We start from the raw sequence: 109267 nt of genomic DNA, 5'->3' as shown, positions 1-109267 counted from the left end.
TGAAGGTACCTTACACATCAGGCATGTTTTTCCATGACATGGAAAACAGTTGTTTGAACTGGGTTTGTAAAACCATTAACCACTCTTTAACAACTGGGGTAGGGGAGGTTGTCAATCCCTGAGTCCAGATTTCCCTCTTGCTCTTATGGACATGGCCACTTTACTCAGCATTCCTTTTCCTATCAGTCTCATTGATTGCATCTACACAAAGCCTTTATAACTATGCTGGCCTGAAACAGCTGGGTTAACATCCACCAAAGCCAAAGTAACAACAAGATGGTCAGTGAAGAATTCGGAAAATTTGGCTTTCTACCTAACTTCTCTATCTGGGGATGAATCTATGCCTTCTAAATTTCTGTCAATACCAATCTGTGCTAGCATATTCATATTAGAATGGATGGGCCAAGAGTGATAGTGCATGCCTGCAATGCCACTACCCAAGGAGTCTGAACTTGAGAATTCCGTTACAGTAGGTCAAGTCACTCGAGCATCCACACTCAATTCTATATCATTGTGGTGAGCTCATGGGAAGGGGAAAGAGTGCACCAGACTGCCTAAGGAGGAATGAATTGATCCATATCCAAGATGGAGCAAGTCAAAGCCACCGTGCCAATCAGTAGTGGAATCAAGCGCATGAGTGGGCTCAGCTCTTTCAGCTTGGGTAACACAGAAAGACTCAGCCTTTAAAAACTAACAAACAAATAATAGGAAAGATGTTCTGAGATCTAGGGCTATTTTAAAAAATCAGTCCCCGATTTTTTTTTTCTTTCCAAGTGCCAAATACAACACTGAGTACAAGATGCGTGTCCTTGAACCATTGAACTGATCCATCTTATTTGAATATTTCAGGGGCTTGTGATTTCATCCACATGGATACATTTGCTTTCTTGTGTACCTGTTGGCTCCGACCTGTAGAAGATAAGTTCTTTGAAGACAGTTTCATGTCCGTCTCTGTATCCCTAGCACCCAGCCCAGCATTTGGTGCCTAAAATGTTTTGAATTGAATTAAATTAACTGTGAGTTGCATTCCTTCTATGACTCAGTAAATAGCATTTGGAAGTTTTTATGATTAAACATATGTCTCCCACTGGATAACATGGCCAGGAGCTTCTGAACTTCTCAGACCAAGTCTTCAGATGGTAGACACACAGTGCATTTTTTAGTACAGGAGTGAAGCCTTTCCAGTGGGGTCAGACCTTTGGGAGGCTGTGCTCAGTGAGGAGGCAGCAGAACCAAGCATTCCTTCTTTTGCTTCAATTCACTGTGAGATGGCATTCCAGTGAGATTAGCACAAGCTTCATGGAGGCTTGCTGATGATTGTGCTCACAGATACCATGTTGAACTCAGGAGCTTCCCCTAGAGAATCCCAAACAAAATGTAGGCAGATTTCAAGGTATACACATTAAACGAGCTCATTGCAGGCTTAAGAATGTTCTCCAGGCTACAGATGGACTCTCAGGTTTTGGAGACAATGCCCACTTCCCCCAGATTGCTAATTGGCCAAAAGATGTATAATTAGTGAGAGGAATTGAGAATTGGGTGATGGAGGCACTTCCTCCACAGTGGTGGTAAGACCAACTAACACTAGTTGTGTGACCCTGGGCTAAGTCGCTTTCCCACAATGAACCTGAGTCTCCTCCTCTCTAAAACGGAGAAAACAACACCTACAATGCATACTGCACAGGGCTGTTAGGAGGCTTGAATAAGATCATTTTTGTAAGGTGCTTGCAAACCTTGAAGGCACGTAGATCTATACACAGATATACACACATGCACATACACGTATGAGTCAGGGAGCTGTCCAAGCTGCTTGTGGTCACCGGGAAAGAGTAAAGAGAAGATTCATGTTAATCATAGATAGTATAACATCCTTATGTTGTTCCAATCTCAAGCTCTATTAAACCCTTAATATCTCAAGCAGCCCTAGAGCTGGGCCATCTGATCTCCAGGATGAATAAAATGGGGATGTTCCAGGAGATGTTCTTGGGGCTGATCTACTAGGATACTCCCATTAAAACCATTTCACTCACTGGTTGAGAGGCAGGCAAGGTGTAGCAGTCTGGATTGGGAGCCAGGCTTTGAATGCTAGCCTTGACATTGCCACCTTGGGCCAGATGCCAGACCTCCCCAGACCTCTGCTTTCTGACATGTAAACTGAGTAGATAGGATTAGGTGGTGCTGATTGTATGTGGTATGGACTTTCTTTGGCTGGAGGCCAGATGACTACCATGGCCTTGATTGGGGCTTAACACTCCCCCAACTGTGTGCCAGGAGGGAATGGGGACCAGGGTTGGCCTCAAATGGGAAACCACCACATGGAAGAGTATGCTTCCTCTTTGTTCACTTCGTCCCTGTGGCTGTCTTAGGTGGATGTGTTATCATGGGATCTAGAGCTTGAAGGAATCAGAGCATCCACTGAGGCCAATGTCTTCATTTTACAGAAGGAGAAATTGAGGTCCAGGGAGCTGAAGGGTTTTGTCCAGGGTCAAGCAGCTAGGCAGTATCAGAGATAGGATTTGAACCCAGGTGGTGTGACTCCATAGTAGGTGTTTCCTCCATCATCACATCTTGATGGGGATACTTGGTTCATAGCCTAAGACAAGTCCCCCTTCACATAGGCTCAACCAACTCCAAGGGACTTATTTCCTGAATTAGAAATGGGCTGCTGCATTGGTGGGGAGTGTTCTCATACCAGGAATTACCCATACTGATTAAAATCACAAAATAGGCAATTATATAAAATATGAGTTAGGAACTATCTTCTAGCTGATTAATATTAACTTAGAGTACAAGAAAAATTGTCAGAGGGAGGATGTTTCTTCATTGCACCTGGATAGCTATCAGATAATGAGGCAGAAGGAGACATATTCATATACATCTACACAGATACATACACGCAAGCTCACAGACTTCATCTAGGAGACAAAAGGGTATGAAAACATTTCACTTTTAGGAAAGTGAACATGATTTGTTCTTGGTGTTACCTCCAGTGGCCTGAGCATCCCAGCCAGCCAGCTGGCCTCTCCACCCTCACCAGGTATATACCCATCTTTAATTGCATAGACATGATCGGGGGGAGCTGCCAGGGAGCCTAGTAGATCATGGGCATGCAGGGGCCCCACTGTACCTACCACGTTCTGCCTTCCTTCGATGCTTCCTGGTAAAGGGACAGGCATGGGAAATTAACTCAGATATGTGAATTTACTGCTCCAGAGGCATTCTGCCACAGGTCTCTGTTTCCATACAGAGAAGAGGCACCTCAGCTCTAGAGGCAGGAAGATCAAGTATGGATGAAAGCCTGGGCTCCTTTCCTACAACATTCAGAGGATGTAGTGGAGAGGAGGGATTTTTGCCCCTAGGGAGCACAGAACTCCTTCAGCCACTCTGATACAAAAGGTGATCAAGGTTTTCATACCAAACTTTGAGCCTATTTTCTCTGGGCTTTCCATTTTGGTCTGCCAGGAGACATCGTTCTTCAGAACAAGATTTGAACAAAGGAGGGAGACAAAGGAATTAAAAGAGAACCAGACAAAACAACACCGACCTCCCCAAAAAACTCCAAGAAAACCTCCAGGTGGTGATTACCACCTGTCCCTGGTCCAGTTTTCATGCCACGATGAACAAGGTGAATTCACTGGAACATCTAAATGCACGGATCTGTGTGATCACTCCATTCTCTCACATCCTGGTGTATATAGCAGGGAATGCCTCAGTTTCTTCATCTATAAAATGAGGACATTGGACTCACTGATCTCCAAGGTCCTTTCTGTCTTTAAATCCATGATTCTATTATCATGGTCCCACTCTGGCCACTCTTCACATGGAAACATGGTATCCTGGGAAAGCCCAGCATTTTCCAAAGCTCCTCTGTCTTCCAAATGAAAAGAAGAGGCAGCATTTTGAAAGGAGGATCTTCTGGGGTTTTTTATCCTTCCAGAGGAAGTTCCTGACATGAAGCAGCATCCAAATGGTGACTGAGATAACTGGGATTTAACCACAGCCTAAAGCTCCCATTCCCACACTGACCCATTCTCCCTTCATGGTGTTGTTTTCTGATTTCTACTAGTTAGGGCTTGTGTCTTCCTTTTTCTCCTTATGGATCGCAGCCTGCCTGATATTGCAGACCCCAAAGGGGGCTTTCTTCTCATTCGAGCCAGGTGGCTTCTTCATCAGACACTAGCAGCAGCCCATCATGCCCAGCACACAACAGGATGCCCTTCTCAGGCACATACTGAATTGACAACTTTCTAAGCAACTTCCTCCCAAACAGGTGAAACAATTCTGACCATGAAGCTGAGAAGAAACAGAGCTCCTGCTTTACATGTGGGGAAGGAAGGTGGACTTTCTGTGCCTCCTAACTCATCAGAGCACATGGCTGGGGCTGCCAGGGCAGCCTTCTCCCAGCTGCATGTCTCAGTGGCCATGGAAGATACTCTGAGAATCCGTGGGGTGGGCAGGCAGGGTTTCTTCTGAAGTGAAAAGGTGCAAACTCATCTATTTCTGGCCTTGACATCTAGAGCTTAACCCAGAACCTGGGATGCTAGCAGAACAGGGTAGAAACATTAGATTTTTTTTTAAAGAAAAAGTATACAATCCGTTTTGTGCCTTTCTGATCATTTGAAGGAATTCTTGAATCCACCCAATGTTCTTCAGACATTTAGTCGTGAGGTTTGGGGAAGTAGAAGTCCCTACAATTTTATTAGAAGAGAGGAGGAATGTTTCTCAGGGAAACAAAAAGAAAGGGAAACTTCAACATGAGAATAAAGAAGAAAAGGATGGGTAGGGTCAGAGGGGTTCTCTGGACTGTGTCAGGAGATGGAAAGAGAGGGGAAGCTACATAAAAGAGGAAGGGGAAGAGGAACACTGAATACCTGGAGGTATGAGGCAAATAGACGTCTCTTTTTTTAGGAGTAAGCTAGATGTTCTGAGAAGGCAGCTGCTTATTGTCTAAAGAATGATAAAGTGGATGGACTGGTATTCTCAAATAAGAGATCAGCCAACGAGGACCAAAGAAAGAAAAGAAGCCTGGTGGTGTTGGTAACTCTCTGGTGAAGAGAATTGAGGCAGTGATTTGTCAACCTGATAACAGTCATACTGAAGTCTCCTGCCTTCATGAAGGTGAGAAAGAGATTCTCCCAGGACTTGTCCAAATGGATTAGTAGCTGATTGCTTCTTTGGCCGTAGTGACCCATAGGATCAAAAGGTCATAGATCTCAAGCTGGAAGGGTCCTCCTAGGACATCCAGTACAACCTTCTCATTTCACATATGAGGAAATTGAAGCCCATAGAAATAAAGGGATTTGCCCAAAGCCATATGACTGGCAAGCATCAGAGGCAAGATTTGAACCCAAATCATTTGACTTCGAAGTCAGTATTCTTTCTACCGTCCCACACTTATCTACTTCTGATGATTCACATGGGCACAGATGACTCTGTCAGAAGAAATTCTAAAAAGCTTTGCTAAAGATTACAAAGTTTTTGTTAAGAAACTATGTATTCTTTGAGCATACAAGGGATTTTTAATCATTACTACCCATACAAAGCAAGCAATGCAGAAAAAAAGTGGAGTTGGTAAAGAAAAATGAATTAAAATGGTATATGAGAATGGGTTTGGATCCCTGGACCATTGCTTAAAGGATTGTGATGATGAGCTCCTGGCAGGTGTTGTTAGGAATGAAGGTATCTATTGTCTTGCAAACCTACACAAAAGGACTTCCGGCTAAAAATGAAGGGAAAGGGAAGAAACTGCTTGCAAATATCCACCATGTTAAGGATAGAGTGTAACTATAGTGAAGGAAGAAGGGCAGTTGAGATACCGAAAATTCACGGAAAACAAAATCCAAGAAGAGTCATCAGTGAAATATGTGTTTGCTGATGTTTATACACAAATGTCTAAACCATGGCTAACAATTAGAATAAATTATATATCCTAATACAAAGAGACAATTTTGACTTAATAGGTAATTACTGAGGTGCTTGGAAAATACAACTCTCTAAGGGAATATTCGTTAAATAAGAAAAAGAGGTAAAATGGGGCTTGGGGAGGAGGATATCTTAAGAATACATGCAGAAACAATGCTGTCACTGAAGTAGACCACAGACCACCTGGACAGAAAGAAGACATAGATGAGGAGTTTGGGAAACTGATCAAAAGTTGGCATAAGGCCACACAAGATGTAGAGTGATGGGGACCTTGATGATTCAAACCTCTGCAGGAGCTATTTCTGCTGAAAGCAGAGCACCTAATAAATTCTTGACTTGCCACGATGACTATTTCATCATGCAAAAAGTGGAGAAATAAACAAGGCAGGGTTTGGGGGAAAGGTCCCTGTTCTGGATCTGATTCTCACCAAGAGTTCTCCACATGGGATCTAACCAGGTTCTCAGTGTATCAGAACTTGGCTGTGCTTTGTGAGACATAACCATAATTGTTCAGTCAAGCCTGTCAAGAATTTCAGCTATAGATGTGTCCTTTTGAATTATCTTCATGAAAACACCTTTTAACCTGTGCAGTCATGCCTCCATTGTCCAGCTATGCAAAGGTCCCAACAGCATTTTTCTCTTCTTCTTTTTCTTTGGCTAGCTATTTCACCATTCTTTAATAGTACTACCAGAGTAAAGACATTAGAGTCTTACTGTGGGTTTCAGCAAATCTCCTCTGTTTAACAAGAGCATGTTGGGGCTTGACTAATTTTGAGGGGATTCTCAATTCAGGGATATCATCTTCTAGATGATGCCCTGGGTTCCAAGAGATGAGTGATTTTTAAAATCTACTTTTCTTCCCAGAAATAGATGTAAGAGGGTCAGTGAACAGGACAATTAAATCCCTATTCACAGTTAGTTGTAACAACTTTTAGCAAATTCTTAGGAATCTTAATCTTTCCAATTCAATTTTCCTCAATTTCACAAATATTCAATGCCTTTTATGTGCAAGACAGTGTGCTAAGTGCTGGGGATGTACAGACCAAAAACAAATGAAACAGACCCTACCTCCCCTCAAGGAATCTAGGTTCTATGAGGCTTCCTTCAGTTCTTTAAGCCCCAGCCAGAATCCCACCTTGGACAGGAAACCTTTACTGATCTCTCTTAATTCTGGTGCTTTCCCTTTGCTGATTATTTCCAGCTGTCCAAGGTTGGTCGCATACTGGCTGCCCTTAAGAGCAGAGACCGTGTTTTTGCCTTTCTGTGTATCCCCAACATTTAGCACAAGATCGACACATAGTAGGCACTTCATAAATTGTGATTGATCAATTGACTGACTGACTACTAGCAGTTTTAAGAAAAAATATCTTGGGCTTCCAGGTATAAAACAAACAAAATCCAAACCTAATAAAACAAAACAAAAATCCCCTGAAAATATCTTGGAATCAATTTGAAATAATCTGAGAAAAGTCTCTAAACTATATGAATGCTTTGGCCCAGAATCCCACTACTGGGAGCACAAAAGAACCCAAGAATAGAAGGAAGGTTCTACAGATGACAGGATAGTCATCACAATATTCATGGTATCAAACAATTGGAAAGACAGGGAGCACCCACTGATCTGGAAATGGGCAAACCAATGAAGCTCTTCACAATCTGACCTTTCTGACACTTCTAGTCTTCTTAACATGAACTTGACTTCTCTCCATAAACCGTATGATTCAGCTGCACTTGCTGTTCTGCAGCCATGCTACTCCATCTTCAGCCTCTACAGACTGTCTCTCATGCCTGGAATGCTCTCCCTCCCGACCTCCCCACCTCCGAGTTCTTCTGGATCCCTCCAAGACGATGTGAATCTCCTCTTCTGCAAGAGGCACCTTTACCAGCCTGCCCAGCTTCTAGTGCCTTCCTCTGAGACAATATTTCATTTACATTGCATAGACCTAGTTATTTACATGTCTCCTCCTCAGAATGTAAGCTCGTTGAGGGAGGGATCAGGTCTTTCTTTTATTTGCCGTTACAGTGCTTCCCAGAGTGCCTGACTCATAGAAATGTTTGTTGATTGATTAATGAGTGTAATAACATACTTTAGGTTGTAAGAAATGAGGAATATGAGGAAATTAGAGAATCCTGGGAAGACCTATAAGTTCCTTGAGGGCAATGACTATTTTGGTTTTATCTTTGTATCTGCAATACCTGACTGGCTGATAGTAGGAGCTTAATAAATGCTTACTGATTGAATGATCACTGGTGCAGAGTGAAGAAAGTGAAACAACATCCATGATTATAATAATGTAAAGGAAAAGAACTCCAAGAAGAATTGGCCTGATGAACTGCAATGATCAGTCTCCTTCCTGGAGGATTGACAAGAAAACCTTACCTTCCCAGTAGAAAGGTGGAGGACTATGAATTCAGAATGTAGTCTACACTGTCAGGTCTAGTTGCAGTATGAGCTGACTTTCCTTAATTTTATTTTTTCAGAAGAAAGCAGAAGTCAGAAGCAGAGGACTGGTTAAAGGGGGAAAGACTGTGGCACCAGAAACAAAGGGAGCAATAAAACTTTTGCTGTCATTGTTAAGTTCTGACAAACCCTGTGGAGAATCCAACATACCTGGCCAGAGGAAAGCGTGGCTTGCAGGGGAGGCAGCTCTTCACACTGTTCTGAAACCGCCACCTGCCCAAGCAGAGACTCCTTTCAGACAGGGTTTGTTTAAGGTCCCTGGGGAAAGAGGGAGTTCTCTAAATCAAGCAATTGGCCTCCCTCGTGTTGTCCCCATTGCTTTATAGCTGTTCCTAAATTCCTTTAGTGACTCCTAGTGACTTTAATAATATTTCTCACCTCTGCGAGTTTAAATTCACAGTTCTGAAAGGAGAACATCTTCTGGTCTGATGAAAATGAAATGAGCATGCTTCTTGCGATGAAAAGCCTCTTTTCATGTTGCCTTCTTTGTGAATGTGTGAGTCTGTCATCAAGGGTAAAGTTTCCACTCCCACTATCCTTGTCTAGATGTCTCCAAGGATCAATGCTGTTGAAGTGAATGGGAACCGAGGCTTCCAGGTGTGGTGGTGGGGGATTGTCAAGAGTTTCCAATGGTTTGTTTAAAAGAGCTCATTTCCATTTCAAGGCTATTAGACTTTATTCTGAAAGAAGGTGCCTTGGATGCACAGTCACTTTGTAAAAATGTTATGGGTAACATAGAAAGATGTCTTCTCCATGACTTGGATGGCCAAATCTTGTTCAATTCTCCTCACACCAGAGGGATCCATCTTCATTTGGCTGATTTACACAATGTTTTCCTGCTGTCTTTATTTTTGATATGTGATAAAATGAGGAAGCCAAAGGGATTTCCATTTTGGATCACTTTATGAAAAAACTATAATCCTAGGACTTTCCTGTAGTTGTCATCTCTAGAAAATGAAAGAAAAAGAAAAAAGGGAGAATGAGCTAAATAGAGATATCATTTCTGGACTTCATACTCTCTCACATATGGTCCTCCAGAAATGCTACACCAGGTTTGAGGCAGGCAATCACTTAAAACAGAACATTCAAGCCCACATAGCTATGTTCATTTTTCTAGTCAAAAGACACATCAGTTCAAAGCAAAAGACATTTAATTGAATAGCATAGTAAATAAAGGAAAAAGAAAAGATCCCTCATTCATGTACGCAGAGGGTGTGTTCTCACAGAGATTTCCACATTACAAGTGGGTGAGGGACATATGTGACTAGAGAATATTTATGAAAGGGCACATGTCAGGAAGAGCTGTAAAAGATTTTTCAAAATCAAATAAGGATTTTTTCTTAGATCATTAATGGCTTGCTAGATTTCTTTTTATAAGATAGGGTTATATAAGTATTCTGCTTCCTCTCCTGTTAATCTGGGCAGTTCATATTTTTGTAAATATTCATTCTTGTTACTTAGATTGTCAGTTTTATTAGCATGTAATTGGGCAAAACCACTCCTAATAATTGCTTCGATTTTATCTTCATTGGTGGTGCATTCACTCTTTTCATTTTTGATATTGCTAATTTGGGTTTCTTCTTCCTTTTCAATCAAATTAACCAATGGTTTACCTGATTTTTTTTAAAAAAAATAAAACCAGCTCCTAGCTTTATTTGTTAGTTCCAGTTTTTGTTTTTAACTTTCAATTTCCTTAATCTCACCTTTGATTTTCAGGATACCACTCTAGAATTTGATTTGAGGCATTATTTTAAAATTGTTTGGAGGGGAACGTGGGCAGAGTTCAGCTGAGCATTTTCTCTACTCTGCCATCTTGGCTCCCTCCCCCTCCTTCACTCTTTAGACTTAGTTTTTGGTTGAATTATTCATTCTCACTACTTTGACCAACACTTCTGGGCAAGTGACTCCTAAATCCATATCTCTAGTCATGACCTCATTCTTAAACACATCCCCATCTGGTCTTGACTGTTCCTATAGAACTCAGACTCAGAAGATCAGCAGCCCCACTCCTCATGCCCCCTCCCCTCTCCCAAACCTTGATGTTATCTTTGGCTTTTCCTTTTACTTCATTTCTTAGAGACAATCATGTATAATTCTCCTCCTGGCTCTGATTCTAATTTTCTAGATTTCAAAAACCATGCCCCAGCTACTGTATTGTTTTGGAAATTCTTCCAACTCCTGGAAGCCTTCTCAACATAGAACATCTAACTCTCCTCACAGCCTTCTTAACTGGAAGATCCTTCTACCTTAATGGCTCCTTTCTCCCTCTAAATTCCTTGTGGGGATTCAGTTTAGTGGAGGGGTCCAAGCCCCTTGTGGCTCTGCTCCTGATTTTCTGGGCTTCAAAACCATGCCCCTGCTCTGAGTACCTTTATTCCTCTTTTTAGTTCCCTTTCTGTATTTTCTTTCTTGCATTGGACCTTAAGCTTCCTGAGGGCGGAAACTGTCTTTCTTTTTGCTGGTATTTGTATTCCCAGCACTTAGCATGGTCCCTGACACATAGTAAGAAAGTGACAAATGTTCCTAGCTTGTTGCCTGTTGATGAAGAGGGCATTGTAAGTTGGCACTCCCTAGAGGATCAATCTGCCCTGAGGGGGGGTCTGTCCAAAGAAGATCAAAAGTAGTCCCTTCCCCAAGTCATACTCCAGAGGTGGAGGGCCCCTAGAGAACAGAGGCTATCTGTAGTAGCTCAAGTTACTGATAAGCAGCCTGCACTGTCTGGCACCAACTCAGAATGGCCGCTTTGCCCCAATGGGCCTCAGTTTCCTCCCATGTTAAATGAGTCAGTAAGAGTAGGTAGCCACTCAGTCTCTTCCAGCTAGAAATCTGTATCTCAGGACTCCAAGCCCATCACTCTATTGCCTCTTCCATGCTGGCAAGAGTCTACTCTAGATAGGGTTCCAAAGATCACAGGGATCTGGGCTGGATGATTCCTTTGAATGTGGCTGAGGTACTTGGTTTCCATGGAAATCCCTTCCTCTCCTCTTCCTGCCTCCAATCAATTTCTGCATAAGATATAATGAGAAGTCATGTTTGGCGAATTTGGAAAATGGATCTTCCGAGTCCTGTAGACATAGCTTCAGGGCAGGGGTGGGGTGGGGTGGGGAGGTGACAGCTCCTCAGCCTGTCTCATGGCACCATCTTGGTTATCTCCTCATCAAGGCAGGGTGTTGGGAGTTATCAGCAAAGATTAGAAAAATAATTTGGGTAAATGGTACCTCATTACTTGTGTGTGGCTGTTTGTTTACCTGCAGAGTGAGGTACTATTTCCCTAAATTGTTTTTTTTCCCCAATCTTTGCTGATAACTTCTACTTCTAAAGCACCTGTATCTTTACAAAACATTTTCTTACCACAATGTTGTGAAGTAGAGAGGACAAGCACTGTCCCCATTCTAAAGATGAATAAATTGAAGCTCAGAGAGGGTCAAGTACATTGCTGTTCATTTGAAACGTTGTTATATTAACTTCTGAACATATTCCAGAGTCCTTTTTAAGCAGTATTGGCCAACTTTCACACACAGCCTAGCCCCACTAAGCCCACTCATAATTTGGCATACCGTCTCAGGTTACATAGCTAATAGTCAGCATTAACATGGGAGCTGTCTATGGTCCTTGCTGGGCCTCCTTCTGCCCCGAAGGCCTGAGACACAGGAAAATGCAGGACTTCCACTATGTAAATAGGTGAGGGAGAGGGATCTATGAACCCTCCAGATTTACATGCTTGATGCCTGTGGTCTCAGCAAAGTCCCACAAAATTTGCATAAAGCAAAGCACAATGTGAGGAAGAGGCATTATCAACCATTATTCACAATGATCTAGTATTAATAATGACTTAGGATCAGGGGACTGATCATTATTTTTTGGTTTGTCTTTAAAATGCAGAAAAATATGATGTGAACTCATAGGCAGACTGAATTTACAAACAAAACTCATTATATAATCATCTTTTCCTGGAAAACAATTTAATTCAGTTTAAGGAATAGCTAGATATAGTCAGGAGACCTGGGGTAGAATTCTTCCTCTGACACTCAATAGCTGTGGCCCTGGAGAAGCTGCAGGGGTGGGGAGCCTGTGCCCTTGAGGTCCTCAAGTGCAGCCCTTTGACTGAATCCAAACGGATTTATTCTGTGAAGTTTGGATTCAGCCAAAGGGCCAGACTTGAGGACCTCGAGGGCCACATGTGGCCTCAAGGCTGCTGGTTGCTCACCCCCTCTCTGAATCTGTTTCCTTTTCTTTAAAATGGACACTACTTACCTCCCACAACTGTGGTGAGTGTTTTGTAGTGCTTAAACAGGAGAGAAGAATGATTTGGTGGCTGGGGGGAGGGGGGGGAGGGAGGGCAGGAGGGTACTGGAAGTGTGGATTCATTGATATGGGAAATAAGAATAATCCCTTCTGTTGTTTAGATCAGGCCCTGTTCAGCAGCCCAGAGTACTGGAGAATTGCTTCTCTAATTATTAATGCTGTTATTAATATTGAATTAGTTCATTGAGCTCTTTCTAGATTTCCTTATCCACCCCATGCCTCTTGGTTTTAATTACATTACAGCGTTCCAATCCATCAGTATCTCACAATTAACCAGGGGCTCCCCAACCCAAATTCTCACGTTTTTGGACATTTAGGTTCTGAATACTGAAGCATTGTTTTCTTGGGAATGGGGCAGGGGAGTTGAGTCACCAAGAGATGGCTGAGCTTATGAAAACGTCTGTACAGATCCCTCTTCTTTATTCCTAACAACGATTTCAGTATATATTCCAAACAATGAAAGGACTAGTCAGAAGCCATGGTTATTTTGGTAGATTTTGCTGCGCACAGCCATATTGCTCTCCCAAAAGATTCTAGAAGTCTGTGATTCGGCCACCAATGAAGGAGTGGACCTGTGGCGTCACAGCCTCACTGGCATTCAGCTCGATGGCTTTTCATCTTTTTGGTCCATTTGGTGGGTGCAAAATCATATTAAAGTTGTTTTCATTTATATCTCATTTATTACCTGGGAGGTGGAGGGCTTTCCTTCCCAGTTCTCATGAATAATCGCTGTTTTCACTTTTTAAACCTCCCTGTTTTTCTTGATCGCTTTACTGAGGCTTCATCACAGGGCATCTCTGCCTTCACCATTGTTGCTGTGCTAATTTTTAGAGCATTCTTTGATTTCAATGGGGGCTGAGGTTGATGCATGTCTAATACTGTTTTCCATGATTTAATCAAATTATGACCATTCAAATTCTGCATGTAAACTTAGGAAAGATGATATGCCTCAGCAATGGGCATCTCGGAAAATGGTTGTCAAAATTTGGTCTCCAAACGGTGGGAGGGGTTGCGGGATGCTGGCCAACGACGTGGGTATTCCTAGGCTTTCTCACAGAGCTCTCTGTGAGCACACCTGGGTACAAATGATGGTCATTGCTAACATGTGTGTAACACTTCTAAGGTTTGACGAGGGTCATGTGTATTTATATATTATGTATTTATTATGTATAATGGTATTATATGTGTATATGTTATATATTTACGTATTATGTGATTTAATCCTCATGACAACCCTGTGAGGCAGAGACCATCATTATTCCCATTTTACAGATCAGGAAACTGAGGCTGAGAAGTTAAGCGTGTCGCTCAAAGTTACACAGATGGTAAGTGTCTGAGGTGGGATTTGAACTCAGGTCTTCCACACTCTAGGTCCTGAGTACTATCCACCCTACCACCTAGTTTCTTTCCTTCAATGGGCTCAGTGCAAAGTGGGCAGGCTCGCCAATGACAGCCTGAGCCACATTCACTGTAGTAGACTAGGAACTGCCATCAGTTTACTCAGTTAGAGGTTAACAAGCTTGTCTCTGCCCTCCTTAGAGAGATGCAATAGACTTGCCAAGAGAAGCCCCCCACCTCAAGTGGACTGGGCTCTCGTGGTCTGCCCGGGGCCCTTCAGATCTTCCAGCTTCATGAGCTGGGTCGCCATTTCCATAGCCCTTCCAGGGCTGTGAAGCACTTTCCTCTATTTTTTTTTGGTTCGTTTTTGGCAGGGCAGTTGGGGTTAAGTGACTTGCCCAAAGTCACACAGCTAGTACATGTGTCAAGTGTCTGAGGCTGGATTTGAACTCAGGTCCTCCTGACTCCAGGGCCTGTGCTCTACTCCCTGCACCGCCTAGCTGCCCCCACTTTCTTCTATTTAAAAAGACAACCCTAGGGAGTTGGGGGCGCTATTATCTCCACTTCACAGATCAGGTAAGTGAGGCTGAAAGCCACCAAGTGACCGGCTAAGGGTCACGCAACAAGGACGTGTTGGAGCTGGGAACCAGAGCCCACAGTTAACAGATCTAAAGCCCAAAGGACCTGGAATGTCATCTGAGAAAATCTCCACATTTTATAGGGAGGTAGTAAATGGCAGGGTTGGACACCACATCCCCTTAACTCAGAGACAGTCCACTCTATTCTACAGCTGCCCTTTCCCTCAATCCCACCCTGGGCAGTATCATTAGTGTGTGACACACAGGGAAGGGGCGGGGCAGGGGAGCAGGATAGGCATGAGGGAAGGAGTCCTTGATGGGTGGTCGATCACGCCTTGGGCATTTGGATATGACTGTGAGCCTGGGAGAAAGTCTGCTGGGCTTGAGCCGTTCATCTGAGGCCTCAGCCAAGGGTCAAAACTGAAGAACTAACTTATACTCAGGGGAAGGAGGCTATAACTGGGATGATACTGATACTTTTCTCCTAAAGACCTAAGGAGGGACAGATGCTATTCGGGTTGTCAAGTTTCCACAGTTATGATAGAATTCTATGACCATTATCCTTTGTTATCTCGAATTCTGTCCTTTTGGCCCCTACCCTCATGCCCAGCACCATGCTGGGTGGTTCTTCACAGTATTTATCGACAGATGGAGAGTAGCAGCACTGGTATGAATGTTGGACCAGAGCCTGCAGCCCTGGACCCCTTCCCAGAGCTTCCTTCCCCAGGTGGGCAACCCCAGTTAGTCTGGCTTCTACAACTGTGAAATGGGGATGAGAGTGCTTCCATCACGGTTGCTGGGGAGTGAAAGGCAGTGCTTTCGAAGACTATAGCTGGGCTGGGGCCGGCAGGGATGGGGAGGTCAGTACAGGAAGAAGGCACCCTCATTCTCCCAATTAGAGAATCAGGGCAGAGACTTGCTCAAGACTGGAGAAGCTGGGACTTATTCATCCAAAGGTCAGTCAACCGTGGGAGCTTCCGAGTCATCTTCTCTATTGGCTGTTCTTTGATGACCAAACACTCACGTATTACTATGTATAGAAAAGTTCATGTTTAAAGTGCAGGAATAGACTTCTCCTTGCGGGAGAAGTCTGCCAAATCCCAGTGTCTGCCTTGCCTATGACTTTAGGGATTTGCCGCCATCTATAGACAAGAAGTAGAATCTCACAACCTCAGAACTCAAAGGGACCTCAAGGTCATTCATTCCAAAGTGGAGTTGAACAAGAGAGCCCCCTCCCACTTCCACCCAGCCTCCATGTAATCCCCTCCCCCACCTACGGACAGGGAGCTCATCACGTGCCAAGCTAGCACACTCCATTCTGCAATAGTTTTACCCTGAAGACCAAGCCTGCCCCTCAGGAGCTTCCATCCATCACCCCTAGCTTAAAGAAGATAACAAATACGTGAATATCAGGGACTTTTAGGAGAGAGGGAACCCTGGCAGCAAGAGAGTTCAGGAAGGTTTGAAGGAAGCAAAGAGTCCCAAGAAGCAGAGGTGAGTAGGGAAGGCACTCCCATGGGGGAGGGAACTGTACAAAGGTGTGGAGAGAGGACACTGTGGAAATAATGGAAATTAGGAGATAGGAACTGTGTGGCTGGTGCTGCTTCGATATTTATCATCAATCCACCCCCACCCTGTTGGCTTAGCCATCTGAATTCTGAGTTCAGAATGGGGCAAAACAAAGAATATTAGAAAGACATTTCCTTGCACATCCTCTCCTCAGAAGTGCCCCATCCTTCCCTTCTGGGTAACACGCCCTAGGTAGTGAGAATTGAGAATGGAGTAGACCTGCTTCTGATCCCCTTCCCCAACCCTCACCCCCCCCACTCTCTCCTTAATTCCAGACGTTGGCTTTGCCCATCCCCCCTTTAGACAAATCCTCTTATTACAGCCCTTCCTTTGCTGCTGCTGCAAGAAGAAAGTGGGGGTGGGGTGCTGCTTGGGGAACCAGGGAGGGCCAGACAGGAAGGCGAGGCCCTGCAGCTAAGCCTGGCATTTTCTGGGTTGGGGTATAGAGAAGGAAGAGAGGGGGTCATTTAAAGACTCCTGGGGACCCCAAGCCTCTCATTACCAGTGAAGGTGGAAATTGGCCTCCTCTGGTCTACAAGAAGCCACACGATTCCCGACACAGACAATTATTCGTGGTGCCACACTCAGGATAGGTTGGGGCTGGAGGATCTTGGCAGAAGGCCATTTCCTCCTGGTGGACTCCATGGAGAGTGGGCTGATGACATGCCCAACAGCCTTTCTGGCATTGCTTTATGGGCACAGAGGCATGGAGTGGAAGGAAAGATCCAAGCTCACTCCTCCCTAACTTTGGTTCCTTTTCTTGACACTGGCTTCCTAAGGTGTCCAAGGGGATCAGGGCACCCTCTACAACCGTAAGCCATGGCCTTGCATTGTCAGACCTGATCTTCCATAATTATATACAGGAAATGAACATGAGACCTGAGAGGCAGTGTGGTGCAGTGGATAGATAACTGGACTCAAAGCTGGGAAGACCTGGGTTCAAGTCCTGCCTCTGATACCCCCTTGTGACCCAAGGCAGGCCACTTAACACCTCAGGATTGTGGGCAATCTTCCTGAGGCTGGGAGGCGTAGAGAAGATGCCAGCTTGCATTGGCAGAGGCACACACCTATCCCCTCTGTCCTGAGACTGATCCTCAATGAACATGGCAGGTCATTTTTTCAGGTAATTTATTTCTTATTCCCTTCCAGTATTTCCCTTAATTAACACTCTATCATTTCTTTAAAATACGACCTGTCCACTTGGGTGAGTAACCCTCATGTAATGCTAACTGACATTTCAAGAGCACATACACTGTCCACTATCTTTCTCTCGCTCTCTCCTGCATCCCTGGGAGAGAGAGACAGATGCTGGGACTATCCCATTGTGCAAAGAAAGAAATGGAGGCTCCCAGAAATTCAGCCCACAATCACGCCATCCCAGGCAGAGATTGAACCCAAGTCTTCTTTATCCCAGGGCCATGCCTCACTGCCTCAGAAAAGAAGCTGGCTGTTTCATCAGCCAAAGCAAAGATCTCTTCCTTTAGAGTCCTGAAGGCATGAAGCTCACTTTCATCGTAGCCAAATAAGGGAATAAAGCATCACCTGCCCCCTGTGGTGGCTTCTAAGGCTGGATTGGACCATCGACGAGGGATAGAGGAATGTAAATAATTTAAATGTTTTTTTTTAAAAGCCGTGAGATAGATTATCAAAGGGAAATATGACCCTAAAGAGAGAGGGGCCAGTCACGTCCAGCTCTGCCACGGCGAGAGTCAACAAAAGGCCAAAGATATTCCCAAGGTCCTGAGTAAGTGCAGTCTATTACAGACCCCGGGGATCCTTATCTCAGCTCATTTGGATGAGTCAGATCCCCCAGAGTGAGACTCCATCTCTCCCTCAGGGTTCTACGTGCACCCCTGAGGAGTTAGGGGTTCTTCTCCGATGTATTGCTTCAAGTCAATATCAAGATCAAAACCAAGTGAGATAACATCTGTAAACCACTTAGCATGGTGCCTGTCCTTCCCTTCCCTATTCCTTCAAGCCTGTAGGCTCTCATTTATGGGAATAAATAGCTAAGCCTCAAGTGCTGGGCTGGAACTTGGTTCCTGCCTTGTAGAATGGGATGTGTGTTGTCACCCTGAGATCTAGCTCTCACGCTCATTTCCATTTGTTATGGTATCAGTTGTACCACACATATGAATGTGCACGACCCTTGCAAGACTGTGCCCTCTAACATAGCCAAGTGATCTTCTTGCCACAGGCTTCCCCAGGGAAGGAACATTCCAGTGTAAGAGCTCACAAAACCTTTTGGAATGGTTTACAATGAAAGAAAAGTCCAACCTCTCACCAACCCCCAGGCCCCCAAAGGTTTTAGCTTCCTCCCCAAGTCCCAGGTTCACAGATAGCTAACTTGTCCTGGAAATAAAGCATGTGCCTAGTGAGGAGCATGTGAGGTGGGACATCTGATTCTTCATTCCATCCTGGGGAAACCTTGATCATTGTCAAGATCTCTAGCTTTTTCAGTCTAAATCAACATAGACCTTGCACCCAATTTCTTTACTATAAGAATCTCACCAGCTTCATTGATAGCTAATAAGCTACTAATTTTTGAGGTTTCACCTAATCAGTGCCTTGATCATGTCATGAGGGGCAGTGGCCGGCTGCCCATAGGCAGAGAGGTGCTATTTACTGTCTTAAGAAGTACTGTCTGATTATTGCTAATGCAGCCTCTCAGGAAAGCCCATTTTCGAGGGGAAGGGAGAAGGTTTCTTTTTCTAGCATAATAATATGGCTTTATCCCTGGCCATATTCCCTTCAGCATCTTCATCAGTGACTTGGTTGAAGGCCTAAGATTCTCCTCACATTTTCAGAAAATGGGAAACAGGGAGAAATAGCCAATGCTCTGCAAGGCAGAAACATAATATAGCGAGATCTCAAAGGTGAGATGAATGGGCCAAGGCTCACAGGGCCATTTTGTTGTCATTCTTCAGTTGTGTGTGACTCTTTGTGACCCTGTGGACCATAGAACACCAGGCCCTTCTATCCTTTACTATCTCCCAAAGTCTGTCCAAGCTCATGTTCACTATTTCCATAATACTATCTGTCCATCTCTGCCACCCCTTCTCCTTTTGCCTTCAATCTTTCCCAATATCACGGTCTTTTTCAGTGAATGCTGTCTTCTCATTTTGTGGCCAAACTAAGTCTGAATTAATTTCTTTAAGAATTGACTGGTTGGATTTCCTTGTTGTCCGAGGGACTCTCTAAAATTTTCTCTAGCAGCACAAATCAAAAGTATTGATTCAGTGTCATTCAGCTTTCCTTATAGTCCAAATCTTACAGCCAAACATTGCTACTGGAAAAACCATAGCTTTGACTTTATGGATCTTTGTTGGCAAGGTGATATCTCTACTTTTTAGTCTGCTGTCTAGATTTGCTATAGCTTTTCTTCCAAGGAGCAAGCATCTTTTAATTTCATAGCTATAGTCACCATCCTTTGAGCCCAAGAATATGAAATCATCACATTTCTTCTCCCTCTATTTGCCAGCAGGTGATGGGACCAGTTGCCAAGATCTTAGATTTGTTTTTTGTTTGTTTTTGTTTCGTTTTTCTGTTTGACTTCAAGCCAGCTTTTACAGTCTGCTCTTTCATCCTCATCAAGAGGCTTATTAATTCTTCTTCACTTTCCGCTATCAGAGTGCTATCATCTGCATATCTGAGATTGGTGATATTTCTTCAGTTTTTGATTCATCCAACCTGCCACTTCATGTGGTGTACTCTGCATATGAGTTAAATAAATAAGGTGACACTATATAGCTTTGTGCTTGTTTTCCAGTCTTAAACCAGACAGTTGCTCCATGTTCAGTTCTAACTTTGCTTCTTGATCTGCCTACAGGTTCCTTGGGAGACAAGTAAGATGATCTGGCACTCCCATCTCTCTGAGGCCTTGCCACATTTTATTGTGATCCACACTCAAAGATTTTAGTGTAGTCAATGAAACAGAAGTAGATGTTTTTTTTTTCTTGGAATTCCCTTGCTTTCTCCATTATATCCAGAGAATGTTGGCAATTTGGTCTCTAGTTTCTCTGTCTCTTTGAAAACCAGCCTGCTCTTCTGGCCATTCTCAGTTCCCATATTGCTGGAGCCTAGCTTGCAGAAGTGACACATAACCTTGCTGGTGTTTGAAATGAGCACAATTCCATCACCTCCACTGGCCTTATCATTAGCAATGCTTCCTAAGGCCCACTTGTCTTCATTCTCCAGGATGTCTGGCTCTAGATCAGTAACCACATCATTGTGATTATTGCAGATGTTAAGACCTTTCTTGTGTAGCCTGTAGACTCAGCATGAGACCAAGGTGTGAGACAACAGACACATAAAAATCTGCTGCTGCTCCAGTAAAAAGAGAGGTATTGTGCCAGGGACAAGGAGGTGATGGTTCTACAGTCCTCTGCCCTAAACAGACCACTTGGGGAAGGCTGCAGTCACTTCTGGGAGTCATATTTTAGAGTACATGGAGACAGGATTACACTGTGGTGAAATGGGAAGGGCATTGAATTTGGAGCCCAAGGACTCAGGATTGTATCTTGGCCATGCTATTTACTCCCTGGGTGACTCTGGAAAAGTTCCTTAGCTTCCCTAGTCCTGCTTCCTCATCTGGCTTCCCAGGTCCCTGCCAGCTTGAACTCTGTTTTCCTATGACTAGATGACCTCATATGAAAATAGAGAAGTTTTGGATGCTGTGGATAAGTTCACTTACCTTGGCAGTAAACTTTCCAGAGCTGTCCACGTAGATAAGGTTGACACACACATTGTCAGAGCTAGCTCAGTGGGTGGGAGGCTCTGAAGAAAAGTGTGGGAGAGAAGAAGTATTAGCCTGACTACCAAACTGAAGGTCTACAGAGCCGTTGTGCTGACCTCGTTGTATGCCTGTGAAACCTGGACCATATTCCAGAGTCATGCCAGGAAACAGAATTGCTTCCATTTGAATTGTTTTAGGAAGATTCTGAAGATCACCTGGCAGGATAAGATACAAGAAGTGGAAGTCCTTTCTTGAACTAAACTGCCAAGCATTCAAACTCTAGTGCAGAGAGTGCAACTCCAAAGGGCTGGCCACATTGTTCAAAGGCCAAACATACATTTACTTAAAAGACTATTTTATAGAGAACTCACACAAGGCTAACACTCACATGGAGGTCAGCAGTGATACAAGGACACTCTCAAAGTCTCTCTGAAGAACTTTGAAATTGATTGGGAGGTGTGGGAGACATGGTACAGGATTGATCAGCATGGGGTGCCCACATCAAAGAAAGTGCTGTCCTCTGAGTGAAGCACAATTGCAGTAGCTCAAAAGAAACATGAAATGAGCAAATTTAGAGAATCCACCCCAAATGTCCATGTGGTCTATTTGTGCCCAACCTGTGGTAGAGCCTCCCGAGCTCATATTGGTCTGATCAGCCATAGTAGGACACACTGAACCCCGACCCCAACATAGTGATGTTATCTTGGTCTTCTTCAAGAACGGACAACAACCCAAGATGACTTCTAATTTCTTTTCTATTTCTTAATCTGAGATCCTACGATTTCTAGTACAAAGGTTTATGTTGGTGGAAAGAGTTGAAACTGCTAGAAAGAAATTAAGGATGATTAGCTTAGAAAGGAGAAATCTTAGGGAGCCCATGCTAGGTACCTTCAAATAATTATAGCAGAGAAGAGGCCAGACTGCTTAATTAATTCTGGTTGGACCCCGACAACAGAACCAGGTCCAATATGGAGGCAGAATTAGGACTTGTGTCGACCAGTTTGGAGCTGTCTCAAAATGGAGTTAACTTCTTGGGTAGAGTGGTGAGGTTCTCATCCCCAGAGGTTTTCCAGAGGGCTTGGTGATCATAGCTGGGGTCTTCACAATTGGGATTTGGGATTTGTTTATTCGGTAGCCTAGATATTGCTAGTGCTGCAATCTGGGATTCTCGAGGTGAAATGGGCTCACCCTGGGCAGCCTGATCTCACAAACAAAAAGGAAATTTCCTTTTAAACTTTCATGGGCTGTTTCGAATTACTCAGCCAAGAAAAAGCATCAACATTCATCGCCATTACTCAGATCGTCTTCTAACTGCGAGCTCTGGGCTGCTGCTCAGCTATGCCCTTACACAGCTCCTAAATTTAGGGAACTGACCTAATCCTGACACCCAGAGGGCTTGGGACTTGGACAGGATCATAAAAGACAGAAACAGGGACAAGAGGAGACTTCTAGCTTCTTCCCTCCTGCCCACACCTCTGTTTAAGCTGTCACACAAGCCTAGATCAAATGCTCCAACACAGTCAAGAATTGTGAGGGGAAAAAACAAAACAGGAATTTGCAGGATTAAAGACCTTGAAATAGGTCATGAGGGAAATGATAGAAATCCTGTCTCAGGCAGACACTTCAATTAACAAGGCATTTTGTAAAGTATACTTCGGGTATAAACAATGTTTAAGGATGAAAACTGCTTTGAAACCCTTTGAACACATGTGTTTAATTTAGTCCAGGAAGAGACATTTCAGCTTTTAAAAAGGCCTGACTTCCAGTTTATGTTGGCAAGAAATGTGGTCAGTTGAAATGTAGTGGAAGCCCCCTACAAAGTCAGTGGTTTGGTTGTGAGAGATGTTATGCTGAGAAATTCCTGCAGCAGCTGCTTCCTGGGAGCCCCCCCCCCCCAGGCAGTATCTACACTGGCAACAAGAGGGCATGGAGGACCAGATTCAGTTTATGGAAAAGTCCAAACCAAACCAACCTAGAAACCCATCTCTTGAACCCAAAGCACCAAATTCCATGGAAAGAGAACTTGCAGTCAGACAATGGCTCCAATTCTCTTTCTACTTTTTGGTATTACTCAGCACCCCAAAGAACCACAGACTCTCCAAGGTAGAAGGGAACCCCAAACCAGGATCCTCTCTGCAACACACAAGACAAGTGTTATCCATGCATCCCAGGATCGATGGTGCAGCAGATAGAGGGCTGGCCTCAGAGTCAGGAAGACCTGAGTTCAGATCATATTTCAGTGACTTCCTATGGGTGTAACTCTGAGCACAGCATATAACTTCTCTGTGTCTTGGTTTTCCCATTTGTAAATAAGGATAGTACTAGCACCTTCCTCATAGGATGGTTCTGGGCTCTGTGAACACTGGCCATGACTGGGATGGTCACCATAAACCCTTCACCTCTAGCATGAATGTCACAGACTCACACAAGGGAGGATGATGATGAGCAGATGGCCACTGCTTGGCTTGCTTTGGTTCCAAGGCTTTGTTCATCCCAGCCTCCCCCTCTGATTTCCTCCCAACATTATCTGCAGTGAAATGGAATGACAGAGAGCCTAAGGCAGATGTGGCTGCCTTCATCGCATGCTGTTGACCCCAGGGCATTCCAGTCTGCTCCTGCTGCTTTCCTGCTAAACCGCCAAGCCCGTGTTCCTGCCTTTGGCATTCAAGGACCCCCCCACCTGAGACAAATCTACCTTTCCATCTCATCCATGCCCCCACCCCAGGTGCTCTGTGTGGTCCTCACTGTGCGTTTCCCCACCTCTGCTCCTGGATCCCTGGAGCTCACCTTAGTCTTTTACCAGGAAAGTCTTTCTTCACCTACCCTAACAGGGCTCCTTCATCCAGAAAACTGCCCTGAGCCCCTCCCCCATAAAGTCTCTCTGTTCCCTTCTTTGTGGATATCTTTCTTAATGTCCTTGGGCCCTATTTTGTATTCCAGTTGTTTGTGAAGATCTTTCATCTGCCACACTAGTTGGCGAGCTCCTTGAGGGCAGGACCTGCCCTATTTGACATTCGATGCCTTCTAGCATCTGGCACGGAGCCTGGCAAAAGGAGATGCTTAATGGATGTGTATTGAGTGAATGACTCTCTTTATCACCAGTGTCCCCTGCCCCCTGCCATCGTGTCAGAAGAGGGACAGCTGGTGGCAGAGACGCACGTCCAGTACTATATGTGACTCTGCAGATTGGCTTACATCTTCCATGCTGATGGATGCAGGGTCTCTGCTTTGTTTTCTCCTGCTTCTGATGTTTTCTTTCACAATTCTTATTGTTATCCTAGCGATGATGGTCTTTTGTATAAAAGGATTTTGGTGGAGGGCGGCTAGCAGGAGAGGGTAACCTAAGCCCTGGGCTCCCCTTTGGGAGCACACCAGGGGCTTTCCTCCTGGATACAGATGCATACCACCCCAGAGATGTTGAAGGGGTGCAGACTCTAAGTGATGGTAAGAGCTAGCATTCATAGCTATTAAAAGCACTTTAAGGTTGGCAGAGCATGTTGTAATAATGTCATAGGTGTCATTAGACTCACTTTAAGATTTGCAAAGGGCTTTACAAATATTAGCTTATTTTATCCTCACAACAACCCTGAGAGGTGGGTGCTATTTTTAACCCCACTTTGGAGCTGAGGAAGCTGAGGCAGACAGATGAATGACTTGCCCAGCAGCCCGCAGCTGGTCTGGATTTGAATTTGAGTTTTCCTGCCTCCAGGCCCAGTCCTCTATGGACTGTGCCACCCTGCTGCCTCATTCTAGCCAGGTCCCTTCTCTGAGTAGGAGACATCCCCCAGGCCTCTCCTTCTCCTCCTTTCTGTCTCCTATCTCACACACTCTTCTAGACTGAATACATACAGGTGGTTGCCACCTTTCAAGAAGGAGTCTGGCAAGCTAAGGCTGGTCCAGAAGAGACAACCAGAACAGAGAGGCCCCAGAAGACCAAAGGTGGGGCAGAAGAGGTGGGGCATGATGGCAACATTCAAGTCTTTACAAGCCTATCCCCTGGAAGAAGGGCTGGGCTTGTTCTCTTGGACTTAGAGGCCAGAACCAGGAGCAAGGGGGGAAGAAATAAAGAGGCTGATTATGGCTCACACCAAGATGAAAACTTCCAGCCATCACAGATGCCCCAAAGGGCCCGGGGCTGCCACAGAGGGAGGCTCTGGGGGTGCATCGAACTACCTGGTCATTGAGGGCCCTTCCAACATGAAAATGGTGGTTTCTGTGATTCTGGACGTTTTCCCCAGAAGGCACCAAGAAGCCTTCCCCTATAACCCCCCTTTCAATACCCCCACCCCCTTCTGATGCTACTGTCCTTGTGACCTTGGACACAGCTCTCAGCCTCCTCATAGGAATGTGAGGGGGCTGGACTGGGACAGCCAGAATAACCAAAGTGCACAGATCCACCTTCTGGGGCTGACTCCAGCAAGCTGATTAACCTCTCGGGCCTCAGTTTCTTCAGACATAAAACAAAGGGGTTGGAATAGGAGATCCTGGAAGGGGCTGGGAGGGGAATGGAAAGGAATGGGGTTGTTGAGAGGAGAGGATCCAGGGGATGTGGGAGAGCTGCCCATGGAAGTGGGATCATGAGGGTTCTGGTGGGAGGGCAGCACTAGGGGCTTGATGGGAGCTGCAGGAGGCAGATTCCAGCTCCATGGCAGGAAAAGGAACTCTGATTAATCACCTGCCTCTCGAGGGTGCTGTGGGGGATGGGGCCCCACCATGCAAGGTTCTCAGGGCACTGATTCACTCAGGTCTCCTCCATGCAGTGACTGGGCCGGGGTTTGGCTCCCCCTGAAGATGATGGGGCTTTCAGTGTGAAGTCAGGACAGGATCAGGGCTTCGGGTTCATTGCTCACACACTGTCTCCCCAATGTGATGTTTTGCCTTTATCTAAACCAGACTCATTTCCTATTTCTTCCCTGATCCTCCCCCTTGTCCATGCTCCTGGGTCTCCTCAGAGTCATCCCGTGGCATAAGGCCAGCCTTCCCCTGTGGCTGAGCTCCGTTCTTTAGGCCTGATCTCCAGTAGGAAAGCTGAATAAAACTGGCCCCAGAACCCACCCTCGAGCTTAGATGGGCCACTTCCTCTGTGTCCTCATCATCCCTCCTGGGGCACCTTCCAGCCATTCTCAGACCGGATTTCCAGCTGTGCAGTGATCTGGGATCTCTCTCCTTACACGGGCTTCATGCTTCTCCACAAGGCCACAATGACTTCCTTTCGAGGCAGCCATCAGAAGGGTGGCTGATCCTGACTCTGCTTAGATTGAAAATGTGGATTCCAGGAGTGAAGCCCATCATGGGCCGAGCTGGAGTCAAGGATGGGGCCTGGTCGTGATGGCTGATGGGCCAGCTGGGTCAACAGCCCCTTTGTGGCCGAAGCAAAAGGGGGGAGGTTTACACCCTGAGATGGCTTCCTGAGGCATTTTCTCCACTTCAGCAAGCATTTATCGAGTGCCTACTGCGTGCTAACCCTGGGACAGACGGTGAAAAAAACATGACATAGTCTATGCCTTAAAGGAGTACAAAAAACCCCACAGGGAAATACAATAATAATAACGGACGGTCAGGTTTCTGTAGGACTTGGAGGTCCGTAAAGTGTTTCATACACAGGCATGAATTTTTGACTAGCGAGAGAGGGCCAAGATCTGGGAGGGTCAGGAGAGAGACCCTAGGAGGTGGTGCCTGAGTGGAGGCATGAAGGGGTCAAGAATTCCAGGGACAGAGCCAGTGAGGGAGGGCAGGCTTGGCATCAGGGACGTGGTAGATGAAACGATCCGGCTGGAATGTCCCACACAGGGCAGCTGCAGAGCTCCCCCACGCATCCCAGTCGGCTTGCCCCGACCTGAAGCCTCCTGGTGGAATGCGGGTGATCTTGAGCCACGAAGAGCTGTCAGGGTGAGAGAGGCTGTGGACACACTGAGGGCTTCCATCTGCACCAGGCCGGGGAGTGGCCCAACCATCACTCCAAGCGTGAGAAGCAACGACATGATGGATATTTAGACCATGCCTTTATGCATGTAGAGCACCTGATGGACTGTATCTCACCGGACCCCAGCTGCCCTGTGACATAGGGATGACAAATGTTCTCCTCACTTTACAGACGAGAAAAGGGAGGCTCGGGGATGTGTCTAAGGTCACCCAGCTTAGAATCGACTGAGCCTGGGTTCCCTGGCTCCTCTAGTGAGCTGATTCTGGCAGGGTCTGTGACTTTATGCTGAGTGATTTTTCCATCTTCAGCTGAGGAAATCCCATTTATCCTCCTGTTCCCTTGGGCCCCAATGCAAGGCTCCGCTTACAGACCCCACTAACACTCCCTGAAGTTTTCTCTTTCGTCTCCATTTCTGTGTTTCATGCATAGTCTCTTTCGAGTAGATGGCTGTTATTAAGAATAGGTTGTCAATTTGGCTAGATTTCCCATCAGTCAGCCAACATGGGGACAATCTGCCTGTGTCTCATCACTCTGTAACGGACTGAGCTTGGGTCTGCGGATGCGAGTCTATTCAGGAAGACGAGAGAAACGACCCGGAAAGGACGACGATTCACGATAATTCACAAGTCCTTCTTGTTCTCCCTGCCCCTTTATTTTTACAGATGTGAACTCGAGGAAGTGCCCAAAGCAAGCTTTGAGCCCAGGCCTGTCCTCAGTGGACGTGTATCCAGTATCATTTCCACTCCAGTACAAATAACTGGTAGCAAAAGTGAGAGCTCCAGGAGTTAAGAAGAGGTCTCAAATAACGGTGGGGTTGGATAGGAGCCTTAAAAGAGAGCCCGGGAGGTGGCGAGAAGGGGAACGCACCTTCCAGGGGAGACCCCGCTGGTAAAGTGAAGCGCCTGCGTGCAGTAGGTATCATATAAATGCTAACCCTTACGATCGCCTTTTTGAGCCTCAATGATTTCTTCAGCAACATGGAGCTGACGCTCTTAGCTCTCCACTACTGAGCATACCGGGGTGCTCTAAGAGAAGGGCTGTCTGCGGCAGGAGGCCTTCCCCAATGGGAGCAAGCTGTCCCCTCCCCACCCCTCAGCACTGTTCTCACCTCCTCGTCCCAGGACCCTGACAGAGGTGGGGGGGGGCAGCACATCTCCCTTTTAGAGCAGACGTGTCCTGTGTATAGAGGCAGGTCGGGCCTGGACTCGCCCCCCAGCCCTGGTGTTTCCTGCACTCGGAGCCCAGGGGACAACAACGTGCTGGGGAGGGGGCAGAAAAAGGGGAGGAGGGAAAACAAGAGGGGAGGGGGTACGTGTGCAGACATCCCGGTCCAAGTTGCTGCTCCCCAGGAGCAGGGGAGGAGGAGGAAGTGGTGGGAGGAGAAAGGAGAGGGGCCAGGGCTGGGACCAGAGCATCTTGACGCCCCTAGTCCCGCCTTGAGGCCGCTGCAAAGCCAGAGCTGCTCCTAAGCTGCGCAGGACGGCGGGTCTGGTGGGAGGTCAGGAGAGTAGCTCCGCACGGGACAGGGAGGTGCGGGTGTGCCGGGGGGCTCTGGAGCCAGGAGGCCGGCTGGACACCCTCCTTCCTCCCCGAGTCCAGCTCCCCAAGAACTTGGGACTTCCGAGTATCCGCGATGGGCCTGGGGACCCCAGCTGGAGGCTCCCCGGTGCTCTGGGTGACTGTCCTCTGCTTGTGGATGGTGGAGCCAGGGGTAGCTGCGGGAGCAGAGGCGGGCGCTCAAGGTAAGAGCCAGCCCTGGGTCTGGGCGTACTGGAGCTGGGGAGGGACAGGAGGGGAGTTTAGAGGGGCTCCAGGCAGGGCGTCTGCTACGCATGCCCTGAGATCCCGCCGGTTGCGGGATGGGGTTGGGGGCGAGGGTCGTGGCTCTGCGCGGGTTCCTCGTGTGGGCGCCTGGAGCACGCGTGCTTTCAATGCCCGGCCAGGCCAGTACCACTTCGTTCTTACTCCCGCTCCCGAAGGTGCCCTCCTCATCAGCCCCAAAGTGGCCAGTGGGAGGTTCCCAGGCTTTCCTGTTGGCCTCACGCTAGATGGGTCGGAGGGGGCTCTTGTTAAAATTTCATCGGGAGGTCTTACACCCCAGAAATCAGCAGTCGCTACCAATCAGGCCTTGGGTTATTCTGTTGTCTATCTAGACTGGAGAAAGTGTTACCAATGCAGACAGAACAAGTGTGTGCCATGCTTTTGGAAGCTTTTCCTCCAGAGAGCCTAGTTGTTAATCATTACCTGTGCACCCTCTATTGCTCTATAAACTTTCCTGTGTCTAGCAGGAGGGCTGCAGAAGGATCTGGGAGCCAGGACGCCAGCAGACTAGAGGCATGGTGACTGTAGGATAATAACTAGCACTTATGTAGTGCTTTAAAGTTTGCAAAGTGCTTTGCATCAGTATGTCTTCTGACCCTCCAGACACACATTGTCCCATCCCTGCCAAAGGAGTCCTTGCCTGTAAAACGGTGTGCAACTCTGAGCTAGCCTCAGTATCCCAGGCAGTAGAAGGACGTCTATTGCTTGGCCACCTGCCTCCCCGTCCCTGTCTCTGCAAGAATCAGATCCAGGGCAAGAGGGAGGAAAGGGGGCCCCGAAACCCTCACGGTGTCCAGAGGACTCTGGTCAACGCAGGGCAGCCCTGCCTTTTGGGCTTTCTTCCTGCATGGGACAGTAATTCAACACCCTGAGAGTGTTTTGGGTCTGAAGTTTGGGGGACCCCCCCAACCCCAGTTGCTTTGACCTAGAATAGAAGACAGATAAAAAGGAGAAAGAACCTCACTGCAGATCTGTGAAGTCCATCTTACAGCTGAGAAACTGAGGGTACTGCACCCACTAGAACAGGCTGCCCATCAGTCCTTCTGGGAAAGCAGGTTTAAGGGTCTGGTGACCAGCAAACAAAGCAGGATCTGCTTCTGTTTCCCACCCCCTACCTATCTTGAGGAGGAGGGCACTTTGCCTCTTACCTGGTATTCATTTGGGCCAGCGGGATCACAGGGAAGGTGAACCCACTTGTAAAGTGCTTCTGGGGTAAGATATCCCCATTTTACAGATAAGAGTAGAACTTCCATCCAATCCATCCTCACCCTGCCCCAGCCCCCTGACTCTTTTCTCAACTTTTATTGGTTAATCAGGACAGCTGAAGGCACTTCTGTTCATCCCAGGAGTCACTAGTACAGTGGGGTCCTTTCAGCCTTTCTTAAAATTCCAGACTTGGAATTCTTCTGGAAACAGATCCAGAATTCATGGTCCAAAGCTCTTTGTAAAAAGTGTCATGAGAAACCCTACTCTAGAGGAGAAAGGAGGTTGCCCCAGTAAAACTCAGTGAGAAGCTCTGAGTTAGCCTCAGAATCCCAAAAGGGATATTGGGGGAAGGGGCTCGCTGGAGGGAGGGCGTTGCTGGAGAAAGGAGGAGCTGTCTAGTTAATTTTCTTCTTGCTCTTGCTTGTTTCTTGAATCTGTTTAGGGGATGGGTGCAGGAAAGCCTCCCAGAAGGAGGCAGCCAGCTGCTTGGGCCAAGCTGATTTCTTCAGTTAACGATGTGGCCATTTTTCTTTTCTTAGTCATGATTTTGCAGTTAGCGGCTTTGGTACCCACCCTCTTATTACTTTCCGAATTACTCTTTTATAGTACCTATGAATTGAGTTTATGCCTCAGGAAGACTGGTGATTAAAGTAGCAATCACAGGCTGCTTTTAATTTCCCCCTTGTGATATCCTCCTTAGCATTTCAGTAAACACCTAACTCTTCGGCATCCATTCCTATCTTGTCCTTGGAAGAATCCAATCTCCAGGAAGGCAAGGACCATGGCTTCCTTGTAATGGTTTTTGTATTTGCACAGTGATATCTGCATGGGGGCCTGAGGGGGGAGGAAAGGCAGTTTTGATTCAAATTTAGTTAATATTTGCAAGTATGACATTCACCATTTGACAAGAGACCCGTGACTCTGTTTCTGTCTTGATGTCAGATAAAGTCACAGCCAATACATCCCTTCTTCACATGGTCGAATGTTATTCAATCACCCCAGGAAAGTAAAGGCCAGGCCTTTCTTATCTACACTTTCTCATTCCCTAGAAGAAAATGGCTGGACGATTGAGATATTGTCTCATCCTCAATTATTTTTATAAATTAAGGATTATGGATTTCTCTTTCTCCTACTAGATTAAATATATTCAAGAAATGAAATCCTAATGGATATAAGTGAATTATTTTGTTCATTTCTCTGGGCACATCTGAAGGGAAGTTCCCAGCTCATTATTTGACACATGACCAGTGACCATAACTTGGGTATTTTTTTCTACCCAGGGTTCTTAACCTTTTGCATGTTTCCAAGCCTATGAATCCCTCCTAAGAATGCTTTTCATTTAAAAAAATAAAACATATAGAATTACAAAGACAGCCAATTGTATTGAAATACAGTTATAAAGATATTAAAAAAGCACATTTATGGACCCCAGATTAAGAATCCCTATTCTACGGAGTACCTAAGGCACATTTATGCCCCATGCATATTGACAGTGTAAATTGCTTGATTAAGATTGACTTACATAAACATTTTTAAAATGTCTCCTCTGTAAAGTCAGACACAGCTGTGTAATAAATCCTATGGCCAATGAAGTCGGAGCAGAACAAGGGGGCCCGAGGGAAACCGCTGTTATCCACAGGAAGATTCTGGATTTAAATATATGAAGTAACTTGACAGAAGCAGGGGCCAGTTGCTTTCTCAAACACAAAAGTTGACCTTTCCAGAATCCATCACATTTAGAATTGGATGAAACCAATGAGTTTAGAAAGGAAAGATGACTTTCCATTAGTCTCCTGTTTGAGTTTCTTTTAAGGGAAACCATGAGTGGCACTTTGGATAGAGTGTTTGAGATGGAGTCAGGAAGATCTGAGTTCAAATTCTGCCTCAGACATTTACTTGCTGCGCGACCCTGGACAAGTCACCGAACTCCATTTGCCTCAGTTTTCTCATTTGTTAAATGAGGATGAGGATAGCACCTACTCCCCAGGGATCAAATCAGTTAACAAACACAAAGCGCTTTGCAAATCTCAGCACATTCTAGAAGCGCTGGTTATTATTTACTACTTGGATGGGTCTGTGACCCCGACGAGTCTGGTCCTCTCTCTAATCCTTGCTAGCTTCATCTCCTCGTGGTGAACCTTGTCCGTGTCCTCATTCTCTAGGGCAGTCCTGGGCTCCTTCCCCTGAACTCCTGGTGTTGTGTGGCCGCCAGAGGAGGACACAGGACAGAGGACCCCACTCCTGCAAGGCGACAGGCTCACCTCCTTTCTCCATTATTCTTCTCTCTGACCGCCTCCTTTCCGCTGGTTCTCCTGCCCAGTTCTTCCTTGGAGAGATGCTGTAGGTGACTCATGGCCACCATGCACCTCCCCACTGCCCTTTGGGTGACCCTCAGTTCTCACGCACTCTAGTACCAAGCCATGCAGCATCACCGGCATATGGCCTTTGTTTCAGGGAGAAGTCTGAAGTCCAGACTGTGAACTGTAGTGAACAGACAGCCCAGGAATCTGGTCCCTCAGTCCCTACATGCTGCTGGGTAGATGCTGAGAATGGGCCAAGAGCTGGAGGAGGGGAGTGGGCTGGATGGAAGATCTTTGGAACTGGCCTACTGTTTGTAATGACCCTAAGCTTACCCTGAAATCAGGGCTTCTTTTAAATGTATACCCAGAGGTTCAAAACAGACTGCATTTTAAAGCTTCATCCCTGTCTGTAGTTCAGGAATGCTCTCCTGGAGGTCACCAGATCCTTCAGGACATTCGGAGGAGTGTGGATTTTGGAGCATCAGAAGGGCAGCAGTTGGTGGAGCTGATTTGTGATCGTTCCCTCCGCCCAGGATGGTACCGCTTCCAGATCTCAGACAGACCTGCAGAGATGCCAACCACCTGTGTAGAGGTATCCTCTCGCTTTATTTCAGCTGCATAAAAGGGCTCTTGAAGTCTCTCGTGTTTTTCCTTCATGGTCCAGTGAGTCATTATGGCCTTTGGGTTTCTTGGGCACCAAGATGGGGCAGGAGGGAAGGGATGAGATGCTAGCTGTTGAGCAGAATGTCCAGGGAAACACAGTGAACACTGACAGTGTGAGGGGACCATGAACTTCAGCCAAGGGTCTCAGCGCTCCTTGGGGGTGCATTCCAGCAGGCAGATGCACACCAGGGAAATGCCCGAGGCAGGTGTAGAGATGGTGGGGAGGAGGGCAGGGCTCAGAGACGAAGACAGCAGCCTCACTGAAGGGGAGGATGCACGTGCCACTTACATTTAATTCCACCTGCGGTGATATTTAAGCCTTCAAAGGTTAGAATCCATCAAGTAATGGAACATTCGGGGCTTAGTGAGCTTCAGGAGGCCAGGGACATTGTAGCCTCTGGTTTTCTTAGGATGGGTTAGGATATGATTGGGTATGAGTGGGTTTTTCTTGGAAACTCAGGAATGCTCTCTTGGAGGTCACCAGGAGAATGTCATCCCTTAATTTATGCAGTAGGTGTGTTTTTGATAAAATATATGTAAATTGAGTTTTATAAATTATACAGTGTTTAGGTGGATTAGGGGAACTTGCTGTTATAAACATGAACACACAAAGCCTGGGAGACAGGCAGGTACATAGAACAAATAGTATCACTATCTCCACTTTACAGATGAGGAAACCGAGGCCTGGGAGAGTTCAGTGACTTGTCCAAGGTCATTGCAAGGGTAAGAGGCAGGATTTAAACCCGAGTCCATTGATTCTGGAGTTCTTTTTACTCAGCCCCTTATTTTATTGAGCAGAAATTTACCTAACTCATAAAATAGTTTTAACTGGACAAACTATGATTGTTTTTTGGAAATGGAAGTCGGTTGAAGAAAAAAAAAAGGTTTTCCCCAATTCTTCTGCTCTAGGTCTGCAGAATGAAGGCCCTGTCAGACAGGGAAGAGAAAGCAGAATGGAACCTCCCTGGGGGCAGGGCTGCCTGCCTTGGGTTTTGGAATTCCCAGTGCCTGGCATGTGCCTGGCACAGAGCGAGTCATTAATCAGTGCTGGCTCATAGGAACCTCTGTGTGGTCCCAGGAATGGGTCTTCATTGTGTTGTTCAGTCATGTTTGACTCTTCACGAGCCCATGGACTGTAGCATGCCAGACCCTTCTATCCTCCACTATCCCCTGACATCTGTCCAAGCTCAGGGTCATTGTTCCCATGACGCTATTCCTTCCCCCTCATCCTCTGCCATCCCCTTTTCCTTTTGCCTTCAATCTTTCCCAACATCAGGGTCTTTTCCAGTGAGTCCCTTCTTCTCATCATGAGGCCAAAGTATTTAAACTTCAGTTTCAGTATTTGATCTTTCAGTGAAGAGCCTGAATTAATTTCTTTAAGCATTGACTGATTTGATCTCCTTGCTGTCCAAGGGACTCTCAAAAGTCTTTTCCAGCACCACAAATGGAAAACACTGATTCTGTGGTGTTCAGCTTTCCTTACATTCCAACTTTCATAGCCACAGAATGCTACCGGAAAAAGCAGAGCTTTGACTATACAGACCTTTGTGGGCAAGGTGAGGTCTCTGCTTTTTAGTCTGCTGCCCAGATTTGCCATCGCTTTCCTTTCAGGGAGCAAGCATCTTTTAATTTCATGGCTGCAGTTGCTTGTCTACAGTGATCTTTGAGGCCAAGAATATAAATTCTAACACTGCTTCCATTTTCCCCCTCTGTTCGCCAGGAAATGATGCAACCAGTTGCCAAGATCTTAGGTTTTGCGATGTTAAGCTTCAAGCCAGCTTTCACATTCTCCTCTTTCACCCTCGAGAGGCTTCTTAATTCCTCTTCACTTTCCTCCATCAGATTGTCTGCATAGCTGGGATTGGTGATGTTCCTCCAGCTTTTGATTCATCCAGCCTGGCACATCACATGATGTTCTCCGTATATAAGATAAAGAAATAAGATGACAATATAGTCTTGTCATACTCCTTTTCCAATATTAAACCAATCAGTTGTGCCATAATAGGTTCTAACTGTTGCTTCTTGACTCACATGCAGGTTCCTCAGGAAACAAGTGAGATGATCTGATGCTGCCAGATCTTTGAGGCCTTGCCATATTTTGTTGTGATCCACACACGCAAAGGCTTTAGTGTAGTTAGTCAATGAAGCAGAAGGAGAGATTTTTCTGGAATTCCCTCTTTCTCCATACTCCAGCAAATGTTGGCAGTTTGGCCCTAGTTCCTCTGCCTCTTCAAAAACCAGCCTATCATTCTGGTAAATCTCAATTCACCTACTTCTAAAGCCTTGTTTTTGTTCAGCTGTGTCTGACTTTTTGTGACCCCTTTTGGGGTTTCATGGCAAAGATACTGGAACAGTGTTAAGTGACTTGCCTAGGGTCACACAGCTAGTAAGTGCCTGAGGCCAGACTTGAACTCTGGAAGAAGAGTCTTGCTGACTCCAGGCCCAGCACTCTATCTATAGTGCCACCTAGCTGCCTGTTGCTGAAGCCTAGCTTGCAGAATCTTAAGCATAACCTTGTTGGCATGAGAAATGGAGGTCCTTAAAGCCAATCTCCACATTTCACAGATGGGCAAACTGAGGCACAGATGCTAAGCCATTTGCCCAAAATTACATTTTGGTAAAGTCCGTGGTCGGATTTAGACCCAGGTTTTTGTTGAATCAGATTACATTTAATATCATTCCTTTTTATCTCACCTTGGATCTTCTCTATATGGCCTCCATTCAGAGAACCAGGGCATGTTCCCCTGGAAACCTGTAGAGAACATGGAAGCTTCTTTTGTGCATCCAGCTGGTTTAGAAGGAAATCCCCCAGGTGTGTCTGGCTTGGGATGACTGAGGGCCTGGAAGGATGTGCTGCTTGGTCTTTTAAACCTACCATTAAATACAAGCACAGGATATGCTATGGTATTTCTGGTATTTGCGGGCCAAGACTCCTGGACTCCTGAAGCTGGGGGTGGGGGGACCACAACCAAGCAGAGGGTGCGCTGGTCTTCCCCACCACCCTGCCCACACACACCAGAAACTGGAATCTGCTCTGGCTCAGCACCAGTGTGTGGTGCCTGTGCCAGCTTTGCTCTTGTATTAGTCATTATGCCCACAGGTACTGAGGATGGGCAGATGCCCACTCCACTGCTCATGTGCCCCTTGGGAAAATGACCCAGAGACCTTCCTTCTCCTCTACATACCTGCTGTGCCTTCTGCTCTTTTTCCTTCCTGGAATAGGTGAACCGCTGTGGTACCCAAGTCCCACTCTGGTTATCTCTGAGAGAAGGGGAGGCCCTGCCCCTGCCAGGGGAGGCCATGCAGCTGACAGCCTGTGCCTCCTGGGAGTTCTTTGGGGCTGCCAAGGACTGCTGCTTGTTCCGCATTCCTGTGACCGTGAGGAACTGCAGACCTTTCCTGGTCTACTTCCTGCAGCCCACCCAGGGCTGTATGGGGTACTGTGCAGAAGGTGAGAGAACTCTTTCAGAGCCAGTGGCTCAGCCTCCTAGGCCACCATCCACACGGCTTTTATTCAGAAATGGGAGAAAATGTCTCTAATGGCATGTGGGGAATGAATACAGTCCTTGTTGGTCACTAGGATCCCAGGGGTTATGAAGGCCATACCAGGAGCATGGTCAGGATTTGAACCCAGCACTCTGACTCCAAATCCAGAGCCTCATCCTGGCCCTTTGAACAAAGAGGGATGAAGTGCTCAGCTTGGTGCTAAGTGCACAGGCACAGACACACGAGACTGGCATCTTTGTTTGCTCCAAACAACCAAGCGCAGGCAGATCAGGGAGATGGTGCAGGGAACGTATTAGAGACCTGACGATAAACCTGGGATCCTGTGCTCGGACAGAGTCCCAGGCTGCAGTGCGTGCTGTAGTTGTACATGGTACCTCGCAACCTCTTGGATCTCCTTGCTCTTTTTGGTCAATTTTCCACTGGAAGGATGGATGGATGGAGAGAGGGTCTGGAGGGGCCAGAGGAGAGAAGGGGGGCATTTATGAAACACTGTGTGCGGGCCCTGTTCCGAGCCCTGGGAACACACACTACAAGCCAATGGGACGGCCCCTACCTTCTGAGTGGTATTTCAGGAATTTTCCTGTAGCGCTTCATTGGCTTTTATAATGGAAAAGCACCTAGCTGCTGGAACATGCTTACAGGGCTCCATTCCATTTAGAAGCCAGTGACTGTGTAGAATGGAGAGCTCTGAACTGAAAAAAGAAATATGCTCCAACTCCAAGGTTTATTTGATAAATTGGTCATATATCCTGAATTAAAATGTGCTTAAGGAATTTGATTATTTTAGGAAGGGAGAATATTAAAGTTTTGTATTGTTTGCCTTTTTTCTGGAATTTCAATGTGTACATTTCTGTATCACCTGTATTTTTTCTTAATACAGCCAGGCTCAAGGTGTGACACCCGAGAGATACTAGTATACCCTTACAATACTATGGATTAGCTCAGCCTAGTTTTCTTCTTTTGTTTTCTTTTAAAATTAGTTTTTACTTTTTATTTTGAATTTCAATATCAGATAGAATGGGCATTTGCATAGACATAGAAGAACAGAAAAGAGGACTGTATACATGAAAATACAAGTGTTTAGTACATAAAGCTCACCTGTCCTTTTTAAATAGATAAGTTCAACCTGTTAACTTTCAAATCTGTTATTCTTGCTTCCTCACCTTCTTTCTGTTCATTTCTCTCCATTTTCAAGATGTCTCAGTGACTGATCTTCCTTCCTTTCTTCCCCTCGCTCCCTTCTCTCTCTCTCTCTCTCTCTCTCTCTCTCTCTCTCTCTCTCTCTCTCTGTGTGTGTCTCTCTCTCTCTCTCTCTCTCTCTCTCCCCCTCCCTCCCTTTCCCCTCCCCTCCTCTCCTCTCCTCTCTCCTCTCCTCTCCCCCCTCCCCCCATCCCAATTCTCCTTTGTCCTCCAACCTCACCCCACTGGGGAAAAAAGAAAACCAAGGCCCTGTACAAATATGCTTAGTCAAGCAGAGCAAATTCCCACACAGCTTAGTCTGGTTTCCCATTTCTGAGTTTAATAGAAGGATTGGTTTCTTCCCATTAAACAGTTAACTTGTATTTTTATCACTGGAGCCCAGCATAATGCCTGGCCTATGGTAGTCACTTAATAAATGGTGATCAATTGCTTGCCTCGTATCAAACGTGAAGAGGGTGACTGATTGACATCACCATAGTCTGGAATTTGGACGAGCAGCCCAGGAGGGCCTAAGGGCCAGGGCTTTGTTCCAGATGAAAATGACAAACATTCCCATTTACAGACTTTTTACAGATGACGAAGCCGTTTCCCAGTGAGGGACAGGACTGCTAGCAGGATGGAGCCTCCCAGAGCCTGGACTGCCACCCCAGCCCCGCCCCCTGCTATGGCCTTGGCCAGGGCATTTCACTCAGGGCCAGTTTCCTCAGTAAAATGAGAGAGTTGAACTGGATAATCTGCAAGCTCCTTCTCATTACTAAGTCCCATGATACTAAATTTGATTATCCCCATTAAAAAATTATGAAACCAAAGCTCAGAGGGGTTGAACCACTCCCAGCCCTAACTTCCTGTGATCCTATAAACCCCCTTTGGTCCGATGGCCAGTGGAAGCCCGCCCTTAAGCCCATTTCTTTGTAGTCCAAGTCTGGGGCCTTCCCATCATACGTGTGTGTGTGCACGCATATTGTACACATGCAAACATACACATGTGAATATTGTGTGTATATATGCATGTATTATATATACACTACATAAATATACATCTATGTACATATGTGCATAAAACTTAGGGCCATGGCATCATCGATCTAGAGGAGGAAGGAATATTTAGAGGACGTCTAGTATGAGATCATTTTATCCTTGTGGAAACTGAGGCTGTACCTGAATTAGCTAAAATGTTAGTGTATCATCTCTTTATTTTTTTGAGATGTGATATTATCTGAACCAGGATAGAAAGTAGCCTGCAGGGAACAGTCTGGACACAGCTCTGAGGTTCTTTACTCTGGGTTAATATTTATGACAGACTCTGGAACTTGCTAGATATCTAATAAATACTTATTGACTGACTGGTTAATTAACTGATTGAGTCTTAAGGGGCTACTTAACTCATATTCTTAAAGCTCCTTTATAAAATAGACTAAATTAAGATACGTTCTTACAGCTATTTCTGTCCCAACATCACCAATGTGTGGCCCTGATGAAGCAGACGTTAGCAGTGCCTGTCAAGGTATGGATCAGACTTGGCTTTTCATGATGGGCTCAATTACCTTGACCCTTCCCAGTAGACTTTCAGGATAGTCTAGGGTTTAAGTTAGTTATCCTGTACTGCGTCCACAATGGCAAAGGTGTGTGCTTGGCCCAGAATGCCTATCCTTGGGTATGGGTCAGCACAGATCTTCCAACTCAAGTCCCAAATTTAGAAGCACAATGTTTTCTTTTGGAACACATGGGCATGAATTAGTTTTTCCTAATGTTTTACAAATCCTTATGTTCAAAATTACCACTTAATAAGGCACCTGCTCCTTGTCTTTAAAACAAAATAAAACAAAACAGTGAGGCTCTTAGAAACATTCCAGCTCTTGAAATCACTTTCAAATTTAAAATTGTAAAATCCTCCTTCAATTTCCTGAAGGTAATGAGAGTGCAAGCTCCTGCAACCTTGCAACAAAAGACCAGGGCGGGCTGTTTCTTAGCATTTCAGGCATTTCATTAAAAAACTGGCATCACTCTCCGAAAGAGCAATTCTTGTAACAGAGCATCCTGGTGAAATAGGGCGTCGTTGCGTTTTTAATTAGGAGACTGTTTCCTTGGTAAGCCGTGGAATTGTAATGTTATCCAACTGGGGAGGTTTTATGTCTCTGGGCGACCCTTTGAAACAATATCGATGCTTCAGGGGCCAGAAGTTGGTTTAATGCTCAGCCACTGAACTTATCTCACGAATAGAAACAATAAATGTGCATTGTTGGTAGTTAACCACGCTGCCATGGTGAATTGCTATTCCATTGGGGTTTGAGAGGAAATCCATCAAAAAAGACCATTTTCCACCTTGTTGAAGAGTAGAAAATTACTGTAATTCCTTGAATTTCTGAAGGTCATTTGTTATGTGAGCCTGTCTTTCATATGAACAAATTGGGCCAGGCTCTTTTTCAGTAGCTTCCTAGGACCCACCATGTTTGAAATTTTTGTATTTTTTTATTCTCATGTTCTAATTGCATGGAGGTAATTTCACTAAGGAAAAGTCATTTAAATGAATTAAATCTTGAAGCAGAATCATTGTCTTACCCCTGCTTCTATTTTCCTGAAGAACCTAAGCAACATTGATACGTTCTTCCTACTAGGTCCTCCTGATGCCCCAACACCGCCCTCCCCTCCAAGAGCCCCAGAGGTGGTGGTCAAGTTGATTGCATCCAAGATCTTTCTCCAGTGCACCTTTGAGGGGTCTCCCACAAACAGCTCTCTGGGATTTGTCATTGCTTGGTCCAGACTTTCATCAGAAGGACTCCAAGAGGAACTGAAGAAGGAGACTACGGTGGAGGAATCATCCCTTTTAGAACTTGATGGCATGAACCTCAGGCTTGGAGACAGGGTAGGTTTGAAGAAGGGTTGTTTCTAAATGTGATTTCCTAGGTTACCTAAAAAATGGGTCCTTGTCCCCTGCAGAGAGAGTGTCTGGAGCTGTTGCCGACATTCCCTTGGCATTCACGATATTTCCAGTTATCAATGGATGAAGGTAGAACTATCTGTGAATATGTGAATGGTTATTATCTACAACATCCACCTGAAGGTTTTTGTCAGTGTCTCTTCAGGTGAATGCCTTTATCTTTTGTGTTTCAAATAGACACACCCACACACCTTGGATCATTTTCTAATTTTCACACCTTTTCTTCAGACCCATAGTTTTTAATAGAGTTACTGACCACCTCCTCTGGTGCCACTTCATGGTGTAGGGGGGACCCTGCGATGTCAAACCTGTGCTCCTAGAGAAGAAGTTCTGATGGGCCCTCCCAGCACTGAGAAGGCTTCATCTATGGGCCCAGCTATTGACAGGTGGTTTTGTCCATCAGCTGGGAAAGGCTCATCCCCTGCTTGTTCAAGGGAGGCTTCATTTGGGGGCTACAACAACTCTCAAATACTGTCTTCTAAGTAATCAGTGGGTCCAAGTATGGTCTTACATTGTAAGAAAACAAACCTCAATGTTATTTCATGATAATGAAAATCAAGATTTTAGGGGAAAAAAATCCAATAGTGTGCCTGACCCCTTCCCTCCCCCAATAGAGAACATTCTGAACCCTAGAACTACAGATCACCTCATTCCTGAAGGGCATTTATATCCATGAGATCTTAAGGGGAAAGCTTATACATTACCTAAAACACACTTTCTTTCTGAAATTTCACTGAATCTCAAAGTCTGCCCAGTAAAGGCAGCTTTCAAGAAAGACCACATTATGAAACCCTGAACCATGGATTATTTTCTTATTTTAATCCTTTTGGCTAAATGCTGGATCAAACACAGATAAAAGATGGGAGCTTTCTTTCCCCGAAAGCTTCCCCAGAACTCCATGAACATAGGACTCCCGTCCCTCCTGTCCCTGTGGAGGGCAATGGGACTGTCAGCTCTGATCTCCAACTCTTCCCACGGAGCACCCCCAAAGACAGAAATGGTCCTGGGACGATCCTGCCCTTAGTTTGTAAAGCCTGGTGTTCTGGTAGATGAAATAGTCACTCTCCTTATTGGTATAGAAGTATTGGGAGAGAAACTCATCTTATATAGGATCTCCAGAGGAATCATGGCTCTGAGAGCGGAGCAGGAGGTAAGGAGCCTCCTCTTGCCCTCAGAGGGCTTCAGTTTCTTCCACTGGATCTCTGTGTTCAGTATTGGGGAAGGTGACCCCTCTCTAAAATATTGTTTTTAAATTTTTATTTAATGGTGTCTTGTCTTGGCAGTCTGGGACAACATTTTGGTCTGTGATAATGGCCCAGGACTAGTACAGTTTGTTCATGGAATTCAAGGTCTAGATTTGTAGAATTGGGGATTGGGTGTCTGTTAGTTTAGGAAAGAGAGGAAGCTTATCCTGATCATTATCCCCACTGTAGCCAAGGTCAGCCCTTTGGTAACTCTGCCTCCTCTACAATCCCTCTGGTGATCAGGCTCTGGGCCCGACTTCTCTGCACCCAGAATTCCAACGTGACAGTTTCTTCCCTCAAGAAGAAGCTTCGTCAATGGAAAGGTCTTCTGATCCCTTTAGCCTTGCACCTTCCTACCTGGTTCCTGGCTTCTCAACCATGAGCAGACCTTTGATTTCAGGGTGTGTGGGTGGCTGTCAACCAAGCGATTGACCCCCCAGCTCGCCGGATCTCTTGTCTTAATGGTCCCCAACTTGTGACTTCTTGAACTAGAAATGGGCTGCTTTGGGAGAAGGGTTCCCCCCCTCTCTGGAGGCCTTCCAACAAAGGCTAGATAGCCATTTTGGGGGGGGGGTGCTATAGAAGGGAGTCTCATTCAGAGACAGCTTGAATATGATGCCTTCTCAGGATTCTGGGACTTTCACAGGGAGGCTGCTCTAGGGCTGACCAAGGAGTCTGGATCAGACCTAGGGTGAAGGAAAAGATTGAGTTGGGTCTGTGATACTTTCTACTTTCTGTAGAGTGAAATAGAGTTAATTTACTTTCAAAATAAATGTTTTAGGCAAATGTCCTCAAAGGTTATTGCTAAGACAACAACTCTGTCTGCAGATTTTTTGTGGTGTGTCTGCCTTTTTCCGAGAGAACCCAGGCATACAAAGTGTGGTCATCAAGAGTAAAGAATTCTTTGCCGGCATTAAGGTACGTGGAGGGTAGAAATCTGGGAGCTGTCAGGGGTGTGTGAGGATGGTAGAATGGGGAAGGAAAGGGACAGTGGAAAGTTGTCATCTTCTATGAGCTTTTCATAAGGATGCTGCCCTTGATGTCAGGAGACTGAGTTCAAATCCTGGCATTGACACTGCCATTTATCAGTTGGGTCACCACGAGCCGTCAGCTCTCCACTTGATCCTGTTCCCTCATCTGTTAATGGAGAAAACAGCACAAGGATTGTTGGTTTCATGGGGCTGCTGCAGGGAACGCGCTTTGTTAACCTCAAAGCACAACATCAACGTGAATATAATGGACCCGTCGATGCATTTCTTGGATAGCTTTTTAATCACTCTGGTTCAAACTGGAAATTAAGAACAGGGAACATTTTGCACCTGTGTTATTTGAACAGAAGAAGACGACATCCACCTTCCATAGCTTCTTGCTTGTGTGCCCCCTGCTTGCTCCCCCACCTGTGTTATAAGGACACAGGGAAACCTCTGAGGTCCCCAGCAAGAGCAGCTCACTTGTACAGAATACTTTCAGGTTGGCGATTTTGTTTTTGCTCAGTCGTTTCAGTCATGTCCGACTCTTCATGACCCCATTTGGGTTTTTTGGCAGAGATAGGGTAGAGGTTTGCCATTTCCTTCTCCAGATAATTTTGCAGATGAGGAAACTGAGGCAAACAAGGGTTAAGCGACTTGTCCAGGGTCACACAACCAGGAAGTGTCTGAGACTGGATTTAAACTCAGGTCTTCCTGACTCTAGGCCCAGGACTGTGTCCACTCTGCCACCTAGTTGCCCCTGGATCTGAAATAAATGCCAACAAACAGAGAATGACAATGCAATTCGAAGTAATAAGCATTTATTAAGCTTTCCCACTATGTGACAGACTGTTATAGGCCCTGTAGATACAGAGGGGCTACATTTTTCAGTGGTTTAGGTAAAGGGGCCCCCAGAGGCCAAGAGCCATCTGAGGCCAGAGTCTTGGTCATCATTGGGCAAGCCTGCTTGGGAGGTTGCTTGGGGCCTCTCAGTTCTTTCCTTTTCCATTTTGAAATGAACCCCAGTACACTGTAATACTGGATTATCCCTGACTTAGGTTGCCTTTGGATTGACTGAACACTCATCTCTTGATATTCTAGGTGGATTTTTTGACATGGTTTCACTTTGTGGTGAAGCAATATGGTATAGTGGCTGGAACCCTGGACTCGGCCTCATGAAGGCCTGGGTTTGAATCCAGCCCCTGACACTTATTAGTAATATCAAGTCCGTTAATCTCTGAGTTTCCCTTTCTTCATCTTATAATGAGGAAACCATTACAGTAATATCCATTTAGAATCGTTGAAGGACTGAATGATGTGTGAATTGTTTTGTACTTTATGGTGTTCTGAGGAACATCAAGAGATGTTGGTCATTTCTATTACACAAAATCTCTACTTGTTAAGTCAGCATGCATTCATATTAAGTACCTACTGTGTGCCCTGCACTGTGCACTGCGGGCAACAAAGAAAGGCAAAACCAGCCCCTGTTATGAAGGAGCTCATGATCGAATGCGTCCAGTCAGCCCAGTGCTTCATATCCTTCCCTATCTGTCCGTGTTATTGGGGGTAAAACGAGGTACCAGAAAAATTCCCCGTTAAAATCATTATCCTCTAAGGACAGTAAGCATGACCAGGCATTAATTAAGCAAGGACTCTGCAGCGGGCACCACTTATATTTTCAGTATTCCCATTTCCTTTCCATGCCAGCTCCAGCCAGAGGTAAGCACGATCTCGGAAGATGGACGACAGCACCAGCTGAAGATAGAGAGCACAGTTCCCATTCTTTGTCCTGAGGCTGACCAAGGATGCAAGGTCTCCTTGACATTGAAAACCATTGACTGGGGTAAGACAGCGTGTCATTGGAGGCTGTGTCACAACAGCCTGCTTGGAATATGTGTCTCCAGTAGCCAGGAGTGGACGGGTGGCTGTTGGGGGCAAAACTAAGTGGACCCAAAGGAATCCTCGCTCCAAGCTATTGGGTTCCATTATGTGACCCCTGAGGCATTTTGGAACAATGTTTAAATGGTTCTACAACCCTTTAGTGCCGACTCTGCTTCTGTATTCACAGAAAGATTTACTTTTCTGCACCAAGTGAATTTGAAACTCTTGGTAAAAAGGGCACCAGGGGGTCTAGTGAGAGACCTTTTCAATCCAGGGACTGCACCCCTGCTACTGGAAGCCATCTTCTCAGAAGACCCATTTAAGCAATGATTCTTGTAGATTGACAGCCCATGTACACAGGCAAGGAGTCTGTGGCCCCATCCATAGGACTAGAACACTCCCCTTTCCACCCCCCATCCGAGGTGAACAGGCTGAGAGCATAGCTCACTGTGGCCCCTAGCATTGCCACCATCTGTCATGGTGGAAGTTCGAGGTGCCCTCCCAACATTGCTCAAAGTTATCTCTGACCTCAGAAACAGATTTTTCTGCTTTGAGTCTAAAACTTCAAAGTGTATTTTTAATGGAAAAAAGTCTTTTCCAATGAACAAGGTTTTACTCCTAAGAAAGAATGGCTGAGGTTTCAGACATTTACCTGTGGACTTGGCCCAAGATGGTTGTCAATGAGTAATGCCCGGCATCTCAACCCTGGGGAAGTGCTGCTGCTGAGTCATCTCTGCGGGCCTGAGGAAGGGCCCCCCAGTGGAAGCTGCATGTAGGCAGACTTCATCATTTCACTGAACTCACATAATTTGGAAAAAAAGGAAAGGTCATAGCCCCGTTTTGATCTAATTGACTCCCAAGGAAGAGAGCAGATTATATATTTTTTTTTGCTTTTTTTTGGCAAGGCAATTGGGGTTAAGTGACTTGCCCAAGGTCACACAGCTAGTACATGTGTCAAGTGTCTGAGGCCGGATTTGAACTCAGGTCCTCCTGACTCCAGGGCCGGTGCTCTACTCACTGCGCCACCTAGCTGCCCCCAGATTATATTTTTTAAAAGCAAAAATGCCGCCCCAGCAAATGAGTACAAAGTCCTAGTCACTGGGCAGTCTTGGCCTGACGAGACACCCACAGTACCTTACTCTTGTGGCCAGTTAGGTGGTACAGTGGATAAATGTTAGACTTGGTGTCAGCAAGCCCAAGTTCAGCATCTGTCTCAGATGTTTTCCTAGCCGTATGACCCTGGGAAAAATCACTTAATCTTTGCCAGCCTCAGTTTCCCCATTTGTAAAATGGGGAGAATAATAGCATGCACCTCACAGGGTTATAAGGATCAAAGACAACATGTGTTCAGTGCTCCACATACCTCAAAGTGCTCTAAAAACGTTAGTTATAGGCATAGGCAATGCTGGAGGCGGCGAGAAGAGGATGCCTCGCCCCCTCTTCCCTTCACTTGCACCCTACTTCCAGCCGTGTGCTTAGTTAGTGAATTTTGTTAAAGAAAAGCCACCACCAACACATACTTAAAAGCAGATTATAGCCCGATGAATGGACAGCAGATAAGCTCCCCGACTCATCTTGATATGACCTCAGAGCAGAGCTGTGATTCACAGCCCAGCCAAGGCTTGGTGCTTTTCCGAAGGCTGTTTTGTTTCCAGAATCACCAGATAGATTGAGTACAAAAAAGGCCTCGATGCATAATTTTCATTCCCCACTGTGGAATTTTATCCAGGTGTAGGAGGAGTTGAATACTTTAGACAATGGTTGACAAAAGAAACTAAGAGGAACCACGATGCAAAAAACAATGGAGCTAAAGCTAAACTCTGAAAAATTTTGCAGGAATCAATTTGTCCAAACATTTCTTTCCTGATGTTCTTGGTGGGAAGGCTGAGGAAGGTGTCCTGACAAGACCCATGAGCAGCCAGGCAAAGGAGGCCCTGTCTTTAGATGGATTGATTCCAAGGGGACTCCTTGAATGAGCCCTGAGAGGCTGAGCAAGATGGCAGAGTGGAATCTCTCCCTGGTCTCAGAAAGGGATGCCCAGGCCTTTCCCACATCACCAAGTTCCCTCAGCTTTATAAAGAGCCATTGTCCAGCAGCTTTGTAGAGTAAGGGTGACCGTCTGGCAAGGACAGAGCAGCTTTTCTGCCCAGGTCTGTCCACTGGTGGGTGGGTGCTAACAAAGTCATTGATCCTAGAATTCTTTGCCACGTGCACGTTCCTCTTAGAGACAAGCTCTGATGGGTTTTTTTTTTTTCCTCACTAAAACAGGTAATGGACAGCAAGGTCTCAATTTGGCTCTTTCTCATTGTCAAGTGCACCTTCCTGAGACGTCATCCTGTGAGAATGGAACTTGTAGCCAGGCCCTTATTTATTTCACAGCCGTAATAGACTTTTCACGGGATGGAGACAGAGTTACCGAGATTGTTGTGGAGCCCATTGTCAGTGAGAACTTCCTGTGGAGAGGCTACATTCCTGAAACCACACAGGTGGACACGCAGCCAAGGCATCTCTCTAAAGAGAGAGCGAACATGTCGCTCTTCTCATAAAACACACACATGCACACATGGGGGGAAGGGGCAAGAAGACCACCCACGAGGAAGAACTGGCACCTGTCACTTACCCAGGACATAGGACACCTGCTCTCTGAGCCTGCCCATTGCCACACAGGCAGCTCTGAGTCCCGGAGAAGGATCATCACCGACACATGGTGATGCTCAGGTTCTCTCCAGGTTCAGAGGAAACACACTTCCCCAGTCACCTCTGGCTCCTGAGCCTCCACCCATGAATTTACATGTATTTACATTAAATATATTTACAGCGACTCACAACGACATGTTTAAGATCTTAAATATAGCCATTGATTAGCAATACGGGAAAAGAAATGATTAATAATAATATCACACATACTTATATATTAAAGTAAATTACCCTTGTTTTAATATATCCATAAACTTCATCTTAGAATTCACTTAAATTAAATTAAATTACCTTGACTTAAATTTAAATTAACTTAAATTAGATGCCAAATTCTTAACTTGAATTTGACCCCAAACCGCGCAACCTTTCAAGTGTCCATATCTGCGCCATCTGGTAATAGCGATAATATAAATTAATTCTCTCTATATAATCACATATTATTAATATACTAAATAGTATATGTTACATTTAATATGTTAATTATTGTATTAATAATAATAGCTAATGTGTATTTGGGGCGCTAAGATTTTTGAAGTACTTTGTATATGGTATGTGTTATATGACATGTACATACATAGATCTAATATATATCGCATAGCACGGCATAGCATGTCACAGTCCAAGGGGACAGAACTTACTTATCCTAGAATCCTTAATCAGACTTGACCCTTAACAATTGTTTTTCTTTTTTTAAAATTTATTTATTTAATATATTTAGTTTTCAGCACTGATTTTCACAAGAGTTTGAATTACGAACTTTCTCCCCATTCCTACCCTCCCGCACACTCCAAGATGGTGTATATTCTGGTTGCCCCATTCCCCATTGAGCCCTCCTTTCTGTCATCCCACTCCCCTCCCATCCCCTTTTCCCTTCCTTTCTCGTAGGGCAAGATAAATTTCTACGCCCCATTGCCTGTGTATCTTATTTCCTAGTTGCATGCAAAAACTTTTTTTTGTTTTTGAACATCTACTTTTAAAACTTTGAGTTCCAAATTCTCTCCCCTCTTCCCATCCCACCCTCCCTAAGAAGGCAAGCAATTCAACACAGGCCACATGCGTATCATTATGTATAAACCCTTCCACAATACTCAGTGTTGTGAAAGACTAACTATATTTTGCTCCTTCCTAACCTATCCGCTTTTATTGAATTTTCTCCCTTGACCCTGTCCCTTTTCCACAGTGTTTGTTTTTGATTACCTCCACCCCCTATCTGTCCTCCCTTCTATCATCCCCCCCTTTTTATCTTCTTCCTCCTTCTTTCCTGTGGGGTAAGATACCCAAGTGAGTGTGTATGGTATTCCCTCCTCAAGTCAAATTCGATGAGAGCAAGATTCACTCATTCCCCCTCACCTGCCTTCTCTTCCCTTCCTACAGAACTGCTTTTTCTTGCCACTTTTATTTGAGATAATTTACCCCATTCTATCTCTCCCTTTCTCCCTCTCTCAATATATTCCTCTCTCACCCCTTAATTTGAGTTGATTTTTTTAGATATCATCCCTTCCTATTCAACTCACCCTGTGCCCTCTGTCTATATAACAGTTTCTTTTAAACCTCTGAGCAGGCTTGATTCAGCTACAGAACAGGAAGTGACAATACCATATAGACATATAAATGTGTGTGTATTTAATATTTAATATAGTTTGTGATTTCTAGTTGAAAATAAATCTGCTTTGTTTTCATTTGCTGCACTATTTTAGAAGAGAAGTGAACAATAAGAATGACAATTCAAATAGAAGAACAATTTTGTTGAGATTATTGGATGATTTAGTCTCTCATAAGACAATGAGCAATGATTTAATGTGCTGAAAATGTCTTTGCTTTCCAGATCGAAGTAAAGGACCTTCCCACAGCCAATTGCTATTCATTTACTGATCCTCATATAATTACACTGGATGGGAGGTAACCATCTAATTTTTTTTGGCGGGGGGGCTAGAGATTTGTTACATTTAGGGGCCAGCAGAATCACTTGGTTATTTCATGTGTGGAACCTCTCTCTACCTCCATATACCATAAAAAAGCCTCAAGGGGTCAGTGGGGACATATTTAAGGCCACACTGAGTTCTTACAGTATTTATATCCTTTTCGTCATGGACATGCTTGGATATTTTCCCTTAAAATTCAATTTGCATCATCATGAAGCAATGTTTCCTCAAAATGAGGATTCCCACCTGAAATTTCCCTTGCTAGAAAACAATCCTCACTGTCTTTTTGGCATCTTACTACTGGGGCCACAAGGAACACGATGAGTCTAATCTCCTATTCTTTATACCAGAGGAACTCTGTCTACTAAACCTTTGGGTTATTGGAATCTTATTCACGGGTGGGGTGGTGGGGCTGGTTAGTGTTCACCGAGAACAAAAGAGGAACTCCAACTCCTAGGATGTTTGAGCATTACTTGAAAGGAAAGCCCATTGTGCTGGTCTTCAAAGAAGGGAGTGGTTATCTATCTACCTTTAGGAAGTGAGAGTTAAGCTCCATAGGCCAATAAAGAGTGCTAGATTTGAAGTCATAAGGTCTGGGCATCACCCCAGATCTATGTCATCTTGGGCAAGTCCCTCTTATCCCACTTGGGAATGAGGAGGTTGGTCCAGATGATCTCCAAATGCCTTTCCACTTCTACAATCCCACTATGAACTGGACAACCACCACATTCCATCTTTGCTTGAAGCGTCTCAATCCTCACTCGTTCTGGAGGTGGCTGGTATCTCCAGCCCAGGACTGAGATAATGCAGCAGCCTCACAAAATGCAGGCAGTGTGTGAGTGCTGGGGATACCACCTCTTAATCCACTCCACAGATGATAATTTTAACATAATCAAGTTACATTGAATGTTAATGATGCTGAACCAAAATGACCCCATCTGGGTACCTAGAAGATAACTAGGGGGCAGCTCCAGAAGGACGGATACTCTAAGCATTCAGAAATGCAAAATGTATCTGGAAATGGCTCTGTACACAAGACATTGTTTAACTCCCAAAGCTCATTTCTTCCTCATCATGGTAGTTTGTGCCTGGATGCTATGTGTGTGTGTGCGTGTGTGTGTGTGTGTGTGTGTGCGTGTGTGTGTGTGCGTGTGTGTGTGTGTGTGTGTGTGTGTGTGTGTAGGGGGAATTCCAACAGTGAAATTACTTTTTCAGATACATTTACATAGAGTAGAGTGGAGAAGAATATTTGATATTTATAGTTTGTCAGTCAACAAGCCTTTATTAAGCACCTATGATATGCCAGGTGCTGGGGATGCAAAGAAAGGCAAAAGGCAGTCCATGCCTTCAAGAGGCTTACCTTTTAATGGATATACAACTGAAAGAATCTTAGCAAGAGGTAGAGGCCATGCCAGCTTCCTAATTTTATAGATAGAGAAACCAAGAAACCAAGGAGGTTAGATAATGACTAAGATTTTCCTAAATCTGAATGACACATAAAGCACTAATTCTTTGAGATGTAATCATCTTCAGCCTAAACCTTTTCCTCTTCTCTCATGAAAGGCATTATGAGCACTTCAAGACTGGAACTTTTGTGCTCTACAAGAGCGTGTCTCGAGATTTTGAGGTCCACGTTCGCCAGTGGGACTGTGGAAGTCTTCACTACCCAGTGTCTTGTAACTGTGGGTTTGTGGCCAAAGAAGGAGGTGATGTGGTTGCGTTGGACATGTGCAGTGGTCAGCTCCATGAATCACAGCCCTATTTATTTGTGAAGAGCAGAGACCCCACCAGCAATATCAAGATTAGGGAGTCTTATTTAGGAAGGAAAGTCACGGTATGTAATAGATGGAATTTACTGTGACAATCTTCTCTTCCAACATCTTCACTTTCCTGTACAATTGGTAGTTTCATATCCAAAGCATTTCTGACTTTATGATAACACACATCAGAAAATTGTTCAATTGGTCTTCTGTCCAGCACCAAAGGCAAAAATAACTCTGATCTTCAGAAGCATTACTTCTGTTTCCTACAGGTATTACTATGCTGGTAAACCTTGAATCAGAAAAATCAACAACTGCCTTATTTGATGTAAAAGAAATTTCTTGTTGCTAGTGAAGATAGAAACATGTCAAAATTATAATTTCATGACTACTATGTAACAAATAGAGATCAGGAGGATATCACCAGGTTAATTTGGTAAATATTACTCAATTAGCATTCATAAACATTTTAGTTATGGCTTGAAATTGGCAAGATATCAGATGCTTTGATGTGACCGTACCTCCTACAAAGAAATTCCACCCAATATATACCTATTAGTCCCTACAATGTGTGAGGCACCAGAAATTATACAAGGGAAAAGATGAAATAGTTCTTGCCTACAAAGAGCTTCCAATCTACAGGGATTATCATCCATTCTCTTCTCATCCTCTCATTCTATATGATTCTTTTCTATGTTCTTCCACAAATCCTGCAAAGACAATTTATGCAAAACACTAGAAGCCTTTCTCTGCAGTTTAAAAACAATTTCATAGAAGCCATTCCTCCATGTATATGAGGTCCTTTCTGATCCTTCTGCTGTATCTCCCTGCCCCCAAATTTATTTTGTATGTACATCTATATCTGCATGTTATTTCCTCCTATAAAATGAAAATTCCTTGAGGACAGAGACTGACTTATTTTTTTGCTTTTCATCTCCTTGGTCAGCCCAGTGGTTGACATACAGTAGGTGCTTAATAAATGTTTGTTGATTGGTACTATTGCAACAGTTTGGCTGCCCATGTCTTACCTTTTATTCTTTCAACAGGAGCAGCCCATCTCCTTTTCCAGTGGTGCATGTGCATGCAGGAGTCTTTTCTACCCCTTCTTGAGCACAAGTCATTGATTATATGCAGTGACCAACTTACACCCTTACCATGCATCCTCTCTCTCTTGCCCATTGGTCACCTACAATTTTGAGTCATTGTGTCCCTTGATTCATAGCCATCGAATATCACCAGGAGATTGTCGGTGTTAAAAATGTGCTTTCACTGCCAGATATGGGATTGTCTTGAAGAAATGTGTTGCCTTCAAAAGGTACCATTTTAATAAAATATCAGTACTTGAGGAGGCAACTTTGGGTTGGTGGAAAGAGGCTCTAGTCTGAGGTCAGAGGTTAGGTCTGAATCTTGACTCTGCCACTTAAAAACTATGTTCCTTCTTGGCCTCAGCTTGGACTATATGACCTCTTGGACCTCTTCCAATCTGTGATCTATGAGCTTTCCATTTAGATGACCCAAATTATGAAAACGCTTTGTCACTCAATACAGATGCAAAAGTCAGTCTATAATTTTAGGAGTCACTCTTTATTCACCCACCTGAACCTTTCATGCAGTGAGTGCACTCTATTAGATGATCTTAGACATCAGATTGCCATCTGCCCACCTCTCACTGTGTTTGTGTTCAGATCTTCTTTTCTTCTGGAGCTTTTGTTCGTGCTGATCTTAGTGAATGGGGCATGAGTTTGACGATCCAGTCTCCTAGCTCAGACCACAAAAACACCCAGGGACTTTGTGGCACCTTTGATGAAGACCCAGAGAATGACTTCCATGACAAACATGGCACCGTGATCAAAGACCATTCCAATCCCTACCTTGTTTTTATTAATGAGTGGAGGTAAGAAGGTCAACTTTTTTTATTGGGATACGTGTTGGTAAGAATTTGAATAGCACAAAGCTTTGCACCCAATAAGTGCTTAATTAATGCTTCATTCATATCTTTTTAAAGATCTAACATACTTTGTATTGCTCACCTCCACACCCTGTGTACTTTTGCAGTGGGAGTGCATCAGTGGACAAACTGTTTTCATTTAATTCTGTTGTCTTGTCTTTCTATGCCCTGGAAGGATATCACCAGGAAAGAGTATGTTTGATAAACTTCCAGTTTCTTTGAAATCTCCTGGAAAAATCTCCTACTGCAGCTGTGCAGGAGACAAGGCTAGACTCCAATCTGTCAATCATCCGGAGAGTCACCCTCAATCAGAAGTTACTTCAGGCTGCCATGACAGTGAACATGTGAGACGTCCTTCTTTGATACCAGAACTGGACGTCACTATGGAGTATATCAGTGCTTATGAACTGAGTGCAAGTTTAAAGAAGCGTTCATTGAGAGAAGAAAAAAATCCAGATTCCCTTTTTTCAAGCCAAGAAAAAAATATTAATCTAACAAAGGTAGATTCTGAGGGTCCGAGTCATCACAAGAAGGACAAAGGGAAAACAGCCCCTTCAGAAGTCAGGAAGCATATACAAAATCGGGACCGCCATCTCCAAGAAAGACGACCTGTCCAAAGCAGGCAGAAAAGACAACATCTGCATGAATATCCTCCCACATTTTCTTTCTCCAATCTCAGCCCCACTGACCTGGAAGGATTAAGCTATTTTTTTCCTGAGGACCATGCTGCTGACACACACCAAGAGTTTGTACCCTCGTGGCCCACACCTTCTGGGCTGATGGAAGCCCATGTGTTGGAAGCCTGCCATCGGATCTTGACCAACTCCAGCATTGGAAGGTACTGTGCAGAGTTTCTTGGTGAGAGAACAGATAGTGTTGTCAAGATGTGTGTGAAGGACGTGCTGTTGAAAGATGACCTTAGCTGGGCAGAAGCAGGTTTGGCGCTCTTAGAAAATGAATGTGAAAAGAGAATTTTGGAAGAAGCAAAGTACAACACAGAAGATTATGGCCAATCCATTGAAGAAATTCTTCTTGTGTTAAAATGTCCCAATTTGTGTACTGGACAAGGACAGTGTATGGAATGGGGCTGTGCATGTTTCCAAGGCTTTAGTTCCTTTGACTGCAGTGTCTCATCTGGTAAGTAAAAGAGCTGGAAAACCTCAGTGTGCATTGTATAGAGAGGAGCTGTGTCCCAAGACCATTCATTTGCCCCTTGAGCCAAGCCAGCCACCAGTCTATCCTACCCATTGGTAACAAAGCAATTTTCCTTAGGGATGACTCTGAAAAAGTGATTCCTTACTCAATTAACCAGAGGTGGGCTGATAAACCTTTAACATCTAGTTCTCTAAAAAAAAGAAAAAATTACACCCGAGACACTTTTAAGTTTAGTTCGTATTATTAATATCTTGTCATCACTTTCTTAAATCTAGAAAATCAACAAAATAATAAATCAAGCCCTTATTTATGGCATTTGCAGAAGTGTAACATTCATGCTGAAAACTGAACAGTTGGCACAATGTGACCCTGCAAGCCTAGCCTTCTCTCAGTTCCTCACCCACGACTCTCCCTGTCTCACTTCCAGGCCTTTCCACTGGCCTTCCTGCAGGCCTTGGATGTGTGCCCCTCTCCCCTTGACCTCAACGAATCTCCCACTTCCTTTGAGATGAAGCTGAGGGACCATCTTCTGCATGAACCATTTCCTGATCCCCCAGCTGCTAGGCCCTGCTCCAAACAACCGTGATAATATCTACTAACACTTGTATAGTGCTATAACGCTTGCAAAGCGCTTTACAATATTATCTTGTGAGATCTCAAAACAACCCTGAGGGGCTGGTACTACTGTCACCTCCATTTTACAGAAGAGGGACCTGGGGCAAACAAAGGTTAAGTGACCTGCCCACCATCCCATAGCTGCTAAGTGTCTGAGGCAGGATTTAATCTCGGGTCTTCCTCACAGCAAGCCTAGTACTCTTACCCGCTGTGCCACCTGTATGTAATTAGCGTATCCATGCTTATTTATTCCTTTTATACTGATGCTGCACATTGTCCCCACCGCTAGAACGTAAGCCCCCATGAGCAGGGACTGTTTCCTTCTTGGTGTGTGTGTCTCCACCATCTGGCACAGTGCCTGGCACTTTGTCAATACTTGATTGATTGACCCATGTGCACCCTTGGTGACACCCTGTGGAAAAGCTCACTGTGAGCCCCTCCCTACCTCCCCACCTCCAGCCTCCTTCAGCCTCTTGGTCCCCAGTGCACTCTCTGCCTGGAAAGGACAGGAAGGATATTAATGGAGGAAGCTTCTTAGCAGCTGCCAGAGAATGAAGGTGGCTACAAGAAAAATGTCTTTGGCATCGAGGGGTGAGCTGAGGCCCCGGAAGTGCTGAGTGACTACACTGAAAATTCCCTAACCCTAGCCCTAACCTCCTCACCCCCTGTTGCAACAATTCAGCTAGCAGCTGCTGTGGGGGTAAAAGACCAATACAAGCCCAAGAACAAGAACGCTTCCAGTACAGATTCTTTTCATCTGCTTTAAGGAAAGTAACAATAGGGGGTTAACAATCTTATTTCAATCCAACATACAAATATTCACTTAGTTCAGGGGAAAAAGCCAGCACCCTGGACTTCAGCACAAATACAAATTACAAGCATACATTATAAACAGACCAAATACAATTCATAGTTACCAAAAAGGCATCAACATCTGGGTTCACAAGCTGGAGGGCTCTTAACTACAGCTGCCCAGAGTCTCCACATCAACACTCTTCCAAGAGTGAGAGCCTCTGCAAATAGCTCTGTTCTCTCTTTTTATATAGTCTTTGGACGTCATCAAATGTCATCTCAGCGTCATCTGAACTTAGGCTCCTGCTATTGGCTCTGGTCTTAGCAACTCCCCTTAGGACCCTGAGGGCTTCATGCCCACTTAGGGTTAGCACCAGTAGATAGGGGTTTGGGCCTGGGGCTTTGCACCTAGTATGGCTCAATCAAAGAGACTTAATTAATTTATCATTCTAAAACAGTAAGAAGGTCTCACCCTAGTTACCAATGCACCCCTCCCTCCCCCGCCGTGCCAAGCAGCTGCACTTCATCCCCGTAGAAGTGCCCTTGTTAGACACTGCTCAGTTCTTACTGTTTAATGGATTCGAAGAATTTAAAATGACGTGTGCTTAGCGCATATCTTCTAATGGAGGCTACATAGGATTTCAGTCTGGTCATTCAAAAAAAATTTGTGGTTGCTCTTCTTTTCCTACAAAGCACGTATTTTTAACTTTCTGTGCATGCTTGATGTAATTTTCCACCAAGACCAGGCTCCAGAAATTACAGAGCTTGAGAATGCTGGCTTGTGTGACATCCAGTTGGACAGCTGCATGACAGTGAGAGTTTTTGGTCACGGATTCAGAGAGTCACCAACAATCAAATGTGAAATGATCCAGCAGCAGGTAGGTCAGTTCCTTTCAGTATAGGGAACGTTAGCGAGGGGCTTTTTCTCTCATCCTTCCTTCCTCAGCTGCCAGTGTCCTCCCTCCCCTTATATGTCATACATATTCTTCCCCAGTAGAATATCAGCTCCCTGAAGACAGGGATTATTTGGTTTTTGTCTCTATGTCCTTGGCACTGAGCACAGTGGCTCAGTAAATGTGATTGGTTGGAAGAGGGGGTTCTGGGCTCTCAGTGTGAACACAAGATGTGTCCAATAACCTCTGGTGTTTCACGATCTTCCACATTGCCCACCCTGTTCTTTACTCACATCACATTCCATTTATAAGAAAAAACAAACCAGCTTTAAATCTGGGAGGTCATTGTTTTTAAGGGTGATTTGATCGTTATCATATTAATTCATGGTTTAACATTGCTCTTTCTCATCCATTGAATACATATTCGTTGAAGTATAGCCTAGTTAGATTTGATCTACATAGCCCCAGAAAACTAAACCAGCAGTAATTGGGAGACAAAAAGACAAAGTGGTAAAATGTAGCTTAGGGTCAGGGGAAAAAAAGCATCCTAAAAAACCATGGGAGCTGTCCAAAAATGGGAAGGGCCTCCTGAGGAGGTAGGGAGCTGCCAACCTCTCAGAAGTCTCCAAGCAAGGACTGGCTGGCCATTTGTTGGGTGTGGTCTAGTGGGTCCTTTTAAACTGATTCTAGGTTGGACTAGATGATCTCTGAGCTCCCTTCTAGCTGACATTCTGTGACCCTGAAATCATTCTAGATTAATGGAGCCAACCCATAGATAAGAATAGCATACAGCAAGGAAGGTTGCTTGTCTTTGTACCCAAGGGCAGTGACTCCCAAGAACTACAAATATTTAGAGAATTTGCCCTAACAGCCTGTGTAAATAAGCCATGAATTTATGAACTTTTGACACACTTAAAAGAAGATAGTATGTGAAACAATAAAACTCAGTAATGGAAAAAGACAGTCATGCTCACAATGGTAATTTGAGTCAGTATTCCTCCAGAGAGTGCACACTGTCTTGGTCTTGGCGAGATCTTCAGGGTGACATCAGACATCAGACATCATTTTTAGTGGTTTGCCAAGCCCAAACCCAATAGATGTATAGCTGTCTGGGAAGGTACACCAAGTACTGATTTTCTGGACTGAGGTTACTATCATTGCCTTTCTTCTGTCTCCCTGGATTTCGTCTCCTAAACACAAGGGAAGTAAAATGAAGAGTAGCTGTTAATGTCAGACTGAAGGATTGTCCTCAACACAATTGTATCTGCACTGAAAAGGCAAGAGGCCTCACACCAACATGGTGAAAGGCCCACCAAACCTCAAGGAATTCACTGCCTCCTGAATTCATTACCCTGTTCCAGTTTCAAATATCTTTAATAATGTGGCAGTTCCAATGCAGCTTCAGACAACTCTGTTAGCTGGGGTTTACAAGTCCAGTAGATGCTCTAGTGGGGGGCTCATGTGACCAGCTGTTATTCAGCTGCTCATGATGGGTTCATCCCTGCATGTCAACAAGGCTGTTGCTCCAACTCAGTCAGTCCTTCCAAGACCACTCTATCTGCCCCATGCCTTCATAACTAGACAGCAAGAGCCAACATTTTGTGTTTGCTACTGAGAGCTTCATTAGACAGTGCCAACAAATTATATCACATCTTGTCAAACAAAGGTGATCTTTTCTGCCAGTTAGGGGGGGAAACTGCCACCTCCACAGTGTTATATAGTATCAGATTCCCTAGTGTTTCAAAATGATTTATTTTTATCCCTTTATATAGATTGAGAATAAGGTTTTAAATGAAAAAATTAATATGTTTCTGAGCATAATGTGCCATAACCCATCTAAAATCTTTTCAGCTCAAGAATTTCATGAAGTGAACATTGATTCTTGTTGAAATTTCCTGTGATTAAAAAGGAGAAATACCATTTTTTAAAATTTTTTAGTATAACAGTAGCCAAGGGATCTTGGGAGCACCTATATACACAGATGTCATCTTCCAAAACAGCACATTTGTCACTTGCCAGCTGCCTGCCCATGTCCAGAAGTCACCCACAACAGATCCAAGGGGGGATGGGCCAACTGCAAAGTGGCAAGTGAAGGTAAAAAGGCAACCCCGTCCAAAAACAGATTTCTTTAAGAAAATATCAGAGACTTGGTTGTGAGATGGAGAATCCGGGGAGAACAAGCCATCTGACACATCATTTCATCATTTAAAAAAATGATATTATATTTTCGCCCAATTGTATGTAAAGACAATTTTTTTTTATTTTTTTAATTTAAATTTATTTATTTAACATATTTGGTTTTCAGCATTGATTTTCACAACAGTTTGAATTACAAATTTTCTCCCCATTTCTACCATCCCTCCACTCCAAGATGGCATATATTCTGGTTGCCCTGTTCCCCAGTCAGCCCTCCCCTCTATCACCCCCCTCCCCTCTCATCCCCTTTTCCCTTCCTTTCTTGTAGGGCAAGATAAATTTCTATGCCCCATTGCCTGTGTATCTTATTTTTTAGTTGCATGCCAAAAACTTTTTTTTTTGAACATCTGATTTTAAAACTTTGAGTTCCAAATTCTCTCCCCTCTTCCCTTCCCACCCACCCTCCCTAGGAAGTCGAGCAATTCAACCTAGGCCACACATGTATCATTGTGTATAAGCCTTCCACAATACTCATGTTGTGAAAGGCTAACTACATTTTGCTCCTTCCCAACCCATCCCGCTTTATTGAATTTTCTCCCTTGACCCTGTCCCCTTTCCAAAGTGTTTGTTTTGATTACCTCCACCCCCATCTGCCCTCCACTCCATCATCCCCCCTGCCCCTTTTATTTTTTTTTATCTTCCTCCCTCTTCTTTCCTGTGGGGTAAGATACCCAACTGAGTATGTATGGTATTCCCCCTTAGGCCAAATCTGATGAGAGCAAGGTTCACTCATTCCCCCCTCACCTGCCCTCTCCCCTCCTCCCACAGAACTGCTTCCTCTTGCCACCTTTATGCGAGATAATCCACCCCATTCTATCTCTCTCTATCTCCCTCTCTCAGTATGTTGCTCTCTCATCCCTTAATTTCATTTTATTTCTTTTAGATATCTTCCCTTCATCTTCAACTCGCCCTGTGTCTACTCTCTCTCTTTTACATATATATATATATATACACATACACATATATATACATATATACACATATAAACACATATATATACACATACATACACATACATACACATACACATAGATATATACATACATACACATTCACTTATATATATACATAAACATATATATATATATATATATGCATGTTCCCTTCAACTACCCTAATACTGAGGTCTCATGAATCATACATGTCATCTTTCCATGTAGGAATGTAAACAAAACAGTTCAACTTTAGTAAGTCCCTTGCAATTTCCGTTTCTTGATTACCTTTTCATGCTTTTCTTGATTCTTGTGTTTGAAAGTCGAATTTTCTATTCAGATCTGGTCTTTTCACTGAGAAAGCTTGAAAGTCCTCTATTTTGTTGAAAATCCATATTTTGCCTTGGAACATGATACTCAGTTTTGCTGGGTAGGTGATTCTAGGTTTTAATCCTAGCTCCATTGACCTCTGGAATATCGCATTCCAAGCCCTTCGATCTCTTAATGTAGAAGCTGCCAGATCTTGGGTTATTCTGATTGGGTTTCCACAATACTCAAATTGTTTCTTTCTGGCTGCTTGCAGTATTTTCTCCTTGATCTGGGAGCTCTGGAATTTGGCAACAATATTCCTGGGAGATTTCTTTTTGGGATCTATTTGAGGAGGCGATCGATGGATTCTTTCAATTTCTATTTTGCCCTGTGGCTCTAGAATATCAGGGCAGTTCTCCTTGATAATTTCTTGAAAGATGGTATCTAGGCTCTTTTTTTGATCATAGCTTTCAGGTAGTCCAATAATTATCTCTCCTGGATCTATTTTCCAGGTCAGTGGTTTTTCCAAGGAGATATTTCACATTATCTTCCATTTTTTCATTCCTTTGGTTCTGTTTTATAATATCCTGATTTCTCATAAAGTCACTAGCTTCCACTTGCTCCAATCTAATTTTTAAAGTAGTATTTTCTTCAGTGGTCTTTTGGACCTCCTTTTCCATTTGGCTAATTCTGCCTTTCAATGCATTCTTCTCCTCATTGGCTTTTTGGAGCTCTTTTGCCATTTGAGTTAGTCTGTTTTTTAAGGTGTTGTTTTCTTCAGTGTATTTTTCAGTATTTTTTTGGGTCTCCTTTAGCATGTCATTGACTTGTTTTTCATGGTTTTCTCGCATCCTTCTCATTTCTCTTCCCAATTTTTCCTCTACTTCTCTAACTTGCTTTTCCAAATCCTTTTTGAGTTCTTCTATGGCCTGGGGCCAGTTCATGTTTTTCTTGGAGGCTTTTGTTGTAGGCTCTATGACTTTGTTGTCTTCTTTAGGCTGTATGTTTTGGTCTTCTTTGTCACCAAAGAAAGAATCCAAAGTCTGAGACTGAATCTGGGTGTGCTTTCGCTGCCTGGCCATATTCCCAACCAACTAACTTGACCCTTGAGTTTTTCAGTGGGGTATGACTGCTTGTAGACTAACGAGTTCTATGTTCCACGTTTGGGGGGGAGGTGCCAGCTCTGTCAGACCTGCACTACTCCTTCCCCAAGAACCCCCAGCCCGGGCTGGGCTTAGATCTTCAGCAGGCTGTTGCACTCCTGCTCTGATCTGCCACTTAATTCCCCCCACCAGGTGGGCCTGGGGCCAGAAGCAGCAGCAACTGTAGCTGCCCCACCTCCACTGCCCCCGGGGATGGAAGCTGAACTGGGAACTCCTTCCACTCCCGCAGCTTTTCCCACTAACCTTCTCTGCAGTCTTTGGTGTTTGTGGGTTGAGGGGGTCTGGTAACTGCTGCAGCTCACATATTCAGGGCGCTAGGGGCCCTATCCGCCTGACTCCAAGTTTGGTTGTTCCACGCCACTCAGGTTGGGCTCTGCTCCACTCCGTTCCCAGCTCCCAGCTCCGTGTGGGATAGACCTCACCCAGAGACCATCCAGGCTGTCCTGGGCTGGAGCCCTGCTTCCCTCTGCTGTTCTGTGGGTTCTGCTGTTCTAGAATTGGTTCAGAGCCATTTTTATAGGGTTTTGGAGGGACTCGGTACAGAGCTCATTCTAGTCCCTGCTTACCAGCCGCCATCTTGGCTCCTAAAGACAATTTTTAATGTTCATTTTTTTAAAAAAAATTGAGTTCCAAATTTTCCTCTTCTGTCATTTCCCCCTCCCTGAGACAGTAAGAAATCTGATATGGTTTATACATGTGCAGACAGTATTTCGATATTAGTCAGGTTGTGAAAGAAGACACAGACTCAAAGGGAAAAAAACTACCAAAAAATACAGAAAGAGAAAATAGTCTGCTTTCATCTGCCTTCAGACTCCATCCATTCATTTTCTGGAGGCAGATAGCATGCTTCATCATTAGTCCTTTGGAATTGTCTTGGATCACTGTATTAATGAGAATAGCCAAGTCTTCATCAAATAGTACTGCTGTTAGCCTCCCAACTCTAACCCTAACCCTAACCCTAACCCTAATCCTCCGGACTCTAACCCTAACCCTCCCGACTTTGTACAATGTTCTCCTGGTTCTGTTCTTTCACTTTGTATCAGTTCATGTAAGTCTTCCCAGGTTTTTCTGAGAGCATACTGCTCATCGTTTCTTATAGCACAGTAGTATTCCATTACAATCATGTATTATAAATTGTTCAGCCATTCCTGAATTGATGGCATCCCCCCCAATTTCCAATTCTTTTCCACACAAAAAGAGCTGCTATAAATACCATTGTACAAATAGATGTTTTTTTTTTCCCTTTTTAAATTTTTTTTCATTGGGATACAGACCTAGTAGTGGTATTGCTGGATCAATGAATGCACAGTTTGATTGCCCTTTGGGCATAGTTCCAAATTGCTTTCCAGAATGGTTGGGTCACTTCACAGTGCCACCAACAGTGCATGAGTGAGCCAGGTTTCCCGCATCCCATCCAGCATTTATCATTTTCCTTTTCTGTCATATTAGTTAATCTGAGGGGTGTGAGCTTGTACTTCAGGGTTGTTTTAATTTGCATTTCTCTCATCAGCAGTGATTTGGAGCATTTTTTCATATATCATCATTCTCTCTTACAGGTTTCTAATGATGGCCATCACTTTAGTAACCCTCAGATGCTGACTATCTATGATGGTGCTTGTCAGACATGTGACCTCCATGCTGAAGGACGGTGTACATTAAAGGTGTCCCTTTATGGTTTGGGTTTATGTTCATGTTTCTATCTGAGCCGGCAACGTTCTAGCCTCCTATGCTGGTGGTCTCCCCTTCTGATCTCAGGGACGGGCTACAGTGAGTCCAAAGAAGAAAGCCTCTTGAGGCTGACAGTGGGGAGCTTTCCCCCACCCCACCACCACTCCCACATGCTCCATGATGGGGGACCTGGAAATGGTTCTCCTCTTCACCATTTAGGAGGGTGGGTTGTGTTTCCTTCAGAGACAGAGCATAGAGAAGCAGCCCAGACAGGTGAGAGTAAATGATTGTGGCCCCAGATCATCTTGGCGCTAAGGGTTTCTGTGTAGACCAGGCCATCTTCTGTGGCCAGTTTCACACACTCCTCACTGTGGGGGTACAGTTCTAGGCTTCTGCCAGACCCCTGCTTTGTACACCTGCTTGCCAGTGTGGATGCTAGCCCAGCCCAGCCCAGCATCCATCTGTTTCAGCAGGCTCTAGGGGCAAGGAGGGGCCTCAGAAGCCAACTCATTTAATCCCTTAATCATGTAAACCTGAGCAGGAATCCTCACCCAGCAATCATCCAGCCTGCATTTAGAGGCCTCTATTAAAGGGAACCCCCTGCTTAGAAAAGAGATGGCCTGTTTTAACTATGAGGCAGCCCATGTTCATTGGTTACCAGGCACCATGGGGCAACTATGGCCAAATGACCACGCACCGGCCTCAGGTCTGCCCTCTGACACATTCTGTGTGACCCTAGCCATGTCCCCTGCCCTCTCGGCACTGTAGGCAGTCCTGGTACAGAGGGTTCCCTCACTTGGGAGGTTCCTGTATCAAAGAAATCACTGTGAGGGAGCTTTTCCCCTGCGTGGCTTCTGCTCAGATGGTTTAGCTCTGCCCTGGGCACCAGGCAGGACAAAGGTCATCCCTCTTCCAAGGCACAGTCCTTCAGATAAGTGAACACTGTGACTTTTCCTGGCTCTAGCCCTCCTTCTGCCCTTCTCAATGAGAGCTACATACCCCAGCCTGGCTGTTCTCTCTCACCCTCAGGCTCCTGGCTTTCAAGATGGTGGACTGGGCAAGAGAGAATTGATGGCGTTGCCCAGAGGCGTCATCCTTGCTACACACAAACCGCTGAGATATTGACTGGGCAAATGTAACCATAGCTTCACTAGCGAGATGCCCGGGCCCAGCAGCCTTGGTCACAGACCCTTCTTGGACATTGGTCCAGTGGAGGATGGACCCTGTCACCCTCAGGATTTCAGGGATGGCCACTGAAGTCATCCCTGGGGTTAGAGGTTTAGTGCTGGACCTGGGACGTCTGATGATAATAGCTAGCACTTATAGAGTGCCTACTGTGTGCCAGGTGCTGCGCCGAGCTCTTTACAAATAGGATCTTATCTGATCTTCACCACAACCCTGGGACAGAGGCCGTTATTATCCTCATTTCACAGTTGACAAAACTGAGGGGACAAGAGCTAAGTGACCTGAACAGGGTCACACATCTAGTAAATGTTTGAAGCTAGATTCGAACTTGGGTCTGAGGACTTAGTATGGTGCCTGGCACATAGTAGGCACTTCATAAATGCTTATTGACTGACAGACAAGTCTTTTTGATCCCAGGCCTGGCCCTCTGCCCGCTGACCACCTAGCTGCGACTGTCTTCCTTCTATAGCTGAGGAAAATGAGGACCCAAAGATACCAAGATTGTAAGGGGCAGAGAGGGGATTCGAACTCAGGTCCTTGGAGCCCAGGGCTGTCACCTCATTGGCTGTTATACTATTATGTATTGTCTATCACATTTGTATGATTCAGCATCAGCCTTAGGAAAGTGCCTGGAGAAGTGACCAGTAGATTCCAGAGAACACTGGCACGTGTCTGGCTGCACAAAGATGGTGGCCCTTCCTTTCCCCCAGATGCTTCGCTTTCTGATGCCTTCCAAGGCTCTGGGGCAGCTCCTGGCTGTGAGGGGCTGGGCCTCCTGTGGGTAGGCATGCTCTCCCTTTGACAAGGAAGGAGTCAAAGGTAGGACAACACCTATCTCTGAAGCCCTGCTCCCACAAGCACATTTTCCAGATGGATCGTTTCATCCTGCCATGCGTGGCAGGGATCCCCCTGCACCCACGGGGGTCAGGAGCAGGCTGGATCATCGCCACTCCAGCCCTCCCTGGCAGGGGCCAGTCTCCTGGCTTCCTCAGGGTCCTCCCTTTGCTTCCATCTCAGGAGGCTGAGAGAAGGGCTGGGTCCTCATACTTGATAGGTGCTGGGGTCTGCACTGGCAACTAAGGTGGGGCTCCAGATGGGGCCAATGAAGGGAGGTCTGATTATATCTTCGCTCCCAAATAGGCCCAAAACCCCTAGCTACTAGGTGCTAAGTTGATGTGGGTGTGAAGCCCCCAGGGTCCTAAGGGAAGTTTCTAAGACCAGAGCCAATGGTAAGAGCCTAAGTTCTGGTGGCTCAGATGATGTCTGATGACAGCCAAAGAGGGCATAAAAAGAGAAGACAGAGCTGTTTGCTTAGGGCTCTCACTCCTGGCAGTGTGCTGATGTGGAGACTCTGGGCAGCTGCAGTTAAGAGACCTCCACCTTGTAAACCCGGATGTTCAGACTTTGTTAAACTCTGGTAACTATAAATTGAGATTTGAGTGAGACAAGGTCTGTCTGTCGATGTTTGTAATTTGTTTGTATTTGCTCTGAAGCTCAGGGTGCTGGCTTTTCCCCCTGAGCTAAGTGAATGATATTTGCATGTTGGATTAAAGTAAAATTGTTAATCCCTTAATGTTTCTTTCTTTAGTAAAGCAGATCAAAAGAATCTGGGCTTGCAGCATTCTTGTTGTTGGGCTTGTGTTGGTTTTCACCCCCACACCAGCTGTGAGCCGAATTGTTGCAACAGTTCCCAGGCTCCCCACACTGAGCTAAGATCTCTCTCTGCTGCTTCTCCTCACTGTTCTTGGTTCTCCTTTCTGGGGTCAAGCAGAATGAATCAAGCTCCTCTTCGCCAGGTTTGCAAGTGGCCATCATGTTCCCTGGTATCTTCTCTGGGCCAAGCATCTCCAGGTCCTTCACCCTGGGCCTCACTTTCTTCTGCCGGGGGCATTTGGAGGAGACCTGGCTGAGCCCTGGGGTTCCATCCCAAGGCCAGCTCCGGCCAAACCCGCTTCCCTCCACACACCCCACACTCCCACTTCACCAGCCACTACCTACCGTGGACTTCCTACAAACAACAGCCCAGTGTCTCTGGACTCCTGTGGATACATGGAAGAGAGAGGGAGGCAGCATGCAGGATTGTAAATGGGAAGGATAAGCCCCTTGTTATGTTTTCTGATATTTATACATTTACCTCTATTTCTTTAAATATTTTCACCTGTTTGAGAAAGGGCTTATTTTTGTCTAGCTCTGCAGAAATTCATATTGATTGGAAAAATTGGTTTTCTAGGACAAAGTGATCATTAGGACAGATCATTAGCAGAAGATACTTCCAAACCCAGATAATAATTGGAAGTTTTCCCCTCAGAAATGGCAATAGAAGGTTGACAGGCACATCACCTGCCTAAGGCATGCAGAGCTTCCTTGCCCTAATAGCCCATGGCCATCATTGATGGACGACTGCATCTGTGCTGATGATTTTTAATTTATATTTAGGAAAAGTATTGCTACCTCAATGGGCTCTGCTACGGAGAGGGGGAGCCCAGCCCGACGAGCCCTTGTCTGCTCTGCAGAAGTGGCCTCTCCAAGTGGACTTGGTCCATCTCTGAAGGTATGATAGCATTTGGCGACTGCTTAAGCCAGAATCGCCCTCCAAGAGGCCAGGGAACTGGGGCCGGGTGCAAATGTCACATTTCAAATGCATCGAGCCACCTCTGGTGACAATAGCAGATTTCTGTCTTCATTCTGTCCTGCCTCATCCGTTTACATGAGGAAGATAGGATAAAGGCAACCTCTTCCTGCTTGTGGCTGTGGCCACAGTGATGGGAATTTTCCAAGCTGATTTTCACACTTGCTAAGTCAACGCAATGCTGATTATCTGAGGCTCAGAACCTGCGGCTTTCCGAGCTCCCCAGCCTCCATGCTGGGCCAGTTGATTGCCAGTAAACCTCCCCTTCCCTCCCCCAGCTTAGGAGCCCAGAGAGCCGGGGAAAGCAGGAATGGCTTAGCTGCCAGCTTGGGCTGAGGGGTCCCCAGGTTTCCCCCTTCCCTGCTCTGGACTTCTGCAGTTGTGAATGGTCCCCAGGCAATCCTGAGGGGGTATGACAAGCTGCATATTTCACTCCTTCCTGCTTGCTGAGGGGGTCTGGGGACCCGGGAAGATATCTGGTGGGGTGGGGAGCAGGGGAGGGTGTCAGTTCAAATGACACCCAAAGAAATCCGATGGGTGCCATAGGACAGAGTAGGGAGATTTTCTTTTTTGTAAACTCCTCCATGCTTCTGTTGTTTTACAAAAGTGTCTGCTCTGTCACAGACAACCAACCCCCCGTGTTCCAGGAACCACAAGAAAGACTACAGACATTTTATGGGCAAAACTTTGTGTACCCATTGGTGGCCTTAGACCCAGAAGGCTCTGCCATCTTCTTTGCCTTGATCTCGGGCCCAGAGGGAGCCAGTGTCTCTCCTGGGGGCATCCTGAAATGGAAAGTCCTGTCCCAGAGTACGCAGACATTTACCATCAGCGCCGTGGATGACTGCAAGGCTGAGGCCACAGTGACCATTGAGGTAGTGACCTGGGGAGGGCAAGCTGGCTCTTGTCTCTCATTAGTGATGGTGTTGGGGGATTTTCTAGAGCACTCTAAGTTTGTGAGACCCTTCCCAAAGGTGATCTCATTCTATCCCCACATGACCCTGTTAGTGAGATCCTCCAGGGGTCACTGAACCCCCTTTTCAGGTGAGGAAGCTGAAGCTCAGGGGGACTTCACAAGCAGCTCGTCTGCTGACTCTGGTCAGGGCCATCCCCTCGGACTCCACTCACTCCACTTAACACACTCTTTCCTTAGGGACATTTAAAAAGAACAGACCCCTCGAGTGGCTTGTGGGTCAGGGCTGCCCCTTCCACTACCGACCAATACATGTCCCTGAGATGTTTTCTGGGCTTAAGAATGAGATGAGACACTTTCCTTTATCTTCCTCCGCAGGTGTCTGTGAAGCCCTGTGACTGCCTGAATGGAGGGTCCTGTATGCCCCAGGGGGACGTCCCCCAAGGAGAGGGGATATATTGGTGTTCTTGCCCGCTCGGGTTTGAAGGCACCCAGTGTGACGTGGACATCAATGAGTGTGAACCTCACCCCTGTGGTCCTGGCCAATGCAGGGATGCCATTGGGAATTACTCCTGTGAATGCCCAGCGGGGTTGACAGGTCAGCATGCTTGATCATCCTGTCTTCTTGTAGGGGCAGGGTGGTTTAGTGGGTAGAGGCTGGGCTAGGAAAAAGGAAGACCTGGGTCTGACTCCCACCTCATACACTTAGGAGTTAGGGATAGCCTTGTAAAATGGAGAAACACTGAGAAGGAAATGGCCAACTACTCCAGTATCTTTGCCAAGAAAGGTAACGTCAGATGTGACTGAACATGGGAGAGAGTTCTCATAAGGACCGGGGCCAGGAGGCTGGAGGGCCCTGAGCTCACGTTGTAGGAGAATCATTGGAAGGAACTCGGGATGCATAGAAGAATGAATGTATGCATGAACAAACAAGCATTTATTAAGCACTTACTGTGTGTAGAAGGCTGAGGATTCAGAGAGGAGAGTGGGATGGTCCTGCTCTCTGGAGCACTCTCCCTCAGTCCTTCCAGCTGTGAGATGGGGAGATAGTCCCATGTGCCATAGACGGTTGTGGTGGGGAGGAGATGAGGTAATGCTTTTGCAAACCTCACAATGTTGTAGAGATGCTGGCTTTTGCTGTTATTCTAACAGGGAGGGAACATGTTGGAGGCTTCCACTACGAGTGAGACAGAAGGGCCCAGGGGCAGTAACAGGAAGGCAGAAAGTGATGCATCTTCTTTAGAGCATGGCCATTAATTAAACTACATCAATGCTGATGTTGAAGACTGAGGGGGGGCGGCAAAGAGAGCTCTCTTGGCATATTTAAAGGGTGACCTCTTGGAAGAGGCATGCCAAAGTCAGAACCAGGAACAGGAAGATTCAGGCTCCATGCCAGGAAGGACCTCTGGATGACTAGTGAGAGCTGTCCCAGGATGGAGCGGGCACCCTCCATTCCAGGCTTCCAAGCAGAGGTCGCATGAATACGTCTTGGTGACTGTCCAGATGAACCCAGAGCTGTGTTTATTGAGAGAAGTAGCAGGTCCCGCTTGTTTACCACCCAGAAAAGGGGATTAATAATGAAAATACGATTCATTAGCCAAGTATTAAGTAAGCAGGTGCACTTCCCACGTGCCAGGTGCTGGGCTAAGGCTAGAGACCAAAGGATGGAATGAGACAGTCCATGCTGTCACGGGATTTCCATCCTAATGGAAGGCTGTAACGCATCTGCCCAAAAATGCATTGTAAGGTGGAGGGTGATCTGTCCCTGGAGAATGCTGGAGAAATCAGGGCGGGGGAGAACAATCACGTCCTGCTTCTTGGAGCTTGGTCCCTTATCCTTCAACGTTTCCACCCAGGCACAAATTGCCAGGATGACGTGGACGAATGCAGATCCGACCCCTGCTCTCCCAGACAACTGTGCGTCAACGTTCTTGGCTCCTATCACTGCGTGCTGTGTCCCAAAGACCTTCAAGGCGCTGGGGAAGCCTGCCACGGTAAAACTCTCCATTTGAATGCTGCTTCCCACAGATGGGCTGGGTGACCTGGAGCTTATCTGTCAAAACACGTTTCTCTGGCAAGTACCAGTTCCCCTAGCCAAAGAGTCTATAAAGCAGGTCTCACCTCATTTAGAGGCGGAGGGTCATAGTGGACAGTGTGTTGGTCTGGGAGTCAGGAAGACCAGGCTTCAAATAGCGCCTGGGACAGAATTCTCTGTGTGACCATGGGCTTTCTCAGACTCACTTTCTTCATCTGTAAAATCTGAACGGTGATACCAGGAGCCTTTTCCTGCAGGGTTTCAGGAGGGCTCAGCCGAGACAATGGATGGAAACGTGTTTTGCAGAATTTAGAGCACTATTGCTGATGTTACGGAAGCTGCTTTATTTTAAAATTTGTCTCCATGAGCTCTTTGCCATTGAGTAAAGGAGCTGATTTTTGTTATCTTTTAATCAATATTTAATTACACACAGTAACGATGATCAGGACTGCTTGGAAGCATAATGTGGCCTTGTCAGTCCTGACGGTGCTCATGTCAGGTCCGGGATGTGTCCCAGGGTAGAAGGCTTGGAGGCCAGCGACATCTAGGAACACACCTGGTGTCTTCCTCCCCCAGCAGGCAGATCTTTAGGAAGGGACAAAAAGCTTCACTAGAACTTGTCTAGAAACGCCCCATCTCAAAATGAGCCACATATAGACTTCAAGTTAAAGCCAATGCTCCTTAGTATGGCATTCAAGGCCTCCTGTAATTCCGCCCCATTCACTGTCCAGTCTTCTAGTGGGCCTGAGCCGGTGGCTCGAGCATCCTAGGCCTCTGCTCTCCAAATCCACCTGATGCTTCCCTCCTTCTACCCGCCCTGCTCCTCCACCCACGTGCTGTCATTTAATCAATACTTGGCCCTCCTGAATCTGCCTCCCACCCTTAGCGGCCTTTCCCCTCCATGCTGGGAGATCTCTGGGCAGGCATCCACCAGCCAGCCCTCCAGCAGGTGTAGGCAGGGGCAGATGTGGCAGGAGCCCATCGATCTCCACCGTGCATCCCTCTCCTTTCTAGACCCTCTGTGCCCAGGGATAAAGTAAATGATTGTTAAAAGCCCAACCTGTCCCTGCCTCTTGGGAAGGGCTGTTATCATCCCCTTCTCTGGGTGAGGAACCTGGGGCTCAGGAAGGGTTGAGTAAACCTTCAGGTCTCCCAGTTTGTAGGTGTCAAAGTCAGGATTTGAACTCATGTCTTCCTGGCTACAAATCCGCCATCTGTCCACTAATTCAGTGTGGCCCTCATTGGATGTTGATGCTGCAGATGCTGCAGACCTGTGGGGACAGTGGGGAATGCCTTCAGATAAAATATGACTTGATTTCTTGAGATCTCAAGTTTGAAGGGCCCCCAGATTCCGCTAGCCGCCCCCTTCCATTTGTGCCAGGGACCCCCGGGAAGCCTCAGAATCATCTGTTTGTGTGGCCAGAGCCTGTTGTTCTATTGAAGGTTAGACCTGTCTACGTATGTGGGCATGTCCCCCCACCACCTTCCCACCCCCTGCATCCCCCATGGACTGCTGGGTCCTGAGCAGAGGGTCTGGGTGGTCTCACGCAGGGCCTTGCACATGATTGGGACTGAATTGAACTGAATCTGTGCTGCTCAGGCCTGTGTGTTCTCCCTGGTCTGTGAGTCATGGCTTGGGAGTGCTTTGGGGAGGCTGGCCCAGGCATTTCGAGCCATGACCGATGCGTCCACCACAGGTGAAGCCGAGTTTACGAGTGAGCTGACATCTCATCTCGGGGTTCCCAAGGACTCCGAAGAGAAGGAAGCCAGAGGAGGGCAGAGTGAGGTGCCCCAGGAGAAAGAAGAGAAAGCACAGCCCGGGGAGGAAGGTGTGCCAGGTGAGGTTTGTTCTCAGCTCATTAAGCCGACATAGAGGACAGCCCTCTATGCTGGTGAGCAAGGCTGCCAGGGCCGGAGTCTGGGCTGCGGCCATCCAGAGAGCGGCTCTGCCTGCATGGAAAGAACATAACCCGGGGCTGGATGCTTTCTCTGCACTCTTTGGGGACACTCTTGGGTTCTCTCTTCTGGGGGAAAGGAAGCCAGCATTTATTAAGCACCTAAGCACTTACAAGTGTGATCCGAGCAGGTCCCGACAACAACCCCGGGAGGCAGGGGCTGTGGTTATCCCCATTTCACAGATGTGGAAACTGAGGCACACAAGGTGAAGTGACTTGCCCAGAGTCACACAGCTAGTGTATGTCTGAGGCTGGATTTGAACCCGGGTCTTCCTGTCTCCAGGCCCAGCTGCCTCACTGCTCACTGAGATATTGTGGGCTGAGCAAAGACTGGGAAGAGCTGTGCTTAGAACCTGTGGTTTAAAGACTAAGCAGCAATAGAGTCTGGACGTTACAGGACAGAGCTGGAAGGGACCTTGGCTGTCACCCAGCCCGATGGCCCCATTCTACAGAGGGGAGAACTGAGGCCCAGAGAGGGAAGCGAGGTGTCCGTTGTCACACAAACAAGCATTTATTAGATGCCTTCGGTGTACCAGGACCTCAGACGCCAGCTCTAGCGTCCTTTCTGCTTCCTTTTGCCTGAGAAGATGTTAAAGAATGGAATATCTATCTTCCACAATCGGCTCCTTGGACCCTGGCTCAGGCGATGCAGGAGGCCCATGCCAGCACCCAGTGTGGGTCACTCCAGAGGGAGGAAGGTGGGGCGGCAAGCCAAGGGCGGGTCATCCTCTGTTCCAGGATGACACCAGGGTCGTCTGTTTGCCCGCAGGTGTCACTGGCAGGGCCCCTCCCGCTCCACCCTCCTGGACCTCCGGCCAGTTGTCTACAGCCTTGTTTGCAGAGCCCTGGGGTGACAGTGCAGGGGGCAGGGCAGTTGGGGTGAAGTGACTTGCCCAAGGTCACACAGCTAGTAAGTGCGCCAAGTGTCTGAGGGCAGATTTGACCTCAGGTCCTCCTGAATCCAGGGCTGGTGCTCTGCTCACTGTGCCACCTCCCTGCCCCGGCCCTCCCCTCTGGAATGGGGTAGGGGGAAGGCCACAGGTTATTTGAAATATGTCAAGAACTTTGGGTTTAGCTAGGGCGTCCATGGACTAAGTCCTGAGGTGTGACCAAGGAAACTGCCACATGTTGGCTGGGCTGCTTACTAAGTGCTAATGGGTGAGGAGAGTCTGCCAGTGAGCTGAGTCCGGTCAGGCCTTAGAAGAACGGTCCGGTGGCCAGGTGGGGAGGTGCGATGGAGCAGTGAAGGTTGAGGGAGCCCTGTTACCAATCGAGAACCACTGAGTAAAACACACACACACACACACACACACACACACACACACACCCCACCACCACCAAATGAGGGGGCAAGGCCAATTGTGCAGGCCAAGAGGCTGGACCACCAGTGCTCCAGGACAGAAGGTTCAAGGACCTTCCTGCCAAGACAAACCACTTGAAGCCCTAGGCGATGATGCTTGGGGGCTGCACAAGGCAGAAAATCTTTCTTGACCCAGGAACCTGGAGCAAAACTGGTGAGGACAAAGTTAGACTCACCTAGGTCAGGGGAGAGTGGAAGGAAGGGGTGTAGAGAGTGGGAAGAAACTGCCCTGGCCCGAACTAAGTGGGGGAAGTGGGTTCAGAGGGGATGTGGGGCAGTAGTGTAGGACCCTAGGCGTCTGTATGGAGAGCAGTAGACTCACCAGTGCTCCACGCCTTCTGCAACCTCTTCCCGAAGGATGGGGACTGAGCCGAATCCTTCCTGGGCCATGCCCAGGTGATGGTGTAGTGGGCCACATTTTGTTTGGTGATGCCCTTTCCTCCCTACCCGCCTTCTCTTAGAGATTTAATCAGTCACACCCTGTTCAAACAATTAGTTTACAGTTAGCCTGGGTCAGTGTGGTTCTGTTCCCTGTTGTTTAATGAAGTTTATATCAGATGAAAAGTTATTAGTGCCAGCACAGTAACTCAGAGCCCCCAGTTAGGAAAATTCCTAACAGACAGGCTTGGCTCTGTCCTAAATTACATTTCTGGGCATCTCCAGAATGCAGGCAGTGTTGAGACAACACACTGAGTGTATGACATGAAGCTTTTGTGGGGGTGGGAGGGGATCTCTCTCTCTCTGGCCTCAGCCTGTGTTGGGGAGGCCTTGGAGGGGGGTGCTGACTGGGGCTCTTTCAGTGACTCCTTTCAGTCTATCCCTTGGGGGATTGTCCTGGTGCCAAGACATCTTCCGGCTCAGTTCGCCTAATCTCACATCCCATCATGGCTCACCTTTGTTGTCCATCATATCCCGTCCTGTGTTTCCCTGCAGGGCTTTGGATTAAAATTTCAAATACTTGAGAGAGAACATTGGGCTGTTTGTGGAGAGCAGGGGATGGGAGAAGCCTACATCCTTTCCAGGCAGCTGAGGTTCAGGGAATCTGGTGAAATCAGGGACGTGGTGGCAGCTGGGAAGCTGAGAGGGGAACCAGGAGCCCCTGTGGGGCTTGCCAGAGATGTCTTGGGTCAGGCTGGTGACTAGTGAGACCCACCCACAGGCTGGCACACACACACACACAGATACACACATACGCACACACACACAGACATGCACATTCACATATACATGTGCACGTGTGCATATAATACACATGTGCACACACAAACACACTCGCGTGTGCACACACATGCACGTACACGCATACACACCTGCACATGTGCACACATGCACATGCACACACACGCATACACACTTGCACATGTGCACACACGCACACACACACGCACACACACACACATGCATACACACACACGCCCACCTAATGAACCGGACAGAACCATTTGGGCCCTACCTAACCGCGGCCCCAGGGTGTGAGTTTAAAGCAGGACCTGTCTAGGAAAGAAAGCTTAAATGTCAAGCTCTGCATCTTTAAACTTTTAAAGCCAGGCTTACCATCTTAAGGTTGGGGAAAATAAAAAGAAAACGTGTTCCCCAAAGGGCCACAAGAGGGCGGTGGTCCACCAAGAAATCTTGGTTGGTGTTTCAATAGAAAACCTAAAAGGAGCGTCTTCACCCATTTCTAGGGAGCCTGAAGATTGGCAAAGTACTTCCCTCACTCCACCCTGGGAGGCAGGGAGGCAAATGGCATTACTTACATCTGAGGAAACCGAGGCTTGGAGGATTCAGTCATTTGTCCAAAGCCCGATTGTGACAAGTGACAAGGTGGGATTTGACCCCAGGCAGGGGAAGGAAGGCTGGGCTTGGGGTCTGGGGGCCGCTTTGGATTTCTGGCTCTTCCTCTTACCCCAGTGGCCCTGGGCAATGACTCGACCTCTTTCTGAACCTCTGTTCTTCATCTGCAAAGGGAGGGGTTTGGACTAGGATCTTGAGCTTCCGGGGACCCTCATTGGCCATCCACCCTCTCAGGCTTCCAGACGAGGACAGGAGCTTGCCCAGAGTTACCCAGGTGTGAGGAGCAGCATAGTCCAAGCCCTCCAAGGCCACCTCCCCACACTGCTTTCCATGCTGAGCCGCCATTTCCTCCCAGAGTTGGGTACCTTGTGTTGTGTAGTCTGGTTGCTAAGAATGACGGGCTAGATGGCTTTGCTCATTAGCCACAAACACATGGAGTCTCTCTGAAAGAGAAGTAGGAATATTCTATCCCCTCTCTCTGTTCCCCCCTCCCCACATGCATACACACAATGCAAACATACATATATGCACACATACATACATGTATGTACACATACACTGCCACCCAGAGTCCAGTTCCTCTGAAGTCACTTACTCCTCTTCTCTAAACTTTGGTTGATGAACATCCCCCTCTGCCCTGAAGCCTGGTCAGCTTCTCCTGACTCTGGGGGTCTGGGCCCAACTTCAGGGCCCCTCGCCTAAAACGACATGTAAACAATGAAAACGGGAAGAAGTCAGAATGTCCCATCTACAGCTGAGCCAGAAATGGGAAGAGCTTTGCTGATCTTTCACTTTAGAAACAGAGCCATCCTCCCAGCTGAGCCCACAGCTTCCCTCTGGAGAACTCCCTCCTTCGGGCTCTTCAGGCATTTAACCACCTGGACAGGAAGGCTTCCGTCATCCTGGGAGTAATGCCACACACTTCCCAGGGGTGCTGTGAGGGTACAATGAGGTCCTATTTGTAGAGCACTTGGCAAACCTTTAAGAAACGTAGGGACATGGCCCATTGCTGGCTGGGCACTCCCAGTCCTGACACTGCCCACCCACCTAGAAATGGGCTTGTTCTCTGCTTCTTCCCCAGCCAGTTCTCCACCACAATCCTTACCTGACGTTTTAAATGGTTGCCTTGTCATGTTATTAACTCTTGTGCCATCTTTTCCTGTGTTTCTTTTCTCCCCAAAGAGAGTAGAAGGTCTTTGAGGGCAGGGCTCGTGTTTTTCAGTCTGATTGCCCACCTCTATGGATGGCCTCACGGTGGGCTGGAGGTGCCCCAGGCTGCAGCAGCTGTAGAAGGATCTGCCATGTGGAGAAGAGTAAGGGGACCCTAAGGGTGGCTGTTGTCGGCAGACCAGCTGTGCTGATGCCTCAAGGCTTGTTGTCAGTACGGCTGCAGGGGGATGGATTTTTTAGCTGTGACAATTCTGAAAAGATGGTCTAATGATGATGATGATGATGACATTTCTGTAGGGCTTTATTGTTTGCAAAGTCTTTTCCAGATCTTACTTCATTTGTCAACTCCCAGTGCTTAGCATAGTTCCTGGCACATACTTGGTGCTTAATAAATGCTTCATTGACTCGCCTCACTTAACCATAGCGGGGGTTAAATCTGTATTCATCGGCCACACCTGGGAAAGGTGGAGGAAAGACCAGGAGTTTTGGTATAAGAATATTACCCTCAGACAGTGTGCTAAACACGTGATTCTGAAGGCGAGGGCGGGGGGCAGGGGGTGACCCTGCTTGTCACTGACCCTAGAGAGCTTCACGTTGTCCTTCTATAGAACGAGGTGATTATGCCTTCAGCCCTCCTTCCAAGTGTTCTCGGGAGATGCAGGCGAGGGGACTCTGTAAAGAACTTTTCAAACTTCAAAGCCTTTTGTAAATGCCAGGTTTCCTTAAATAACAGGACTCCTGAAGTGCTGGATGGAGTAAATGAACGTTAAGTGCCTGGCTGTGGGTTTTGTTTTTTATTTTATATGTAGCGTTTAAGCCACGGTCCTCTGAGCAGCCCTGGGCACTCGGCATCACCAGCTTTCCTCACCTTCCACCATCTGTTGAAGAATCCATGGCCATGACCAGCCGCCCTTCCAGGGTGTCCCTCTATCAGTCCTTTGTGGCTCTGAAGGCTACCCAGCTCTCTGTGACCACAGCTGTGGATCCCAGCCTGACTGCCAGCAGCAGCCTGGACCTGAGGTGGACCCTGGCTGAGGATGGCCACTCTCTGACAGCCAGCCCAGACCCTTCCCTAAGCGGAACGAGTCCCATCCAAACACAGGCGGGAGCCTCCTGGACCTCAAGCAGCCTCTGGAAGGAGCTGTTGGGAGCTGGTCCCAGCACAGTGACCATGCCACCAGTGATGCCTAAGAAGGACCAGAGCTCCACCAACCCTGGAACAGCCAAGCCGCTCACCTGTGCCGACTCCCCTTGCTTTCCGGGTGTGCCCTGTGCATCAGCCCTTGATGGAAGCTTCCAGTGTGGCCGCTGTCCCTTCGGTTACTATGGAGATGGGGCAGAGTGCAAAGGTAGGATGGGCCTGCACTGTCTCCACTTTCCCTCTCCCATTCCTTCCACCTACTGAGTCTGCAGGAGAGGAGCCCTGGGAGGGTGGCAGGAACACACAGACAGGTCCGCCTTCTCCTCAGTGATGACCAGAGCTGGCCTTCACACAGGGCACTCTCTCCCTGGTGTAGCCCAGATCCCTGGGGAGACAGGCTCTTGAGGTGACTGCAGCACCTTTTTACAGGGGAGAAGGTGAGTTTCTAAAAGGTTCCACAGCTGGGAAAGACAAAGAGCACGATTGGAGCCCTGCTTCCTTTTGGCGCCAACTCTACCCACTGCCTCCTAATGGTGACACCAGGCTATATGGTCACTTCTTTACATAAATCAAATGAGAGAATGCGTGTAAAGCGCCAGTGGCCCTTGGCATGGCGTATACATGTTAGCTATTTTGGTTTGTGTTACTGTCCCTCTCCTCTAGAAGCCAGCGGCAGGCTTGATTGCCAGTGGTGCCTATGACACGTCCCCCACCAACACCTTGGACTCAATGACGGCCATTCCATCTCCATGGCCTTTGCTAACACAGGGAACCTATCTTGTTCTGCTGATTGTACTTAGGCAACCTCAAGATTGGGGGCATTGAAGACTGGTTTGGCATGGTCTCCCTGCTGCCATCTGCTACCCAGAAGCAACCACTTCTTTTGCTTTTGTCTAAGGAATCTAAATGTGTGTGTTCTCTCTGGTCTAAGCCCTTGGTGGCCAGGGCACCCAGAGTCACTGAGGAGATGCAGACCCCTCCAGCCGTGGCCTTGGCCCTTGGACTGGCTGCCACCAGAGGGCCCAGGCCACAGCTTCTGGGTTTCACAGCTCTGTCAGAGCATGGGCACAAAGGCCAGAGGCACCTACATTGACCTCATAGGTCATCTCATCCACCCCCTCCTTTTGTGAGGCCAGAGAAGTGAGTGACATAGGAAGCAAATGACCAAGACTGGTTTTGAACTCAGGCCCTCAGACCCCAATCTGGTCCTCATTCTGCTGTATGACCTACTTTTTAAAAAAATGGATGTTTTTCCTTTTTTATAGCAGTCATTTGATGATGCGCTGCTCCCCCTCTCCGATTTCCTCCTTGTAAATGAAAAGTGACTAAACAGGAGCTGCCAACACAGTGGCCGAGGCTGAGGGCAGAAGCCCTCCTAGGCATCCATGGTCCGAAGTCCCTTTTGACTGTGAGGAAGGGAGGCTCAGAAGGGGAACATTGTTTGCCCAAAGTCCCTCAGTTCAGAAACACTAGCTCCAGCATCGTGCCCGCCTCTTCGGGCCCCACAGCCGTGTATTTTCTGCCACGTCCTCTCTCCTTCTCCTCCTCAGCCATCTGCAGGCACCCCTGTGGCAGGAGCATGGAGTGCGTGAGGCCCAATGTCTGCAGATGCAAAGCTGGCTTTTACGGCCCCAGCTGCCACACCGGTAAGTGCAGTGTGTGGTGATCTTGGGGACTCGTGGGCAAGGAGCACTCCCATTTCTAAATCATTGCTTCCCTTAACCCAGCTCTGTGTCGCCCTGACTGTAAGAACAATGGGAAATGTGTCAAGCCAGGGGTCTGCCAGTGTCTTCCAGGCCTTGGGGGAGTCACCTGTGAAGAAGGTACAGTCCATGCTGGATCAAATGAGTCCCTGCTTTTCCCTTCCCACCACAACGGGTGTCCCTCAGACATTGTCCTGCTCTGTGACCATCAGCCCTATTATATCCCTGAGAGAAGCTCATTGTGGGTCTTGCATCGAAAAAAATAAGCCAAAAAATCCCTTTTAAAATTGATTTCACAATAAATACCATCTCTGCCTACAGCCCAGTGCAGCCCACCTTACCAGCATGGTGGGACATGCTTGGCTCAAAATCTCTGCATGTGTCCCTACAGCTTTGTAAGACTAAGGTGTGAGACAAGTGAGTGGCTTCTGGGACAACCATTTCATAATGAAGTGTCCCTCCATGCTGCTGATAATTCAGAGTAAATTCAGAGATTTTTACATTTGATGTTGGAAGTCCATGACCACCTGAGACCTCAGACCTGAGGATTGTTTCCACCCATTCTCATCCCCAGAAGGGACCGAGAGAATCTGGCATCTTCTTGTCCCTTCCCTTGATCCCCTTCGGAGAACAGCAATTCTGAATAGGAAACATTCCCATCTTGTGTTCTGTTTAGTAGCCTACAATTTAAGGACACACTCACTTTTTCTCTGTGACCCATGATTTCCCCCCAAAGTCAGATACCTAGCATTGATTACGTACCTACTATGTACCAGGATCTGTGCTAAGCCCTGGGGGTACAAAGAAGGGCTCCTGCCCTCAAGGAGTTCCTAGTTGGATGGAATCTGAGAGTGTTGGATGGTTGTTGTGGCTTTCTCCAGGCCACCGACAAAGGAGCCCAGAGGGGAAAGTGGGCTGGACCACATCCAGTGACACTAGAGAAGTGAGTGTCTGGCAGCACCAAAGCTGAATGGGAAGGGGCTTTCAGAATCCTTCAGTAGCATGAATGTTGACTCGCCCTGGAATGTGGTACAAACCCCCAAAGTTGGGCTGTTTTCATAGTGTGACCATTTCCTTCCTCGCTTCCTTCTCATCCCAGTGCTGTGTGGCAGGCACTGTGAACATGGCGGCCAGTGCGTCACTCCAGACGTCTGCCAGTGTCAGCAGGGATGGTCCGGCCCTACCTGTGCCACAGGTAAAGCGAGGTCTTCTGGCAAAAATGAACCTATTCCCTGTGGTCCTGGGCCCTATGGACAGGGTGATGATCAGAGACTGAGGCTGAGCCTCCTGCTTCAGGTCAGAGGAAGCCTTCATGTCCTTACTTTCCAGCCTCTTTTCTCCTTCCCTTCCAAAATGGTCAGGACCTGAATGACCCCATTCTAGAAGAAGCGACAGCAGCTGTGGTGGCCAGGGCAGGGCCCACCACAATGGCCAGGGAATTAGAGAAAAGAGAGACTGAGAGCAGACAGACAGAGTTTGTGGATGTGTGTGTGTGTGAGTTTACACGTGTCTGTGTGCATGAGTGTGTGTGCATGTTTGTGAGAATGTGTATGAGTGCATGTGTGTATAAGTGTGTGCTTGCATGTGCATGAGTACACATGTGTCTGCCTGTGTGTGCATGTGCACATGTGTGTGAGTGCATGTGTTTGTGTGAGAATAGGAATGGACAGAAGCTTTCCCCAAACACGTGTGAAGCTGTGTCAGAGCGGAGGACCTGGAAGCCGAGACCCACAGATGAGCCCCTCCGATGTCTCAGCCAACTTGTCACTGGAGAAGTCCCTCCTTCTGTCTTTCCCAAACCCCTCACGATGCCGTGTCTGTCTTTTCCCTTTGGTTGTTTCATCAGTTGTGTTATTGTCCAACTCTCTGTGACCCCGCTTGGGGTCTTCTTGGCAGAGATACTGGTGTGGTTTGCCATTTCCTTCTCCAGCCCATTTTACAGATGAGGAAACTGAGGCAAACAGGGTGAAGTGACTTGCCCAGGGACACACAGCTAGGAAGTATATAAAGCCAGATTTGAACCCAGGGAGAGGAGTCTTCCTGACTCCAGGCCTGGGGCTCTATCCACTGAGCCACCTAGCCACTCTCTTCATTAGTAGACATGGAGAAATTTGGTCTCTTTTATGCCTAACCACGCAAGTCTATTGTGCGTGCATGTGCATGTGTGTGTGTGTGCATGCATGAGTACATGTATGTGTGCATATGTGTGTACACACGTGTATAAGGGTGTGCATGCAGCTATTGTGAATTGTCTATTGTAAAGTTTAGATTTCCAAAACTCCCATCATGTTGTTTTCCTTGGTCTTATTTACACTTCCATGCATTTGTGACACTCATCTTTATTCTCTCTAAATTTTCCATGGCCCCCTTATGTTTCAGATTTCACAGTGGAATGTAATTTGCTCAGTATGGAATTTAGTGGGACTACACACACAGCCCTTCTGTGATGTAATTCTCTCCACACCTTAGGGTATCATTTCTTCCTGATTGCTGTGCCACCTTATTGGCTCATGTTCAATTTAAGGACCACTGGGGCCCCGTGACATCTATTAACTGCAGACATGGGATTCTGCTCTATATTTCAGTTATCTTTGTATTACCCTGGTCATCTCCCTACTGGATTTCAGTCTGTTGCTTTCTGCTCATTTCTCCAATTAAACAAGGTCATTTGGAATTCTAATCCCGTCCTCCATATTCCTAGGATGGCGTTATCTATAAAATTAATGAGCAAACTTCCTATACCATTATCTAGTTATTTCATTCGTTGCCTCTTATGTTCAGTAAAGTCAAATTAATTATCAGTTATGGGCTTTACTTGCGGTAAAAATGAAGTATTTCATTATCCACCGTTAGATACATCCATTCGGCTTTCTTCTTTTTTTTTTTTCTGTGATAAAGCTTTGACTATCTCCTTCTCTCCAACTGTTCCCAGCTTTGTGTGAGCCAGTTTGCCTCAACGGCGGTTTCTGCCATAAGCCAAACACCTGCCTCTGCCCACCCGGATTCTTTGGTTTGAGGTGTCAGAATGGTAATCCTTAACTTTCTATTTTTTCTCTTTTTTTATACGTGTAAAACAAGTTAGGTTTCAACCTAACTTGTGTTTGAACACAAGAAATCTGACCAAATACTGTCAAGAGGCACGTCACTTGGGTTGGATGTAAGGGTTCCTGATGTTCCTTCAAACTTAGAGACACTGTGATGACACGCTGAATTTAATTCTCCTCATTCATAATAGTCTAGCCTATGCTCCATTAAGGCCCCTCGCCATGCTGAGATGCTGGGATTCCCTTTACAGCCACCGTGGCCTGCTGTGGTGGGATGAATCTGGAATTGGGCTAATGTTCACACTTTTTTTATTTAACTGGCTTCTGCTGCATTATTCAATACTGAAAATTTCCACTTTCATGGTAAAAGAGCTGTAACATTGAAAAGGGAGCTTTTAAATGACTGATGAAATTTAATTAAAAACTGAGTTCTTAGTCTCAAGGTACCCATGTAGATTTCTCTAAATAGGAAAGTAAATTTTTAGTGAATTTCCCATCATGACTTGTTTTAAAAATTGGGACTTCTAGTGGTTCCTTTTGTGATGTAGCCCTCTCTGAATGGCCCATTTCCACACAGTGATCTGGTTAGGAATCTGACCCTTACATGGGATTAGAATTCCAAATGACCTTATTTAATTGGAGAAATGAGTCAAAATCAACTGAGTGAAAAGAATGCTCTTTCATTGAGTTCAGAAAAAGGACTTCCTCCTGTGCAATTTTCTTTCAAGAATGAGGGCTAAAGAATCCACACGGACTGAGGAGGGTCTACTCTCCGCTCCCTACATGAGCCACATTTCTTCTGCTTGGTGTAGGGCACTGGGGATACAGTCCTGCTTTCTAGTGATGATAACCGACACTTCTAGGCTCTTGGCAATTCGAAGCCCTCTGCATGGACACTGTCATTGGAGCCCCACAATGTCCCTGTGACTGAGAGACCAGGGAGATCACTGTGCCCAGTACAGAGATGAAGAAGCTGACTAAGAGGCACAAAATGACTAGTCCACGGTGGCACAGCTAGTCGACGCCCGGGTCACTCCTAGCTGCCTGGCGGTTTGGAGCTCTTTCTGCAGCAGCACTCCACCACGTCTGCTGCAGGAAGGGTTCCTGGGCCTGAGGGTGGCAGATGGATAAATATCAAAGCCAGCTGTCATGCTCACCATCTGCTCATTTGCTCCTTTAGCGCTCTGCAATCCTCCCTGTAAAAATGGTGGCCACTGCATGAGAAATAATGTCTGCTCCTGCTCTGAGGGGCACACTGGATGGAGATGCCAGAAAAGTAAGCCAGGGCTGGGCACACAAAGAGGTGAAGAGAAACCGGTCCTTGGGTGTGGCCTGACACCAGTGACCCTCGCTTTTGCCCTCAGGCATCTGTGACCCTGCATGCATGAACGGAGGCAGGTGTGTGCGGCCCAATGTCTGCTCCTGTCCATCTGGGTGGCGAGGGAAGAGATGCAGCTCACGTAAGAGGGGCTCTTTGGAGACTCCAAGAACCAAAAGGGGCATTCCCTTCCCATCTTAATCTACTGCACACAGGGCATACTAACTGTTTATTGAATTGCACCAAATTCTTCTGCTTTTAAAACATCCTTATTCCAAGCATTAGGAACAAACTATCAAACCCTCCTGAGCCCAACCTCTGCCCTTTATTTTCCAGTACCATTACCAGAAGCAGGGCACCCTCCCCCCTGGAAGTGTGCCAGCATCTCCAGGGTGGTGCCAAAAAGGGGTAGGCACTGGCCCCCATGGAGTGGTTCTGCCTTGGGCTGGCTCAGCAGGCTGATAATGAGTACCACGTCCCTGCTCCAGCTGCCAGTGCTTTCCTCTGAGAGAAGGCTCCTGTTTGTGCCTGGTGTTTGCGTGGCCTCTCCCCCTTAATGTGTGGACTCCTTAACGGCAGAGGTCATCTTTCCCTGTCTTTGTACCCCAAGCACTGGGCACAATGTTTGCCATTAAATACATGGAGATTGACTGACTGATTGAGAGACCTCCAGCAGGAAAGGTCGCCTCTCCCTTTCTCCTGTTGATTAGTAACCTTTGTATTTGACATCTGCTTGCAGCAATCTGTCTGCCAGAGTGTCAGAATGGGGGAGAATGTATAGGCCCAAGTGTGTGCCACTGTCCCACTTCTTGGGGAGGAGTGTATTGCCAAACAGATAAATCTGAGTCCGCAAGAAGAGCATGTGTGTGAGATCCACGGCATCCATGGTCCATGGACCTCTTCCCCAAGGTGGAATTTGTCAAAGCGATCTACTGCCAACTCCCCTGAGGGTCCCCCGTGGAAGGTCACTGAGTCACAGAAGGGACCCTGAGCCCTCAGAGACTCTGCTAGCAGACCATGAGCTCTGGGAGGTCCTGGGGATGAAAAGGCTCCAAAGACAAGTCCAATGACAGACTAGGTGGCCGCTGTCCAAAGACCAGCCTAGCTAAATAGAGAGATTACTCTTATTAGGTCAGTCAATACTCAAGTCAGAGACAGAACCCCAGCAGAGGAAACTAGATAATGGATCCCCATTGACATGAACAAGCACGAAGATGAGTTTGTGTGGAGGTATCCAAGATAACAGAACCTCTTTGGTGCCTCAGTGAGGACCACTAGGGAATAGTCCCTTATTCAGGGATACAGGTGGAGAAGCAGGAGGTCTGGATCCCAAGTGGCAGAGCTGGCCTGGGTTCATATCCAGCTCATGTGCACACTTAGGACCCAGAGGATCTTGGCCAGTTACTTCCTCCTTGTAGGCCTCAGTTTCCCAATCTGAGCAGGCTGGCCTAGATGGCCTCTTATGTGGCTTCCAGGTACAGATCTGCTGACTCCCACAAGGGGTAGGCAGAGGGATTTTTTGTTGGGGCAGATGAGGGGACAGTGGACTGGGGTGGGGTGGGGGCCCAGGTGCTTCTGCTACACTGCCGAGTTCCTAGGTCTGGAAAGCCTAGGGCCCAGAGCCCTGGAAGCCTCTCTGGGGGCCCCCTCCCACGGAGATTATATGAAAACTTTGTGTTTTGCAGCCCTTTGTGACCGGACATGTCTTCATGGAGGCAGCTGTGTCCTCCCCAATACCTGTGCCTGTCGGCCTGGCTATGCTGGAGCCCTGTGTGAGAAGAAAGACCCAGGTGTGGCGGTTTAAAGAGGAAGGTGCGTCAGAGGCAAAGGCGTGCCTTCATGGCATCTCTTGTGTACAGCTCCACCATAGCTTGACTTAACATTACCCCAGGATGTAACACCACAAAGGGACCCCAGAGACCACTTAGTCCGACATTCTCTCTTTAGAGTTGAGGAATAAAGTGACTCACCCAGGGTCACAAGGTAGCAAATGACAGAACTGGGATTCAAACCCTTCACCCAGTGCACTGACCACAGCACCACCTTTGGGTCCAACTGCGATGCCTGGAAAGTCTGGTCCTTCCTTCTGCAGGGGGAAGAAGTGACCAGGTTTTCTCTGAAACAGCTACCTTTGGGGCCCGGGAGATAAGGGCTGTGCCTCAGTGTGTTCGCTGTGGCTTTATGGCTGGATGTCTTCCCCTCCTAGTCAGACAAGGGGCAGAAAGTGACTGCTGATGTGTTCAGAGGACTCTGACTGGCCTTCGAAGTGGAGGCTTCAGAATGTTTTGAACCTCGTGGTCAGTGGGCACCTGCCAGTTACCGCCACTGGACAGCCAGGTGGTGCGGTGAATAGAACACCATGCCTGGGGTCAGGAAGATTCATGTTTGTTAGCCTCAGACACTTAATTAGTTCTATGACCCTGGGCAAGTCCTTTAGCCCTGTTTGCCTCAGTTTCTTCATCTGTAAAATGAGCCGGAGGAGGAAATGGTAAACCCTTCCAGTATCTGTGCCAAGAAGACCCCAAATGCGGTCATGGAGGGTCGGATACAACTGAAACAACTGAACGACACCAAGTTACAGCCCTGATGAGGTAACATCTGGATGCAACAAGGCATCCCCAGGCCCCGCTGGCAGGTGGTGCTGCGTCCCTTGTTCTCCAGCCTGGATTTCCAGGACTTTCCATCCACACAGTGACCCCCGGAGGTCACCACCCCCTTAGCTCTTCACACCATCAAGACAGGGCCCGCGAGCAGGGAAAGGTGCAGGGATAGGGAGGAAGGGGAGACTCAAAGCTAAAAACAAAACTCCTTATTTGGAAACCAGGCACTGCACCAGGCAGAGCAAGGAGGAAAACTGGATTTTTACATCGATAGTTTTTAGCCCAAGGGGCTCCCCAACCTCCAGTTCTTGCTGAATTCTTGATGCGCTTGGAACTCCGGGAACTCCTCCCACCCCTGCTGGGTCTGGTGGGAAGGTCTCCTTTCCTGCCATGCTCAGGGGTCTGGGATCAGACAAAGAACACAAGAGCCTCCCACCAAGTTCTTTTCTCCAGCCCTTCACCTGGCGCCAGGTGGCCACTCCTGGCCTGCCATCGCCATGGGCTCCTGGAGCAGGTCTTTACACAGATGACAGCCCCGAGGCCTCAGAGGTCTTCATAAGGAACCCAACTGTCAGTGAGTGCTCACAGTGGAGGGATTTCCATTTCTGACATTTCCCTGTTCTCCCTCTCACTACAGGCCTGATGCAGATGCAAGCGCCCCAGTGAAAAAATGCAGACTTGGGGGGCTGAGCATCAAAGACTTTACGGACCAGCCTGAGACCAGCTGGAGCCTGGGTTTAGACATCTTTAAATTGTTCGATGCTAAAGAGAGAGGACATAATGAGGCCTGAGCCGCCTTGTTGCACATTCAGTACCCAGCTATGCATGTTAATAGGGGAACTGAAGCCACAGTGATCCACAGACTGATCCCAAAGCACTTTGGAGGGGGGAGTGGGTAAGGGGCATGCTTTGGAATCAATCTTCACATTTGCCTTTTAAAAACATGGGATGTCTGCCCTTCTGGGAACAAAATCTGGTCGAGAATTCTCTCTGCGGTAGGCCAGCTTCAGACATGCCAGGGACACCTGCCACCTCCTCCACTTGGGTCTTCTTTCTGCCAGATGCCTCACTCTCAGCGAGGTGCAGGCACAGTCCTGAATTCACTTGGAGCCATGGGTCTGAGCCACGGTTGAAGGGGACTTTGGGGGCAGCTGACCTCAGGTGGATGCAAAGGGAATATTGACATTCTGGATCCCCTCACTTTGTGCTGGAGCAAGAGCGGAAGCCAGCAGCAGAGCCTGTGTGCCAGCCAGGGGCCCTGTGTGCTGTCAGGGAGGGTAGTCAGGCCTCACTTCAGATCCTTTTCCTGGGACTGGCCTGGGCTCCAGCTATCTTCACGAGCTGTCACCGACGGTGTCCTAACAAAGCCAACAATTCTGCCTCGTGCGTCGCTGGAGGGATCTCGTGGCTGCCTGACCACGTCTGTTGTCATTGCACATCCTGTGGCAAAAAAGGACCTAAGTGTCCTCCATTCTACAGCCATCAGAGTTCTGGGAAGTGACCTGAGCACAGGCGGTGAGTCCCAGGAAGGCACCGAAGGGTAGGGAAAGGCGTTGAATTTGAGCCTCGGGACCTAACCCTGCCGCCTTCTACTCACGTGACCCTGAGCAAGTCACTTGGCCTCCATTAGGAGAATTCCCATTAGGAGAATCCGGTGGTTGGATTGATGACCTCTAGGGTCTCAACAGCCTCTAGCCCATTTGGACTGGGACTTGAACCCAGCTCCTCTGAGCCCAAGTCCAAGCCTCCTTGCCCAATGTCACTGTAAAGGGTTCCTAAGGAGCATTTTGATGAACATAAAAGAACTCTAAATGGTTTTCATTTAAATTCCTGAGAATTCCAAAATACAATTCCTCAATAAAGTGAAGCTCTTCCCATTTTAATGTCCCTTCTAGTTCTTGAGAAAACAAGAGCCTTGATAAGCTCCCCCCGAACAACAACTAAAACTCCTCCAAGAATAAATGTTTTCTGAGAATTAAGGTCACGGCTATGAAGAGATATCTACGGCTTCCGCCTCTGTCTTTGCAGCTTTGGTTTACAAAGCTTGCCTGTTGCCAAGTTTGCAATCTAGCCAGCCCCCGGGCAGACGTTCTGAAATGATATGTGTGTAGTTTGCACTTTCTGCAGTTAAAAATGTAAGAATTGCTGAAGAAGGGATGTATTTTGGGAGGCTTGAGCAAACGTGGCAAGCTGATCATAACCTTTTCAAAGATCCATCCCAGCCTCCCAAGAGAGACTGAAATGATGGCAGCAGTTGGGTTTAAATGGATCCATAGTACAAGTTAGAAGGCAGCTTGTTTCACAGGTTTTAGGGGACTAATGGGGGAAAACTAAAAAAAATCCTTAGAATGACCTAGGGTGCTCAGGGAATTGGGGAAAACTTTAGAACTGCAAGGAATATAATTAGATTACTGGTTATGACTCGATGATAGCGATGCATCATTTCATCGAACATGAATTATTTTGTTAAAAAGAAATTTGTGAACCGTTCAAAGTAGTGATGGCTTACAACAAAGACTTTGAGAATGGAAATCAGTGCTTTTATGTCAACAGGATGCTACCAATATCTTCCAAAGAGCTAACGAGGCGAAGCCTGCAGGTCCCCCACAATCCGGTATCCTCCAGAGAGACAGTGAGATCCCCGTCCCTGGAGGGCTTCAAGCAGAAGCTGGATGAAGCCTGGTTGGAGACGTGCTGGGGGAGGGGGATTCTTGTTAAGGTAGAGTTGGGCTCTTTGGCTTCCCAGATTCTGTGACTCTGAGCTTGTTCTTAAAAGAATTAAGATCATGTTGTTGAAAATTGCTAATTCACCATTGGGAGTTTTTTCCGAACGACAGTAGAAACCCGTTCCCACCCCTTAAAACTCAGAATACTGAGTCTTAGTATAAAAGTCGCAGTTGCTGGGGCCTCGGGGTGCTGGGGGGCTGATGGCACTGTTGGCACACGGGGACATGTCCGAGGAAACATGAGCTGACTGTGTAAGTAAAGGGGCCTCTCACAACGTGGGTGGGAACTGTGATGACCTCAGAGCTTTCTGTAGCGGACCGTAAATCATGTGCTTTTACAATAAACACAATTTATCTAATGTTTTTATCTGTTTTTATACCGTTCATAGCAACATCACAAATGGTGGCACATCGTTTTAAAAACCACACGCTTCCAAAATCCAACATAACCTTTAGGCCCACTCCAATTTTGGATTCCATATTTCCTACCTTTTAACCAACTAGCGCATGCTGACCCTCCCTCCTGTGTGCCCAGCATGGTGGAAGGCATTGTTTTTATTATCACAAATCTATAGGGACTTCATCCTCAGTGAAATGAACAGATGGGGGAATTGAGGCCCACAGAGGTTAAATGACAAGGTAATGCCCAGGATGGGGTTCAAGGTTCCTGGCTCCCAGGCCCATAATATTTAGATGAGATGACTCAGTGGCTCAGTGGATAAAGCACTGTGCCTGGAGTTAGAAAGATCTGAATTCAAATCCGTCTTCAGACCCTTATTAGCTGTGTGACCCTGAACAGGTCTTTTAACCTGCCTGCCTCAGATCTGTAACCTGAGGGTGCTCTGCCCAAAGAAAGGTAAATTTTTGGATGGCTGAAAGCTACCCGGTTAACTTGGGGTTTACTGGCTGGATTTCTTTTTCAGACCAAGCCTCAAACTCAATTCACTCTGGGTCTCATGGATTGGACAACAATAGATCCCTGCCCAAGCAACACTTAATGGCTATTTTTTGGGGCCTTCCTGGTTGAGAGTCAATGTCAATGGTAACGGTTTCTCTTTTAGCCCCCAACCCTGAGGGTCTTCCCCTCCCAGTTTGATTTTCTTTTATTAAAGGGGCCATCCCTTGACTCACTTCTTTTTTTAAATTTTCTTTCATTAATTTATTTTTTATTTTTAGTTTATAACATTCAATTCCACAAGCTTTTGAGTTCCAAATTTTCTCTCCCTCCTTCTCCTCCCCCCCTCCCTCCCAAGATGGCATGTAACCCGATAGAGGTCCTACATATCCCTTCACATACCTTACACAATAGTCTCGATTCACTTCTTACAGAGGCCTATTCACTGAATGGGCAAAGACCTTTGTCTAAAAGAGCCAGGGTCTCCCATTGCATCCGGAGTCATCTCCAGTCATCTTGGTGAGTAACAGGTCACTGGACCCAGATGGCTCTGGAGGAGAAAGTGAGGCTGGTGACCTTGCACGGCCCTCCCTCACTTCAATCAACGTCGACTGCCGGTCATGCCGTTGTCTCCCCAGCGTCATGGTCCTCTTCACAAACAAAGCACACACTCCACACAAGCCTCAGATCTATAAAATCGGTGTGATGGCCGCTCCTTGTGACTTGAAGCAGACGTAGGTCATGGCTCTGCGGTGCTGCGGCTCTGGACTGCAGGGCCCTCGAGGCTTCCTGCCATCTCACAGATGAAGTCGCAGGTGCCAGACTCTGGGAGTCCACATCCAAATCTCCACGCACCAGCCTGCCCAGCAACGCCGAGTGAAGACAGAAGTGTGTGCGAAGTCCTGACAATTATTGTCTTGTTTCATCTGCAAACGACCCTTAGAGGAAGGTGCTATTTTTATCCCCGTTTCGTAGTTGAGGAAACTGAGTCAAGCAGGAGTTGAGTGTCTGGCCGAGGGTCACACAGCTAGGAAGGGTCTGAAGCTAGATTCTCCTGACTCCAGGCCCCTAGCTCTGTCCTCTCCTAGCTCACACCAGAGAACGGAGTCCCCCAAACGAAAGGCCATCGGCTATGGGGATGCAGAATAACACCCAGGCCTGGGCCCTGCCCCGTCTCCACCTGCTGGCGACCTGGGAGGTGCATCGCTAGCCTAAGAAACAAATATTTTCTGCTGCCCTTTAATCACATGGCTATCACAGAAGCAGGTTGCTTAGGGCTGGGAGAGAGTTAATAAGAAGTGCTGAGAAAACGAGTGTGATGCTAGAAGAATCCAGGATCCGAATGACAATCCTGGAGACAAACATGTAGAGCTGAGGTTGGCTATCAGAGGCAGGACTGGAACCCAGGACTTCCTAACTCCAAGGCTGGCCAGCTATCCACTATGCCATGCCGCAGATGGGGGGTGTAGGTGCTCAGGGAGGCCTAGCCCCTCCAGGGTGGGGGGCTGCCCATCTACTTTTGAGGGCTGCAGGGGGTGCTCAGGGAGCACCAGTTGTATGACATGTTTAAGGAGGCCTAGCCCCTCCAGGGTGGGGGGTGCTGAGCTCTTTTCAGGACTGCTTGTCCAACTTTGGTGTCCACCTTCATCTGTGACTCCAGGGTGCTGTAGCATGGACAGTGGCCACACCCTGGTAAAACCATCTGGGCAGATCGCTAAACCAGATTGAGGGTAACTGGACAAACCTCAGACTCATTGGTGTTAGGGGGGTGTCTACCCCGAGCACATCAAGATTTCCTGCAGCAGAATGGGCAGATGAGAACAATTTTTTCTAATGGCCACGTAGGAGGCTGAAGCAAGTGCTGTGGAGAGCTGAGAGCTGGGTCAGACATTGAAGAGCCCAAGGCCGTCCACTGCATCCTGGACCACCGCCAGTCATCCTGACTTTTGTCCTGCCCTGGACTGTGATGATTTGGGAAGAGAGAGTGAGGCTGACAACTCATGACAGGTCTGCCTCATTTAAATCTAATTCACGTGCAAGTCAAGGCATCACCCCGTGATGTCACCGGCCCTCTTCAAAAATGAAGCACAAACAATAATGTTATGCTGCGCGTAGTAGGCATTCAATGGCTGTTTGTTGAATTGAGCACAAAAAATGTCAAGATCCTAAACGAGTACATGAGATCTCTGTCTCTCTCTGTCTCTGTCTCTGTCTCTCTCTCTCTGCCTCTCTGCCTCTGTCTCTCTCTCCTCTCCTTTCTGTATGCACAGCCCACCCTTCTCCAAGTCCTAGTTGTCAGTCAGTGCAAAGGAGTGTCAGGCGTCACAGAAACCGCAGAACCTCAGAGACCATCGAGTCCGACCCATCAAGAGTCCTCTCTACAACCTCCCACCCCCCAAGGGCCATCCAGCTTCTACTCAGAAATCTCTAGGGAGAGGGGCATGACCACCTTCCAAGAGAGCCCACTGCACCCTGGGACAGCTCCAAATATGCACTAGGAAGTTGCCCCTTCACTAAAACTAAACTGACCTTTTTGCGCTCTGTGGCTGAGGATGTGTAAGCCCTTCCCTGCCTGGCTACCCACAAGCCCATCCACAGCAAGGGAGTTTTCAACCATCCCTCTTCCTCCTCCACAGTTTACTGTAGATAGATACTGACATACAGACAGACAAGGAGACAGATAAATAGATGCATACATGCATACATGTAAACGTTTAGTGCCCTGCCGCCTACCATCCACGAAGCACACAGAGGTGACCCCAAAGTTTAGAAAATGTCCCGTACAGAATCATACAATACCAAGCTCAGAAAGCTGCATTCCTCTTTTGAAATCTCTTTTGTTACATTTTGAGCTCGGAGTTGTCTCCTTCTCTCTCTCCCCAACAGGCATTAGAGAAGGCCGACGTTTGAAATATATACATCATGTGGGCATATGGGTGATGTATGACATCTATACATACATACGTACATATATGGAACTGTACAATACACGCCTCCCCACACCAGGTCTTTCTCTGGAGGAGCATAGCATCTTCCCTCACAGATCGTGTGTGTGTGTATGATTGTGTCTTGTGTCACTGATTTGAGTATTTATAATATTCAGAATAACTTGATCTTTCACAGTTCTTAGAACGATATCGCTGTTATTACGTACCGCATTCTCTCGGTTCTTCTCTTTTCGCTCTTCCTTATTTCCTGCAAATCTTTCCATGTTTTTTCTCAAAGCAATCAGCTCATCATTTCTTTCAGCACAGCAGCATCCCATCACAATCATACGCCGCAGCTGTTCAGCCATGCTCCACCTGATGGGCATCTCTGCAATTTCCACTTCTTGGCCACCACAAAGAGAGCTGCTAGAAATAGTTCAGCACATAGAGGGTCTTTTCCTCTTTTCCCTGATCACCTTGGGAAATAGACATAACAGTGTATTGCTGGGTCAAAGGGTATATATACACAGTTATAACTCTTTGGGCATAGTTCCAGATTGCTCTCCATCCAGGATCAGGTCCCAGTTTTCCCCCAACATTTCTCGTTTTCCCCTTCCATCATTTTAGCTAATCTGATAGGTGTGAGATGGTATCTCATAGTTATTTTAATTTGAATTTCTCCAATCAATAATGAATTGGAGCTTTTTTTCATATGACTATATATAACTTTGATTTCTTCTTCCAGAAACTGCCTGTTCCTATCCTTTTACCATTTATCAATTAGGGAATGACTTATGTTCTTCTAAATTTGACTCAGTTGAGATATGAGGCATTTATCTGTCTATAAAATGTTTTTTTTCAATTTTCTGATTTCCTTCTGATCTTGGCTACATTGGTTTTATTTGCATAAAACCCTTTTAATTTAATATAATAAAATGCATTTCTTTGTTTAAAGACAGTTTAAAATTAAGTATCAAGTCTGAAAATTAAGAATGAAATTACCATGTAAAATCGATTAAAATACAAAACCATGGTTTTCCTGCTAGTCCTATGCCTAATTACAGAGGGAAATGTTTTATCATCTCATTACTCTCCTCATGTTAGAAGTCAAGGACTTCTGTATTTAAAGCAAGGATGGGGTACAGGGGGATGGTTGTTTGTGCTCCCAAGGGTGTAATCAGGACATTAACATTCATTCCTCAAAGTCTCTCCTATTCAGCCAAACTGGACAGGTAATCAGTCATGGCTAATGTCATTAACTTGTTCCTCATTAGCAGATAATATGATTTTCATATTACTGGAAGAAAAGTTCCACTGTTCAGGGAAATGACCCCTGAATCTTGGCTCTCATTGTCATAGCCATGGGTCAGATCTCCAAAGGCCTGGAGAATAATTCAAACAAAAAGCTTTTTTTGGTCCCTCCTCAAGTGCACCTGTATAGCCAACATGGTGCCTGTCCATGTCTCACAGAAGGACTTTTATGTAACAAGCTTTAGGGGACTGAATTAATAGCACCATGCAACGAATTAATGAACCCTTCACCTTGGTGCCAAAGGCAGGCAGGAAGAGGTGGAATTCATTTTCCACCTGCATGCACCAACATGGATTCTGGGTGGGCAACTTTCTCAAGGACACGGAATCAGAGTATGGCAGGGTTCTGGAGTCCTGGGCAGCGCCCCATTCAACCACAGCAGAACCCAGTCTCCGAAAGCACAGGCTGATGATGGCAAGGACTGAGGGTATCTGCCTGGAGGACCACAAGGCTCACAGAAGCTCAGCAGCTGCGATCACCGTGCTATACTCCTGGTCTGTATTTTATCGATCCATCTGTTTTTGGTGATGGTGACTTGAAAATTGAGAATCCCAATGGCCCAATCCCAATGACAGCCTTCTTTTTGGGGCCAAGGGTAGTCACAGAGTCAGCCCTGTGGTTGTGAAGCTGATCCTGCTTTGTATTCCCTGAGTGACGATGAGCAGGCCCTTTCTCCTCGTGAGGTCCCGTGTCCCCCTTCATAAAAGGGGAGCAGACTAGGGGATTTCTGGGGCCCCTTTCAGCTCCAGATGACATTTCTAGGTTCTGGGGGCTAGCCTTAGAAGTCACTTTTCTTTTTGCAGTCCTGACATATAGGGGAACCTGGTGTGTTCATCACACACAAATCCCACGGATTCTAGCCCACGGTGCAGTTAGCTCAAGCCCACCAAGCCTGATCTGTTTGGTTGCTTCTTAACCACTCTCTACAACCTCCTCTGACGTCTCACTGCACGTTCCCACAGCCTCGGTCTCAACAAACATGGGGAAGTCAAGGCTTCTTACCCTTCCTCTAGCCTTCCAATGGCAGTAAAAGATGATGCCCTTTTCTCCTGTCTCCACAAGCAAAAAGTCTTGGGATTTCTTTGGTCTCATCCTCGTCCTTTGCTCCTTCATATCACACTGTGTTAGCAGATCCTGACGTTTTTTCCTTTCTAAATATCTCCATACTCTGGCTGTCTGTTCTCACTTCTTTCCTGATCTCCATCCATCAGGTGTCAAGGGTTCGTTAAGCTCTTACTGCTTTGCTGCAGGCTCCGCTAAGTGCTAAGGATAGGAAGAAAGGTTGAAACAGTTCCTGCTCTCAAGGAGAGCCCATTCTCATGGGGCCAACAGCACATGAATAGCTAGGTCACCAAAAGACAGAGGCACGATAGGGCAAAGGTCACTGGAGAGGGAAGACACCAGAAAGCGGGATAGCCTCCTCCACACAGGGGGGGGGGGGGGGCGGGGTTTGAAGGAGTCAGCGAAGCCAAGAGGCAATGGAGAAGAAAAGAGCCAGGGTCAAGGCCGTCCTCCCCAGGCCAGGGACCCCTCCTCTGACATTGGTTTTGCTTCTGCCTGCTAATGAACATCAGCATCTCTCCTGTGAGCACCCCACTACACCCCTCCTTCACCTCCACATGAGAGTGAAATCTGTCTTCATTCCTTGCTCTTCAAGTGACTGAGAGTGGGAGGGAACCATCTCTCCAATCTCCTTCTTTTAAAGATGAGGAGACCGAGGGTCAGGGAGGTCGCTTATGGCTCCAGTCTTCCTTTCTGACCCAGTGCCGAGATCATCCACATCTGAACAAGAATGCCTTTTACAACAACCCAGCCTCTGCCTGATCACTCCAGTCCGGACTGTCCTTGACCTAGAAAACTGGAACCAGACAAGGGGATGGTTCAGGGCCAGGCTGACATCCTGCCCAACAGAAAGCCTTCTGTCCATCATGGTGATTTACAAGCACACGGCTCGGCTGAAATGAACAGACACGTGCAGAAGCAGGTCCCGTTTCCTGTCCTCGTCACCCGCCCCTCAAGCATCCCAATGGGAATAGAAGCAGGTGTCCCCTGCTGCTCCTCTGCTGCTGACCTGGCCCCCTCCTGCCTCCCAGCCGTGACCCCTAAAATCACCCCAGACTCTGTGGAGTCTTTGGGGAGAGGGAGAGCAGGAAGGAGGTGAGCTAAGTATCCTCGGACCATGCAGGATGTGCCTCTGTAACCCCAGAGAGCCAGGACAGACCACAGGACAAGCAGCCCTTGGGCAGTGTCGGGCCCAGAGTCAGCATGTGCAGCCTCACACACTACTGGCTGTGAGACCCTGGGCAAGCCCCTGTTTGCCTCAGTTTCCTCATTCATAAAACGGGGACAAGAGGAGCCCTCCCTGGGAGAACTGTGGGGAGGATCCAGTGGATCCCCCTTGTCAGGCGTTTAGCACATGCCTGGCACATGGTTGGCATCACACAAATGCTGTTCTCTCCCTCTTCCCCCAAGATTCACGCCCATGACAGTCCAGGCTGCTACAAAGGATGTGGCTCTCTGCAGCCCAGGGCCAGAAGCGGTCACTGCATCTCTGCATCTGTGAATGCCACAGGAACACCCAGGAGAAAGCGTTTGAGGGACGGACTGCGCAGCTCACGGGTTAGGAAGGCAGACGGTTTATTTTTGAGACTGAAAACACGGGGGATGTGACCTTTCCCACTATTATTCAAGCACAATCTTTCCCCCCTTTTTGTGACTGAACTAAATGGAAGAAAATGAAGTTACAATGTGTGGGTCACTGGAGGAACTAGAACGTGGGGCTGGGGAGGCCAGAGTGAGCAGGGCAGTCAGCCTGGAGGCACCTATTGTCTCTCTGGCTCAGTTTCCCCATCTGCAGAATGAGGACGAGGGCAGCCTGTTTCCTAGGGCTTTTGTGAGGATCAAATGAGGTAACATCCATAAAGCACTCTATAAATGTGGCTTGTTATTCTGTGCTAGGGAACAAGTCTATGCCTTGTCTTGGGTCAAAATAAACAGTGAACTGGGGATTCATAACCTCTCCGGGAAGGGTGGGGTGGGCTCTCTCTGTCTCTGTCTGTCTCTCCCTCCCTTCTTCCCTTCCTCTCTTCTGTCTCCTTCCTTCTCTTGGTTTCTTCCTTTTTCCATGTCCCCATTCTCTGTTTCTGTTCCTGTCTCTGTCTCTGTCACTCTGTCTGTCTCTGTCTCTCTCTGTCTGTCTCTGTCTCTCCCTCCCTTCTTCCCTTCCTCTCTTCTGTCTCCTTCCTTCTCTTGGTTTCTTCCTTTTTCCATGTCCCCATTCTCTGTTTCTGTTCCTGTCTCTGTCTCTGTCACTCTGTCTGTCTCTGTCTCTCTCTGTCTGTCTCTGTCTCTCCCTCCCTTCTTCCCTTCCTCTCTTCTGTCTCCTTCCTTCTCTTGGTTTCTTCCTTTTTCCATGTCCCCATTCTCTGTTTCTGTTCCTGTCTTTGTCTCTGTCACTCTGTCTGTCTCTGTCTCTCTCTGTCTGTCTTTGTCTCTCCCTCCCTTCTTCCCTTCCTCTCTTCTGTCTCCTTCCTTCTCTTGGTTTCTTCCTTTTTCCATGTCCCCATTCTCTGTTTCTGTCCCTGTCACTGTCTTTCTGCCGGGCTCTGTCTCTTAGCTTTCTGATTCTAGTTGCACATCTATCATTGGAGCTTTCAGTTTAGCACATCTTTTTTTGTATTTCACAGATAAACTGCCCTCGGTGTGTAGCTCTGAACCTTGGGTAGCGCCGCGTCTTTGCTCTGCGCCACTTCATTCCGATGACTTTGTCTTTTTTGGCTGCTCAGTTTCTTTAAAGTGAACAAGGACCTCTGAGATCCTTCTAGTTTTACTCTCTTTCATTAAGTGTGTGTGGAAAAGATGATGGAAACCAAAGATCATTTTCCTGAATGGTCATTAAAGAACCTTGCCTTTGACATTCTGTGTGGGACTAATAATTGCTTTTCAATGTTTTGGTAAATAGGATTTCTCCTTGGTGAAAGTTTATTCCAATTTACTCTTATGATTTCTGACCATATCCAGAAGAAAACCTTCCAGGAGAATTAGCTGTCTAACCTTGTAGAAAGAAAGTGCTTCTAAATCTACTTTATATAAGTTATAAGTAGGGGCTAGCTCTATCAACAGATTTACTCCTTTGTATACTGAATTTTCCTGAAAATATAGCTTAGCTTTATAATGGGAATTGGAGGTGGGGGGAGACAAAAACAGAGACAGAAAGAGACAGAGACAAATACAGAAACAGAGACTCAGAGACAGACAGACAGACAGACACACACACACATGCATACACACACAAACATACAGAAACTGTCTAAGGTTCATAGCCCAAAGAATGCCTCTAAGAAAATGTTCCTTCTAAAATTAGTTTCGCATGAATGATGCTGACATTTGAGAGCATCCCTAACATGGATCTGATAGTTGCCTCCCAAACAGCCCCGTTAATGAGCTGAGGCCTCCAATGCACAGGGAGGGTCACCAAACAGGAGGTAAGATGTGAAGGAACTAGACACAGACAAAAGACAGACCCAAGAAAGGACACAGGAAAGCGGAGAGACAACTTTCCCCCAAGAACTGCTTTTGCTGCAAAATGAAATCCTGATATACTTAAAGAACCCTGAAGAGTAACTGAGAGAAAGGAAGGAACAGGCCATTATAAGGCACCTACTACGTGCCAGGTACCATGCTGTGTTCTACAAGCATTATCTCATTTGAGCCTTCCCACAATCCTGGGAGGTAGGGGCTGTCACTATCCCCGCTTCATAGCCAAGAGAACAGAGGTAGACAAAGGTGAAGTGACTTGGTCAGGGTCCCGAAGCAAGTAAGTGTATGAGTCTGGATCTGAACTGAGGAATCCCTGATTCCAAGCCTGGTGCTCTATCCACAGTGCCACTTAGCTGCCCCATATGTGCATGTACGCATGTGTGGGTGATTGTAAATAATTAAAAAGATTTTGCACAAACAAATCCAATAAAGAGAAACAATTAAATGGGAAAAACCTTTGCAGCAAGTTTCAATAGATGTCTCATTTCCAAGATGTTTAAGGAACTGATTCAAATGTACAAAACAAGAGACATTGCCCAACTGACAAATAGTCGAAGTATACGAACAGAGTTCTAATTAAACAAATGCAGATTACTGCAATTCTGAGATTCTACCTCCAGTGTCAAAGACAACACAAAAGGAAATGACTAAGACTGCTGGGGCTAAGGGAAAACAGTGCCATCCATGCACTGTTGGTAGATTTGTGAGCGGGTATAGCCATCGTGGAAAACAATTGGTAATCAGGTCAGGCCCTTTAAGCCAGCTACATCACTGCTACGTTTATACCCAGGCTGGGTCAAAGAAGTAGGAAAGGTCCAATAGATACAAACACATTTCTACCAGCTCTTTTTGTGGTAGCCAAGAACTGGAAACTGAGGGGATGCCCATCCGTGGGGAATGGCCAAGCAAGCCGCTGTCCATGAAAGTCTGGGAATGCTGCTGTGCTGCAGGAGATGAAGAAGAGTTCAACCAGATCCGGGAAGATGTACAGGATCCGAGATAGAGGGGAGGGCACAGAACCCCTTGGTGGAGCAGGGCACCAGGGAGAGGGCTTCCCCTCAGACTGAGCTTCTTCTGGCCAGGGCTGCTGAGGAAGACAACCTTCGTGACCAGAAAGCATTCTGTAACACAGACGTTTAGGCACACCTACCAGGCGTGGCCAGGGGTGCTCAGGCACATCCTAATGTCTACCTTTAGAGGGGTCAGGACACATGACTGTCCTGAGTGAAGAGGACTTCTGGTGTGGAAACTCTGTTCACTGACAGAGATTTAAGTTCTAGTTTCTTTAGGTTAATGAATAAAATTATTCTTTATGATTGAGTGTTCCAAAGATGTCCACATTAGAAAGGTAAGATTCGCTGGCTGCGTACATCTTTATGTGAGGTTAGGGCAGATCTCTGGAAAGTACGCACACAAACACGAGGCTGGCATTAGTAAAGAGGAGGATAGGGTACGGGGTGGGGGAGCACTAAGGATTGATGACCTTTTGAGGAGGGGGAGAACATTTTAAGTGGAGGGAATCAGGGAAGACTTCTCAGAAGAGGTGGCGAGTGAGCTGCACTTTGAAGAAGCTAGGAATTCCACTAAGCAGAAAAGAAGGTAGTACATAGGGGTACGCAGAGGTAGGAGGCAATGGAAGGCAAGGGAGGGAACAGCAAGGAGCCCATTTTGGGCAGAATGTGGATAAGCCTGGAAGGCAAGGCAGAGGCTGCATTGTGAAGGGCTGTAAATGCCCAGCAGCGGGCTTGGGTTTTATCCTGGAGGCACCAGGGAGCCCCTGACAGTATTGGGGCAGGAAGAAACATGGACATCACTCTTATGAACTGTGCAGCTGGAGCGTGCCCCAATCACCACTGGGCAGGACAAAGAAGAAGCTGCCATCATTGGCTTACAAGACAATAAGGTGCCTTCTTCAGCAAATTTAACTCTGCTGGCAAAGGAAACTCACATACTTATTGGAACCAAAAATGGAAACAGTTTTAGTAATAAAAAAAGGTGATGTTCCCAGAGAATAGATAAGGATGATCCCTCCTCGTTTATGGCACAGAAATGGCAACCTACTAGGACAGAGAGTTCTATGTGTAGCCCTGCTCGGTTTGGTTTCAGATGGTTTTGCTTAATTGTTTTAATTTGTCACATGGGACGATTCATCAGGGGTGAGGGCAAGGGTGTGCTGAGGATGACTGATTTAAACACAAAAGGTATGAAAACAACACATCCAAAAACAATGGAAATCTAAGCTCATGTTTGAAGAGAGAGGCAGGTGACTGTGGATCATGGGCAGCCTTAGAGTGAGACAGTCCTGGGTTTTAGTCTCACTTCACACACCTATTGCCTGGACTTCCCCTAATGTCCCAAGGCCCACAGCAGTCCTCTAAGAGCTGGTGGTGATCTCTGTCAGTGAACAGAGTTTCCACACCAGAAGTCCTCTTCACTCAGGACAGTCATGTGTCCTGACCCCTCTAAGAGCCCCTTCTCCTGCTTCCACACTCGCCGTCTGACGAGTCCCAAATTCCATCGTCATGGGAGAAGCTGCGGCTTTTGGTTTGGCCGTTTGCTTGGCTTATCAATATGAATGGTGCCTGGGAAGACTTTCAAAATACTTTCTGGGCTCCCTTCCTCAGGTTCCTAAGCGTTTTCTTCTCCTGAACATGCTTGATCGAAACAAAACCCCCTGGTGATGAGGACCTTTGGCCTTCCTCCTCAGAACTGTTCTCATTGACAACAGGTTCTATTTATGAAAAACTGTCTCTGGTCAGAGGCCCATCGTGTTCCAGGGACGCTGGAGACAAATGGGCCAGCTGGAAAAGCAGGACTTCTGGGGGAGGTACCAGGCCCACCAAAGTGAGTTTGCTCTCAGCTCCCTTCCAGTATTTCCCCTTAATGCTTCTTTAAAGATTTAATAATGGTGTGCCAAAAAAATCCCATTTTAAACTTTTTTATGATGAATGGAATTCATCAAGGGTTTTTTGTGCGCTCGTACTCGTGTGTGTGTGTGTGTGTGTGTGTGTGTGTTAAAGATCGTGCTAAACTAAGGCTCAGGTCAGTGAGCTTCATCACGGGACTGTCCACAGAGAGGAGGAGGCCATGATGATGCTCCCCAGATGCCATGACCATCCATCCCCTCCATTTAGAATGTGCTTTAAGAAGCCAAGGGTGGGATCCAGGCCAGGGTGACTGACCCATTTTACAGAGTAGCAGCTCACCTGTGACTTAGCCCTCCAGAGACTTGCTCAGGGCTCAGACAGGTTCCAAGACTTGCAGGCTGTCACAGGCCTTGAGCTCAAGTCTTGGTGCTTCTGAGGCTTTGTAGCTGTCTACCATGCCACGTTGTTTTTTGTCTTGAAGGCTTAATAAAGCAAATACTTAATAAATGCATAAAGTGAATTGAATTGGAATGTCCTAGTTCTAACTATGTGGCTTCTATAAGATAAAACCTATTCAAGAATATATCCCCCTCATCCCCCACTCCACCTGGAAGGGAGTCTCTATGAGAAGCATGGTGTGCCCCACCTGGCAGAAGGGTGAAGAATGCAGCTACATCACCTTGGCGCAGAATACTGTTTAAAATGCAACTGGCCACATCAGCACTGGGTACATTCAGCACGGTATTCAAATTTCTCAGTAACTTAGTACCAGAAAGATGACTTTATACCCATTAGCTATTAATAATTAATATATTAATAGGATCACAAGAACTGAAATATTGCTTGAAGCTTTTTCAGAGATTTAAAAAGCTATAGCTTAAGCATAATGTAATTGAATATGAAATTAGAGCTACATAAGCAGGCTACCGCATGTCACCGATGAGAGGAAGTGAAAGATGTGACCACGGAATGCTAAGATAGGAAGAGAAGATGGGCTGCTCAGAGGGCACGTGAAGGGCCATAGTCTTCCATGAGAACCTCCTGATACCAAGACGTGGATGGGCCTCATGGGACAAGCTGATGGGAGAAGACAGATACACACAACGACCAGCCAGGCAGATGTGGGCTAGCTTGGGGCATGCACTGGTGGAGGAAACGCCCAAATTAATGAGACCACAGGCCCATGGGAATATATAATTATAGGTACCTTTTGTAGTTTCTAGTTCACATTTTATAGATGGAGCAAGATCACAGGGCCAGAGAATTATAGAAGGAGCCGTAAGTGCCATGGAGTCTATCCTCCTCATTTTACAGAGAGAAAGTGAAGCCCAGAAGGGTACAGTTACTGCCTGGGTCACCCAGCTGGCAGGGTCTGACCTAGTTCTTCCCGACTCCAAGGTCAGCATTCTACCCACTATGTCTTGCTGCCTTAGGAGACAAGCAGAACTTGACAGCTGAAAGGTGCTTAGTCCCATTTTAGAGATGAGGAAGGTGGTGCCACCCCTGGAGGCAGCATCTCCAGACCATCTCCATCCACTTCGACAAGGGCGCTTTGCCTTCCGTGTCAAAGGTGGCCCCTGTAACTCAGGGACCAAAGTCAGTTGTAAGTTATGATGTTCAGCCACTGAAATTAATTAGTAATTGGGTAACTGGTAGCCTCAAAATAAATTAATAGGTGAATACAGTGGTTAAGATGAAACATAGCCAACCAGGCTGCTGTACTGAAGTTTTATGATAAACAAGAATTCATGGAACCATGAGCCAAAATGTAATTGAAAATTAAAACAAGTGGGTTTTATTCTCATGGCATTATGACAAAACATGATTTCTTGATCTTTTTTTAAGGATTATGGGAGAAATATTACTCAATGCAATGCTTGAGTCAGTTGGAAGATTTACAGGGAAACAAAGACGTGTCCACACAGCCCCTAAATTTCGATCTCCCGCACTGTTTGACAAGCTTCTCTTGGAGGCTGGGGAGAGTGGGTACCTCAGTGGAGGTGTGCTGACTCCTAGCTCTAATTTCCAAGGCCATAAATGTCACAGCAGAATCAATGGCTAAGTCTGGAAGCTCTGCTATCCTGCCAGCTCCCAGCACTCCCTTCATATCCCCTCTATGAGGATGTGACCTGTAGCAAGGTTACCTTCACGATAGGTCTGACTCCATCCCTGATGAGGGAAACCAAGTTGGGCCTTTTTCTCCTTCAACATCGCTCAAGAAGATTGCCATCAGCAAAGAAGTATTTTCATATCACTGGCCAACATTCCCCCATGGTCTTTGGGGGGAAATGGAGAGAAGTCAGAGATGCAGGATTAATTTAAAATCCAAGCAATGAATTAATCTGAGACCAGGAAACTTTTCAAACAGCCTTTCCACAGCACCATTCTCTTAGCCAATGCTACCCTCATTCACAGTATTCTTTACTCTTATCCTATTTTTTCCTCTAGCATACTCCCTTTTTGTCTGATTTCCATGAAACAAGCCCCTTTAAACATAATGGGTGACAAAGAATAAATACAGTGGAGGGTGGGGCAGAGAGCCAGGAAAGTGGAGCAGGTGGAGGAAATGCAGCCATGCTGTACTCCACACCTCTGCCAAAGAGATCTAGAAAACACACCAGATTGAGTCCTGATTGGAAATAGGAGAAAAAAATTCACAATGAGTCATTTTTTCCAATAGGAGAGAGCCAGTGAAGCCTGTGGGCCCTGGAGATGCTGTCTACCCAAGAACGCCACTCAGAACATTGGAGAAGAGGGAAAGACTGGGCACCACGGAGAGAAGAATTCCCAGATCCAGGCCAGAGGGGCCTCAGCTTGTGAAGGGCACAGGAAGAGCTGCTGCCAACAGTCCTGGGGCCACAGATCCAGGGCAGCCTGAGGAGGGGTGAGTAGTCCTGAGCCCTAGGCTGAGGCCTGAACAAGTGCAGATTCAGAAGTTGCATGACTGACCCCAGGAGTAGAGAGGGGCCTCAGTTCTATTTCCAGCCTAGTCAGAAGCCTGCAGAAGAAAAATTAGGGCAGGAATCCCAGACCAAAGTAGGGCCAAAAATTCCATCCCTCAGAACTAAAGCAGCTCTTGTCTAGCTGCCTGGATGCCTGTCAAATGGGTCAAAGGCTTGCAGAACTCAGGACCAGACCACTCCAGGCCTCACTTCTCTCCTGACACAGCCAAAGGTCACTCTGCTGACCTCGGTCCTTCTCCAGCCGTCCCTCATAGCCAAGCTGTCATGTCTTACCTCTGTGCCACCACCACTTATTTTGTGTGTCTTCTCCCAACTCCCACATCTGCTGCCCAGCTCAGATTCTCCTCACCTCTGCCAGGGATGACAGCAAGAGCCTCCTCCCCGGTGTCCCTGTGCCTGACCCTCTCCAGGTCACTCCTTGGCTCCTCAGGCCCTCCGAGATCCAATGCGTCCTCTGCTGGCCACTGAAAGCGCAGCATAGCCTCCATCCCCTTGCAGTCCAGAGTCCCTCCACAGCCTCCAGTGGCCTTCCCAGACGCATTTGAGGACTGGCCCCTTGGTGGCTCATCACACACAGCCCTGTCCCCACGCCAGGCTCACTCAGCGCTCTCCCTTACCCTCCCTGGCACACACACCCTCCTTCACGCACCTCCTCTCATTCTGGGCTTCCTTCAGTGTTCAGCTCAAGGCCCACCTCCTCAGGACACTTAACCCCTTCTCCAAGTTACTTCCAATGTATTTCGTATTATTTGTGAAAATACTGTCCTCTCTTCAATCAAATGCAATCTCTTTGAGGGCAGGGCCATTACCCAGCACATCCTCGGTGCTTAATAAATGCTTCTCAAATGAAGAGTAAGCTACAGTCTTGAGGGAAGGTGCAGTCTGGCACCCACCGAACTTGCGGTCTTGAAAGTCACTACTGGCTTCCAAGGAACCAATTCAACGACCTTGTCTTACTCCCAATCCTCTGGCCTTCTCTGCAGCAGTTAATGCCTCAGCTAGGAGGCTTTCACAGGTGGGCAGTGTCTGAAGCAGCCTGTAGAGATGCACAGGCATGTGGGTGGTGCAATGGAAAGATCACCAGGCCTGGTTATCAAGAAGACCTGAATTCAAATGCAGCTTCGGATACTTACTAGCTGTGCAAATCACTTAACTCTGTTTACCTCAGACTGGTAAACCAGTCCAGCATCTCTGCCAAGAAAACCCCAAACGGGGTCAGGAAGAGTCGGACATGACCGAAGAATGACTTAACCACAAGAGAGATGGAAAGGAGCTTACTGTTGGGTAAATTCATCTTAAATTTATCAGTTTTTTTCTTTTAAGTTTGGTCCAACAGTACAAGGGATGCATGGGTTTTCCAGTTGAACCCTGCCCAACGAAGGTATTAGAGAAAACTGGTCCTGGGGATTTAACTTGTCAGTTGTTAATGGGAGCTCACTCTTAAGGGTGTGAATAGTGAAGGGCCCCAGAGCTTTAATCATCTAAGCCGTGGTCTCCTCCTAAGGTCGTTTTTTGACAAGAAAATCTTCCTAATCTGGCTCTGGTTTTCCTCAGGCACTGAATGACAAGCAGCCCTTTGATGTTTCCATAAGCAAGGCAGAGGGGCTCAGGGGCTCTGCCAAGCCCAGGGAGGGCTGGCTTCGGGGCCCAGCCTGGAAAGCCAGAGTCAGAAGCCTTCCTGTGGCCTTCCCTGGGAATGGATGAGGGGAGCAGGATGATCCTGGACACTCACCTCTGCAGAAAGCCAGCATGAAAGGTAGTCGGGTGAGACAGCCCAGATCTGCACAGTCATTTTTAAATTCTGAGATGGACCGAGGGGTCTTGCTTTAGCTTCATTGCATGAGGCATTGGAGCAGTGGAGATGCCTCCTCCGTGTAACCAGTCTGATGGAGATTGGAACCCTCCCCCCGCCCCAGGCCAGAGGCAGAAGAGGAGAGAACACCGACTCTGGAGTCCAAGATCATTCCTCTGGGTGACCCCAGCAGTCCTTGCCTCCTTTGGCCTCAGTTTCCCCATCTATCGAAAGAAAGGGCTGGTTAGGGACCCCAGAGGCTAGGATGCAGTGGTCCTTGGGGACTGCATCAAATGAAATCAGCTTGGAACCACAGCCTGACCCCTGTGGAATACAGTGGCTGCTGTGTCCAAAGACAAAGCCGTGGCCATAGGCCCCGAGGTGAGGCATGGGTCCCTCTGCCTGAGGTTTCTTCTCACATTTCTCAGCCCTACCCTCAAACAGCAAGCTCTTCGAGAGTACAAAACACCGATTCCTAGTGCCATTGGAGAAGAGGAGGCAGTCAGCTGTCCAAAGATCAGTCAAAGCCGACACAGCAGAGGAGACCAGGCAAATCAGGTGGCCCTTTAGATGGGGTGACCAGAGGCCTGGCGAAACCGCCACTAGGCATAAAAGGCCAACCATTGGGGACACATTGTTTTAGCCAGAGGTATCACTGTCCCCAGGACGACAGGGCAGGAACTGGGATGGCTAACAATGTGTTCAGCTTTTGTGAATTATGGAAGGCTAGTTATTATGAGGGCTTTTGCTACCGGGGCTCTTCTGGACACTGGGCTTTTTCTAAGGAGATCCCAAGGAGTACTGCAGGTTTTTATTTTACTTTATTGGGGTTGAGGGGTTCTATGCCACCCAGCTGACTGAAATGGAGACTTCTGTCTGCTAGAAACCCCGGGGCCTTTTCACACGAACTACTGCCTAGCTCTGCATCATCTACTCTGTGCTCAGCAGCCGATTTTTAGACCCCTAATGTAGGACTTGGAATTTATCGATAATAAATTTCGTTTTACTGGATGGATTTGGCCCTTGAGCTCAGCTTGTCAAGATCCAGAATTCTGACTCTGTCCTCCACTTGTATCTGTTCCTGTCATCTTTGTATCATTTGAAATATGGGTAAGCGGGGCCTTTCTGCCTTCAGCCGACGCACTGGACTTTCAGCAGCCCAGGACCACGGATCAAGCCCAGAGGCATTCCCTACGACCGATGACCGATCCCCCAAAAGACCAGAGAGTGATCGAATTAGAGACAGCGCCCCTGCACTCATTCATTTATCATGCCCCGGCAATTCTGTCTTCACGGAATCTCTTACCTCCACCCCCTCTTCTCAGTACAATTCGTTTCAATTAAAACAAACTTTCACTAAGTGCCTATTACACGCATGAACTGTGTCAGGGGCTGGAGACACAAAACCAAAAGTGAGCCTGTGCCTGTCCCCAGGGAGTTTACACACACACTTCCACTGCTCCAAACCTAGAGCTGACCTTCACCCACATCTGCCTGGGTCCCACTGAATTGTACACCAATCTGCTCCTGCTAACTTCGAGAAGAGTTTTCCCTGAAAAAGAAAAAAAAAACAGTCCATGCCAACTATTTGCAGAGCCTGCCACAGTCCTGGAACCGCAGGAGCCTTATACTCCTCACTTGTGCCCATCAGGGGCAGGATAGCCCAGGGCAAAGAGCCTGGGCTCTGCAACCGGCGGCTGAGTGAGGGTGGGGTCACTTTGCCACTCTGGGCCTCTGTAAAATGGGGATAATCTCTGTACTTCCTCCCTCACAGGCCTATCGTCACTATTTACTTTTGGGTTTTTGCCTTTGTTTGCAAACTCAGATTTAAGCACAGAGTAAGTGCTTGTTGTCTGACCCTGAGATGTTTGTGACAATTACGGACAACTGTTAAGGGTGACAGAACTCAAGCTCTGAGGTCCTCTGAGGGATCAGTATCCCCTGCCCTCAGGTGAAAAGCCCCGACCTCTCAGAAGTCAATTGAGAAAACATCTCAAATGCATGCAAAGAATTCATCTTAACCTGTTTTGTGAGCAATTTATCCTTTTGAAAAAAATAGAGTTCGCAGTCAGTCAACAAACCGTGGGCAAGCTCTGGTGCCAGCAAGGAGGCCAGATAGGGCTAGCGGGGGAACCCCATCTCCCTCCACACATGGGCTGTTCAGGAAGGGCTGGTAGCCATGCAGCACCGCTTCTCCACCTTTATCCCACTTTTCAGGCTAATGATCCTGGCTTCTCTTTCTACAATAGATTTCTGAGCTCCCTCAAAGGGGATCGATGAGAAAGAATCTGAACAGTTCCCAAGGTGAGAAGAGAGGGCAGTGGAGCTCAGCTTTGTGCTGCATGGTGGACCCCAGCTCCACCAAACTGTTAACGCTCATGAACTCAACAAACCGCTTGATGCCAGTGGGAAAGCTTGGCTTTCTCCATGGTACTAGTGAACCTGGGACCATCGCAGCTTTAGGAAAGTAGAGCTCACAGACTGCCCAGGGTGGAGCATCCCAATGACTTGGTCCAGCAACGTGTGGGTGCATGTGTGTATATTGGGCAGGGAGCTCTAGCAGGTACACAATGAGCTGGCCTGGACCTGAGCAAGAGGAGCCAGTCAGGCTGGAGACAACACTGGGGAAATTAAGCAGTGCTCTCCATGATCCCAAAGTGTTTGTCTCTTGGGCTGCTACCAAGGCTGTGAGCTACGGGAACCGCCAGCAGTGGGAAGAAATGCGAAGGGTTCCAAGGATTGGGCCTGCCCTGGGAAAAGCATTGGAAACATAGCTGGGGTCACATCCTGCCATCCACAGGCCTCATGAAAGGAAGACAATGGAGGGACGAGCCACCTTGGAACCTCCACGATACCAGAAAGACAAGAGGAGCACATCCAGCACGCTGGGGGGAGATTCCCTACAAAGGATTGGTAAAAAAGATGGAACCAGGCACAAAGGCCCTGGGGGTGAGGCTGTAATCCGGACTCTGCCAAAATGCCAAAGATAGAGGCAGGGTCATAGAGGGGATGCTGCCTCAATTACAGGTGAAAAACTGAGGCCCAGAGAGGAGAATGAGCATGTAGCCACTGCAGGGCAATGGGCCACCTACTATGTGCCAGGCTCTGTGCTAACTGCTGTGCAAATATTATCTCATTTGACCCTAACAACAACTCTATGAAGCAGGTGTCATTATTATCCCCCACTTTACAGTTGAAGAAACTGAAACAGGCAGAGATTAGATGACGTGCCCGGGGTCCCATACCTAGTGCCTAAGGCTGGATTTGAACTCAGGTCTTCTTGACTCCAGACCTAGCACTTATAGGAGATGGGATCCTGGGGGAAACTGACCTCCAGGAGAGAAGGAGGCAAGGACCCACTGAGAAGCAGTCACGGCAAGTGGGGGAAAATGATGTTGGGGAAGGCAGACGGGAATAATGAATGCCGCAATCAGGGACACAGGGACCTTTCTATTGCAGGGCGATATTTTATCCTCTGTCTGGCACAACAGAAAAGGGGGTGGGGTGGGGACAAGTCCTACAAAGCTGCAGAATGGAAACTGTTTAGAAGAAGCTCAAAATGGGTGCCTTCAGAGCTTGAATGTCATGAGGAATACAGAGACTCGAAAGGGAATGAATCGGATAAGGGCCATGAGTCACAAAATAAAAAGTCCAGACTAGGCAGAAAGCGAAGGGGAATAATGAGAACACAGAAGGACATATTCTATAGGTAGGCACAGAAAATGGACAAACAGTCCAACAAACAAAACAAGCCGGAAGGAAGGAAAGGATGGAGATTTTACTTGTCTAC

At 46.9% G+C, this 109267-nt stretch overlaps 1 protein-coding gene across 1 annotated transcript; it reads left to right on the top strand.

Moving 5' to 3' along the window:
* Positions 1-32407: 32407 nt before the first annotated feature.
* On the top strand, positions 32408-86122 carry VWDE (von Willebrand factor D and EGF domains). Its single transcript, XM_036759391.1, has 32 exons — positions 32408-32468; positions 32572-32750; positions 36044-36272; positions 40144-40391; positions 42539-42628; positions 44386-44521; positions 46828-47045; positions 49082-49155; positions 50742-51012; positions 52624-52832; positions 53062-54023; positions 56190-56326; positions 58280-58435; positions 62498-62602; positions 66231-66345; positions 67048-67298; positions 67715-67934; positions 69193-69330; positions 71069-71209; positions 72096-72205; positions 74715-74841; positions 76538-76999; positions 78342-78437; positions 78519-78614; positions 78816-78911; positions 79594-79689; positions 81427-81522; positions 82719-82814; positions 82903-82998; positions 83596-83694; positions 84545-84646; positions 86094-86122. Exons 1-32 carry the CDS (start codon positions 32408-32410, stop codon positions 86120-86122), a joined length of 5541 nt encoding a protein of 1846 aa, XP_036615286.1.
* Positions 86123-109267: the final 23145 nt, after the last annotated feature.

This window comes from Trichosurus vulpecula, chromosome 5, assembly GCF_011100635.1.
Source record: "Trichosurus vulpecula isolate mTriVul1 chromosome 5, mTriVul1.pri, whole genome shotgun sequence".
NCBI classification, from domain to species: Eukaryota; Metazoa; Chordata; class Mammalia; order Diprotodontia; family Phalangeridae; genus Trichosurus; species Trichosurus vulpecula.
Note: the sequence above shows the minus strand (reverse complement) of the source record. Positions and strands in the feature narration are given on the sequence as shown.

Coding starts and splice junctions, on each gene's coding strand:
- VWDE (XM_036759391.1), top strand. CDS start 32,408: ATGGGCCAAGAGCTGGAGGAGGGGAGTGGGCTGGATGGAAGATCTTTG. Junction 42,629..44,385: donor AATTCTTTGCCGGCATTAAG/GTACGTGGAGGG, acceptor TTTCCATGCCAG/CTCCAGCCAGAGGTAAGCAC. Junction 83,695..84,544: donor AGTGTATTGCCAAACAGATA/AATCTGAGTCCG, acceptor GTTTTGCAGCCC/TTTGTGACCGGACATGTCTT.